We start from the raw sequence: 110,472 nt of genomic DNA, 5'->3' as shown, positions 1-110,472 counted from the left end.
CGGAAAAATTTATGTTCCAGAAATTGACAGCCAAGAAACTCATGAGGAAATAAAAACGAACTTGATTACAAGCAAACAGGAAACATGAAGACTTCCTAAATCTATGATCTGTTTCTCAAAGAAAACCAAAGCAAAATCAAATGCGAACATTTGTAAGTGATAGGTAAATTTATCGTGGAGAACAAGGAAATGACAGAGAAACTAACCAGTTACTTTGCACGAATCTTCATGGAGGAAGATCTAGGAAATCTCCGAGAAATGCCAGGTGATCAAATAGGATTTGTGGAACTGAAGACATAAAGTCGATTCATATCAGTAAGAAGGTTCTAATTGAAACTGTGGCTAGTTGATCATTGCTAAGTCTTATGTACCACAGTATATAAAATTTGCAGGTCACATCAAAACTGGTGGTGCACTTAACTCAGAATATAATGAGATTTTTACTACTTGGGCGAATGGGCCAAGTAATCGCAGATGGAGTTTAATTTAGATACTTATGAGGTGCTGCATTTTGGAAAAACAAACCAGAGCAGGACTTGTACACTTAATGGTGAGGGCCTGGGGAGTGTTGCTGAACAAAGAGACCTTGGAGTGCAGGTTCATACATCCTTCAAAATAGAGTCACAGGTAGAGAGGATCGTGAAGAAGGTGCTTGGTCTGCTTTCCTTTATTGGTCACAGCAATGAGTATAGGAGATTGGAGATCATGTTGTAACTGTACAATACATTGTTGAGGCCACTTTTGGAATATTGCGTGCAATTCTTGTCTCCTTTCTATCGGAAGGATGTTGTGAAACTTGAAAGATTTCAGAAAATATTACAAGGATGTTGCCAGGGTTGGAGGATTTGAGCTATAGGGAGAGGCTGAATAGACTGAGGTTGTTTTCCCTGGAGCGACAGAGGCTGAGGGATAACTTTATCGAGGTTTACTTTAACGAGGGAACTACATATGATAAATAGACAAGGTCTTTGCCCTTGGGTGGGGTTGTCCAGAACAACAGGACATAGTTTTAGGGTGAGAGGGGAAAAATATAAAAGGGAACTAAGTACAAAGTTTTCATGCAGAGGTTGGGACATGTATGCCAGATGAGCTGGTGGTGGCAATTACAACATGTAAAAGGGATCTGGATAGGTGTGCGAATAGGAAAGGTTCAAAGGGCTAGCGGCCAATTGCTGACATTTGGACGAGATTTGTTTAAGATATCTGGTCGGCGTGGACGAGTTTGAGGTACTGTGGAGGTGTTGTCTCGTGGAGTAGTAAACGCAAATGTAGGTACTGAGGAGTGATAGGATCACGTCAAAGTACGGGAAAATACTTGGCAACCAATTTTTAATTGGCCTGTGAGCAGATAGAGTAGCAAATCATATGGTTTAGAGGGCATCCTTACAGTCCATCAGGCGCATACTAACAAAAATAAACTAATGCATAACACTTGCCCGACTTTCTGAACTATTCCCTTAATCTTAAATGCCACAATTCAACTGCTCATCTAAGTTCTTGGCTTAAACTCATGAAGTTTACTGCCTCAATTTACTTTCTTTTTCAAAAATTCGTAGAGCAGGACAGAAGTAGGGTTCTCTACACTGAGTGCCCATTAAGTAAAACATGAAGACATTTTGGGAATAACCCTGAGTGAGAGAGGTTCAGCTAAACTGTCAACCGTGCCCTGGCGAGGGAGCAAGATAGCGCACAACTACTGGACGATGAAATCCTTATTTATCAAAGTATATCCCCCACGTCAAACTTCTCTCCAATAATTTGAAGAGTTCAATTTTTCAAACTTAAATGTGTTTCACTCCCTGGAAAATTCCACGGAGAGATGAGGACTCTGCTGCTGACTTCCTTATCAGTTATTTGGGCCATACTCCATTGCAATATATTTATTTCAGTACGGCAGCAAATTCTCAAACCGCACTGCCAATTAAAACATTATGGCAGTTGATGTCACTGTCATGACTGGGTCAAAAAGCTAGAAGAATTTGGTCACAGGTTGCATGCAATGTGAGTGCGAAAATCTTAAAAAAAGAAATCAGAATGGCAGGCCTGTGACAACTGAACTTCCGCGTTACTTCAATTGTTAGCTAATTGGATTTGGACCAGAAATAATAGGTTTGAGCAGGATCTTTTATGATAGGTTGGCAAGCTTGTATCAGTGGAGTGAAAAGGGTCTAATGTTTCCAAGGACAATTTCCGGAGAATTAGTGTGGCAACAGCAGGAAGGAAGGCCATTCGATCGTTTATGCTGATTATAAAAAAGGAACCGTCCTCTAAATTAGCACGTTTGTCAACTTTCGACATTATTTCTGTCATCGATGTTTTGAAACCGTATGCTTGTTCCTCATTGCATCCATGGAGACAGTTTTTCCCTGTCTGCACGTTAAACCACCACGTGATTTCGAACTCGTCTGTTTAATCTCCTCTCACCTCTGCCCACCACACGGAAAACAAAATGATCAGACCACTCCAGTCTCTCAAAGGATTTAAGAAAATGGGTAGGTCATGCAACCCGTCAATCCTATTTCACCATTCGGTGAGATAATTTCTGATCTATCACCATAGAAGCCAAGATTAGAAACTGCTCCCGTTTATCTGTGCATAGGTGATACGAAAGTCGGCGGAGTTGTAGACAGTGAGGAAGAATGTGGCAGGTTACAGCAGGATATAGATAAGCTGCAGAAATGGGCAGAAAGATGGCAAATGGAGTTCAATGCAGCTAAGTGTGAGGTGATTCACTTTGGTAAGAGTAACAAAAAGATGGGGTACTGGGCTAATGGTCGGATACTTGGTAGTGTGGATGAGCAGAGGGATCTTGGTGTTCATGTACACAGATCTTTGAAAATTGCCACCCAGGTAAATAGTGAGGTGAAGAAGGCATATGGCGTACTGGCTTTTATTGGTAGTGGAATTGAGTTCCGGAGTCCTGAGATCATGTTGCAGTTGTATAAGATTCTGGTGCGGCCGCACCTGGGGTATTGTGTGCAGTTTTCGTCGCCATACTATAGGAAGGATGTGGAGGCACTGGAATGGGTGCAGAGGAGGTTTACCAGGATGTTCCCTGGTATGGTAGGAAGATCGTATGAGGAAAGGCTGAGGCACTTGGGGTTGTTTTTATTGGAGAAAAGAAGGTTTAGGGGTGACTTGATAGAGGTGTACAAGATGATTAGGGGTTTAGATAGGGTTGACCATGAGAACCATTTTCCACATATGGAGTCAGCTATTACGAGGGGGCATAACTTTACATTAAGGGGTGAAAGGTATAGGACAGATGTTAGGGGTAGGTTCTTTACTCAGCGAGTCGTGAGTTCATGGAATGCCCTGCCAGTAGCAGTGGTGGACTCTCCCTCTTTATGGGAATTTAAGCGGGCATTGGATAGGCATATGGAGGATAGTGGGCTAGTGTAGGTTAGGTGGGCTTGGATCGGCGCAACATCGAAGGCCAAAGGACCTGTACTGCGTTGTATTCTTCTATGTTCTATGTTGTATAAGATGAAGACTGTTCCTTTCTTTAACGATGACTATTTTACAAGTATAGAAATTGTGTTCTAAAGCGTCTACAATATAGTTCTCTGAGTCATCCAATACCAACAGAATTTCGAGAGTTGATCACATCCTTATTCTCATTCGTGAAGAATGCTAGTTAAAATGAATGTCGACGGAGAGACAGCTAAGGTAACCCTTACATCAACGTGAAATAACTGAATGGCCACGTTCTGTTTGAGTGTCGCTTATTCTGTGTCTCTGACAGAGGTTCCCCATTCAAGGAAGTCCCAAATGTGTGAATGGGCAGAGTGTTTGGAACATAAAAGCGGAGAAGGGCGAGGGGATGTAACGGGAGGGAGGTTCGTTAGAGGTGAATGATGTACATTAAACAAATGTGAATTGGATATAGTGACTGAGGTGAGTGTATTCTTGTGATCTGCCCAGAATAGGATAGATTGACTGAGGAGAATGGGATATATTGGCTCAGAGCAGTTCGGATGTAGTGACTGAGTGGCAAGGATAAAAGGAATGAGCATCGTGAGATGTACTAACTGCGTGGAGTGGCACATGGTGACTGAGGGGATTGTGATGTATTGACTAAGGGGGTGGGACACAGACATTGAAGTTGCTGAGACATGGTGACAGGGGATTGTGATGTATTGACTAAGGAGGTGTGACACAGACATTGAAGTGGCTGAGACATGGTGACTGAGGGGATTGTGAAGTATTGACTAAGGGGGTGGGACACAGACATTGAAGTGGTTGAGACATGGTGACTGAGGGGATTGTGATGTATTGACTAAGGGGGTGGGACACAGACATTGAATTGGCTGAGACATGGTGACTGAGGGGATTGTGATGTATTGACTAAGGGGGCGGGACACAGACATTGAAGTGACTGAGACATGGTGACTGAGGGCATTGTGATGTATTGACTAAGGGGGTGGGACACAGACATTGAAGTGACTGAGACATGGTGACTGAGGGGATTGTGATGTATTGACTAAGGGGGTGTGACACAGACATTGAAGTGGCTGAGACATGGTGACTGAGGGGATTGTGATGTATTGACTAAGGAGGTGTGACACAGACATTGAAGTGACTGAGACATGGTGACTGAGAGGATTGTGATGTATTGACTAAGGGGGTGGGACACAGACATTGAAGTGGTTGAGACATAGTGACTGAGAGGATTGTGAAGTATTGACTAAGGAGGTGTGACACAGACATTGAAGTGGCTGAGACATAGTGACTGAGAGGAGGGGCATATTGTGAATGCTGGGAGTGTGATGTGGTGAAGTACGCAAGTGAGATTGAATGACTGACTCTAGTGAGATGTCTGAAACTAATACAGATTCTGAAATTATGGAAAATAGATACAAAGATTGTTAGATATTAATAACGCAGAAAAAATATTCTTTGGCTGATCAGACTCCGTTATTCACTTCATTATTCTGATCCCATTACGAGCTTTTGGTTCAGAGCGCTGCATCCCTTGGTAACCAAAGTTCACACCTAAATACTTCTGTAAAGTTTTGTAGGTTTCTATTTCTAACACCCTTACAAACATTGAGTTCCAGATTCCCACCAACCACTTGGTGAAATGATCCTGACAGTACCTTAGGCGACAAATTAATACCGCCCCTTAAACTAAGACATACTCTAAAAAAAAAATCATTACCATGAGTGACGACACTGAAATTAAAGCAACCCCTGAAACCAGCACAGATACAGAAGACAATATATTTATCCAAATTAATGCAGCTCGTGTAAAGTTAATTGCACTACAGCTGGCGAATTGAATGTTGATACTGAACCTACATTGTGGAGGGATTTGATTGCAGCAGTTAGGGTGCAGAGACGATTTACCGCAATCTTCCCTGGGCTGAAGATTCTCGCATATGAAGAGGATTTGAACAGATTAGGTGTATTTTACTCATAGCTGAGGATATTGAGATGGGAAAATTGTGTAAATGAATAAAATTATGGAGGATACAGACAGAGTAAACAGAGTAATTAAATTGTCGTTGGATAGACATATGAACGAGAATGGAATAGTATAGCTTAGATGGGCTTCAGATTGTTCTCACAGGTCGGCACATCATCCAGGGCCGAAGGGCCTGTGCTGCGATGTAATGTTCTATGCTCTAAAGAGGAAAAGCAACTTTTCACGTTGATGGAGGCATCAAAGTCAGGGATGGGAACATAGATTTGAGGTAATGGACAGAAGGTGTGGAGGATGTGTGAGGCAACATTTCTTAAAGAATTGAGGAGGGATTCTGAATCCCTCATATAATTGGAAACAAATATTTAGATATGCCTTTGAACTACGAAGGCAAACAAGGTTCTGGGTTATATATTGTAAAATGGGTTTCGAATTATTCGGCTTTTGCTTTTGTCTGGCCATAAGTTGATCAGTTGAAGGTCCTTTTCTTGTGCTGCAGGTTTTCCATGACTCAGTAACTGCATGGTTTCTGTGTTACCTGTGTGTTAAACAAGGTAAACATTGTGGTTGGTCGTTCACTTGGTATGATTGTCGATTTGCAGTGGGGTCTCAGCCGAATGGCTTCACTTCCCACACCGGCATAGATTGCCAGGACGGCACTTTTTTCTCACCCTCTTCCTCCAGTTGAGGTGTGTTGACCCTCCAGTGAAACTGACACTAATTGTCTCTTTCATCGCCTCCTGCAGTTGGAAGCGAACCATCAAACTGTGTCTCTCCTGTAAACAATACACGATATACAAAAGACCTATCATCCCGGAAGAGACGCATAACATTGGATACTATGTTACTTCAACTGTTTTTCCAAGTGTTGTCTAAAGATTGTGACATTTCCCGTGTCAACATCCCTCCAAGACTGTGCGATCCAGACTGTTACTATTCATTTCTCTCAAATCTTCCCCAAATGTCCTGTCTCTCACTTTAAAACGATGCTGCACTATTTCGACCCTTGCTGACTTACAGCCTTCTGGCCTGAGTGGAAGAACATGCCTGTGGTCCTGCATGACTTTGGCGATTTTATGTATCTTTATACAACAAAGCTTGGCATTTCCATTGTATCACAATCTTTAGACAATAGAAAAGGAAACGAAGGAAACAAAGGATTGTGGACGCTGGGAATCTGAAACAAAAACTGAAATGTCTGGATAAATTGCAACAGGACTGACAGAATCCATGGAGATTTAACGTTTCAGGTTTTAAATTGTGAAGAAGATTCTCTGGACCCAAAATGCCAGCTCTGTTTCTCTTTCCACAGATGGTGCAAGATCTGCTGAATGTTTATTTTGCTTTATAATAGCATTGTTTTCATTTCCATCTTCCCATTCTGTCCAATTTGCATTTAAATTGAGATAATATCACATTTTGTCCCATTATATTCTATGTTCCAAATTTCTATCCTGCAAATCAAACCTGCCCATATCTCTTCTCAGGTTATTTGCGTCGCTTATTCTGAAGCTAATCTCAGTTACCATGCATCCTTCATTATGGAAGACTGTTACGGGACTAAAAAAACAAACTAATGAGATGCTTCTTTGTTTCAGGTATGTAAATTCTTCCAATGCAAAATCTTGAGTTTGCATGGAACTTACATTAATGTAAATCTTTGGCTTATAAAAATAGCATAAATAACCATTGTCATTGCATGTGTAACATAGTGAGCAGTGCTGAATCTGCCATTCGGAATATCAAGACATTCTGCCAGACTGAAGATGAATGATGTGAACATATAACCCGCTGTATCTCAACAGCAGCATCACCTTTGGAGACTCTGGTAAGCAGCCCAGTGTGAACTAATGATCGAAGTAAGCCCATCAATGATTGACTTGGTGATTATTCTACCGATGCAATGCTCCTTTCATGGACATTTTGTTTCGAATGTTGACAGCGTTTCAAAACATCAGGACTGGAAGTGGAGCCGAAGAAGAGAATGCCTGTACCAGGAATGCATAGGTTTTAATGATTGGGTGTTTCGGGATTGTTCATGTGGAAAAATAATTGTTGGGTTCAAAGGTTTACCCGCCGAAAATGACAATTGTAATTAATGCATAGTGTTTTGTTTGTTTGGGTCTCTTTCAAGGAAAGACTCGGATATGACTCTATCTGGTTCACAGTGAACGAGAAACATAGACGTAAAGTCAATTGGGTTGTCATTGACAGAACGAGTTCAATTGCCCTCTGCCGCTCAACGCTGCATTTTGTGACCACAGTGATGACGAATTGTAAAGATCACGCTGGCACTTTAGATTGGAATGAGTGAGTGAGGGAAATCTCAATCTGTGTCTGTGGAGAGGAAGTCTGTATGGGGAAAGAATGGCCTATTATTTGTGCTCTACAAACTCTAGAACAATAAGTAGCATGTGTTACTTTAAATACCAAACGAAATGTTGGATGTATGTGACAATACAAAGGCAACGATCATGAATATCCTCAATCTGCAAATTATTTCGAGAAAAGAAATCAGATCCTTTTCAGAAACCTATGTTTTAAAGTCCTGAGACTTTTCTCATACTCGTTTGTCCAGCAAACCTGACATTTTTGTTTTTTATTCATTTTTGTTTCCTTTCTGGAGCTACCGAGTAATGCATTATTCTCCATTGGAGGAGTTGACTGAAATGTAGACACAGAGAAGGTGATAGACGTTGAAAAAAAGAATACTAAATATTTCATAACGATGTCTGATTTAATCTTGCATAGTTATAACACGACCAAAAACACAGTAATATCAACACTCATCCCAATTTCCTGCATTGGGCCTATGGACTTGAAGATTGCAATACTTGAAATGCCCACGCAATTGACGTGTTTTAAACGTTTGTCTTGATTCCCGACTCAAGCATTTTCTTTTAATGGTCGCAGTGCAGGAGAGAGATAACGTTCCCACTATGAACGTGCATGTACATTACATTTTCTGGGAATGTTTCTGAGTGCAAGGATGTAAGTAAATCTGTCCGTTGTGTTTCCAGTGAGTGAGAGAGACAGAGCATTACCAGTGTAAGATGAAATCCTCTTTAATCAAGTGTCCTCTCTGCGCATTACATTTCACTTCTATTACCGCTAAAATTTGTTTTCTCGAAACTAAATTCTGTTTTACACTTTCTCTAATATTGTGCATGGGGACGGTCCTCTGTTGCTGTTTCTCAGTTTCCTATGAAGTCATTTTCATATCATTCAAAATTTATGAGACTTTTAAAAATCACTATGGTCGGAAAAGAAAACTCGCTAGTGACTGTCATTTGAGACCATATGGGGCTGAGATAGATAGATTCTTAATCAGTAGGGGAAATACACACTGATGAGAAATTTGCTGTAATGTGGACGTGAGGATTGTCTGACCAGTCATGACCTTCAATATTGACAGTGTAAGCTGGTGGAATCAAATAGCGTACTACTGTTCATCATCCTTACGGTTTTAATTGAAGTTTAATTATTCAACTTTGATTTGAAAACATGACACTATACTCGAAACTTAACAGCGTTTTTTCTCAACAGATACTGCTAGACCTGCTGAGTTTCTCCAGCCACTTCTGTTTGTCTTTCATACTTCCACAATCAGCAGGTCTGCCTTATTTCTGCTCCTTATTGTGAGTTGTTCAACTGAATTAATGTCATTTTCTTAGTCGTGTTCTACAGTAATATCTTAAAAGTGTTTTGTTTTCTGATCCATTAAAACGATTATAATCTTAGGTTATTCCACTTGAAACACATTTGCAATTTCTAATATGTATTCATGAGTTTACATTGCATGACCAAATAAAAACAATCCATCAGTACCATACTGTAATAAAATATTAATTAATGTTTCAAGTCTCACAAGTACTCAAGAATTTTGATATTGTTAGTAAAGAGCTGTGAGTGTTGATGATTGGAATTAAACAGAAATGCCACAATCATTCATACATAACTTTTCTCTTTGTTTTACTTGCTCAAAGTTACCTGTTGACGATTTTGATTCTGGGGGCAGTAACTGTTCTGAGTCTTTTGAAGAATAATTTCTGGTATTTCTTGTAACGAGATATGTATTATTTGACGAACAACCCATGGTTTTATAAAATGTAATTTCTTATTTAGGTATCTGTGATCTGAAGAACAATTGAATTCATACATCATATTCTAACACAGTGTGCTCGATTTATCCTGATTCTGTTGGAAAATGTTTTCACTGTCAAACACATCTTGGTGACCAGTAGATCCTGCAAGAAATTACAGTGGGGAGAATAGAAATGACTCAGAAATGAAGAACCTAAGGAATTGATCATTTTGCTATTTGTTATTAGTGAAATTTCATTCTGTTATGGTCAGAGATTATATTTCATAATATCAGGAAATGAAAGCAATATTATTCGATAAAGCTGCCTTTCTTTGTGTTAGAAATGGGCTTGATGTTACCAATCATGAGTTGCTGCAAAAACATAGCTCGTTAAGCTGTAACACAGTCAAAATTCAGAGAACAATTGAAAAGCGCCCTGAAATATCCTTTTGCAGCATTTGTAAGACATTTCAAAATCGAAAAATAAAATCGAAAATGAAAAGACTTGGACCAGCCTCCAAATTGATCTCAGTAATCACGATTGAACATAACTATCGGACGTTTGCATTTCTGTGGCTTACAATTCTCGCCGTTCATTTGCACAATTCCACATGTTCATGTTGCTTTGAGAGAAGCCACTGCTGCACATGGTTTTATTTTAACTTCACCGCTCCCATCAAAAATCTATGGCCTCTCTTTGTACATGAAGTACTATCATCTCTACGCATACCTTGTTCATCCAGAGAGTAGGTGGCTAAACTGTTAAATCTCTCTTCGTAAGACAAACCCACACATCTCTGGAATCAATTTCGTGATCATTCCCTGATTTGCCTCCAATAAACCTGCACAACTCCTCAATTCCCACAACTGCACTTAATACTTCAGATGCAGCCACACTAAAGCATTGTCCAGGGTAAGTAACTCAGCATCAAATGCCAGAATTATATTTAGCTCACATATGTACTGCTGTACCTGCATACATATGCACGAGGATACACAGGTCGGATCCGGATTCTCGAAGGCTTTCCAGAATCCACAAGTCTCAAGTCAGAAAGGGTTGGCATAACTCTCATTTGTCTGCACGAAAGGAATCTTAAATTTGTTTCTTTCCAGATTTAAATAGTACGTTGACTTCATAAAGATATAACTTCACATTTATCCGTGGTATAATCCATCAGCCAGTTTTTAGACCAATCACTGCAGCAATCCAAACTCATCTATAAATGTCTTGTTTATTTAATGCGGCTCATCCAATTCAGCAATATTGATTGCAAATAGATGGCCCCTGAGACCTGAACCTTTGGTACGCCAATATCTGCATCTTGCCAACGAGAAGCAGTGAATGATTTTCTATTTTCTGTTTTTAAATTGTTAGAACATAGAACAAAGAAGAGTATAGCACGGCACAGGTCCATCAGCCCTTGATGTGGTGCCGACATTTTATCTTATTCTATGATCAGACTAAGCTACATACCTTCATTGTATTTAACTTCCGTGTGTCTATCCATGAGTCGCTTAATTCTCCCTTATGTATCTGACTGTAGTACAACTGCTGGGTGTGCATCTCACACCCACCACTCTTCCAGTAAAGAACCTACCTCTGACATCTCCGTAAAGCTTCTCCCAATAACCCTATAATTATGCCCTATCATACTACAATCTTCTGGCCTTGGAAGAAGTCTCTGTCCATCCACTGTATCCAAGTCTCTCGACATCTTGTCCAACTCGATCAAGTCACGGCTCCTCCGTCTTCACTCCAGTGAGAAAAGCCATCAACCTTCCATCATAGGACATGCGTTCCAGGCAGGCAGCATGTTGGTAAATCTCCCCAGGACCATCTCTAAAACTTCCACATCGTTCCTATAATGAGGCGACCAGAACTGAACACAATATTACAAATGCAGTCTAACCAGAAATCTTTCGAGCTGCAGCAGAGCTTCGCAGCTCTTAAAGACAATTTCCCTCCGAACGAAAGCCAGCACACCATATGCCTTCTTCCGAACTCTATCATCTTGGGTGGCAACTTTGAGGACCTATGCACATGGATCCCCAGATCCCTCTGTTTCTCCACACTGCAAAGCATCCTGCCTTTGACCCTATATTCTGCATTCACATTCAACCTTCCAAAGTGAAGGACTTCACATTTTTCTAGTGCAAACTCCATCTGCCACTTATCAGCCCCTTTCTGCATCATGTCAAAGTCCCGTTGCAACCTACAACAGCCCTCCACACTGGTCACAAATTCACCAACATTCGTGTCATGGACAAACTTACTCACCCAACCTTCCACTTCCTCGCCCAAGTCATTTCTAAAACATCATCAAAAGCAGAGGTCCCAGAACCGATCCCTGTGTAACACCACTGATTACTGAGCTCCAGCCTGAATATTTTCTATCTTCCACCACATTTGTGTTCTATGGGCCAGTGAATTCACCATCCACACAGACAGGCTTCCCTGCATCCCTTCTTCTTACTTCCTGAATGAGCCTGCCATGGGAAAACTTATGAAATGCATTACCAAAATCAGTATACACGAGATCCAAATAATGCAGTTCCAAAACACAGTGAGTTGCTGAAGTGAAGGTGAGACTTCATTCATTTATTAAGCAAACTTAACGAAATACACAAACAAACCAAAACTCTTAAAACTATGAAATTTGAATTGATACTTCAACATGGTTCGATCAGTGTTCACTTAATTTGCTGAGTAATGTTAGAGATATTTAGCTAATTTATCAAATCCAGGTGAAATCTTCAAACGTACAGCAGGAAGTTGTCAAATTGATGAACAGTTTTGGTAAGGATAATGCTGAGGAAAGAATTTTAAAAATCGATACAATATCTGATTAATTATGCTTGCTCCTCTGAATGACTTTTCAGACTTTTTTGCCGTGTATTGTCTCAGCAACGTTTAAAAGAATAGTTTTTTTTATAAGGTTACTTACATTTCCAGAGACCAGCTTTTAACAAATGAAACATTGAACTGAATGGAAGAGAAATTCGCAAGTGACTGTTGTGTGCAACATTTTTGAGATAATATTTTAATGTCTATGAGCCCAAGTGTTGATGTTCGTTCCTCTGTTACAAACATATTGTTTTTTAATTCACTCTCAAATCTGCTTTATTTTCCATTCAAATATCATTTACGTTACGGCTGCGACCAGACATTCTTCAAATATGTTGCAATCTCTGGTGATCTTATATGATTCCTTACTCGTGCCAAAGTCCCATGTCTCCCAACCTCTTTCATAGAATCTTAGAATAACACAATGCAGAAGAGGCACTTTAAACAATTGAATCTCTGCTAACTTAGCTATGCCATATCAAAAGGGGTCCCACTTGTGCACTCAGCCAATAACCTTGAAAATTACGACACTAGTGTTCATGCAAGTATTGGCTAAAAGTCGATTACTCTCCAAGGCAAAGCGTTTCAGAATACCACCACTTCTGGGTTTTCATTTTTGTCAGGAATTCCCCTGTGACTATCCTGTACTTCACTGTAAAACAATGTGCCTATTTTTTTGGTATCCCTTAGTCGAAGGGAGACACCTGTTTCCTCATCTCCATGACCACGCCTCTCTCAATCATATATATATTGCTCGACCTGGTTGCTCACAGTAAGCAACACGGGCTTCTGCAGCCTCCATTCAGAGCTATTCCTTCCAGTTGTGTACTGCCATCCTGCATTCTTCATGAGGCAAGCCCTAGTCCCTACTGAACGTTTTCCAATATACTGGCAACGTGCAAATGCAGACATGTCAAGTCTTCCATACTAATAGTCTCAGTGAGCCCATACAGAACAAAAACTCTCGGAATGCTTGAATTAAATTCACGCCTTCAAACCTGTTAGTAAAATAAAGTTTCTTCCTCTTTGAATTGGAAGAAGGGATAAGAAAATCGTTCTCTGAAGAACGACATTAAGTGCAATCACAACTGTTTCTTTTTAAAATAATCTACCATTTAACCCCACTTTTCAATCTGTTTCTACAGTCCTTTGACAGGAATGACATTTGTCTATTCCTGTGTACTATCCAAAGGCAGCATGAATTAAGAAATCGTCTTTTTTTATTGGAAGGGACCCCTTGTGATTGCCCTGTTGCCTGTAAAGTAAAAGAAAAGAATCGAGATTGAATTTGTTTTTCTCTGCAGGTCCCGAGTTTTCACATTGTTCACATCTTCCTTCTTCCCCTGTAAAAGTCTAATATGCGAAATACTCCAACAAACACGACCGATGCACACCCAACACCATATCACATATCCCTTCACCAATACAATAAGCCATACCTCACACAATATTAAAAGCCTGTTTACAAACACAACAGTCCACCCTCCACGGTATATGAAAAGTGTTTTCATGGATACAAAAATGCATGTTTCACAGTACATAACCCCCCCCCCCCCCCCGCCTCCTTTACCAACGCAATCACACACACGCCACACAATATCACAAACACCTTCACCAAACAATTTCCGTCCACCAATGCCCTACCCCGACAACATCCTATTCATTGATCTAGTTCTCAGTTGCTAGGCAACCACTGAATATTCTTCATTTTAGTGGTCATTGGGGCTTTTTTCCTTTTGGCAGCAGATTCTTGCATGGGAGATGATCTTTCAACATCATCTGTACCTGGGGAGAGATGCAATTTTTTCGGTGAGGAGTCGGGTATGAAAATGAGGAATTGCAGTTATATTGCAACTGACCGAATGAATTCAGAACACATCACTAAACCCCTTTCACCATTGATATCCATTTTGTCTAAAATAAGGAGAACTCCTGTCCCATCAATGACTGAGGAATCCCTTCATATAGATGCTGCGGTATGAGGAGCTGTCTCCCAATCCATCAATGACAGTTCCATCACTGAATCAGAAAGTGAAGACTCATCAGTGTCATTTTAACAATCACGGGATATGTTGACGATGCAGCTCAGGATGTGCTATAATTTACAACTACGGATGATCAGTTAATGCTGACTATGATAATTTAATCAGGGGTTGAAGTAACTGGGTATAACAGCAGAACAAACCCCTTACCTTTTCAAGATAGTCGGTTTGCTTCTCAGGAGAGTCCAGTTTGTTCCTGCCAATGTACATCACTTGAACATGGGCATTGATATGTTCACAATCTTCCTCTGACAAATCCAGCATTACTAAAATGTTGAGAGGATATGGACTCAGCTTCAACACGTCAAAGCCCCGAATATGAGTAATAGCTAAGAAATATTCTCAACGTAAGGCTCCACAAACATTTTAAAAAGTATCAGAAGTACAGAGAATAATGTGTGCAAGTTCACAAATCTAAAGTATGCCTGGAGCGATTCGCATACTTTGTTTGGCACAGGTGCTTAGTTGCATGGCACAATGGTTCAATGGTTAGCACTACTACTGTATAATGCCAGAGTGCCAGGTTCAATTCCAGCTTCAGGCGACTGTCTGTGTGCGATTTGCATAATCACCCCCTGTCTGTGTGCGTTTCCTCTGTACCTGTCACTTTTCCTCCCACAGTCCAAAGATGTACTGGTTAACTGAACTGGCCTTGGTAATTACCCATTTTGTTCAAGAATGTGTAGGTTAGGTGCATTATTCAGGGGAAATGTGAATAATAGAATATGGGTGTGATACCCATCAGAGGGTTGGTGTGGAATTGTTGTGCCAACTGGCCTGTTTCTGCACTGTAGGGGTTCTATGATTCTATCTTGACTTGATCTATGGTGGCATAGAGCGGAAGATCAAAGAAGTTGTGATGAAGCTGTGTAAGACATGCTTTCAGCCTTCAGTGGATGATTGCATCCAATTGTGGGTGATGGACATCCAGAGTGAGACCGTGACATTAGATAGGAACAGGGAAAGAGTTGCAAGAATGGATCTGCTGCCATTGGACTTCAATAACATAGATAACTTTGTTAATTTAGGACTGTTCTTTTTGGAGAGGTGAAGATCAAGACACTTTCAAAGTCATTATGGATGTCGACAGTATTGATCCGGGGAATGGACAGGAGCACTTTTCCATCTCATGCCACAACAGTCTCAAACTGAAAACGTGTAGTTACTGGAAAAGAACGAAAAGCAATTCAAGAGGGTAGGTTGGGGATCGATGGCATTGGATAATATAGCGATTCAAGAGCATATTTCTTGCACTGTTGGGGACTGTTAAGTATCGATAAAAATATTCAGTGTGGCAGGTAGAACATTTACGAGAAGTCTTGGATTGATTTGTTTTTTCGAAGAAATTGTGCAGACAATACAGGACGAAAGGCTGTGCTGCAGAAATTATTCAACTATGTCTTATATTCGGAGACCTAAGTGTACCTCCTTGGAGTGGACATGTGTTTCGCAGGCGCAAGGAGAGTTTCAATCACGAAGCACCAATGATTATGTGAGAGACGGAGTTTTTCTAAAGTTAATGCCTGAAACAATTAAGTTGAATTTCTCCTCTCAGAAGCTTTTGGATACCTGGTGTTAAATGTTCATCATCTGCTCGTTTACACTCAGTAGTTGCTTCTGTTGCAGGGCTTGTCGATTCTGGAAGGAAAGACAAACATGTGAGATGTGGATTGAGGAAATAACTAATGTAAGGAGAGCTGTCGAGATTATGATGCGTGTAAATACGGACAGAGAATAGAAATACCGACAGAGTAGGAAAATGACATGTTGGAACAGGGTGTTGGAGAATTAGATATGATGGAACAGAGGGTTAGAGCTTTGCACAGAGCAATGTAAAGTTATGTTTATCATGTTTCCTAAACGCATACAGGAACGAGATCTACACCATAAAAAACAAGATGGTTATGACACGAGGCAACAAGTTCAAATGATCCAATTACATCACTGTGGATGTGACTTCAAATCAAACAACTGGCAACGACTGTAAAACTGGAGCCTTCCATGTACTTCATTGAACAGGACAAGCTGCAAAAGAGGATGAGTAAAGATTTTTACAATCACAATTTGGTTGAAGTAGATGGAGTGAATCTCTTACTCCTGATAACTGGCTGTAAAACCAGCGGACACTGTTTTAAACATGGTTTCAAAAGTTCAAAGAAAGTACAAAAGGAGGAGTTAGAACTTGGGATGCACCGTCGAGAAGACTGAAGGCTTTCGGCTCAGTTGAAGCATTCAACAGGTCGTTAAACGATCATGTAATCAGGAACAAGTGTCAGTGTAATGGAGTCAAAGTAGGACATGAACAGTATGGAGTGGGTGAAGAAGAGGCGAGAGAGAGGAGAGAACGTAGATTGACGTTATCAGTATAATTTTGACAACATATATAAAATAAAAACATTACACAGAGCCTGGAATCTCCTTTAAAGCTATGAATTATCTGAAATAATTGATACAATGCATAATCCGGTTAAGGACCTGAGTGTGAAAGAGCAGAAGATAAGGGCTAGAAGAAGGAGAATAACAGGAAGCCCTTGCAGGTTTTAAATTTCAAGTGACTGGTCTGTTCCTATGATATACGAATCACAAAACCAGGTCAAGTAAAGGTTGTTAGTGTCTAACCCTCTTTGACCTCTTAGTGAAATCTGCACTGAGTCATAGTCTCAATCACACAAGTTTTTGAGGATTTATCGTGACACTTCTCATCTCTTAATCACATGAAAACTTAAATCAGAGGAGTAGTTTAAATGGAATTCTGGTGATTATCCGAGATAGACTGCTATACAGTACTAAGAACAGGTAATTTCGATTCAAAGAGTATTTACTAGTCAGGGTTTTTTTCCCCACTTTGAAGGGCTTCAGATTTGTTGGACATTGGGACCGGTTCTGGGGAATGTGGGACTATTATAAAGTGGACGGACATCTGAACCAGTCCGGAACCAATGCCTTGGAGGAGTTTTTGCTACTGCTGTTGGGGAGGTTTTAAACAAATGTGGCAGGGGCCTGGGAACCAGAAGAGAAAACAAGTAGGCAGCGAGGTGGAAACTCGAGACTGTAAGAATTATGAAGATAGCAGTAATAAAGGGAAGAGTAGCCAGGGAATGGATAAGCTCAAGGGAACTGGTGGACTGAAATGCATCTACTTTCATGCAAGGAGTCTAGTGTATAAGGCAGATGAACTTAGGGCTTGGATTGGTGCCTGGAAGTATGACGTTATTGCAATCACAGAGACTTGTTTGAAGGAAGGGCATGATGATTGTTAACTAAATGTTCCACGTTATAGATGCTTCATACAGGACAGGGAGGGAAATAAAAGGGGCCGGTGGAGTTGCATTGCTGGCCAGGGATGATATCACGGCTGTGCTAAAGGAGGACACTATGGAGATAGTGGGTAGCGAAGCATTACGGGTGGAACTGAGAAATAAGAAGTGTGCAATTACATTGTTGGGCCTATATTACAGCCCTCCCAACAGTGAGCGTGAGATAGAAGAACAAATAGTAAACAGATTATGGAAAGATGTAGAGGCATTAGTTTAGTGGTGATGGGAGATTTTAATTTTCTGAACATTGACTGGGATACACTTAGTGTCAGAGGTCTGGATGGGGTAGAATTTGTAGGAAGGGTGTAGGAGAGTTTTCTAGAGCAGTATGTCAATAGTCCGATGAGGGAAAGGGCCATATTGGACCTGGTACTGCGGAACGAGCCAAGACAGGTGGTAGAAGTTTCAATGGGGGATTACTTTGGGAACAGTGACCACAATTCTGTAAGTATTAGAATACTTGTAGATAAAGATGAGAGTTGTCCTAAGGGAAGAGTACTAAACTGGGCCAAGACGAGTTATATCAAAATTAGGCCGGAGCTCTGAAATGTGGTTTGAACACAGTTAGTTGTAGGGCAGTCCACATTTGATATGTGGGAGGCTTTCAAAGCTAGGTTAAAGATAGTGTCAGAAAGGCATATCCCGTTGAAGGATAGGAAGGGCAAGATTCATGAACCGTAGATGACAGGAAAAATTGTACGACTAGCCAAAAGGAAAAGGGAAGCGTCTCTAAGATCTGGGCAGCTAAGAACAGAACAGGCGCTGCAGGAATATAGGAAGAGTAAGACTGGTCTTAAACGATGAATCAAGTGCTCTAAAACGGTCATGAAATACAAATTTTAGGCAAATCCCAAGCATCTTATTGTTATATAAGAAGCAAGTGTGTAACTAGAGAAAGGATTGGTCCACTAAAGAATAGTGAAGGAAGGCTGTGTGTCGAACCTGAGAGAATGGGTGAGATTCTGAATGATTACTTTGCATCAGTGTTCACTGAGGAGAGGAGCATGAATCTTGAGATTAGAGATAGAAGTTTGATTAGTCTGGATCACGTTGACATAAGTAGGAAAGAGATGTTGGGTAGGCTAGGGGTTATTAATGTGGACAAATTAGCAGGACCAGATGGGCTCTATCCCAGGTTGCTGAGGAGAGCCGAGAGAGGAAATACCTGGGGCCCTGACAGATATATTTGTGGCATCCTTGAATGCAGGTGAGATGCTGGAGGACTGGAAGGTTGCGCGTGTTCTCCCCCTGTACAATTAGGGTAGTAGGAATATATAGCTACAGACCAGTGAGCCTAATTTCGGTGGTGGGAAAGTTGCTGGAGAGGGTACTGAGGGATTGGATCTGTTTATATTTAGAAAAGAACGGGCTTATCAGTGATAGGTAACATGGTTTTGTGCGGGGGAGGACGTGCCTTACCAACTTAATAGAGTTCTTTGAGGAAGTGACCAAATTGATAGATGAAGGAAGGGCTGTTGATGTCATATACATGGATTGTAGTATGGCATTTGATAAGGTTCCCCATGGTAGACTAATGGAGAAAGTGAAATCACATGGTGTGCAGGGTGTTCCAGCTAGGAGGATAAAGAACTGGTTGACCAACAGGAGACAGAGTGTAGTAGCTAGAGGGAGTTTCTTGAAATGGAGGAAGATCATCAGTGTTGTTCCACAGGGTCAGTGTTGGAGCCACTGTTTTTTGTGATATACATAGATGATCCGGAAGAGGGCACCGTTGGTATTATCAGCAAGTTTGCAAATGACACGAAGATTGGTGGAGTAGCAGAAAGCATAAGGGACTGTGAAAAAATACAGGAGGATATAGATAGACTGGAGAGTTGGGCCGAAAAATGGCAGATGAATTTCAACCCAGACAAATGTGAGGTGATGCATTTAGGCAAGACCAACTCCAGAGCGAATTACGCAATGAATGGAAGAGCCTTGGGAAAAGTTGATGGGCAGAGAGATCTGGGAGTGCAGGTCCATTGTACCCTGAATGTTGCTGCACAGGTGGACAGAGTGGTCAAGAAGGCATATAGTATGCTTTCCTTCATTGGGCGGGGTGTTGAGTATAAGAGCTCAACTAGTCTCTAGCCTACCCAACATCTCTTTCCTACTTATGTCAACGTGATCCAGACTAATCAAACTTCTATCTCTAATCTCAAGATTCATGCTCCTCTCCTCAGAGTCATGTTAAAATTGTACAGCACGTTCGTTCAGCTGCATTTGGAATACTGTGTTACAGTTCTGGTCGCCACATTACCAAAAGGATGTGGACGATTTGGAGAGGGTGCAGAGAAGGTTTACGAGGATGTTGCCTGGTATGGAAGGAGCCAGCTATGCAGAGAGGTTGAGTAGGTTAGGTTTATTTTCATGAGAAAAAAAGGAGATTATGAGGAACCTGATTGAGGTCAAGAAAATCATGAAGGGTATAGACAAGGTTGATAGAGACAAGCTTTTTCCCAGGATGAAGGATTCCATAACGAGAGGTCACGCTTTCAAGGTGACATGTGGAAAGTTTAAGGGGGATACACGGGGCAAGTACTTCACACAGAGGGTGGTGGGTGTTTGGAACGTGTTGCCAGCAGAGGTGGTAGAGGCAGGTACGGTAGATTCATTTCAGATGTATCTGGACAGATGCATGAGTAGGTGGAGAGCAGAGGGATACAGATGCTTAGGAATTGAGCAACAGGTTTAGACAGTACATTTGGATAGGCTCAGGCTTGGAGGGCCGAAGGGCCTGTTCCTGGGCTGCAAATTTTCTTTATTCTTTGTTTCAATTACAAGGGCGGGGGGCACAGGCTCAATGTGAGATGGTGAGATGTACGAAGGAGTTTTTGATGCAGAGAGGAGTAGGAGATGGCTATGCACTGCCAGAAAAGGTTACTGAAGCAGTCACATGGGCCACATTTCAGAGGCATTTGGATGGTTATAGGAACTGGAGGGAAATAGAGAAATACGGACCAAATAAGGGATGACGATTTGTTTTTTTAGTTCAGAGAGGACATGATGATTGGCAAAGGATTGGAAGGCTGAAGGGCCTGTTCCTGTTACGTACATCTCTTTCCTTTCTTAAGAATCAATGTTGGGGAATAATCTGAGAGATAACAATGGTGTCGTAATATCTGTTGTAGAAGAAGATTTGAAATAACATTTCTGAGTGGTCTTTGGAATTTTTAGAATTTTAGATCCCCGAGTTGTTGAAACATTTGAAAGTGCAATGAAGGAATGAAAACACATGGCTAGAAGCAATACCAAGGAGAAACACAACATAAAGGAGTATGGGAAATCACGAAGGTCGTTCTCAACATGAACAATTGTGAATAATCGGCCTGATCGCAGTCACTACGTCACAGACAAGATTGAGAAAGTGAAAAACTCACGCTGCCCTAATTACAAATATGGCCTTCTGAAAGAACAGGATCACAGTTTCCCAAGAAACTACAAGGCTCACCAAAGCCATCACCTTCACTCAGTCAAAGCATAGTGGGGATCTCATTTAATATGTTCCCACTGCCTGCAGACACTACATGCTTCAGTCACAATGTCCCAATTCACACTGAGTCACTCCGATCCACTGCACCTCAGCCCTACGTTTTACACATCTCAGTCTCTACATCCATATCGCCTCAGTCACTAAATCACATTGTCCCAGCTACCAAATCCCATTCACGTCTGTCACAACATCCCACTTCGCTCAGTCACTCTATTACACATCTCAGTCAAAATGTCCCACACGTCTCAGACACTGTAGCGCAGTCTGCTCAGTTAGTACATCCCACTGCCATAACTCATGAATTGTATTCCCCTCAGTACCTATCGATTCACCACAGTAATTTAATCAATTTGCTTGATACATCTTCTGTTCATCACAGTTATTCAATCGCACTACCATCATTCAAGAACACACAATTCCCTCTGTCACTGCATCCTTCATCCCTCAGTCACTGCAATCACTTCCTTCAATTTCTAAATGGCACTACCCTCAATCACGCCACAAAACTAATTTCAGACATGATATCTTACACACAGGAGCCACTAATCCTACACACCTCAGTCATTAATCCCAATATCCACCTCAAATGACATGACAACTTCCTCTGTCACAATATTCCAGGGCTCTCAGTCACTACATTTCACCACCATCAGTTAATCCATCGCTCTCTCCCCTCATTTATTGTTTCCAACTACGCTCATTCACACTACTGAACATCACTCCCTTAGTCACTGCATACCTCTCTTCTTAGTTAATACTCACTCTCCCCTCAGTCAATACATTTCACTTCCGTCACGGAAGTCACAAGTTTGCAGTTCTTGAACTCTCAGTCTGACCTGTTCTTCTGAGTGATATGTGCCGTGGTTCACAATTCAGAGCTCTTGTTCTAAAAATTGTATCAGAGTACATCACACCTTTTCCACACTGCATACCAACTTACTGAAGGACAGACAGAGTCCTTGGCACAACATTACAGCCAACTGTCAGACCTATTGGTGATATTGCTTTCAATGTCACAAAAATACTCATTGGAAAACATCCAGTCCGACTAAGAGAGGATTTAAAAATCAAATTTGGGGTATAATCCGAATATCAGTACTCCCTGGTGCAGAAGATGCAACGGTTTGGATGACAATCTTTCAGAGGATGATGGAATTATTTTACATGCAGTTCCATAACTTGTTGGAAATTTGGAACTACAATAAAAGAATGCAAGAATCTCTGGGAGTTACAGAAAAAAGGAGCACCACATAATGGTGGGCATGATATCATATCTACCATAGAGTCATAGAGATGTACAGCATGGAAACAGACCCTTCGGTCCAACCCGTCCATACTGACAAGATGTCCCAACCCAATCTGGTCGCACCTGCCAGCACCCGGCCCATATCCCTCCAAATCCTTCCTATTCATATACCCATCCAAATGCCTCTTTAATGTTACAGTTGTACCAGCCTCCACCAATTCCTCTGGCAGCTTATTCCATACACGTACCACCCTCTGAATGAAAAGGTTACCCCGTAGGTCTCTTTTATATCTTTTCCCCTTTCACACTAAACCTATGCCCTCTAGTTCAGGACTCCACGACCGCAGGAAAAAGACTTTGTCTATTTATCCTATACATGTCCCTCATAATTTTGTAAACCTCTATAAAGGTCACCCCTCAGCCTCCGACGCTCCAGGAAAAAACAGCCCCAGCCTGTTCAGCCTCTCCCTATAGATCAAATCCTCCAACCCTGGCAGCATCAGTCTGAATATAGAGAAGTGTCCTGGATACCTGGCCTAATTCCAGGCACTTCATCAAAATTAGAACAACAAAATGCAAGCATCACCCAGTCCTATCTGCATGATGACAACATCCAAACAAAACGTTCAAATTCCAAGGCTCGTAACGTTAGACATGTGCCATTAACTTCTATTTCAAACAATCAACGCGGACAAGTCACAGTAATCAACATACAATATTCATAGCCGATGATTCCAGTGAGTCCTTTCATTCCGTTCCCTGTGAAGCCTTAATTACGCATCTCCCAGAAATCACAATCCACAGAAGTCATTGAAAAAAGTCACAATACCCCGCACTTACTCCGTACTGAAATGTTCGTGAGGAAAAGAGACAGTGTTTGACGTAATGTTACAGATATTTGTGGAATGTATCTGAAGTAGTGTTTGCATTTTTAACGTCATGAAAGTATCAATCGGAGATGTATAGTGTAATTCCAACTAAGAGGCAATTAAGCAATTAATGTTGAAGTGTAATCGGAGAGATGTGATCAGAGTGGTGGATTATGTGTTACAAAAGATGGAATGAATTTGGAAGACGATTTCTCAGTGAACTTTGGGGATTTTATACCTTCAGGTCCCAGAGTTGTTGGAAGTCTTCTCACTGCAAGAAAGAAATGCAAATATATCTAGGAGTCACATGAAAAACGAACATATTAATTTAGTGCTCAAGACGTCACAGCTGTCCATTTCAAAAAAAGACCAATCCTGAAAAAAATGTTTTCTCCCTGTCAATATATCACATTTTGGCTGACAAAGTGCAAGCATCACCCAGTCCTGCTGCATAATAAGAACATCAAAAGGAATAGGATTCTGTTTTAAGGCACTCTAATTCATGACATCTGCAATTGCATCCCATTTCAAAGAGTCAAATTTCACAAGTCACACCGAAATGAAATCCTACTCGCAATAGTCATTGGATCATACTTCCGGCAGTTGGGCAACATATTCATTTCAGTGACTTCATTGCACCCTTCCTAGTAACTTTACCTCACACATTCATTCAAAAAAAAAATCACACTCCCTTTCGGGCATGCATCTTACAGTCAGTGCCCTGAATTCAATCCTGCAGCTATTTGTGGATCTAACTGAAAGTGAGATTGCTTTTAACTTCATGAGAGTGTCAATTAGAGAGTTAATGTGTACTTTCGACTGAGAGGGAATATATCAAGGAAATTTGAGGCATTATCAGAAAGATATAAATCATGCAGTTTCTCCACCTGATTCAGCACTTAACATATTCCGCCTCATCTAAGCACTAAACGCTATGGCAGTCCCAGTCTATGTCGTAAAACTTAAAATCTCCTACTATAACAATCCAATTGCTCCTGCAAGTCTCCCCAGTGTCCATGCATATTTGTTTCTCTATTGCCCGTTGGCTATTTGGGGGTCCACATTTCAACTCCAGTAATGTCACTATCTCCTTCTTACTTCTTAGCTTCACCCACAAAGCCTCACTGGGTGATCCTTCAGGTATTTCATCTCTGATTACTGCCTTAACAAAAATGCAAATCCCATTCCCTTCTTTCCACCACTTCTGTTCCGCCCAAACCACCTGTACCCTGTCACAATACGCTGCTTGTGTTAATTGCTATGGCATAAAGAATACATTTCAGCGATTCAGCTCTGGCTGTTACCTGTTTCTGCCGTCACTGCTCTGTTTGATGATGAACTTTCCATCGGCTTCTGAGTTGAATATGTCATGTCGTCCCCATGTTCAGCAGTGTTTGGATCTGAAGGAATGGAGAATGATTCAAAAATGGAACTCTTTAATTCAGACATTTTTCAATGATTCCCAGCATGCCATGTATCACATGGAGGCAAGAATGCAATAGTATTTTCACTGAGTTATTAATCCAGAGAATCTGTGAATGCTTTGGAGATCTGTTTTCAATCTTCACACTGCAGATGGTGGAATTTTAAATCGATGAAAAATAATCAGATCTACAGGAACGTTACTGACATCCCACTTCGCTCAGTCACTCTATCACACTTACCTCAGTCACAGCGTCCCACACCTGACAGTCACTGAATCACAGTCTGCTTAGTCATTACATCCCACTGCATTAGCTCACGAAATTCTATTCCCCCTCTGAACCGACAGATTCGCTGCAATCATTTGATCCATTCAATTGACACACCACCTTCCACTCGCCTCAGTTATTTAATCACACTACCATTACTCACAAACACACAATTCCCTCAGTCACAGCATTTTCCATCCTTCAGTAACTGCATAACGCTTCCCCCAATGTCTAAATGGCACTACCCTCAATCACATCGTAAAACTAATTTCAGACATGACATTCCAGACACAGGAACAACTAATCTAATTTACCTCAGTCACGGCTCCCACTCTCCTTCTCAAAGGACATGACAGCTTCCACTGTCACAATATTCCACTGCTGTCCGTCACTATATTTCAACAGCATCAGTTAATCCACCTCTCTCTCCTCAGTCACTCAATCACCCTCCCCTCATTCATTGTTTTCAACTCTGCTCAGTCACAACATCAGACTACTGAACACCACTAACTGGGTCACTGCATGCTGTGTAATTGGAGAGATGTGATCAGAATGGTGGGCTGTATGTTACAAATATGGAATGGATTTGGAAGACGATTTCTCAGTGGACTTTGGAGTTTTTATACCTCCAGGTTCCAGAGCAGTGAAAGTCTTGTCACTGCAGGAAAAGAATGCTGATACATTTAGGAGTCACATGAGAGAGAAACACAACAAATTAGCGGTCAAGACATCACAGCTGTCTGACCCAATGTAAAGACCAAACCTGAACAATTGGTCTTTTCCCTGTCAATATATCACAGGCTAACAAAATGCAAGCATCACCCATTCAGACTCCATGATAAGAACATCAAAGGAATAGGATTCTGTTCAGATTTTGCCTGTCCTCGGATGCTGCCTGAATTGCTGTGCTCTTCCAGCACCACTGATCCAGAATTCTGTTCAAGTCACTCTAATTAGCGACATCTGCAATTGCATTCCATTTCAAACAGTCAAACTGCACAAGTCACACCAAAAAAAATTCTATTCCCAATAATCATTAGAACATATTCTCAGCAGTCGATGCAATATATTCGTTTCAGTGACTTCATTGTACCTTTCAAAGTAACTTTGACTCAAACTTTCATTAAAAAAAATCACACTCCCTTTCGGGCATGCATCTTACACTCAGTGCCCTGAATTCAATCCTGCATCTACTTTTGGATCTAACTGAAAGTGTGATTGCTTTGACCTTCATGACAGTGTCAATCGCAGAATTAACGTGTACTTCGACTGAGAGGGAATGTATCAAGGAAATTTGAGGCATTTTCAGAGAGATATAAATCATAGAGATGCCCCAACCTGGTGCATAAGATGCAGCAGATTTGGAATGGAATCTCACAGTGGACTTTGGCTCAATACTGAACACAAGCCCAAAAGTGCAGACTCGAAAACGTCCCGTGCAACTGCAATATAGCTTCCAACGTCTATACTCAATACCCTGACGGATGAACACCAACGTGCCCAAAGCATTGTTTAACGTCCTGTCTACCTGTGACTACACTTTCAGAGAATTGTGCATTTGAACCCCAAGGTCCCTCTGTTTCACTGCACTCCTTAAGGCCCTACCATTCACCGTGAAAATCCAACATTGATTTGATTTTCCAAAATGCAACACCACACACTTCTCTATATTTAACTCCATTTTCCATTTCTGAGCCCACTTCAGCGGATGTTTAAGGTTCTGCTGCCAAACATCCTCACTGACTCTTTTAGTGTCATCTGGAAACTTACTAATCATGATTTGTACATTCTCATCCAAATCATTAATATAGATAACAGTCAGGATTGGGCCCAGCACCGACCCCGAGGCCTTCAGCGATTCAAAGGCCTCCAGTCAGAAGAGCATCCTTCCACTATTATGGTTTGCTTTCTATCATGAAGACAAGTGTGCATCAAATTGCCAGCTTCCTCGAGGTTCCATGCAATCTAACTTTCCAGAGCAGCCTCCCAAGTGGGACCTTATGAAAGACCTGACTGAAATCAATATAGACGAATTCAACTGTCTTGCCATCGTCAATCCTCCTGGTCAATTCATCAAAGAACTCTAACAAATTTGTGAGGCATGATCTCCCACACACAAAACAATGCTGACTACTCCTAATCAAGCCCTGCCTTTCCAAATTCACGTATACATTATCTCCCAGAATTTTCTGAAGGAACCTATCGACTCCAGATGTTAGCATTATTGGTCTATATTTCCCAGATGTTTCTTTGCAGTCCTTATGGAAACAGAGTACGACATTCTTTACCTTCGAGTCTTCCGGGACCTCACCCGTGGCTAATGATGATGCAAAAGGTATCAGCTGGGTCCTTCGCAATTTCTTCTCCGGTCTCCTAAAGTCTTCTTGCATATATTTTGTCAGGACCAGAAGACTTATCCACCTTCACACATTACAGTGAATACAATATCACCGCTGCGCTGAGAAGGAATGTCCCCAAGATATGACCGCAAATTTCGCCCAGTTCCAAACTCTTTCTCCACAGTAAAAATAGAGAAGTATTCATTGAGGCCCTTGCCCATCTCTGGCACTTCCAAACAAGCATGTCCGCTCCTTGAGGAGTCATATTCTTTCTCTAGTTATTCTTTTTCCTTTAATACACCTAAGGAACCTCTTTGGATTCTCCATAATCCTCATGGTTATTTCGTGCCCCTTTTCGCCCTCATGATTTCTCTCCTCAGTAAACTCCTGTTTTCCCTATATCCTTCTAGGAATTCCCTTGATTCCAGCTGCCTGCAACTGAGCCATGTCTCCTTTTTTTCTGGTCAACGTCTCAATGTATCTCGAATTCCAGGGTTGCTTATTCCTGCCAATCTTGCCCTTCACTTTCAAAGAAACATATAGACTCTAACTAGCTGGCTTTTAATGGACTTCCACTTGCCGTTCCCTGCAAATAAACTCCTGAAAATCCTGTGCAATTCCATCAAAATTCGCCTCCCCCCAATTTCGAACTTGATTCTGGGGACCAGTTTCGTCCTTCTTAATAAGCAGTTTTAAGGTCAATAGAATGATGGTTACTGATCCCAAAGGGTTCCACCTCTATCACTTTAGTTACGCTGTCCTGCCTTATTTCCCAAGAGTCGGTCAAGATTTGTCCCTTGTCGAGTCGGAACTCTATATTCAGATTTTGAAATGTTTTCTGAACGCACTTAACAAATTCCACCCCATCAAACACTAAACACTATGGGATTCCCAGTCTATGTCAGAAAAATCAAAATCTCCGACTACAACAATCCAATTGCTTCTGCAAGTCTCCCCAATATCCCGGCATATTTGTTCCTCTAATTCCCATTGACTATTTGGGGGCCTAAAATACAACCCCAGTAATGTCACCATCCCCTTCTTATTTCTCTACTCCACCCACAAAGCCTCACTGTGTGATCCCTCAGTTATTTCATCTCTGATTACTGCAATGATACTCGCCTTATACAAAAATGCAAATCCCATTCCCTTCCTTCCACCACTTCTGTCCCACCTAAACCACCTGCGCTCTGGCACATTATACTGCTTTTATTCATTGATATTGTGTAAAGAATATTTTTCAGCGATTCGGCGCTGGCTGTTACCTGTTTCTGCCGTCACTGCTCTGTTTGATGAAGAACTTTCCGTCGGATTCTGAGTTGAATTTGTCACGCTGTTGTCATGTTCAGCTGTGTTTGGATCTGAAAGAATGGAGACACAGTATAAGAATGATTCAAAGTTGGAACTCTTTAATTCAGATATTTCTCAATAATTCCCAGCGTGCCATGTATTTCATGGAGGCAAGAGCCCAGTAGTATTTTCACTATTATTAATTCAGATACTCTGGATACCTGGTTTCAAACCTTCAAACTGCAGATTGTGGAATTTTAATTCGATGCAAAATAACATATTTGGCATGAAGAATCTATTGATGGTCATGCAACCATGTTAATTTGCTGGAAAAATGACGCCACTGGCTAATTAATCTCTTTCAGGGAAAGAAACCTCATCTGCTCTGAACTGCAAGTGCGTTCAGATCTATAGCATAGTCCTTGACATCCCACTTCGCTCAGTCACTTCACACTTTTCTCAGTCACAAGGTCCACACACGTGTCAGTCACTGTATCTCAGTCTGCTTAGTTATTACATCCCACTGCATTAACCCATAAAAGTCCATTCCTCTTGGTACCAACACATTCACTGCAGTAATTTAATCGATTCGCTTGATGCATCACCTTCTGTTCACTTCAGTTATTCAATCACACTACCATCACTCACGAACACGCAATTCATTCAGTCACTGCATATCGCTTCCCTCAATCTCTAAATGGCATTATGCTCAATAACATCGTAAAACCCATTTCTGATATGATATTCTACACAGATGAGCCACTAATCCGATTTACCTCAGTCACTACATCCCACTCTCCACCTCAAATGACATGACAGCTTCCTCTGTCACAATTTTCCACTGCTCTCAGTGACTACATTTCACCACCAGCGTTTTCTCAAGTTCACACTCCTCAGTCACTTAATCTCACTCCCCTCATTCATTGTTTCCAATTACGCTCAGTCACAGCATCACACTGCTGAACACCACTAACCTGGTCAATGCATACCTCTTTTCTTAGTCAATACGTCATTCTCCCCTCAATCAATACATCACTCGCCCGTCAGTCAATACATTTCACTTCTCTCAGTCCATGCATCGCACTTCCCTCAGTCACTCTGTCACATCCGTCACACGATTGCAGTCCACGAACTCTAAGTTCGGCCTGTTGTTCTGAGTGGTATGTGCTGCGGTTCACAATTCAGAGCAAGAGTTCCAGTAAATGGTGTCAGAGTGTATCACGCCTTTTGCACAGTGTCCACACCGCACAGCAACTTACTAAAGGACATAGTCCTTGACTAAATCTTATAAGCAACTGTCAAACCTATCAGAAGGTGTTATTGTTTTCAATGTCACGAAAATATCGATCAGAAAACATCCAGCCCGACTAAGAGAGAATTTAAAAATCAAAATTGAGGCATAACCTGAATATCAGTGCTTTGTAGTGCAGAAGATGAAACGGGTTTGGAAGACGATATTTCAGAGGATGTTGGGGTTGTTTTACCGACAGCTCCATGACTTGCTGGAAGTTTTGGAAATGCAATAAAATAATGCAAGTATGTCTCGGACATACGGAACAGAGGAGAACTAGACAATTGAGGGCATGACATCTACCAGTCTCAATATAGAGAAGAATCCCAGTCACTACCTCAAAATGAGAATGACAAAATGTAAGCATCACCAAGTCCTTTCTGCATGATGACATCATAGAAAAATAGGATCAAATTCCAAGGGACGTAACGTTAGACATGTGCCATCAACTTATATTTGAAACAATCTACGCGTACAAGTCACAGCAATCAACATGCAAACCCCTCCGCCCAATAATCATTGCCGATAATACAACTGAATCCTTGCATTCCGTTCCCTGTGGTGCCTTAATTACGAATCTCCCAAAAATCATTCCACAGAATTAATTGAAAAAAGTCGCATTACCCCGCACTTACACGGTACTGAAACCTTAATAAAGTACAGAGACACTCCTTGATGTAATGTTACAGATATTTGTGGAATGTATCTGAAGGAGTGTTTGCATTTTTGACGTCATGAAAGAATCAATCGGAGATGGAAAGTGTAATTCCGACTTAAAGGAAATTTAACAATTAAGTTTAAAGTATAGTTGGAGAGATGTGATCAGAATGGTGGACTATATGTCATAAATATGGAATGGATAAGGAAGACGATTTCTCAGGGGAGTTTGGAGTTTTTATACCTACAGGTCCCAGAGCTGATGAAAGTCTTCCCACTGCAAGAAAGAAATGCGAATACATCTCGGAGTCACATGAAAGAAGAACACAACTAATTAGCGGTCAAGACATCACAGCTCTCTGTCTCAATATACAGACCAATTCTGAACAATTGGTCTTTTCCCTGTCAATATATCACAGTTACGCTAACAAAATGCAAGCATCACCCAGTCCTGCTTCATGATAAGAACATCAAAGGAATAGGATTCTGTTTCAAGGCACTCTAATTAGCGACATCTCCAAATGCATTTTGCTTCAGTCAAATTGTACAAGTCACACCAAAAAAAATTCTATTCACTGTAATCATTAGAACATATTCTCGGCAGTCAGTGCAATATATTCATTTCAGTGACTTCATTGAACCTTTCCAAGTAACTTTACCTCAAACCTTCATTTAAAAAAAAAATCACACTCCTTTTCTGGCGTGCATCTTACACTCAGTGCTCTGATTTCAATCCTGCAGCTACTTGTGGAGCGAACCAAAAGTGTGATTGCTCTGATCTTCATGACAGTGTCAGTCGGAGAATTAACGTGCTCTTTCGACTGAGAGGGAATGTATCAAGGAAATTTGACGCATTATCAGAGATATATAAATCATAGAGATGCCCCAACCTGGTGCATAAGATGCAGCAGATTTGGAATGGAATCTCACAGTGCACTTTGGCTCAATACTGAACACAAGCCCAAAAGTGCAGACTCGAAAACGTCCCGTGCAACAGCAACATAGCTTCCAACGTCTATACTCAATACCCTGACGGATGAACACCAATGTGCCCAAAACATTGTTCAACGCCCTGTCTACCTGTGAGTAAACTTTCAGAGAATCGTGCACTTGAACCACAAGGTCCCTCTGTTTCACTGCACTCCTTAAGGCCCTACCATTCACCGTGAAAATCCAACATTGATTTGATTTTCCAAAATGCAACACCACACACTTCTCTATATTTAACTCCATTTTCCATTTCTGAGCCCACTTCCGCGGATGTTTAAGGTTCTGCTGCCAAACATCCTCACTGACTCTTTTAGTGTCATCTGGAAACTTGCTAATCATGATTTGTACATTCTCATCCAAATCATTAATATAGATAACAGTCAGGATTGGGCCCAGCACCGACCCCCGAGGCCTTCCGCGATTCAAAGGCCTCCAGTCCGAACAGCATCCTTCCATTATTATGGTCTGCTTCCTATCATGAAGACAAGTGTGCATCAAATTGCCAGATTCTTCGAGGTTCCATGCAATCTAACTTTCCAGAGCAGTTTAGCAAGTGGGACCTTATGAAAGAGCTGACTGAAATCAATATAGACAAGGTTATACGCCTTGTCATCGTCAACCTTCCTGGTTAATTTATCAAAGAACTCTAACAAATTTGTGAGGCATGATCTCCCACGCATAACACCATGCTGATGACTCCTAATCAAACCCTGCCTTTCCAAATTCATGCATACATTACCTCCCAGAATTTTCTCAAGTAAGTTATGTATACCAGATGTTAGGATTGTTGGTCTATCGTTCCCAGGTTTTTATTTGCAGTCCTTGTTGAAACAGAGTATGACATTCGTTACCCTCGAGTCATCCGTGACCTCACCCATGACTGACATAGACTGGGACTGCCAGCTGGGTCCCCCCAAATTTCTTCTCTGGTCTCTTGAATTCTTCTTGCGTATATTTTGTCGGGACCAGAAGTTTGATCCGCCTTCACACATTATAGTGCGTACAATATCACCTCTGTGCTGAGAAGGAATGTCCCCAATATATGACCGCAAATTTCGCTCAGTTCCAAACTCTTTCTCCACCATAAACATAAAGAAGATGTATTCATTGAGGACGTTCTCCGTCTCTGGCACTTCCAAATATACATGTCCACTATGCTCCTCGAGGAGTCCTATTATCTCTCTCGTTATTTTTTTTCCTTTAATGTACTTAAGGAACCTCTTTGGATTCTCCATAACTGACTCACCCACGCTATTTCGTGCCCACTTTCGCCCTCATGATTTCTCTCCTCAGTAAACTCCTGTTTCTCCTATATCCTTCTAGGAATTCCCTTGATTCCAGCTGCTTGCAACTGAGCCATGTCCTTTTTTCTGGTCAAAGCCTCAATATATCTTGGCTTCCATGGTTCATTATTCCTACAAATCTTGCCCTTCACCTTCAAAGAAATATATAGATCTTGTACTCTAACTATCGCACTTGAAAGGCCTTCTGCTTGCCTTTCCCTGCAAACAAACTACTCGAATCAACTCTTGCAAATCCTGTGTAATTCCATCAAACTTCGGCTTGCCCCAATTTAGAACTTGATTCTGGGGACCAGTTTCGTCCTTCTTAATAAGCAGTTTTAAGGTCAATAGAATGATGGTTACTGATCCCAAAGGGTTCCACCTCTATCACTTTAGTTATGCTGTCCTGCCTTATTTCCCAAGAGTCGGTCAAGATTTGTCCCATGTCGAGTCGGAACTCTGTATTCAGATTTTGAAATATTTTCTGAACGCACTTAACAAATTCCACCCCATCAAACACTAAACATTATGGGATTCCCAGTCTATGTCAGAAAAATCAAAATCTCCGACTACAACAATCCAATTGCTTCTGCAAGTCTCCCCAGTATCCCGGCATATTTGTTCCTCTAATTCCCATTGACTATTTGGGGGCCTAGAATACAACCCCAGTAATGTCACCATCCCCTTCTTATTTCTCTACTCCACCCACAAAGCCTCACTGGGTGATCCTTCAGTTATTTCATCTCTGATTACTGCAGTGATACTCGCCTTATACAAAAATGCAAATCCCATCCATTTTTATCCACCATTTCTGTCCCGCCTAAACCACCTGGCACATAACTCTGCGTGTATTAATTGCTATTGTGTAAATAATACTTTTCAGCGATTCAGCTCTGGCTGTTACCTCTTTCTGCCGTCACTGCTCTGTTTGATGAAGAACTTTCCGTCGGTTTCTGAGTTGAATATGTCACGTTGTTGTCATGTTCAGCAGTGTGTGGATCTGAAGGAATGGAGACACAGTATAAGAATGATTCAAAGATGGAACTCTTTAATTCAGATATTTCTCAATAATTCCCAGCGTGCCATGTATTTCATGGAGGCAAGAACCCAGTAGTATTTTCACTGAGTTAGAAATCCAGAGACTCAGCGAACACTCTGGGGACCTGTTTTCAAATCTTCAAACTGCAAATGGTGAAATTGTAATTTGATGCAAAGTAACATATCTGGCCTGAAGAATCTACTGATTGCCATGAATCCATGTGCATTTGCTGAAAAAAAATGACGCCACTGGCTAAGTATTCTCTTTCAGGGAAGGACACTTCATCTGCTCTGAACTGCAAGTGAGTACAGACCTACAGCAACGTTCTTGACGTTCATACCCTCTGAAATGGCCTAACAATCTATCCTGTTGCACCAATCGCTTCAACATTTCAACAAAGAAACAAATCCAGATGGATCGCCTGGCTTCAAACGAAGCACTGGGAAAGATGATAGTCCAATAAGCCCTGTCACCCTGCAAAGTGCTCCTTACTAACACCTGACAATAGTGATAAATTTGCCAAAGTTATTTCACAGATTAGTCCATTATTAGTCTAATCTTGCTTACATCGTCCACCGTGGAGACAGTTAACCAGATGTCACCATCGCCATAGTAGATATGTCCAGTCCCACTTGCAGGACAGTCCTAGCAGAGGTGGCGGCACAGTGGACTAAAATCAGAATGAAGTTCACCTAGAAGTCCTCTGCATGGACACGAGTCCCTTACCATCTTCTGACGTCAGATTAAACATGGTTAAGAAAACTTATGCTGATTACCACAACTGAGGAATCAGGACTGCTACATGCTGCACAATGTATGGGATAAGCATCAAGCCAGGCAAGTATGCAAAATGTACAATGGATGTGTGGGGAATTGCAATATTCATCACAGACAGTGTGTTAGCAGTAGCACTGTTAATCGACCTGTTCGGGTCCTAAAGATAAAGCTGCTAGAATGGGGCCATGACAGGTGGTGAGGGGGTGAAATACACTTGCTTTCATCCTTATCACTATGCCGACTGCAGATGCATCTGCACAAGAAAATATTGTCAAGAGTGACTACCGCATAGTTCTTGGCGAGACGAACTTAAAAACCATCCAAATGTGTTATCTGGCACTGTCGCCATGCTAAATGGGACAGACTTCAAGCAGATCTAGCAATTTCAGGTTCGATGAAGCCCGGTCGGAGATCAACAGCAACAAAATTGTCTTCCATCAAAATCGGCAACATATTGTTGCGCATACTCCCCACTCAAACCTTATAATAAAACGATGGAATCAAACTTGTTTTGTGGAATGTGCAGGAGGGTACAGCCGGAGTAGCACCAAGCATACACAAAAATGCCGCATCAACAAAATGAAGCTGCAAAACACGGCTACTTCAAGGGAGGGATGAGCGAGGTAGAATTGACTGGTAGATGAGCCCAGCATGAAAGGCAGTGAAACAGCAATGGCGAGAGATTCTGGGAGTAATTCAGGAGACACAGCAGAGATTCAAACTGAGGAAAACGAACAATGGTATAGGTAGGTTCAGGCAACCACAGTGACAAGGGAAGCGATCCCATAAACAATGGATCAGAAGTACCACATGCAGTGAATGGTGTTTTTACGTAACAACTCATTGCAGGAGGAGCCACAAATACCCCCATCCTAAATGATGGAAAAGCACAACACAGTTGAAAACACTAGTATGAAACGTTTGAGGCATGGTGGCTCAGTCATTAGCACTGCTGCTTCACAGCGCCAGGAACCTGGGTTCAATTCTTGCCTCAGGCAACTGTCTGTGTCGAGTTTGCACATTCTCTCAGGAAACTGTGAGTTCCTGCCCACAATCCAAACATATACAGGTCAGGTGAATTGGCCATGTTGGATTGTCCATCGTGTTAGGTGTATTCATCAGGGGTAAATGTAGGGTTGTGGTGGGATACTCTTCGGAGAGTTGGTGTGGATTTGTTGGGCAGAAGGGCCTGTTTCCATACTGTAGGGAAACTCATATCAGCATTCCCAAGTGAATTAGCCATCTTGGCCTTCTTCAATTATTCCCAGCATCACAGACAGAAGTTTTCAGGCTTCTTATTTACTCAGCGCAGTGAAAAGATACTGTTGAAGACATTGGATATTGCAAAGCTACTGAGCTCTGAGACTATTCCGGCAATAGTAAGGAAGAACTTGCCGTACTCTAGCCATGCTCTTTCAAAACAATTCCAAATCTGGCATGAATACTGCAGTGTACAAAATTTCCTAGCTATGTCTCATCCACTACATGCAGGACAAATCCAAAATATTCATTTTCTATCGCACCAGTCAACTCTCGATCTTCAGCAAAGTGATAGAAGGTGTCATCAACAGTGAGATAAAGCAGCACCTGCTCAGCAATAACCCGCTCAGTGACGCCCAGTTAAGTTCCACCACAAAGACTCAGCTCCTGCACTCATTACAGCTTTGGTTCAAGACTGGACAAGAGGAAAATTCCAGAGATGAGGCGCAAGTGTCAAACCTTGACACTGAAGCTGCATTCGAATGAGTGAGGCATCAGAAGCATGAGCAAAATGGGATTTATGGGTGTCAAGGTCAAATATTCTACTGCTTTGAATCAAACCTTCATATAGAATTTTATTCTGTGGTTTGGGGTCAAACATCTTAGCTTCGTGGCGTCACTGCAGGGCTTCCTGGCGTTAGAATTTTCGGTAAAACTATCCTCAACATGTTCATCAATTACGTTCGCACCGTTTTAAGGTCAGGAACTGGGATATTCACAGATGACTGCATAATGGTCAGCTCTGTTTGCGACCCCTCAGACATTGAAACAGCCCATATTCAAATGCAAGAAGATCTAAATAATATCCCTGTGTTGACTGACATGTAGCAAGTAACAGTCACACAAGTGACAAGAGATGACCAAGGAATCAGGGTGAAACGGTGGTTCAGTGTTTCGCACTGCTACCTCACAGTGCCTGGGACTTGGATTCAATTCCAGCCTCATGAAATTATTTGCGTGGTGATTGCGCATTGTCCCCTGTCTGCGTGGTTTCCTCCCACAGTCCAAAACTGTGAAGGTTAGATAGATTAGCCATGGGAACTTTAGGACTAGAGGCATTGGGTTGGGGTGTGTGTGTGTGTGGTTTGTGTGGGATACCTTCGGAGAGGCGGTGTGGACTCAATGAGCTTCCACACCGTAGGGATTCAATGATAGTCATCAAAAAGTAACACCGTCATCATTTTCCCTGTGATTCAATTCCGTTACCATGACTGAATTTACCGTTATTAGCATCCTTGGGGTGACTCAAATAGATTTGTCACTAAAAGGTGGCAACAGTAAATCCAGGCTAGGAATTCTGCGGCAGGAACTCACGTTCTGACTCCCAGAAGACTGCTTAACACCTCCAAGGCGGTACTCAGGATGGAAGCAGCATCAACAACGCTCAAGTATTCCTCTTGATTTGCATTACATCCACAAACATCTGTCTCTCCACCACCAACATTCAGGAGCACGGTTTGTACTACTTACAAAATGCACGACAGAATTCACTAAAGATCTTCAGACAGCACCTTTCAAACCCACGGCTGCTTCCATCGACACGAGGATGGGAAGCAAACATATGGGGACAAGACAACGTGCAAGAATATGTCCCAGACAATCACCATCATTACTTCGAAATGTATCGCTGCGCCTTTACTGTCAAAATGCTGGAAGTCCCTCGCTATGGACATTGTGGGTCATCCACCTACATACACACTGGAACTAATCAAGAAGCTGTTGCATCTCCACTTTCTCCAGGGCAATTAAACACGGCCAGTAAATGCTGGCTCAGTCAGCCACCCAGTTTCCCACGAATAACTGATACAAATATAATGCCGAGGCACAGTGCCTTTCCTGGATTTAATACCAGATACGAATCTATGTCCTTTGTGATTTTCCTGAAGAAACATTGACAGCAGTAATTGCTGCTGCTCGCTATAACTGAAAGAAAAACACTTCACCATCAGATCTTTTGCCTCTGCAGTAATTGTACTAAACGAGTGGATCAAATTCATTTAAATCCCTGCTTGTTAGGCGGTCATTTTATTTTCAGATCCTACATTCTCTGTGGCATTTGTGAAATGTTCTCAAATGAATGTGGGAATGAGACTATGATTCGGAGATTAGGATTCGATGTGTCCTTTGAGTAAATGGCACTACTGTGTTAAGACCAAGAAATGAGAGACTGAAACTTTGACAGTGTACTGTAGCTGGGAAAGTGAATTTAACACCACATAAAGAAACAGCTCCGCCCAAAACGTCCAACTTGCATTTATGAAATGGATGCAGTGAGGATGGGAGTAGAACATGGTGACTCAAGTGAGTGCAATGTAGTGACAGTGAAAAATGTAATATAATATCTTAGGACAGTGGGATGCAGTGATTAATGGACTGGGATGTGTTTTCTGACATGAGAGAGACATCAGAACAGATTGCAGAGTGATGTAGTTACTACAGTGAGCATGATACTGTTGTTGAGGGAAGTTAGAAATGTTCACCAGGGGAGTGTGAGGCATTGAGTAAGATGTGCTGGAATGTAGGAACTAAAGCGAATTGAATTTCATAGCTTAAGGGAGAGGAGTGCTTCGACTGAAAGAAGTTGGATTTTATGCCTTGAAAACCAGCATCCTGTTTCTTTGGATTGTTTCCTTTCATAATTAAGACAGGGAGGAGCTTTCACATTGCCAATCATTCCGTGCTGCAGTGGCTGATTGTTATATTTTATTTCCATCTTCTCTGAGAGCAGTGACTTCCCAACTACATTATGTTCTCTTCCTCTTTTCAATTAACTCGGCTCACTTTTGAATATTGTATTTCAAAAGTTTTCAACCACTCAGTGATTGGAAGTTCAAACTACTTCCAAAGTCATTGGAATGATATTTTCTTGGTGGAGTGAGACACCCCAAAGTTGCCCTTGTGAGTAACGTAAAAAGAGAACTGTACCTGTGCAGTAGGCAGCATAATAATGCAACGGCTTCAATTGATAAACAAAGTAACTGCTGCAGTTTTTGATCTTTATCTCATGGACCCAGTGACATTGATTTCTTTCCCAGTTTATACAAACTCTCCTGGTCACTTCCCCATCGGCCATGGTGGGATGAGAACCTGTAATAAGGTTTATCAGTATTGAAGAACGTAATCACTGTGAACAGTGCTGGACAGTGAACATCTGTCTAATAAATTATGAAATTACCCTGTAACCACGCTGTTCCACGTGTCGAGCAGTGATATGGTTGGACAACCACCTCTGGCATCTTCCATCCACCGGAGCTGAAACAGCAATCACAGAGAAAGCTCATGAATGGCAATCTGCCATAACAGCATACCCAATTAAAGTTCCTTGATGTAACCATACTTCCCATCCCAAAGCCGGTTAACCTTCCTCAGAGTCTCATCATAGTCATGGACCCATAGAGGTTGAGAGCATATGTAAAAAAAAGTCCTTTATCTCATTGTGTTACACCAGTCAAAAACAGTTTGAAAACCAAATTTTCAACGGCTTTTCCATCAACCTTCTTTGCTTTAGCATCGTAAGTACCCATCTAAGTATCTTTGTAATAACGTGAGAGGTTTTCACTTAGTCATCCTCATGGACAGTAAGCGCCAGATTGCCATTACCTCGAGGCAAAATCATTTTTCCTCATATGCTGTCTAAACCCATTACCCTAATTTTATGCCTCCTGGCCATTCATGTCTCCATCAAGGGGGAAGAAGAAAGGATATTCCTTTTGAGCCTATCTCTGAAAATCATAACTTCTTTATGCATTTTAATCATGTCGCCTTTCAATCACCTCTGCTACAAGGAAAACTGAAACGGTTGTTTACATCGGTTTTCGGAAATTAAAATCTATAGCCCTGTCAACTGCATTTTAAATCTTTCCAACTCAAGCTACATTTTCTTGGAAATTTCTTCCAAACCATCTCCTGTACTATCACAATCTTTCGATATTGCATATTCCAGAATTCCGCACAGTACTCAGTGTGAGGTGTGTAAAAAATGTCGCCCAACTATTGCCCCGCCTGTATTAGCCTTTGAAATGCCCGTTCCAGGAAGGAGTGGTGAAAAGCATTTTGGATTTATTTGAGTTTGCATTTAATATACTCGTGACTGACAACAAGTTCAAAAGATACAGAGTCTGGATGGGAAAGATGACAATCAGACATAGAGTCGGAGTGGCATAGAGATGTACAAGACAGAAACAGATACTTTGGTCCAACTCATCCATGCCGACCAGATATACTAATCTAATCTAATCCTATTTGCCAACATTTGGCCCATATTCTGACAAATCCTTTTCATTTGTATAACCGTCCTGATGGTTTTGAAATGTTATAATTGGACCAGAATCGATTACTTCCTCTGGCAGTTCATTCCAAACAAATACCACCCTCTGCACGAAGAAGTTGCCCATTAGGTCTGTTTTCAATCTCTTCACTCTTCACCTTAAACCTATGCCGTCTAAGTTTGGACTCCTCGCCTCAGAAATAAAAAAAGACCTTGACAATTGAAGCTCTGCATGCCCCTCATAACGTTATAAATTCTATCAGTTTACCCCTCAGCCACTGATGCTTATGGCAACCAACATCGGGAGGAGCATAGAGACCTCAATGAGATTACCTCTCAATCTTCGAAACTATGGCGAGTCCTGTCCCAATTCGTTTAACGTTTGCTCATTAGAAAATCCCTCCTCATATCAGATAATCTTGTTAAACGACTCTACACTGCCTCGAATGAAAGGATACATCTCCAGAAAAAATGGAATCAAAACTGCTCACAGTACTACTGATGTTCTCTGACCAGCAACTTGTACAATTGCAATAAGTCTTTCCTTCATTTATACGATAAACCCTTGATATAATGACAGACTTTCTGACCAGACTTTCTGATTACCTGCTGTCTCTGTTTGCTTGCTTTCTTTGTCTCGTTCATAAGAAAACGCAAGGCCGATTGTGTTGCAGCTTTCTGCACCTATCCCTCCCCCATTTACATTATTATATGATCTAACTTCCAAAGTGCTCAACTTCTCATTACACTCAATTTATGCATTATTGCCCACTTCTTTAACCTGACAGATTAGATAGATTACTTGCAATGTGGAAACAGGCCCTTCAGCCCAACAAGTCCCTCCGAAGAGTAACCCACCTAGACCCATTCCCCTACATTTACCCTTGTACCTAACACTATGGACAATTTAGCACGGCCAATTCACCTAACCTGCACATATTTGGACAGTGGGAGGAAACCAGAGCACCCGGAGGAAACCCACGCAGACACAAGTAGAACGTGCAAACTCCACACAGACAGTCGCTCGAAGGTGGGAATTGAACCCAGGTTTCTGGCGCTATGAGGCAGCAGTGCTAACCACTGTGCCATCGTGCCACCCATTAACCTATCAATATCATTTTGTAAACTCGTTGCATCCCCTTCACAACCTGTGAGGCTCAATATGTTAATCTCCTCCTGTTTAAAATGCCTCCTTCTGTCTAGATTTATCACCAATGGCCTTACTATGTCGCTATTTTGTTCGACATCCAGAAACAGTTATCGTTTCTCCTGTGTCTCTCTGAGCCCTCTTGATCGGAGCCTATTTACATTGTTACACATCCGACCAAATCCATCAATACCTGTCATGAGATAGCCTTGACATATCCTTTACCTTATTTAAAGGTAAGTGTAAAATGTGGCGTTCCAGATGTGATTATATTGGTCAAATTGTCATGGTTTGAGCAAAATATATATTTTATTCCCCACACCAGCGTTAAAATACAAAAACTTGGCATGACTTTAATTCTATCTAAATACTTGAGAAAATAATTATATATTAACGATGACTCATCAACTGTTCCAACGTAGTACCATTTCAGAAACACATCTTGAAAAAAAAGCAAAGTCAGGAAGCGGACTTCCCGTGTTTGTGAATTTTTCCAGTGCAGGACAAAGCACAAATATAGCAGCAGAATGAGACCTCATTCTTTTTTTCTGCAGCAGAGAGAGGGTTGTGTCTTCAGTTCCAATTCCGAAAAGCCCAACTCCAACAACTGACAGCAAAAACTAAAACACTATTATTGTGTGAGCCAGACTCTCACGCTCATGCTTCTTTTGTCCACTTTTATGAAAGAACCAAAACTATTGAGTCTTCTTTACATGGAATAGATTGTCGTGGTAACGCTATCAACACTTGTTTCCTCGAGAAACAAGATGGAACAAATCCTTCTTAGAGGCCATCCTGTCACAATGTTTAATCAGTTACTTTTCCACCTGATGGTTCCGACTTCACCCAGTTCCCATCCATGCAGTCAAACAAAGGTAGTCTCATGATGAAAAGCACATTATCCATCTTTAATGGATTATTGCCAGGTAGAAATCTGTATTACCTTTTGAATCGATACCATCCGTGTTTAAGGTGCACATCACATTCTGCTTTACCAGTACATTCACAATTACGGCAATTCAAACTTCTCCAGGGCTGTGCCAACACGTTGTGAAACACACACGGGTCAGTGTCTCCAGATTCTGCAACTGTGTGACAAAAACATTCAATAGTGATATTCAGCACTGTTACAAAACAAGAGAGACGTTTTATTCTCTGAATCACAGAATCATAAAATAGTTCAGCATCAAAGAGGCCCCTCAGTCTGTGAAACTGCATAGCAAAGAAGAAAACACTGATCCCATTTCCCATGAATAGGCCAAAGCATTGAGTTCAATGACGCCACAAATGTTCATCGAATGAACTTATGAAAGTCGTGAGTTTACCCATTTGCAATACTTTCCCAGACAGTCCATTTCAGACACCATCTACACGAGACGATGGGTGAAGTTCCCATGAAACCTCCTGCACTTCAGCATTAAAAAGTGTGTCCCCTTGCTTTTTGAGCCGTCAAACCAAGAGTACAACTGATTTACATTCCACACTGGAATTGCCCTCATAACTGTGTACAGTTGCATCAGATGATGTGGAGGTGCCGCTATAGGACAGGGGTGGACAAAGTTAAAAATCACACAGTACCAGAATCATAGTCCAAAAGGTTTACTTCAAAGCACCAGCTTTCAAAGCGCTGCTTCTTTGTCAGGAAACTAGTGGGGCAGGATCATAAGACACAGAATTTACAGCAAAAGGTCGCAGTGTCATGCAATTAAAACGATATATTGAGCAAACCTAGATTGCTGTTAAAATTTTCATCTTTGTTTGGTCCGGTTGGTTAATATGTAAGTCCCAGAACTTCTATTAAGTCATATTCTCGAGATAATCTAATGTTTCATCGAAAGAAAATGTGACATCTCAGCTCAGAGAATATATTAAAGGTCTGAGGTTAGAGTATGTCTCTGTCACACTCTTGAGTCAGATGTTCTATTTCCAAAGTAGGAATTTGTAAACTGTTACATGGATTGACTGCCTGCAAGCTGTGAGTGTGTTGCTGGAAAAGTACAGCAAGTCAGACAGCATCCAAGGAGCAGGAGAATCGCCATTTCGAGCATAAGCCCGTCATCGTGAATGAGACTTATGGGCTGGAAGTGCTGAGAGGTAAATAGCAGGGAAGTGGGGCTGGGAGGAAGGTAGATGAGAAAGGTTCAGGTGGATGAAGTTGTGAGTGAAAGTGATAGTCGGAGAGGAGGGTAAAGCATACAGGTGGGAAGGAAGATGGACAGGTCAAGGTGGCGGTGCTGTGTTGGAAGCTTGGGACTGGGATAAGGTGGGGGGAGGGGAAACGAAGAAACTGATGATGTCCACATTGATCCAGTGTGGTTGCTGTGTCTCAAGGTGGAAGATGAGACGTCGAGTGGTGAGTGTTTGCTGATGGAGGAGGTCCAGCACTTACGTGTGGAGTGGGAGGGGGTGTTAAAGTGTTCAGCGACGTGTTGGTGAGGTTGGTTGGTGCGGGTGACCTAGAGTTGTTCCCTGAAATGATCCACAAATTAGCCTCCTGTGTCCTCAGTGGAAAGTCAACAACATTGTCTGTTAGGGATACAGTAGATGACGTGTGTGGAAGTACACATAAATGTCTGACAGATGTGTAAGGATCCTTTAAGGTTTTCGATGGAAGTGCGGGGGGGGGGGGGGGGGGGGAGGTGACCTTGCGAAGTGCAAACCCTGCACTCACTTGCGGAATGTTTCAGAGAACATCTCTGTGACACCCACACTAAGCAACCCCACTGCCCCGTGGCTGAATAGTTTAACTTCCCCTCCCACTCCGCCAAGATCTGCAGGTCCTCGGACTTCTCCATCACCAAACCCGAACCGTCCAACACCTGAAAGAAGAACGTCTCTTCTTCCACTTTGTGAAACTGCAGCTGCACGGGATCAATGTAGATTTCACCAATTTCCTCATTTCCCCTCTCCTCACCTTAATCAATTCCCAAACCTGCAACCCAGCACCGCCCTCTTGATCTGTCCATCTTCCTTCCTATCTGTCTGCCCCAGCTTCCTCCCCGACCTCTCACTCACACTCCCCACGTTCACCCACCTGTCACAACCCCAGCTTCCTCTCCCTAGGCCGACCCTCCCCCCTGTTTATCTCTCAGACTCCCACCCCGGTTCCCATTCCTGGTGAAGCCTTATGCCCGAAACATCGATTCTCCTGCTCCTCAGATGCTGCCTGACCTGCTGTGCATTTCCAGCACCTCACTCTCGACTCTGATCTCCAGCATCTGCAGTGCCCACTTTCTCTTGCCTGCTGGTCATTTGATTTTTCAGCAAAAATGCAATGTGTCTGCAAATACATTGTGTTTTTGCTCAAAAAGTACACGACCTGCAGGCAGTCAATGCACACAGTCAATCCGTATAACATTTCATAAATCCTACTTTAAGGAGTTAATTACAGGAGAACTGTGCCTGCTAACAGGTAGTCGATGCCAAATGTAACAAGAAACAACGAGAATGCTTTTCATACGAAGGCACTTTGCAGATTTGCTGTCATTTCGATGAAAGGACTTTAAAACAAAAAGTCATCAGTTTGTCACTTCTGAGACCAAAATATGAAAATCTGAAAAGATCAAACAATAGGACAGCTCCGAAGAAGCAGCGAATCCTGGAAATGTCAGTTGGTTGAGGTCCTGTCCTCAACATTAATCAGTTAATAGCGAAGTTGGGTGGCAGGCTTGTGCTTACTTACTTGAGAGGTCGAATATTTGGTACTACGTGGAATAAATTCTGAACTGTTGTTTCAGTATTTGATTGCCCGCTAGATTTCGGAATAAGTAGCCGAATTAAAGGTATTTTCTTCTGAATTGCCCACAATAAGCTCATCAGGTCAGGCAGCATCTAGGGAACAGGAGAATCGACGTTTCGGGCATTAGCCCTTCTTCAGGAATGGCTGAAGAAGGGCTAATGCCCGAAACGTTGATTCTCCTGTTCCCTAGATGCTGCCTGACCTGCTGCGCTTTTCCAGCAACACATTTCCATCTCTGATCTCCAGCATCTGCAGACCTCACTTTCTCCACAATAAGCTCATGGCTGATCTGAGGAATAAATCCATCGACCAGCCATTTGCTCAAATTCCTTCATCCTTTACATCATTCAGACACGGAAGAAAAGCTGTCTCCAATTTAAAAACAAAACATTGATCCAGCAGAAACTGCTGTTTATGGAAAAGATTTCAAAAAATCTACCAGCCTTTCTGCCTGGAAGTGCTTTCTAACTTTTCGCCAGAACTGTTTAGTCCCAATTAGATTAGATTAGATTAGATTACAATGTGGAAACAGGCCCTTCGGCCCAACAAGTCCACACCGACCCGCCGAAGCGAAACCCACCCATACCCCTACATTTACCCCTTATCTAACACTACGGGCAATTTAGTATGGCCAATTCACCTGACCCTGCACATCTTTGGACTGTGGGAGGAAACCGGAGCACCCGGAGGAAACCCACGCAGACACGGGGAGAACGTGTAAACTCCACACAGTCAGTCGCCTGAGGCGGGAATTGAACCCGGGTCTCTGGCGCTGTCAGGCAGCAGTGCTAACCACTGTGCCACCGTGCTGAGACTATGCTCCCTATTTCTAGAATCTCCAGTGGAAATAAATGATATTTCTTTATTTTCTTTCTTCTGTTAATATTTGAAGACTCTGATCAGAGAAACAGGCCTAATTTGTCCATTCACTCCAGAAGTCTATGTGTCATTCCTATAACCTATAACCGACATCATTATCCCTCCAAGGACAGTATACCTTTACAAAGATGTGAATCCTAGATCTACTCACATTACTGTCAGTGTGTGATTCTTTACTCAGAAAGTAGTTGGAGCCTGGAAAATTGAGCAGATTCGCCAACTTTAAGGGATCGTTGGATAGATATGCGCAAGAGATAACCTAGTGTAGGTTATATGGGCTTCAGACTGGTTTCACAGGTCCGCACCACATCAAGGGCTGAAGGGCCTGTAGTGCACTGTAATCTTCTATGTTCCAAGTTCTATATTCTATCTCTCCGAATAGTCCACACCTCCTCTATTTCTACTACATGCTTAAATCCAGCTTCCCTCCTTTTTTGGAATGAGTTTTCCTCCTGACCCGTATCTTATTTAGTGAGACATTAAAATGTGAGGGTCATAAAAAATGAAGCACACCAATCAGCCAATTGGACACTTTGCGATCTCTGCCGTTCACTACAATCTCGGCTGATCAGATATTTCCACTTACTTGCTTTTTCCCATGATCCTTGTATTCTCTCATGATTAGGAATCTGTCATCTCAGCTTTAAATAAACACAAGCACCCTATAATCCTTTGGGCAAACATTTTCAAAGTTGCACAAGATTCGCGTACTCTGTTCTGTTGTCCTTCACTCTAAAATGAGCAACTTCACATTTTCACACCTTCGAATCCATTTGCAAACACTGCTCCCACTGTCAGAGCAAAAATCTTTCTGCGAAATTCCAGGTTGGATTTGTTCTTGCTAATCTTATGATTATAAGATAGAACCATATAATCAGGGAATAAAGCAGCCCAGAAGAGTCCTTCGGGCCATTGAGTTTGTATTGCCACAATACACCAATGACACCTATCCCATACTCGACTCATAGCCGTGAATGTTATGACATTTTAAGTGATCATGCAAGCACCATCATTCACCATCTTGGTGAAATGGTTCTTCCTCGAATCCAATCAAAGCCACTTTAAAATTATGACATCTCATTATTATTTCGACTGGTGGAGACGGAGGTAGGAGGGGGAAGGTTTCCCATGTATATCAGCGCAAATACTTTCTCAAACCTCTTGACAATTGTCCTCAGAATCTTTTGGACCTCTATCAGGTCTTTTTTCAAATTTCTCTGCTTCAAAGAAATAGACAAACACATGCAGCTTTTATTCATTGCTAAGATGCTGCACCATAGGCAACAGGCAGGTGAATCTCCTTTGCACCCTATCGAACACAATCACATCGCATTTTAAGTGTGGTAACCAGAACGTCGTGCAATATTCCCGCTGTGACTAACCAAAGTCCTGCCCTTCTCCAATGTGCACCCCTTGTTCTTATAAACTATGCCAGGATTTAAAAAGGCAAGAATTATGCATACCTCCTTAACTATCCCAATGCGTTCTCTTTCCACTTTTAGTGACCTGCTTAGGAGCACCATAAGTCCCTTTATTTCTCCGAGTTATCTCTTTTCTTGACATTAAGTATTTGTTTGGCATTGTCCTTCTTTTTCCAATTCGAATGTCCTTGCGCTTCTCAGAGTTATCTCCAATATGCCACTGACGTGTTTACGTGACCAAATCCAACCATTACCCCACCCCCCAACTACCACAACAACATCAGCTAGCACTGCTGCCTCAAAACACCAGGGACTCGCGTTCAGTTTCAGCCTCGGAGACCTGTCTGGTGAAGTCTGCTCATTCTTCCCACAACTGCGTGGGTTTCCTCTGGGTGCTCTGGTTTACTCCCACGGTCTAATGGTGTGCCTTTTAGGTGGATTGGCCTTGTTAAATTGCTCCAGAGTATTCAGGAGTGTTGGGTTAGTAATGAGAAATGCCAGTTTACAGGAATAGGGTCTGGATGTGATACTCTTTGGTGTGTCAGTGTGGGCTCGAATGGCATGCTTCCAAACTGAAGGGATTCGATTATTTTAAAAAAAAACATAATAGACAATCAAGGAGTCAGTACTGATCCATGCCGTATGTCATGGCACAACAGGATCCTGTCTAGCAACAGCTTTCAATAACTACACTTCAATGTTGAGCATCCTGCATTGAAATAAATGCAGGTTAATTTATCAGAGGGAACAAAGAGATTGATGAAGGCAGAAAGGTGCATGTGAACTATATGGACTGCATTTAGGCGTTTGAGAATTGCCCTCATCATCAACAGGTTAGCGAGGTGAGATCTCATGGAATGCAGGGAGAACTGGCCATTTGGATATGGAACTGGCTTGATAGTAGAACACGGAAGGTGTTGGTGGAGGATTGCTTTTCAAACTGGAGGCCTGTGACCAGTGATATGCTACAAGGAGGGGTAATGGGTCCACTGTTTTTGGTTACTTATATAAATGATTTCGATGTGAACATGGGAGGTATAGTTACTAAGTTTGCAGTTGACACCAAAATTGGAGCTGATGTGGACAGTGAAGATGGCTACCTTAGAGTACAAATGAGGAGTGGCAGATGGAGTTTAAGTTAGATAAATGTGAGGTGCTGCATTTCAGAAAGGCAAATCAGAGAAGGGCGTATTCATCAACTGGTAAGGTCCTGGAGCGTGTTGATGAAAAATGAGACGTTGGAGTGCAGGTTCATAGTTCCTTGAAAGTGGAGTTGCAGGGAGACAGGATATTGCAGAAGGCATTTAGTATGCTGTCCTTTTTTGGACAGAGCATTGCGTACAGGAGTGGGGAGGTCATGATGCAGCTGCACAGGACATTAGTTCGGGCACTTTTGGAATATTTTATGCAACTCTGATCTACCTCCTAGCAGAAGGATATTGGGAAACTTTAAAGGATTCAGATAAGATTTGCAAGGATGTTGCCAGGGTTGGAGGATTTGAGCTACATTGAAAGGCTGAATAATTTGAGGCTGTATTTCCTGGTGCATCCGACGCTGAGGAGTGACTATGCAGAGGTTTAAAATTGATGAGATGTATGGTTAGGGCAAATCAACAAGACATTTTCCCTGGGATGGTGGAGTCTGGAACTAGAGGACATATGTTTAGGGCGTGAGGGAAAAACATTTACAAGGGATCTCAAGGATAACTTTTTCATGCAGAGGGTAGTGGGTGTATGCAATGAGTTGCCGGGGAAGTGGTGGAGGCTAATACAATTACAACTTTTAAAAGATATCTGGATGGAAAAATGAACAGGAAATGTTAAGCGGGATATGGACCAAGTGCTGGCAAATGAGATTAGATTAGCTTAGCCTATCTGGTCCGCATGGATGAGTTGGACCAAAGAGTCTGTTTCCATGCTGTAGAACTCTATGACTTTGTGACTACATTATTTCGGATATGATGTGATAGAATTTGAAAAGGAGAAAAGCTCAATCAAATATACAGTCGCTGTGAGTCACACCATTCAGTTACTTCATCTCACCTCTGGTACTCACCTTCTCTCGCTTTACTTTGTTATTGGAAGCCATTACCATTAGTCACAGTATCTCATGGCATCATACACCACATCTCCCTCCCCTCAGTCACTATGTCACACTCACCTGAGTCATTATACCTCAAATCCCACAATATCGCATCTCACTCACTTCAGTTAATATGTCACACTCACTTCAGTTACTGCATTAGTGACCGTGTCATCATTCATTACATCACACACATCTTAATAGCTACATACCCCTCTCTTCAGTTACAGAATCGCAGTCTCCTCAGTCACTACAACTAAATGCCATGTCGCATCCCATTTCCTACATCACGTCAAGACACTCTTCTCAGTCAATGTATCTGTAATCCACTCTGACACAGCACCCACTCGGCTCAGTCACAGCATCTCCCTCTCCTTATTCAACGAAGACGGCATACCTCAGGTATGTCATTCCACTCCCGTCAGTCACTGCATCCTCACTGCCCTAACTCAGTGCACTCTACATCCCTCAATTTCTGCACCAACGTGGTGGTCTTCTTGTGGTACGTGATAGTCCCTTTCCTGGCCTCGAGGCAATTCCAGAGCGATCTCCCAACCTCATGAAACTCATCGACCAGCCATTAGCCCAAATTCCTTCATCCTTTACTTCACGCATGCACGGAAGAAACATTGTCTCAAATTTAATAAGAAACTCTGATCCATCATATACTGCCACTTACGGAAAATATTTCAAAACATCTACCAGCTGGTTAGTGACTGGAAGTGCTCCCTAGCTTTTCTCCAGAACCGTCAATCCAAATTCTCAGAATGTGCTCCTTATTTCTAGAATTTCCAATGGGAATAGTTTATATCTTTTTTCTTCTGTTCATATCTTGAAGACTCCGATCAGAGAAATAGACCTAATTTGTCGATTCAGTCCAGAAATGTAATCATTGAAGTCTGTATGTCATTCCATTAACCCTACATCATTATCCCTCCATGGACAAAATACCTTTTCAAAGACGTGAATCCCAGATCTACTCACATTACTGTCAGAGTGGTCTAACTAGGGTTTTGTATAGCTGCAAGAATACATTGGCTCACTTATACTCTAGTCCTATAGACATAAAGGTAGTATTGCGTTAGCTTTCTTAGTTATTTTCTGAACTCATTTGTGATATTTTAAAGGGCCAAGTAACTGATCCCCTGAGTCAGTCTGTACATCCACTATATTTATCTTTATATTGGTCAGAAAGTTACCTGATTGATCATTTCCGTTCCAAAATAGATAAACACACACTTTCTTGTATTGAAGTCAATCTGCCACAGTTATTCCCATTTATTTAGTCTTTTAAAATCCTTTGTAACTCTATGCAATCTTCCAAACTGTATATTATTCTGTGTAACTTAATGTCATGAGAAAACTCGGATGCGATCCTGTCGATGCAACATCCAAGTTAAGAAATAATGTGAATAATTAAGACCTATTGCAGGTGTTTGTGGGACACCACTAGTCACATGCTGGCAATCGGAGCACTGTGGATTATCCCCATATTTTGTCGCTTTGTACTCACATTTTCCAGCTATGTTAGCAACTTGCTCTCAATTCTGTGGGATTATAATTTAGTTTAAAATCTAAAAATGGGGCTTTATTCAATCTCTTCTGGAAGCACCTATGAGTAACATGCATCAACATTCTGCAGCACGACTTTCCACTTGGCTCCAAGCCCCTACCCAATTCTGTGCATTCCATCATCTCCCTCCCATCTACTTCGACGGCTATTAATATGTGTTCAGATTCTTGCAGAATGTTTGAAGTCCAAAAGCTTATAGGTTAGGGAAGAGCAACATAAGTGCGATCCCTGCTTCAACTGCCGTCGTTCTGTGCTTCATTCCTGCACCTACCTACCAAGCAGCTGGAGATAGGGTGTCCCTTCAGACAGCAAACTGAAGAAGAACTAAAAATAATGCTCAGTTTGCTTTGCTGTAACTCCTTGCATTGTTTATTTACGAAGCACAATGTGTGTAAATTCTTTGGTGTGACTTTGATGTTAAAGGGACACTTCGTTTTCACTCATTCTATTACATAACAGAATTGTACCTGTGCAGTAAGCGCCTGTTGCCTTTGTTTTCTTCAAAAAATACACAAAGTAATTGGAACAGTTTTGAATCATTATCTGTTTGGTCCAATGGCAGAGCTTGCCATTCCAGTTGAAACATACTGCGCCATTCGTTTTTCCCTGGGACTCGGTGGGATGAGTAGCTGCAATAACGAGTTCACAATTTGATTATCTTGCTTTTAGGGGCAACGAATGCACATACATGTTCTGTAGAAAGAGTGAACGTACCATTTAACCATCCTGAAGCTTCTGTGGAGCAATGATGTGCTGGAACAGCAGTCTCTGGCATTTTCCATCCACCGGAACTGAACAAAAGAGAAAGAGCGAACTCATCACAATTGTTAATTGACTGTCCCATTCGAGAGGAATGCACACTGTGTTCCAACGGTTTCTCACAATGGCCACCTTCAACTTGCTCTTTTCTCTCAAGAGTTGACACTTTATCTTCTGTCTCCATTCCCTATCATGACATATATTTCTAATGCTTCTAATGCTGCATGATATTCATGCAGCAGTAATAAACTGACAGTTGCATTGTACATAAGCCTCCACGTATTGCCATTCATGGCGATGACTAGCATGAGGGGACATGGTTATAAACTCAGGTGTGACAGATATAGGACAGATGTCAGAGCTAGTTTCTTTACTCAGAGAATAGTCAGAGGTGGAACGCACTGGTGGCAACAGTAGTAGACTCGCCAAATTTAAGGGCATTTAAGTGGTCTTTAGATAGGCGCACAGACAAGAACGGAATAGGATAGGTTAGATGAGATTCAGATTGGTTTCAAAGGGCGGTGCAACATCGAGGGCCGAAGGGCCTGTCCTGCGCTGTAATGTTCTATGTTCTATATTCTATCTCTCCGATCAGTCCACACCTCCTCTTTATTTCTACCTCATGCTTAAATCCAACTTTCCTCCTTTATTGGGAAATCAGGTGTGATTTTCCTGACCCATATTTTATGTAGTGAGTTATTAAAGTGACAGGACCACACAAACATGAAGAACAGCAATCAGCCATTTGGATGCTTTGCGAGCTCCGCCACTCACTACAATCCTGGCTAATTACACTTACTTGCCTTTTTCCATGATCTTTGAATTCCGTCATGATTAGAAATCTGTCATCTCAGTTTAAATAAACACCAGGACCCTATTATTCTTTGTGCAAACATTTCCAAAGATTCACAACATTCTCGTACTCTGTTCTGATGTCCTTCCTTCTATAATGACCAGCTTTAAACTTTTGCACCTTATTTGCTTCCATTGTCTGAGCAAACATGCTTCTGCTAAATTCCAGACTGGACGTGTTCTTGCCAGTCTTATGATGATTATTTATCCAGTTCATAGAACTGTAGGTTCAGGGAATAAAACAGGCCAGAAGAGTCATTCGGGCGATTGAGTCTTCACTGCCAGAAAACACGAATGACTCGACTCATTCAATCCCACACTCGGCCCACTGCCTTGTATGTTATGACATTTTAAGCATTGATGGAAGCACCACCATTCATCCGTTTGGTGAAATGGTTCTTTCTCGATTTCAATCAAAACCACTTAAAAATTATGCCACCTTGTTCTTATTTCGACTGGTTGGGACGGAGGTTGGAGGGGGAAGGTTCCCCTTGATTATCAGTGCAAAAACTTTCGAGAAACTCTTGACAATTTTCCTCATACTATTGTACACTTCCATCAAGTCTTCTTTCAAAGTTCTCTGCTTCAAAGAAATAGCCACACAGATGCATTTTTTTTTCATTGCTGAAATGCTGTATCATAGGCAACAACCTGGTGAACCTCCTTTGCACTCTATCCAATGCAATGCAACCAGAGCATCACACAATACTGCCGCAGTGAAGAAACAAAGTTCTGCACTCCTCCAACTTGTTCTCCTTGCTCTTATAATTTATGCCTGGACTGAAAAAGGCAAGAATTATGCACACCTCATTAACTATCCCATTGCACTCTCTTCCCACTTTCAGCGATATGCGCAGGATCATCACAAGTCCCTTTTTTTTCGCCAAGCTCCCTATTTTCTTGGCATTGAGCATTCGTTTGACATGTTCCTTTTTCCAGTTTGAATCACCTTGCACTTACTAGAATTATCTCCCATCTGCCACTGATTTGTCTAAGTGACAAAATCCTCACCCCCCCCCCCCCCCCCCCACCGCACTACCACCATATTCGAATCCACAGCGTTAGTGACACGGTAGCTCAGTGGTTAACACTGCTGCCTCAAATCGCCAGCGTTCCACGTTCAGTTCGGAGCCACGTTCGGAGGAGCGTCTGTATGAAGTTTGCTTATACTTCCCGCATTGGCATTGGTTTCCTCTGGCTGCTCTAGTTTACTCTCCCATGTGTTTCCACATCCTTGTCCAAATCTAAAGCATATGATATTACAAATGTTTACTCTGCTGTAACACACTCCTAATACTGTATTGATAGATTATGGAACGTAGATTCGGCTTTCCCTGTTACCTGTTAAACCTGTACCATCCTTTCTCGAGTTTATTGTCGCTCTTCAACTCATTGGAACATTGAGTATGAGTGCAGTCAATGCTCCTCCAAGCATCATTTAGGACTTTGTGATTTACACACGGGTCAGTCTCTGCTGTCGAGAGTCCTATATGATAGAAAGATGTTTTAACACGATTGTGCAAATTATCACCAATATCACAAAGTGAGCTACACATACATTCACACAGCCAACACCTCAATCTCAAGTTACCATAGCGACCTGGAAAGAAGAAACATCACTGCGTCCTCTGGAAAACCAGTTCCCGAGTAAAGGAACAAAATTGAGGTATAGAGGTTATATCATAGAAAGCGATATTTCAATGCATTTGGAAAGTATAGGATTGAATGAACTGTTCTCAGAGAAGGGAGAACAAAGAACGAGAGGTCAAGGTGGAAAGATGGATGGTGAAAGAAGAAATTAAGAAACAATAACAAATTTAGTTTGACGCAATAGTTGTTTGAATTCAAAACAGCACTGCCGGAAAGTACTGAAACAGATTCATCCACATTTAAGAGATCCAACATCTCCTCTTCTGTAATATGGATATTTTTAAAAAATATCACCATGTTTTCGACACATTCTGTATCTTACATGTCCTTCTCCACAGAAAACACTGATGAAAAATACTCGTTTCTGATATCCCCCATCTCATGTGGCTTCACACATAGGTTGCCTTGCTGATCTTTGAGGGGCTATATTGTCTCCCTGGTTACCTTTTTGTCCTCAGAGTTGAAAAATTTGGTGCTGGAAAAACACAGCAGGCCAGGCAGCATCCGAGGAGCAGGAGAATCGACGTTTCGGGCATAAGCCCTACTTCAGGAAAAAGGCTGGTGTGCCAAGAGGGCTGAGATAAAAGATAGGGGGGGGGAATTTGGGGGAGAGGCGCTGGGAATACGATAGGTGGAAGGCGGTGAGGGTGAGGGTGTTAGGCCAGAGAGGGGGTGGGGGCGGAGAAGTCGGGAAGAAGATTGCAGGTCAAGAGGGCGGTGCTGAATCCGGGGGTTGGGACTGAGATAAGGTGGGGGGTGGGGAATTGTGGAAGCTGGAGAAATCTACATTCATCCCGTGTGATTGGAGGGTTCCTAGGTGGAAGATGAGGCGCTCTTCCTCCAGGCGTCGTGTGGTCAGGGTCTGACGATGGAGGAGGCCAAGGACCTGCATGTCATTGGCGGAGTGGGAGGGGGAGTTAAAGTGTTCAGCCACGGGGCGGTTGGGTTGGTTGGTCCGGGTGTCCCAGAGGTGTTCCCTGAAACATTGCGCAAGTAGGCGGCCTGTCTCCCCAATGTTTCAGGGGAGCAATTATGGTCGCTGGCCCCAAAGTGCTGCCCCAATGACATCTCAGTCCTGCCCTGCCTTATTTCCAAAGAGTAGGTCACGTTTTGCTGCTTATCTAATAGGTACATCGTAATACTGAATCAGAAAATGTCCTTCTTCACACTTAACAAATTCGTCTCCATCCAAACCCGAGAGAAATTGAGGACCGCAGATGTTGGAAATTAGAGTCGAAAATGTGGCGCTGGACAAGCCCAGCCAGTCAGGCAGCAACTGAAGAGCAGGAAAATCGACGTTTCAGGCATAAGCCCTGATGAAGGACGTATGCCTGAAACATCGATTCTCCTGCTCCTCCAGTGCTGCCTGACTGGCTGGGCTTTTCCAGCACCACACTCTTCGACTCCATCTAAAACCTTAACACTATGGCATTCCCAGTCAAATTAAAGCCCTCTACCAATACCACCCTATTATTCTCACAGATAACTGAGATCTCCTTACAAATTTGCATCGCAATTTCACGTTGACTATAAGGCGGGATCTAGAATACAATCTCAGTAAGGTGTTCATCCTTGTTCTATTTCGCAGTACCAACAAAATAATTTCCCTGGATGCATTCATCGGAATTTCCTTCTAAAGTTCAGCCATTACGCTATCCCTTATCAAATACGCTGCTCCTCCTCGTTTCTTCCCTCCTTTTTATGCTTCCTATAGCATTTGCATCCTGGAAAATTAAGGTGCCAGTCCTATCCATCTCTCAGCCATGTCTCTGTAATTGCTATCATATCCCAGTCCCGTGTCCCTAACCATGTTCTGACTACATCTACCTTCAATATTAGGCCTCATTCATTGAAATACATGCAGTTTGATTTATCAGAAGTAACAAAGAGCATTGATGAAGGCCCAGCAGTGGATATGCTTTACATGGACTGCAGTAAGACATTTGAAATGTATCCTCATGGTCGACTGGTAAGCAAGGATAAATCTCATGGAATGCAGGGAGAACTAGCCATTTGGATACGGAACTGGCTTGAAGATAGAAGACAGAGGGTGTTAGTGGAAGGTTGCTTTTCAAACTGGAGGCCTGTGAACAGTGGTGTGCCACAAGGAGGGGTGATCTTTCCACTGCTTTTGGTCACTGATATAAATGATTTGGATGTGAGCATAGGAGGAATGCTGAATACATTTGCAGATGACACCAAAATTGGAGCTGTCGTGGTTCACGAAGGAGGTTACCTCAGAGCACAACTGGATCTTAGTCAGATGGGCCAATGGGCTGAGGAGTGTCAGATGGAGTTTAATTTAGATAAATGTGAGATGCTGTATTTCGGAAAGGCGAATCAGAGCAGGACGTATACACTTAATGGTCACGTTCAAGGGAGTATTGCTGACCGAAGAGACCGTGGAGTGCAGTTCATAGTTCCTTGAAAGTGGAGTCACAGGTAGATAGAATGGTGAACAAGGCATTTGGTATGCTTTCCTTTATTGGACAGAGCATTGAGTACTGCAGTTGGGAGGTCATGATGTGGCTGTACAGGACGTTAGTTAGGCCACTTTTGGAATATTTTATGCAATTCTGGCCTGCGTCCGAGCAGAAGGAGATTTGAAAACTTTAAACGATTCAGAAAAGATTTGCAAGCATGTTGCCAGGGTTGGAGGATTTGAGCTAAAAGGAAAGGCTGAATAAGCTGATGCTGTTCTCGCTGGTGCATCCGCAGCTGAGGGGTGACTGTGTAGAGGTTAAAAATTGATGTGATTCATGGTTAGAGTAAATCGACAAGATATTTTCCCTGGAATGGCGGAGTCTGGATATAGTTTTAGAGTGAGAGGTGAAAAAATCTACAAGGGATCTAAAGGGTAACATTTTCATGCAGAGAATGGTGGGTGAATGGATTCATTTGCCAGGGGAAGTGATGGAGGCTAATACAATTGTAAATTTTAAAAGGTATCTGGATGGGAATATTATTAGGAAACGTTAAGAGGGATATTGGACTAGTAATGGCAAATTAGACTCGATTAGGATATCTGGTCAGCATGGACCAATTGAATCAAAGAATCTGTTTCTATGCTATCCAAATCTATGATTAAGTTAGTTTGAAAATGATGTGATAGATATTTCAAAAGGAGCCACACCATTCAGCTAATTTACCTGACCTCTGGTACTTACCTTCTCTCACTTTGATGTGTTATTGGAAGATACTGCCATCAGTCACACGTCACGTCCTCACACACCCCATCTCACTCCCCTCAGTCACTGTATCACACTCACCTCAGTCACTGCATTCGGGACCGCGTCCTCATTCATTGCATCACACACATCTTAATAACCACATCCCCTCCCCTCAGTTATGGAATCTCAGTCATCTCTGTCACTACACACAAATGCTAAGCCGCATCATATTCCCCTTCGTCACTTAAGGCACTTTCCTCAGTCAATGCATTCATAATCCACTCCGACACAGCACCCAACCCGGCTCAGTCACACCACCTCCCTCTCCTTATTCAGGGAAGACAGCATACCTCAGGCACATCATTCCACTCCCCTCAGTCACTGCACCTTCCATTCTCTAACTCAGTACACTCCAAACCCCTCAATTTCTGCATCAGCATGGTGGTCTTCTTGTGGTACGTGGTAGTTCCTCGGCCTGAAAAGGTCTCAGCGTAGTTTCTTGGCCTCGAAGCAATTCCAGAGCGATCTCCCAGCCACCTGAAACTCGAGATGAAGCCCAGTGAGGTCTGTAATCAGCGTCCAGTGCGTGCAGTAAGTGTAGTGTGCTGTATTCTGGGGTGGAATACTGTTGTTCAGAAACTTTAATTCTCCAAAACTAGCATTTGTATTTCTCCATTCCTTAGATTAGATTAGACTCCCTACAGTACAGAACCAGGGCCTTCAGCCCAACAAGTCCACACCGACCTTCTGACTTAATACAATCCATTCCCATCAGACACTTCATTCCACACTTTTTGGTCACTGCGTGATATTATTCTGTCTTGCAACATGGAATTATCCTCAGTCACTGTATCGTATTTCTCCCAGTTGTTACCTTCAGTCAACACATCCCACTCCCCAAAGTCACTACATCTCAATTATTTCATTACTTCAATATATTCCCCTCAGTCACTATGTCACATTCTCACTCTTTGTGTCCTGTTTCCCCGTTCACGCAACTCCACTCAGAAAAGTCACAACATCATTTTCCCATTTTTGACAGAACGCGACTCATCACAATCTCTGCATTTCTCATGCCTCGATTACTATATCCAACTTCAGTTATTGACTGCATTCCACTCCCCTCAGTGACAGCATAACACTATCCTAAGGGATTGCATTCCACTCTTCGGAATCACTGCAATCCACTCCCCTCAGTGACTATATTTCACTTCCCTCCGTCACCACTTCTTACTTCCCTCTGTATCTGCATCTCACTCCAATAAGTCACTCCATCGTGTTCCTCTCGGTCACTCGGTCACTCCCCTCAACTCCCCTCAGTCACCATACCATGCTCACAACAGTCTCCATATTCCACGTCCCTCAGTTTCTGTATCCCATTTCCCTCAGTCACTAAATCTCACCGCTCTGAGTTACTGATACCCACGGTTCTCATTCATTGCTTCCCATTTACCTGAGTCACTGTATCCCAAACCGCACAATGGCTAAATCCCATGCCATCTCACTCATACGAACCTACTAACCTCAGTCAACACATCCCACTCGCCTCAGGCTTCATATCACACTCCACTCAGTTATTGCATTCCCACTCTGGTCATTCACTTCAATGCATTCCACATAGTCGCTAAATCTGACAACCCTGTTACGATGTTCTAATCCCCTCAGTTACAATATCACACTCACCTCAGGGATTACTTCCCACAAGCCTCACTCCACACACCCTGCTCAAGTCCTCCACCCCTTTGGCATGGTCTGTACTCTTATCAGTCTCATTGTTATGCTCTCCCACTACTGCAATCTCTTTCACATAACGTGTGAGCTAGAGGAAGAGCTGAAAGCGCCGTTCACTTATTTCACTGCTTGAACGGTTAATATTATACATCTGCTTTTATCGCCTTCTTAACTTACAAATTTGAGGGTTACGTCTCACAATCGCAAATCTGTTCAGAATGTATGATGCAGAGAATCACACTGTATGTGATTAGTAAACAGCTCTGTGCCTGTATAATAAGCAATATTGTGGGGACAGCCACCCTTGCCTTATGTAGAAATGAAACAAATAATTAAAAGGAAAGAAATCTTGATTTCAATGATCACAGATCAGCCACGATCTCATTGAATGCTCAAAAGGGCTTGAGGGCCTGAATGTTGCAATGAAAGACTGGAGAGGTCTGGTTCATTTCTCCCCCATGCTATAGGCGGGGTTAATAGCAGATTTCACAGACGAATTAAGAATCATATGAATGCTGCATTGTGTGTACACTGGAGCAACATGAATCCGACTCGGTACAGTATCAATTAAAATAGTGATGAAGAGGTTCCAAACTGAATTTGGTGACTTGCTCCATTCAATAATCAGCAGATGGCTTTAGTGGCATTTCTAACTGTTGTTGCCACTCTAATGTGGTAAGAACTGTGGGTAGAAAATCAGTCACTTCAGCTTCTACTGATTCCAGATATTCCCCATTTGAAAAAAAAAAGGCTGGTTAATCCTTTATCAGTCCAGTAGGAATGAGCTCACCATTGGGAACGAGGAAGTCGATTTAACAAAGACCTACCATTCAACTTAGTTTTAAAATTTCCATTTATGTTCTGTGTTTACTGCAAAAATGGCATCATTCTTTGCAACACGCAAATCGCAGGAATATCCATAAAGTCACGGATGAATGGTGCCCGGTGAGCTGTTGCTCCCATTTAATTTAAATTTAAATAAACCACAATGAGGTTTGACTACTATGCAAATGACTTACTCAGCAACCCGAGGATCAGCAGCAGTGTCCTCATCTCAATATGTGATATTCTAGAAAGTGAAACAGAAAATTTATGTTAGAGAAGGGGAGTTCAAGCGAGAATAGGAGGAAATGTATCGTGGTGGGGGCGGCGGGGGGTGGGGTATTAACTGCAGAGAATTTAATTTTACAGCTGTTGACGTCTGTCAGTGTGACACAGAGACATAATAGTTAGCACTGCTGCCTCACAGTGCTCGGGTCGATTCCACTGTTGGATAAATTCCTGTGTGGAATTTCCCCTTGTCTGCATGGTTTACTCTGAGTGCTCTGGTTTTCTCCTACTGTTCAAAGATGTGCAAATTAGGTGAATTACTTATGCGGAATTGCACATACTATATATGGATATGCAGGTTCGGTGGGTTAGTTATGGGCAATGCGGGCTTAGAGGAATATGGTCGGGGCGAGGGTGTGGGTGAGATACTCTTTGGACGGACTCAATGGGCCGAATAGACTTCTTTAACACTGTTGGGTTTCTCTATTTCTATGATCTCGCCCCATCACTTGGACCCTTACAGACAAATTTAACTTCGCCCCTTTAACTCAATAATTCACCTATGGAGTGTAATCTACACACTTTCCTCACTGGGGACCCAGCGGACGGAAGTTTATCTGTCTCCTGCACTGCAATATTTGTAAATGTTGACGCTGGAAACACTGAAAAGTGTTTGGATCGCGTTTCATAACATTGAAGGCTATGAGCATCAATTGAGAAACTGGGTTGAGTGCAGCCATTAGCTTCTTTTCTGTTCTGTATGATTGCTTCTGTTCAGGAGTCAATCAAAACGATGTCAGACATTTGCTCATAGAACATAGAACATAGAACAGTACAGCACAGAACAGGCCCTTCAGCCCACGATCCTCATGTATGCACCCTCAAATTTCTGTGACCATATGCATGTCCAGCAGTCTCTTAAATGTCCCCAATGACCTTGCCTCCACAACTGCTGCTGGCAACGCATTCCAATCTCTCACAACTCTCTGTGCAAAGAACCCGCCTCTGACATCCCCTCTATACTTTCCGCCAACCAGCTTAAAACTATGACCCCTCGTGTTAGTCATTTCTGCACTGGCTATCGACTCTATCTATACCTCTCATTATCTTGTATTCCTCAATTATGTCCACTCTTCTCCTCCTTTTCTCCAATGAAAAAAGTCCGAGCTCAGTCAACCTCTCCTCTCCTCCCTTGCTCACTCACTCACCCAGACCCGAATCAATCTCTCTCCATTATTGGAGCTGTGAAATATTGATTGCTGTATCACACTATCTCTCGTTTGACTTGAAATTTAGTATCCCTTTCATCTTTTTCATCACTCATGACCTCCACTGCTCTGGAGAGAACGACATTTTCCTTGGTGGTTCAACAAGGCAAAAAGGAAGTTATACAATGAAGATGTCATGTTTTCATGACAATATTGGTCTAAGAAAATATCGCAAGATTTTCCCATGAACTCTTCATGGTGGCTATTAAAAGCATTCTCTATTTTTGTTTTCGAAATCATGTGTAGATTAAAGATCTCCATGACCACTTATTTTGTATTATCCCAAGCATCCGCAAATTTGGTTCATATATCACCAGCCGCAATGAGCTTATTGTTCAAGAAGCTGCCAGCCACAGCTAATACTCCATTACTTTGCCGACAATTTTACCTCTTCAGGGAGACAGATCAAAATCTCCCTTGCTCACTCACTCACCCAGACCCGAAGCAATCTCTCTCCATTATTGGAGCTGTGAAACATTGATTGCTATACCCCGCTATCTCTCGTTTGACTTGAAATTTAGTATCCACTTTCAATAAGACATCGAAAGACAGAATGAGCTACGTCTGCTTTTCTCACTGATAACCCAATGGACATTTAACGTTCATGTTCATCCCTCAATCTGGGATCCAGACAGATTAACATCAACTCTGTGTTTCATTCTTCAAATGGGCCCAAACGAACGAACTACAATTGAATTGTTTACACTTGTTTTAAACTTGAAATGTCTACAGTGACGTATGTAGGACTGTCTACAATATGACACACGTAATGACTATGGTAAACTGTGCCATTCTAATTGAATAATCCACAGAACCAAATTAAGAAATATTTATTTCTCCATTTTTTCATGTTTTTGTTGCAAACTGCATTGTTTTGATGGCATTGATTAACATATCCCAGAATGATTAGTCTGTCATGAAGAGTGCTGTGTAATTAACCTTGGCCGACATACTGACCTTTTATCCATGCCCCTGGAAACATCTGGGATGACATGAAGTTGAGCATAGATCTTGGCAGGTTTTATGTGAAGGCTATAAGGTTATAGATGCGGTATAGTGAGGCAATGTGCGACATTATCGACTTTTGGAGAGGGAGTGGAAGAAAATACTTTATGCAATGAACTGTGATGACAGTTTAAACCAAAATCAGAGATTGCTGTAGCGCTACAGGTCATGTAAGTATCTGTGGAGGAATAATCAGTTTCTGTTTGAGCTCTCGAAACCGTTCATCATGAAACCAGAAATGTTACATCTGTTTCTCTCTCCTCAGATCACGCCAGACCTGCTGAGGTCGACACAGCGTTTTGTTTCTTTTTCAGATTGCCAACATTCGCAGTTGGGCTGGTCTCACTTTCCAGAAAGGAAGCATCAGGTGGAATAACAAGATGACAGCATTTTACGATGAGAGGCAGACATTTATGGGCATTTGGGGGCGGGGGGGGGGGGGGGGGGTGGCGAAGTAAAAAGAAAATCCATGCAAATTGTAGTGGTGGTCGGGATTGCACTGTCAACAAGGAAGTTGGAGGTGGCGAAAGTCGAATCGTTTACTGAATACTCGGATGAACATTTGTGCCTTACTATTCAAGGTTATGGGCTGAGGACGTGAATTTGACATGACCAGAGTATTTTAATGGTTCAGAGTCAATAGGTTGAAAGTATCTCTTATATATTAGAGGATTCTGTGAAGTAGACAATTGGTGGATTACCCTGAGAGTCAACAAACCACGGGTGGATTGTAGGATTGTAGGATTGAGAAGAATGGCGAGGCCAGCCGTTGTGGGAAAGGAAGCTCCTCTGTTTGGATCATTCTTCATCACAAATCAGCCGATCTACCAGTTGAGCTATAGGAGTCCATTTGGTTTGAATATCACATGGAAGTCAAAGGTGAACCACAGACATTGAGATGTAACTATCAACATCACAAAGCCCTCCGCTACACAGAATCCAACACTAACAATTCCAATACTTTCACAGTGACACGTACACTGACATCACTTGACATCGCTAAGGTGCATCTAAATACTTCTTCGCAACCCTCTCACTAGTATCCTGACAGAGGCATGGAATTGAGGGTGATTTAGCAGTTTGGATTAGAAATTAGCTTTCTGAAAGAAGGCAGCGAGTGGTGGTTGATGAAAAATATTCAGCCTGGTGTCCAGTTACTAGTGGTGTGCCGCAAGGATCTGATTTGGGACCACTGCTGTTTGTCATATTTAGAAATGACTTCGACTCAGGCGTAGGCGGATGGATTAGTAAGTTTGCAGGTGACACTAAAGTCGGTGGAGTAGTGGACAGTTTTGTAGACTGTTACAGGTTGCAGGGGGACTTTGGATAAACTGCAGAATTGGGCTTAGAGGTGGCAAATGGAGTTCAATGCAGCTAAATATGAGGTGATGCACTTTGGGAAGAATGACAGGATGGCAGAGTACTGGGTAATGGAAAGATTCTTGGTAGCGTAGATGTGCAGAGGGATCTAGGAGTCCATCTACATAGATCCCTGAAAGGTGGATAGTGCCGTTAAGAAGGCATAAGGTGTGTTAGATTTCATTGGTAGAGGGATTGAGTTCCGGAGCTGCAATATCATGTTGCAACTGTACAAAACGCTGGTGTGGCCACACTTGGAATATTGTGTACAGGTCTGGTCCCCTGAAAATTTTGGGAAGGACGTGGAAACAGTGAAATAGGTGCAGAGGAGATTTGTCAGGTTGTTGCCTGGTCTGGAGTGAAGGTCTTATGAGGAAAGGCTGAAAGACTTGAGTCTGTTCTCATTGGAAAGAAGAAGGCTAAGAGGGGACATACAAGCTGATCAGAGGATCAGATAGGGCAGACCGTGAAAGTCTTTCTCCTATGACAATGATGTCAGCTTGTACGAGGTGGCATAACTACAAATTGAGGGGTTATAGATTTAAGACAGATGTCAGGGGCAGGTTCTTTACACAGACAGTGGTAAGGGTGTAGAATGCCCTACCTGCTAATGTAGTCAACTCAGCCACATTAGGGAGATTTAAACAATCCTTAGATAAGCACATGGATGATTTTGGGAGAGAGTAGGGGAAGGGCTGAGAATAGTTCACAGGTCGGTGCAACATCGAGGGCCGAAGGGCCTGTTCTACGTTGTGTTGTTCTATGTTCTATGTTCTATATATGGATGAGGAAGGACACCACTTCGATTGGGGCAACACATCCATCCTCGGACAAGCCAAACAGAGACATGCACGAGAAATCCTACAAGCATGGCATTGTGCAAGCAATCCTACAATGTTACCTCGTATGATGACGAAACGTCTGAAAATGAACCTTCCAATTCAGCGAACAAACTTAAATCTGGAAACGTTCTTTGTCCATACCTCTCTTAGTTTTGTTGCATCTGCATCGGTCCCACTCTCCTGACTTTCCCCACCTTTACCCAATGCCCGCAGCCACCTGTGTCCACATGCTATGCTTCTAGGATAAAAAGCGCAGTCTGTTCAAGCTTTCTTCATCACTGAAAATTTGCAGTCACATAATATCCTGGTCAATCTACTCTGCAGCCACTGCTGGGCAATTATGTCCATCCTATAATGTGCGGCTTCCTTAACAACATGCAATTGTCTGGGTGCAGCACAAACAATGTGACAACAGCTATTTAACTTGGAGAATTGTACTGTCTTCAGGGTCTGTCTTGGAGTCAGATTTTTTCCTACTTTAAGTCTCTTCATTAATTTCAGTGCCTGCATTGCTTGCAGGTTATCTCTTAATGTTAGGGCCTGTATTCGTCTATGCTGACTGTACTGTTGGGATCTTTTTCATCGAGAGAGTGGTGGGAACCTGGAACTCACTGTCTCGAAGGCTGAGAGAAGCAGAAATCCTCATAACTTTGAAGAAATAGTCAGGTGTCGACTTCAAACTACAGGGCACACAAGATGTCGAAATTGGTTAGAATAGTAAGTTGCATGGCATGGTGCAGTAAGCCAAAGGATTTTAATTTTCTCTGTTATTAACATCAAATGCTGTATGACTCTGCCTGTATTAATTTGTGATCCCTATTAGTTTTACGAAAGTTGCTCCAACATACAACCCTTCCTCAGTCGCAGCATCCTACACCTGCCAGCCACCACGTTCCACTACCATCAGTCTTGTAACCCTTCTGCCCTCAGTCTCTAATTTCGATTTCCATCAATCACTACATCCCACTCGCGTCAGTCACAATATCTAATTCCCATCAGAAACTAAATTCCATCCCCTCGTCAATGATTACCATTGTCCTCAGTGACTGCATCCCACTCACTATGTTCCATTCCCCTCACTCATAAATCCAACCCCACCTCAGTAATTCCCTCCCACTACTTTCAGTCACTGTACCTTATTTGCCTCAGTCACCACATGCCACTCCATTCAGTCAGTGCACCCCACTATCAGTTCAACCCATTCACCTCAGTCACTGCATCCGATTCCCTTAAGTCAGACTATCCCATTCACCTCAGTCACTACTTCTCATTCCACTCAGTCAATACAGCCCCTTCCACTCAGTTACTGTATCACACAAGTCAGTGATTTCTTAATCCCACATGTCCCGCCCATGCCCTTCTCCATCTACTCTTCCCCGGAACACCTTTGGGCTGCCACACTACTGTTACCACTCTCGCAGACAGAGTATGAATAACAGCGAAAACAGGACACGATTGGTATCGATTTCATTGTAGTGAAAAGGTCACAATGTGTTTCTGACATTTATTACTTTCTTCACGGATGAGCATTAATGGTTTGTGAAACATTAAATTCTGTTGGTCATGCAAAACCTGTTAATCAAACTATGGGTGATTTCTAAATAATTCTCCCTTCTGTTGCATATTTTGTGCCACACCCAGACTACCGTGTGTTGTTCTGGAAACCGCATATTACAGGAGGGATATAACTGTCCTGCAGAGTGTGCACAGGACATTGACCGGGATATTCAATGTGACAGAAGGGAGCCGGCTTCAGCATTAACATAAGTGAATGAGGGAAGCTTTCAATCTTGAGTTCTATGATCATCTCACTGAAGTTCTGATCAGGCATGATGGGCTGAGTGTCCTAACTCTTTTGATAGAACATTTATAAAGACTGGTGAATTTAGTACGTTTATCAGTGTTGTAAACAGCGTTCAGAGGAAAATCTGCAGACCAGTTCAGAATCATCTAGTGGTTTTCCTGAGAGGACAGTCAGAAAGTGTTTCCATTGAAACAATTAACACTGTGCACGTAGGTACATTTGCAACTGAAGTTGAACAGAAACGACAGTGAAACGAGGACAATTTGGTGGATTAGGCGAGATGCACCTTTTGATAATCCTCATGAATATGCAGGGTGGAATGACGTTACTCACTGCTGTTGTCACTCTGTAAATTACTGTAATTTGTCAGATGGGAGCCTCCGTCACTTTGACCTGCCCCCACTGATTCCAACAGTTTTAGCTTCCAGAATAAAAAAAAGTAGCCTGTTTCAGTCCTTTGTCCAGTCCAAAGACAATTAGTTTATCATTTGGGGAAAAGGAGGCCTGTTTGTCACAGGTCTGTCATTCACTTTTTTTTAACAAAATCTCGCTTTGTAACGTTTCATTTTATGTATTCATTAAAATGGAGTTTATCTTTTTGGCCAGGTCATACCAGTGTTGTCAACCCCCATATGGTCTCAAATGACAGTCACGAGCGAGTTTTCTTTTCCGACCATAGTGATTTTCAAAAGTCTCATACATTTTGAATGATATGAAAATGACTTCATAGGAAACTGAGAAACAGCAACAGAGGACCGTCCCCATGCACAATATTAGAGAAAGTGAAAAACAGAATTTAGTTTCGAGAAAACAAATTTTAGCGGTAATAGAAGTGAAATGTAATGCGCAGAGAGGATTTCACCTTACACTGGTAATGCTCTGTCTCTATCACTCACTGGAAACACAACGCACAGATTTACTTACATCCTTGCACTCAGAAACATTCCCAGAAAATGAAATGTACATGCACGTTCATAGTGGGAACGTTATCTCTCTCCTGCACTGCGACCATTAAAAAAAATGCTTGAGTTGGGAATCAAGACAAACGTTTAAAACACGTCAATTGCGTGGGCATTTCAAGTATTGCAATCTTCAAGTCCATAGGCCCAATGCAGGAAATTGGGATGAGTGTTGATATTACTGTGTTTTTGGTCGTGTTATAACTATGCAAGATTAAATCAGACATCGTTATGAAATATTTAGTATTCTTTTTTCAACGTCTATCACCTTCTCTGTGTCTACATTTCAGTCAACTCCTCCAATGGAGAATAATGCATTACTCGGTAGCTCCAGAAAGGAAACAAAATTGAATAAAAAACAAAAATGTCAGGTTTGCTGGACAAACGAGTGTGAGAAAAGTCTCAGGACTTTAAAACATAGGTTTCTGAAAAGGATCTGATTTCTTTTCTCGAAATAATTTGCAGATTGAGGATATTCATGATCGTTGCCTTTGTATTGTCACAAACATCCAACATTTCGTTTGGTATTTAAAGTAACACATGCTACTTATTGTTCTAGAGTTTGTAGAGCACAAATAATAGGCCATTCTTTCCCCATACAGACTTCCTCTCCACAGACACAGATTGAGATTTCCCTCACTCACTCATTCCAACCTAAAGTGCCAGCATGATCTTTACAATTCGTCATCACTGTGGTCACAAAATGCAGCGTGGGATCAACCAATTTCTCTCTTTCCGTCCCCACAAGATTGACATCGACCTCCAAACTTCAAATGGTGCGTTGAGAGGCAGAGGGCAATTCAACTCGTCCTGTCAATGACAACCCAATTGACTTTACGTCTATGTTTCTCGTTCACTGTGAACCAGATAGAGTCATATCCGAGTCTTTCCTTGAAAGAGACCCAAACCAACAAAACACTATGCATTAATTACAAACGCCATTTTCGACAGGTAAACCTTTGAGCCCAACAATTATTTTTCCACATGAACAATTCCCAAACACCCAATCATTAAAACCTATGCATTCCTGGTACAGGCATTCTCTTCTTTGGCTCCACTTCCAGTCCTGATGTTTTGAAACGCTGTCAACATTCGAAACAAAATGTCCATGAAAGGAGCATTGCATCGGTAGAATAATCACCAAGTCAATCATTGATGGGCTGACTTCGATCATTAGTTCACATGGGGACGCTTACCAGAGTCTCCAAAGGTGATGCTGCTGTTGAGATACAGCGGGTTATATGTTCACGTCATTCATCTTCAGTCTGGCAGAATGTCTTGATATTCCGAATGGCACATTCAGCACTGCTCACTATGTTACAAATGCAATGACAATGGTTATTTATGCTATTTTTATAAGCCAAAGATTTACATTAATGTAAGTTCCATGCAAACTCAAGATTTTGCATTGGAAGAATTTACATACCCGAAACAAAGAAGCATCTCATTAGTTTGTTTTTTAGTCCCGAAACAGTCTCCATAATGAAGGATGCATGGTAACTGAGATTAGCTTCAGAATAAGCGACAGAAACAACCTGAGAAGAGATATGGGCAGGTTTTATTTGCAGGATAGAAATTTGGAACATAGAATATATGTGGGCGGCACGGTGGCACAGTGGTTAGCACTGCTGCCTCGCAGGGCCAGAGACCCGGGTTCAATTCCCGCCTCAGGCGACTGACTGTGTGGAGTTTCCACGTTCTCCCCGTGTCTGCGTGGGTTTCCTCCGGGTGCTCCGGTTTCCTCCCACAGTCCAAAGATGTGCAGGTCAGGTGAATTGGCCATGCTAAATTGCCCGTAGTGTTAGGTTAAAGGGGTAAATGTAGGGGTATGGGTGGGTTGTGCTTCGGCGGGGCGGTGTGGACTTGTTGGGCCGAAGGGCCTGTTTCCACACTGTAAGTAATCTAATCTAATCTAATATAATGGGACAAAATGTGATATTATCTCAATTTAAATGCAAATTGGACAGAATGGGAAGATGGAAATGAAAACAATGCGATTATAAAGCAAAATAAACATTCAGCAGATCTTGCATCATCTGTGGAAAGAGAAACAGAGCTAGCATTTCGGGTCCAGAGAATCTTCTTCACAATTTAAAACCTGAAACGTTAAATCTCCATGGATTCTGTCAGTCCTGTTGCAATTTATCCAGACATTTCAGTTTTTGTTTCAGATTCCAGGCGTCCACAATCCTTTGTTTCCTTCGCTTCTTTTTCTATTGTATAAAGATTGTGATACAATGGAAATGTCAAGCTTTGTTGTATAAAGATACGTAAAATCTCCAAAGTCATGCAGGACCACAGGCATGTTCTTCCACTCAGGCCAGAAGGCTGTAAGTCAGCAAGGGTCGAAATAGTGCAGCATCGTTTTAAAGTGAGAGACAGGACATTTGGGGAAGATTTGAGAGAAATGAATAGTAACAGTCTGGATTGCACAGTCTTGTTGACACGGGAAATGTCACAATCTTTAGACAACACTTGGAAAAACAGTTGAAGTAACATAGTATCCAATGTTATGCGTCTCTTCCGGGATAGTAGGTGTTTTGTATATCGTGTATTGTTTACAGGAGAGACACAGTTTGAAGGTTCGCTTCCAACTGCAGGAGGCGATGAAAGAGACAATTAGTGTCAGTTTCACTGGAGGGTCAACACACCTCAGCTGGAGGAAGAGGGTGAGAAAAAAGTGCCGTCCTGGCAATCTATGCCGGTGTGGGAAGTGAAGCCATTCGGCTGAGACCCCACTGCAAATTATACCAAGTGAACGACCAACCACAATGTTTACCTTGTTTAATACACAGGTAACACAGAAACCATGCAGTTACTGAGTCATAGAAAACCTGCAGCACAAGAAAAGGACCTTCAACTGATCAACTTACGGCCAGACAAAAACAAAAGCCGAATAATTCGAAACCCATTTTACAATATTTAACCCAGAACCTTGTTTGCCTTCGTAGTTCAAAGGCATATCTAAATATTTGTTTCCAATTATATGAGGGATTCAGAATCCCTCCTCAATTCTTTAAGAAATGTTGCCTCACACATCCTCCACACCTTCTGTCCATTACCTCAAATCTATGTTCCCATCCGTGATTTTGATGCCTCCATCAACGTGAAAAGTTGCTTTTCCTCTTTAGAGCATAGAACATTACATCGCAGCACAGGCCCTTCGGCCCTGGATGATGTGCCGACCTGTGAGAACAATCTGAAGCCCATCTAAGCTATACTATTCCATTCTCGTTCATATGTCTATCCAATGACAATTTAATTATTCTGTTTACTCTGTCTGTATCCTCCATAATTTTATTCATTTACACAATTTTCCCATCTCAATATCCTCAGCTATGAGTAAAATACACCTAATCTGTTCAAATCCTCTTCATATGTGAGAATCTTCAGCCCAGGGAAGATTGCGGTAAATCGTCTCTGCACCCTAACTGCTGCAATCAAATCCCTCCACAATGTAGGTTCAGTATCAACATTCAATTCGCCAGCTGTAGTGCAATTAACTTTACACGAGCTGCATTAATTTGGATAAATATATTGTCTCTGTATCTGTGCTGGTTTCAGGGGTTGCTTTAATTTCAGTGTCGTCACTCATGGTAATGATTGTTTTTTTTAGAGTATGTCTTAGTTTAAGGGGCGGTATTAATTTGTCACCTAATGTACTGTCAGGATCATTTCACCAAGTGGTTGGTGGGAATCTGGAACTCAATGTTTGTAAGGGTGGTAGAAATAGAAACCTACAAAACTTTACAGAAGTATTTAGGTGTGAACTTTGGTTACCAGCGGATGCGGCGCTATGAACCAAAAGCTCGCAATGGGATCAGAATAATGAAGTGAATAACGGAGTCTGATCAGCCAAAGAATATTTTTTCTGCGTTATTAATATCTAACAATCTTTGTATCTATTTTCCATAATTTCAGAATCTGTATTAGTTTCAGACATCTCACTAGAGTCAGTCATTCAATCTCACATGCGTACTTCACCACATCACACTCCCAGCATTCACAATATGCCCCTCCTCTCAGTCACTATGTCTCAGCCACTTCAGTGTCTGTGTCTAACCCCCTTAGTCAATACATCACAATCCCCTCAGTCACCATGTCTCAGTCACTTCAATGTCTGTGTCCCACCCCCTTAGTCAATACATCACAATCCTCTCAGTCACTATGTCTCAGCCACTTCAATGTCTGTGTCCCACCCCCTTAGTCAATACATCACAATCCCCTCAGTCACCATGTCTCAGCCACTTCAATGTCTGTGTCCCACCCCCTTAGTCAATACATCACAATCCCCTCACTCACCATGTCTCAGTCACTTCAATATCTATGTCCCACCCCCTTAGTCAATACATCACAATCCCCTCAGTCACCATGTCTCAGCCACTTCAATGTCTGTGTCCCAACCCCTTAGTCAATACATCACAATCCTCTCAGTCACCATGTCTCAGTCACTTAAATGTCTGTGTCCCACCCCCTTAGTCAATACATCACAATCCCCTCAGTCACCATGTCTCAGTCACTTCAATGTCTATGTCCCACCCCCTTAGTCAATACATCACAATGCCCTCAGTCACTATGTCTCAAACACTTCAGTGTCTGTGTCCCACCCCCTTAGTCAATACATCACATCCCCTCAGTCACCATGTCTCAAACACTTCAATGTCTGTGTCCCACCCCCTTAGTCAATACATCACAATCCCCTCAGTCACCATGTCTCAATCACTTCAATGTCTGTGTCCCACCCCCTTAGTCGATACATCACAATCCCCTCAGTCACCATGTCTCAGTCACTTCAATGTCTGTGTCTAACCCCTTTAGTCAATACATCACAATCCCCTCAGTCACCATGTCTCAGCAACTTCAATGTCTGTGTCACACCCCCTTAGTCAATACATCACAATCCTCTCAGTCACCATGTCTCAGTCACTTAAATGTCTGTGTCCCACCCCCTTAGTCAATACATCACAATCCCCTCAGTCACCATGTCTCAGCCACTTCAATGTCTGTGTCCCACCCCCTTAGTCAATACATCACAATCCTCTCAGTCACTATGTCTCAGTCACTTCAATGTCTGTGTCCCACCCCCTTAGTCAATACATCACAATCCTCTCAGTCACCATGTCTCAGCCACTTCAATGTCTGTGTCCCACCCCCTTAGTCAATACATCACAATCCCCTCACTCACCATGTCTCAGTCACTTCAATATCTATGTCCAAACCCCTTAGTCAATACATCACAATCCCCTCAGTCACCATGTCTCAGCCACTTCAATGTCTGTGTCCCAACCCCTTAGTCAATACATCACAATCCTCTCAGTCACCATGTCTCAGTCACTTAAATGTCTGTGTCCCACCCCCTTAGTCAATACATCACAATCCCCTCACTCACCATGTCTCAGTCACTTCAATGTCTATGTCCCACCCCCTTAGTCAATACATCACAATCCCCTCAGTCACCATGTCTCAGCCACTTTAATTCCTGTGTCCCACCCCCTTAGTCAATACATCACAATCCCCTCACTCACCATGTCTCAGTCACTTCAATGTCTGTGTCCCACCCCCTTAGTCGATACATTACAATCCCCTCAGTCACCATGTCTCAGGCACTTCAATGTCTATGTTCCACCCCCTTTGTCAATGCATCACAATCCCCTCAGTCACCATGTCTCAGCCACTTCAATGTCTGTGTCCCACCCCCTTAGTCAATACATCACAATCCCCTCAGTCACCATGTCTCAGTCACTTCAATGTCTATGTCCCACCCCCTTAGTCGATACATCACAATCCCCTCAGTCACCATGTCTCAGTCACTTCAATATCTATGTCCCACCCCCTTAGTCAATACATCACAATCCCCTCAGTCACCATGTCTCAGCCACTTCAATGTCTGTGTCCCAACCCCTTAGTCAATACATCACAATCCTTTCAGTCACCATGTCTCAGTCACTTAAATGTCTGTGTCCCACCCCCTTAGTCAATACATCACAATCCCCTCAGTCACCATGTCTCAGCCACTTCAATGTCTGTGTCCCACCCCCTTAGTCAATACATCACAATCCCCTCACTCACCATGTCTCAGTCACTTCAATATCTATGTCCCACCCCCTTAGTCAATACATCACAATCCCCTCAGTCACCATGTCTCAGCCACTTCAATGTCTGTGTCCCAACCCCTTAGTCAATACATCACAATCCTCTCAGTCACCATGTCTCAGTCACTTAAATGTCTGTGTCCCACCCCCTTAGTCAATACATCACAATCCCCTCAGTCACCATGTCTCAGTCACTTCAATGTCTATGTCCCACCCCCTTAGTCAATACATCACAATCCCCTCAGTCACCATGTCTCAGCCACTTTAATTCCTGTGTCCCACCCCCTTAGTCAATACATCACAATCCCCTCAGTCACCATGTCTCAGCCACTTTAATTCCTGTGTCCCACCCCCTTAGTCAATACATCACAATCCCCTCACTCACCATGTCTCAGTCACTTCAATGTCTGTGTCCCACCCCCTTAGTCGATACATTACAATCCCCTCAGTCACCATGTCTCAGGCACTTCAATGTCTATGTCCCACCCCCTTTGTCAATGCATCACAATCCCCTCAGTCACCATGTCTCAACCACTTCAATGTCTGTGTCCCAACCCCTTAGTCAATACATCACAATCCTCTCAGTCACCATGTCTCAGCCACTTCAATGTCTGTGTCCCACCCCCTTAGTCAATACATCACAATCCTCTCAGTCACCATGTCTCAGCCACTTCAATGTCTATGTCCCAACCCCTTAGTCAATACATCACAATCCTCTCAGTCACCATGTCTCAGTCACTTCAATGTCTATGTCCCACCCCCTTAGTCAATACATCACAATCCCCTCAGTCACCATGTCTCAGCCACTTTAATTCCTGTGTCCCACCCCCTTAGTCAATACATCACAATCCCCTCACTCACCATGTCTCAGTCACTTCAATGTCTATGTCCCACCCCCTTAGTCAATACATCACAATCCCCTCACTCACCATGTCTCAGTCACTTCAATATCTATGTCCCACCCCCTTAGTCAATACATCACAATCCCCTCAGTCACCATGTCTCAGCCACTTCAATGTCTGTGTCCCAACCCCTTAGTCAATACATCACAATCCTCTCAGTCACCATGTCTCAGTCCCTTAAATGTCTGTGTCCCACCCCCTTAGTCAATACATCACAATCCCCTCAGTCACCATGTCTCAGTCACTTCAATGTCTATGTCCCACCCCCTTAGTCAATACATCACAATGCCCTCAGTCACTATGTCTCAAACACTTCAGTGTCTGTGTCCCACCCCCTTAGTCAATACATCACATCCCCTCAGTCACCATGTCTCAGTCACTTCAATGTCTGTGTCTAACCCCTTTAGTCAATACATCACAATCCCCTCAGTCACCATGTCTCAGCAACTTCAATGTCTGTGTCACACCCCCTTAGTCAATACATCACAATCCTCTCAGTCACCATGTCTCAGTCACTTAAATGTCTGTGTCCCACCCCCTTAGTCAATACATCACAATCCCCTCAGTCACCATGTCTCAGCCACTTCAATGTCTGTGTCCCACCCCCTTAGTCAATACATCACAATCCCCTCACTCACCATGTCTCAGTCACTTCAATATCTATGTCCAAACCCCTTAGTCAATACATCACAATCCCCTCAGTCACCATGTCTCAGCCACTTCAATGTCTGTGTCCCAACCCCTTAGTCAATACATCACAATCCTCTCAGTCACCATGTCTCAGTCACTTAAATGTCTGTGTCCCACCCCCTTAGTCAATACATCACAATCCCCTCAGTCACCATGTCTCAGTCACTTCAATGTCTATGTCCCACCCCCTTAGTCAATACATCACAATCCCCTCAGTCACCATGTCTCAGCCACTTTAATTCCTGTGTCCCACCCCCTTAGTCAATACATCACAATCCCCTCACTCACCATGTCTCAGTCACTTCAATGTCTGTGTCCCACCCCCTTAGTCGATACATTACAATCCCCTCAGTCACCATGTCTCAGGCACTTCAATGTCTATGTCCCACCCCCTTTGTCAATGCATCACAATCCCCTCAGTCACCATGTCTCAGCCACTTCAATGTCTGTGTCCCACCCCCTTAGTCAATACATCACAATCCCCTCACTCACCATGTCTCAGTCACTTCAATATCTATGTCCCACCCCCTTAGTCAATACATCACAATCCCCTCAGTCACCATGTCTCAGCCACTTCAATGTCTGTGTCCCAACCCCTTAGTCAATACATCACAATCCTCTCAGTCACCATGTCTCAGTCACTTAAATGTCTGTGTCCCACCCCCTTAGTCAATACATCACAATCCCCTCAGTCACCATGTCTCAGCCACTTCAATGTCTGTGTCCCACCCCCTTAGTCAATACATCACAATCCCCTCACTCACCATGTCTCAGTCACTTCAATATCTATGTCCCACCCCCTTAGTCAATACATCACAATCCCCTCAGTCACCATGTCTCAGCCACTTCAATGTCTGTGTCCCAACCCCTTAGTCAATACATCACAATCCTCTCAGTCACCATGTCTCAGTCACTTATATGTCTATGTCCCACCCCCTTAGTCAATACATCACAATCCCCTCAGTCACCATGTCTCAGCCACTTTAATTCCTGTGTCCCACCCCCTTAGTCAATACATCACAATCCCCTCACTCACCATGTCTCAGTCACTTCAATGTCTGTGTCCCACCCCCTTAGTCGATACATTACAATCCCCTCAGTCACCATGTCTCAGGCACTTCAATGTCTATGTCCCACCCCCTTTGTCAATGCATCACAATCCCCTCAGTCACCATGTCTCAACCACTTCAATGTCTGTGTCCCAACCCCTTAGTCAATACATCACAATCCTCTCAGTCACCATGTCTCAGTCACTTCAATGTCTATGTCCCACCCCCTTAGTCAATACATCACAATCCCCTCAGTCACCATGTCTCAGCCACTTTAATTCCTGTGTCCCACCCCCTTAGTCAATACATCACAATCCCCTCACTCACCATGTCTCAGTCACTTCAATGTCTGTGTCCCAACCCCTTAGTCAATACATCACAATCCCCTCAGTCACCATGTCTCAGTCACTTCAATATCTATGTCCCACCCCCTTAGTCAATACATCACAATCCCCTCAGTCACCATGTCTCAGCCACTTCAATGTCTGTGTCCCAACCCCTTAGTCAATACATCACAATCCTCTCAGTCACCATGTCTCAGTCACTTAAATGTCTGTGTCCCACCCCCTTAGTCAATACATCACAATCCCCTCAGTCACCATGTCTCAGTCACTTCAATGTCTATGTCCCACCCCCTTAGTCAATACATCACAATCCCCTCAGTCACCATGTCTCAGCCACTTTAATTCCTGTGTCCCACCCCCTTAGTCAATACATCACAATCCCCTCACTCACCATGTCTCAGTCACTTCAATGTCTGTGTCCCACCCCCTTAGTCGATACATTACAATCCCCTCAGTCACCATGTCTCAGGCACTTCAATGTCTGTGTCCCACCCCCTTAGTCAATGCATCACAATCCCCTCAGTCACCATGTCTCAGTCACTTCAATGTCTATGTCCCACCCCCTTAGTCAATACATCACAATCCCCTCAGTCACCATGTGCCACTCCACGCAGTTACTACATCTCACGATGCTCATTCCTTTTATCCTTGCCACTCAGTCACTGCATCCAAACTGCTCTGAGCCAATATATCCCATTCTCCTCAGTCAATCTATCCCATTCTGGGCAGTCACAAGAATGCACTCACCTCAGTCACTATATCCAATTCACATTTGTTTAATGTACATCATTCACCTCTCAGTAACCTCCCTCCCGTTACATCCCCCTGCCCATCTCCGCTTTTGTGTTCCAAATACTCTGCCCATTCACACATTTGGGACTTCCTTGAATGGGGAACCTCTGTCAGAGACACAGAATACGCGACACTCAGAACAGAACGTGGCCATTCAGTTATTTCACGTTGATGTAAGGGTTACCTTAGCTGTCTCTCCGTCGACATTCTTTTTAACTAGCATTCTTCACGAATGAGAATAAGGATGTGATCAACTCTCGAAATTCTGTTGGTATTGGATGACTCGGAGAACTATATTGTAGACGCTTTAGAACACAATTTCTATACTTGTAAAATAGTCATCGTTAAAGAAAGGAACAGTCTTCATCTTATGCACAGATAAACGGGAGCAGTTTATAATCTTGGCTTCTGTGGTGATAGATCAGAAATTATCTCACCGAATGGTGAAATAGGATTGACGGGTTGCATGACCTACCCATTTTCTTAAATCCTTTGAGAGACTGGAGTGGTCTGATCATTTTGTTTTCCATATGGTGGGCAGGGGTGAGAGGAGATTAAACAGACGAGTTCGAAATCACGTGGTGGTTTAACGTGCAGACAGGGAAAAACTGTCTCCATGGATGTAATGAGGAACAAGCATTCGGTTTCAAAACATCGATGACAGAAATAATGTTGAAAGTTGACAAACGTGCTAATTTAGAGGACGGTTCCTTTTTTATAATCAGCATAAACGATCGAATGGCCTTCCTTCCTGCTGTTGCCACACTAATTCTCCGGAAACTGTCCTTGGAAACATTAGACCCTTTTCACTCCACTGATACAAGCTTGCCAACCTATCATAAAAGATCCTGCTCCAAATCCAATTAGCTAACAATTGAATTGAACGCGGAAGTTCAGTTGTCACAGGCCTGCCATTCTGATTTCTTTTTTTAAGATTTTCGCACTCACATTGCATGCAACCTGTGACCAAATTCTTCTAGCTTTTTGACCCAGTCATGACGGTGACATCAACTGCCATAATGTTTTAATTGGCAGTGCGGTTTGAGAATTTGCTGCCGCACTGAAATAAATATATTGCAATGGAGTATGGCCCAAATAACTGATAAGGAAGTCAGCAGCAGAGTCCTCATCTCTCCGTGGAATTTTCCAGGGAGTGAAACACATTTAAGTTTGAAAAATTGAACTCTTCAAATTATTGGAGAGACGTTTGACGTGGGGGATATACTTTGACAAATAAGGATTTTATCCTCCAGTGGTTGTGCGCTATCTTGCTCCCTCGCCAGGGCACGGTTGACAGTTTAGCTGAACCTCTCTCACTCAGGGTTATTCCCAAAATGTCTTCATGTTTTACTTAATGGGCACTCGGTGGAGAGAACCCTACTTCTGTCCTGCTCTACGAATTTTTGAAAAAGAAAGTAAATTGAGGCAGTAAACTTCATGAGTTTAAGGCAAGAACTTAGATGAGCAGTTGAATTGTGGCATTTAAGATTATGGGAATAGTTCAGAAAGTCGGGCAAGTGTTATGCATTAGTTTATTTTTGTTAGTATGCGCCTGATGGACTGTAAGGATGCCCTCTAAACCATATGATTTGCTTCTCTATCTGCTCACAGGCCAATTAAAAATTGGTTGCCAAGTATTTTCCCGTTCTTTGACGTGATCCTACAACTCCTCAGTACCTACATTTGCGTTTACTACTCCACGAGACAACACCTCCACAGTACCTCCAACTCGTCCACGCCGACCAGATATCTTAAACAAATCTCGTCCCAAATGTCAGCAATTGGCCGCTAGCCCTTTGAACCTTTCCTATTCGCACACCTATCCAGATCCCTTTTACATGTTGTAATTGCCACCACCAGCTCATCTGGCATACATGCCCCAACCTCTGCATGAAAACTTTGTACTTATTTCCCTTTCATATTTTTCCCCTCTCACCCTAAAACTATGTCCTCTTGTTCTGGACAACCCCACCCAAGGGCAACGACCTTGTCTATTTATCATATGTAGTTCCCTCGTTAAAGTAAACCTCGATAAAGTTATCCCTCAGCCTCTGTCGCTCCAGGGAAAACAACCTCAGTCTATTCAGCCTCTTCTTATAGCTCAAATCCTCCAACCCTGGCAACATCCTTGTAAATATTTTCTGAAATCTTTCAAGTTTCACAACATCCTTCCGATAGAAAGGAGACAAGAATTGCACGCAATATTCCAAAAGTGGCCTAAACAATGTATTGTACAGTTACAACATGATCTCCAATCTGCTATACTCATTGCTGTGACCAATAAAGGAAAGCATACCAAGCACCTTCTTCACGATCCTCTCTACCTGTGACTCTATTTTGAAGGATGTATGAACCTGCACTCCAAGGTCTCTTTGTTCAGCAACACTCCCCAGGCCCACACCATTAAGTGTACAAGTCCTGCTCTGGTTTGTTTTTCCAAAATGCAGCACCTCATAAATATCTAAATTAAACTCCATCTGCGATTACTTGGCCCATTCGCCCAAGTAGTAAAAATCTCATTATATTCTGAGTTAAGTGCACCACCAGTTTTGATGTCACCTGCAAATTTTATATACTGTGGTACATAAGACTTAGCAATGATCAACTAGCCACAGTTTCAATTAGAACCTTCTTACTGATATGAATCGACTTTATGTCTTCAGTTCCACAAATCCTATTTGATCACCTGACATTTCTCGGAGATTTCCTAGATCTTCCTCCATGAAGATTCGTGCAAAGTAACTGGTTAGTTTCTCTGTCATTTCCTTGTTCTCCACGATAAATTTACCTATCACTTACAAATTTTCACATTTGATTTTGCTTTGGTTTTCTTTGATATACAGATCATAGATTTAGGAAGTCTTCGTGTTTCCTGTTTGCTTGTAATCAAGTTCGTTTTCATTTCCTCATGAGTTTCTTGGCTCTCAATTTCTGGAACATAAATTTTTCCGAATTCTCAGGTCCCCACAATATCTGGAATTCTTCTCAAGCTGCTTCCTTTGACTTAATGCAATCTTTAATTTCTTATGTTAACCATCATCGAGTTACCTTCCCTTTCTTTGGTGTTTGTAACACAGAGATATATATGTATGTGTCAGACTTTACAATAATTCTATCAACAACAAACATTGCTTTTCTAATACTCAATGTGATATCGCATCCTTCCCCATCCTATGCATCCTAAATCGTGCCTAATCTCATCGTAATTGCCTTTCCAACAGCCATAACTCTTGCCCTGTGGTGTATACCTATCCCTTTCCATCGCTAAAGTAAACACAACTGAATTGTGGTCACTATCACCAAATTACGCACTCACCTCCTAATTTAACACCTGGCCTGGTTAATAAACATGTACTAAATCCAATGTGGCCTTAGCCCTTGTTAGCCTGTCCACACACTGAGTTAGGAAACCCTCCTGCACACATTGGACCAAACCTGACCCATCCAAAGTACTTGAACTACACTATTTCCAGTCAGTATTTGGACAGTTAAAGTCTCCCATAACAACTAACCTATCTCTCTCCCTCCTATCGAGAATCATCTTTGCTATTCTTTCCTCTACACCTCTGGAACTATTCGGAGGCCTATGGAAAACTTCCAACAGGGTGACCTCTCCTTTCCTGTTTCTGACCTCATCCCTTACTAACTTAGTAGACAAGTCCTCCAACGTCCTTTTTTGCAACTGTAATACTGTCCGTGACTGATAATGCCACACACCGCCCCACCCCACTTTACCATCTTCTCTGTTCTTACTGGGCAATATAATTTCTGGAAGGTGCAACAACCATTTCTGTCCCTGCTCTACCCATGTCTCCAAAATGACCACAACATCGAAATCCCAGGTACGATCCCATGCTGCACGTTCACCCATCTTATTCCAGATGCTCTCTGCGTTGAAGTAGACATACTTCAAACCGACTTCTTGCTTGCTAGTACCCTCTTGCGACCTTGAAACCTTGTTTCAGACCTGTCTTCTCTCAATCTTCTGTACACTCGAACTGCAATTTAGGTTTCCATCCATCTGCTAAATTAGTTCAAACCCACCTGAAGAGTGTTATCAAATTTCCCCAAGCACCCCCCAGAATATTTGTGCCCCCTCTGGCTCAGTTTTAGAGGTCCCACCTACCCCAAAAAGAGCCCCAAGTATTCAGAAATCCAAAACCATCCCTCCTACACTATCACTTAGCCATATATCCAACTCCTTCCTCGAGGCCAAAGTGGGTACTGAAGATGCTGGAGATTGGAGTCAAGATTAGAGTGGTGCTGGAAAAGCACATTAGAGCAGGTAGCATCAGGGAGCAAGGAAAATCGACGTTTCAGGCAAAAACTCTTCATCAGGAGTGAGGCCTATCTCCTCTCTCTCTCTATTCCTCACCTCACCACCACGGACATGGAAAACAAACCAGAGATAACAACTCCACCTGTCCTAGCTCTAAGCTTCCATCCTCGCTCCCTGAATCTCTGCCTTAAATCCCCATCTCTCGTCATACCTATGTCGTTGGTGCCTATGTGGACCACGACTTGGCGCTGCTCCCCCTCCCCCTCAAGGATTCCGTAAACATCACGATCCCAGGCACCTGGGAGGCAACACACCACAAAACCTCCTATCTGTCCCCCGAATTATACAGTTCCCAATTACTAATGCTCTGCTCCTCTTCTCCCTTCCCTTCTGAGCAACAGGAATAGACTTTGTGCCATTTACAGGTCCCAATGCTTACCCCGGACATTGAGAAGATTAAGCCTGTAGGGGTGTTGTCTTATTGGGAATAAAAACATTCCCTACTTCCAGCTCATATTGGACAATAGAATTAGTCCTCCCCATTTTGTTCCTGCGGATGTCCTCAGACTCTTGCAACTAAACTTTTATTTCGTTCTTTCCTCTTGGGACAGATATCTCACTATCCTATCCCATTCTCCAAGGAATTCCTCGTTATTTTACATATTTTGATGCACATCAAAATCGAAGCCATCTGGATTGCTTCTCTATACAGGGCAGCAACTAAGACCTGTTTCTTCAGTCCCCTGTTCCTTTTGTTGTAAGGTTTCAACATACTCACATTACATCCGATAGAGTTTGTATTTTGTCTGACATCTTTACCAGATTGTTTGTCTGACTCTACTTCTTCTCAATTTGTTAGCGACCACTCAATCTGGCTTTGAAGCGCTCTCCTTTCACTTGTAACAATACCCATGGGAAAACGTACGCAGTTTCGACCTTTTTTTGTCTGCCTCCTGCTTCCGTCTGTGCTTTCCCCTCTTCAGGCAATTCACTTACTCGATTTAATTTCTTCCTTCACTTCAGATATACAATCCAAATGTGAAATCTCTGACGGCGGTCCTGTCAATTGTTTTCTTTATTAGTTCCAAAGGACTTCTCACTTCATACCCGAATATTGGCTCAAAGGGAGTAAACTAAGAAGATTCGTTAGGAGCATCTCTAATGGTAAACAAGATGAAGGGGATACATTTATCCCCATCATTCGGGAAAGCCTGGCAGTACACTCTGAACATTGTCCTCAGGTTCTGAAGCCACATTTCCAGGTCTACATGGTGGTACAAGCTTGGTTTAACATGCTGCATGTCTAAACTGTCCATGATTTTCATACATAGTTTAGCAGTAAAATTAGACCATTGGAGTGACTGAATCTCCCTGTGTAGCCCATACCACCTAAACAAAATGGTCTTTGCCTTAACAGTAGGTAATGGAATTGCCTCCGAAAAACGGGGAGACCCAGCCATTACGGTTGGTAAGTACTGAGTCCCACTTTTAGTTTTAGAGAGGGTACATCCGCAATTAACCGCATAACCCATGTGAAATGTTCTGCAAAAGTGGTAATTAGCAACAAAGGTGCTGGCTTTGTTATTACCTGTGGCTTCCCTACCATTTGGCACATATGAACTTATGGCATATTTTGCCAACCTTCTTGTGCAGTGCAGGCCAATGGACGGAGCCTGCATCTTCCTCACACTGCGATTAACTCCTACAGGCGATTCGTGCAGTACTCGCAATGTTTCCTGAGCATATGCTAATTGCGACACAATCTGGTGCACTTCCGCCCATTTCTTCTCTGCATGAACCTGCTGTTATGTCCATTTTCACCTTCGGATTCTGTCCTTAGGATAATAATACTCGGGAATATATTCTGATTCCTTTTCTGAGTATGCACCGTCTCATTTTTCGGTTGTAAGTCCATTTGCTTTTCAGGACAAGGCAACTCTGCCTGATCCTCTACCTGTTCTGGTGTTTGCCGTACCTTGACATCAAGCAGGGTGTCACCTAACCGAAGATCAACTCCTTAATCTGTTTCTTTAGCTTTACATTCTTGCTGTAACTTACGATAATGGGATCTTCTTACTACACGGCCTGGAATAATTCCAAGAATTTTGCTTTGAACTACTCAGTTCCCTGGTTTTCCTTCGGTTTTCTGCATGACTAGGAACATTACCCCCACCTTGAATCCTGTTGGGTCGTTCCCAAAACAAGCTGCATTCCTGGAACTAACAGTCTGCCAATCACTCCCAAAAAGTTACTTCCCCAGTCTTGATTTGGCACTCCAATATGACCTGTTAGAGGGACATGTTAAATTTCTGTCCCTGTATTCCACAGTGGCTGAGCAGTTAGCACTGCTGACTCGCAGTACCAGCCTCGAGTGACTGTCTGTGTGGAGTTTGCACATTCTACCTGTGTCTATGTGGATTTCCTCCGGGTACTCCAGTTTCCTCCCACAGTCCAAAGATGCGCAGGTCAGGTGAATTGGCCATGCTAAATTGCCCATGGTGTTCGGTGCATTAGTGGGGAATAGGTGAATGGTTCTGGGTGGATTACTCTTTGTAGAGTGATGTGCACTTGTTGGGCCAAAGGGCGTGTTTCCGCACTGTAGGGAGTGGAATCCAATCCAATTGCGTAACATGTCAGAAAGAGTGCTGATACTTTCATTTTACTATTGGAGACTGACCAGGTACCGTATCTCTCAACATTGTCACTTCTTTCCTTTCCAAATTACACACCCCTACCCCCCCCACCCCCTTTCTTCCTGAGTAAGTATTACCCACAGAGGTGAAGTCTTTATAGAGATCAGGCACTATCTCAATACCCAGCCCCTGCATAGGCTCTGCACTCTCTTGTAGCTCCTCGACTTTACTTCGGGTTTCCTTGACGACTTCCACTAAGCCCACTAGTTTAGCTTATTTTACACCATCTATTTCTCTCGTGGCTTTCTTTAACGAAAAGCACTGGTACTTAACATTTTCTACTTTAACACCTGGTGACTTTCACCTCCTTTTCAATTCCTTGGGATTCTTTTTTACCTGTGATAAGTATTTCCATGGTAATTCGCTCTTCTCCTGATTAATATCCCTCCCGGGATGAAATTCCTGTTGGAAACTAAATTTCACCTTCTGCACAAATGAATATTCATCTGCCATCCGAGACACTCTTCTCACTTTTTGAACCTTCTCTTCATCCACATAAATTCTTATCACCTCTGGAAGTGAGCTCTTAAACTCCTCCCACCGAACAATCTCTCTTACAGCCTTATATATCTTGTCTATTGTTCCGTTGCACATCTATCGGAATTCCCATGTTTAACTCTTGAGATCTCAAAGTAAATCCGACCTTGTTCCTTCTTTATATTTATACGCTGTTGTCTATATGGTTCTGGTTCCAATACATAGGCACTCAAAATAACATGTTTGGCATATGCATAATCTCTGGACCCCGGGACAGATTTGCGCATATCTCCCTAGCCCTGCCTACAGCATTAATCAGTCTGAGGCGAAAGTGAGTACTGTAGATGCTGGAGATTAGAGTCAACATTCGAGTAGTGCTGGAAAAGCACAGCAGGTCAGGCAGCATCAAAGGAGCAGGTAAATCGATTTTTCGGGCAAATTCCCTTCATCAAGAATTCTGACGAAGGGCTTTTGTCTGAAATGCCGATTTTCCTGTAAATCAGCATTACACATGCGTTCTCTGGGCACCACATCTGCCTAGCCTATTTTATAAATATGATATCCCTACCATGTTTTTGCCTAAGATGGGTTTGTTCATCATCACTCTCCACTGCTCTAAGCTTGCCGTATCGATTCATCGTTGTAAACTGACTTTCGTGTTCACTTTGCTATTTCCGAAGTTCAAATTCTTTCTTTCTCCCTCTCTTTCACTTTTTGCCCAGCTAGGAAACTTCTCTCTCTTTCTTGATCTTCTAACATGGCTGTTCTTTCATTTTGAAAATGTCTTCTCTCTTTCTCTCTCTGGATCTTTGCTTTGTTAAGATTTTTTCTGTGGAGAGTGTGGTGCTAGAAAAGCACAGCACGTCAGGTAGCATCCGAGGAGTAGGAGAATTGACATTTTGGGCATAAGCCCTTCATTGCCTGGAACGTCGATTCTCCTGCTCCTTCGAAGCTCCCTGACCTCCTGTGCTTTTCCAGCACCACTTTCTCGGCTCTAATCTCCAGGATCTGCATTCCTCACTTTTGCCTAAGAATCTTGTCTCCCTATCTTTCTCCTCTGTCTCAAGCTGTTTCATCTGCCATTGAATTTTAGCCATTTTCCAAAGCTGCAAATGGCCTTTCCAGCAGATGTCAATGTTGAGCTATTTCGGTAATACCCACATCGTTTTTTTTTCCCCAAGACACAGGCGAGTCAGCTCCAGCTGTCTGTTAACTGTAGCAGCTTTTCCTTACTCACGGCTTATAAAACTCCCTAAGTCACTGCTTCAAACCCCAGAATATACTTAGTAACTGAAAGTGTCATTTCTCTCACTTTTAATCTCACCACCGGAAGCATCTGAAATTAAACAATTTTTTTCTCGCCTACATTTTATTTTCCATTCCAGCACAGTAATCGAACAGTGTGATTAAATTTGCTGGGACGTTTCACATCTCAAAGCTGTTCATTAATCTGTCGAAATCGGCCCACATCCGCCTAAATATATCTAACCCTGTTCAAATCCCAGAATGGATCGCTCCAAACCTTCCCAAACCCCGGATGATGAGCTCAAACTGTCCCGACACAGAGGATGAACCCCTGTATTAATTTAAACCAAGCAACCCCCAGAGAAGCTTACCTCGCCTCGTTAAACGTTAACATGCGTGCATGTGTGAAAGAGAACTCATAATTACCACTATTTAAAGAAAAATAATCAGTTATTTGCTTAACTCTGACAGTGAACGTGAACCAACAACTATAATCAATTCCAAACTGGCTTTTCTTAACTAAACACCTCCTGACCACAACTCGATAAAAATACTGTTCTAATAACACAAATATTACAGGTTACATTAACTTAATGTCTCAGAGTTCATGCAGATGGTCTTCTCATCTCCCTTCAACCTTCTCTCCTTGTCTTCCCAACTTTGCTGTCTTCTTCCTTTTTGCTTTGAGTATTTTTTTTTACTGGAAAATGTAGCCTTTGCTCGATAGTGCCGTCTGGTTACTTTTAGAACTTTTCATATGAGATGGACAGTGAGCTCTCTCGGTGTATGGCAGTTTGTGTGACAGGTTTTCAACATAGCTGCGTTTTTATTTCTTTTTATTCCTTTTTTCTTGTTTTTTTTTTCTTTTTTTTTATTTTAACCCCCACACTACCACCTAAGTGCGGTAGTGCTTATTTTATCCCCAGAACCCATGGTACACTCCTTTTTTTTCTCTCTCTTTTTTGAGACACAGTGGAAGACACAAAGTGCACCAATCTTTATTCAATTTCCACCACCAGGAAGATAGGAAAACACCCGGGTGGCCAGTGACAAACACTACCCTTCAGCTGCGTTTTTATTTTTTTTTTATTTTTTTTTCCTGTTTTTTATATTTTATTAAACAAATTACAAACAAACAGTTTACAAAAAACATTTACAGCTGTACATAAGAGACAGCAATGTTACAAGGGAGAGGAGCAGCAAAGCTAGGCCCCAAACCCTACCATTCAACCATTTTACAGGGAGATGAGGACAAACCTCAAATCCCAGTTCCACGTATGACAAGACAGTGACAATGACATTTGTACATTAGACAATACTGTTACATACAAAAGTGCAGACAATACAGACCCAGCAAGCCCCCACCCCTCCCACCTAGCTGCGTTTTTATTTATTTATTTATTTATTTATTTATTTTTTCCCTAAACTGAGGAGACTCTGAATCTCCTGTTTATTTATTTTATTAAACAAGTTACAAAACAGTTTACAAAAAACATTGACAGCTGTACACAAAAGACAGCAGTTTTACAAGGGAGGGGAGCAGCAAAGCTAGGCCCCGAACCCTACCGTTCAACCATTTTACAGGGAGAGGAGGACAAACCTCAAATCCCAGTTCCACGTGTGACAAGACAGTGACAATGACATTTATACATTAGACAATACCGTTACATACAAAAGTGCAGACAATACAGACCCAGCAAGCCCCCACCCCTCCCACCTAGCTGCGTTTTTATACCTCCAACACGGTTCCCTCTCATTGGTTGGATATCATCCATACAATAAATTCAATTGGATTTAAGTATTGTGGGAATAATTTAAATTGATTGGTTGAGTTTGAAGTGTTACCGAAACAGCAACCAAAGTTCAGGAGATTATTTAGCAGCCAATTGTTCCAAGTATCTACTTTTGAACAGCCCGTCTCTCGGACTTAGTCTCTTTGGACTTAAGAATGATATATAGATAGATAGAGAGATAGACAGATAGATAGATAGATAGATAGATAGATAGACAGACAGACAGATAGATAGATAGATAGATAGATAGATAGATAGATAGATAGATAGATAGATAGATAGATAGATAGATAGATAGATAGATAGACAGATAGACAGACAGATAGATAGATAGATAGATAGATAGATAGATAGATAGATAGATAGATAGATAGATAGATAGATAGATAGATAGATAGATAGATAGATAGATAGATAGATAGATAGATAGATAGATAGATAGATAGATAGATAGATAGATAGACAGATAGACAGATAGACAGATAGATAGATAGATAGATAGATAGATAGACAGACAGACAGACAGATAGACAGATAGATAGATAGATAGATAGATAGATAGATAGATAGATAGATAGATAGATAGATAGATAGATAGATAGATAGATAGATAGATAGATAGATAGATAGATAGATAGACAGATAGACAGACAGATAGATAGACAGATAGATAGATAGATAGATAGATAGACAGATAGACAGATAGATAGATAGATAGATAGATAGATAGATAGATAGATAGATAGATAGATAGATAGATAGATAGATAGATAGATAGATAGATAGATAGATAGATAGAAAGATAGATAGATAGATAGATAGACAGATAGATAGATAGATAGATAGATAGATAGATAGATAGATAGACAGATAGATAGATAGATAGATAGATAGATAGATAGACAGATAGACAGATAGACAGATAGATAGATAGACAGATAGATAGATAGACAGATAGATAGACAGATAGACAGATAGATAGATAGATAGATAGATAGATAGATAGATAGATAGATAGATAGATAGATAGATAGATAGATAGATAGATAGATAGATAGATAGATAGATAGATAGATAGATAGATAGATAGATAGATAGATAGATAGATAGATAGATAGATGTAGTAAAGTTTATTACCACGATATTTCTGTTCAAATCTTCTTTACCATTATGGTTGGCAGAACTTTCAAAGCAGAAGCATGAAATATTTCGAATGGATGCAACATAGTTGAAAATGAAAGACTATTCCTGCCAGCACGCGCTTAATTTTTAAAATCTTGCATCTAACAGAGATAGGCAATTGCTAAAATGTACTTCCCTGACTTCAGCTCGCCCTTGCAGTGTAGAATTGGGTATTACTGGCACCGGAAAACTGGGATTTGCTCTCTAATTATATCGTTGGCTTGTCTAAATCACATGAACTGCAGAGAATCAGACAATCAGCTTGTCGCGACCTTCTGAGCAGTACGAAGTGTGTGAGAAAATTGTTGGCCGAGTCAGTGACTCTTACCACCTGTGAGGAATGTCAACATACACAGAAGCGATGCACATGACTGGAAAGATGCATAAACTGATGCAACATGAATGAGAAGGCAAGAAAGGTGCGGCAAGAGACAGCATATGGAGTCAAATATCCAGGAGATTTATGGCAGGGTAACAGGTATGGTATATCTCCAACCCAGCCATCCCGTGGCTCGACACTTCAACTCCCCCTCCCACTCCACCAAGGACATGCGGGTCCTTGGACTCCTCCATCGCCAGACCATAGCAACACGAAGGCTGGAGGCAGAGCGCCTCATCTTCCGCCTAGGAACCCTCTAACCACAAGGGGTGAACTCAGATTTCTCCAGTTTCCTCATTTCCCCTCCCCCACCTTGTCTCAGTTCCAACCCTCGAACTCAGCACCACCTTCCTAACCTACAATCTTCTTCCTGACCTCTCTGCGCCCACCCCCACTCCGGCCTATCACCCTCACTTTATCACCCTCACCTTAACCTCCTTCCACCGATCGTATTTCCAACGCCCCTCCCCCAAGTCCCTCCTCCCTACGTTTTATCTTAGCCTGTTTGGCACACTTTCCTCATTCCTGTGAAGGGCTCATGCACGAAACGTCGATTCTCCTGCTCCTTGGATGCTGTCTGACCTGCTGCGCTTTTCCAGCAACACATTTTCAGCTCTGATCTCCAGCATCTGCAGTCCTCACTTTCTCCTGTTCTGTAACATCGGTCAGCCACAAAAGTATGAAACTGCCACGCATGGTGAAGAGGAAGACTACAGATTTCCTTCTGCTCTCCAACTCTGGGTCTCTGTGACATCGGCTCTTGCTCTGGCCCTTCAGTCCCTTCTGAACCTGACCAGTCAATAAACTATGCATTACAGTAAGAGCATTAAGGAATATAATTGGAGAAAATGGGCAAATTCGTATTAAAATCGTATTAAAAATCGCATCTAGCCAGTCAACACTACTCGTCAATCCAGGGTTAACACAAAAAGCTTGCATTTCTCTAACAGAACAATGATACATTATCAACACTCTTTCCAGGTTCTGACACAAAGTAGAGGGGAATATTCGTGAAAAAAAAAACACGTTTTGGAGAAAAGCAGAACTGCAGTTGCCAGAATTTCAATGTGACAATTCTCAGCTTCTGGCAACAAATGGCCATAAATCGATCAATGCTAAAAGTACGGCCAACCAGATGGAACAGTCTGTTGCTTCACGAGCTACAAAATGTCCAGAAAAAAATAATTAAAATAACATTTTTGAACTGTTTCAATATGACCTCAGTGATGTTGACCATTCCATTTGCCGCAGCCATGGCCGCTAGGAAATATGTTGTGCAAGTGGTGAGGTCACAGTTTCCCTCAAGGTAGCATCGCAATGCCTAACAGATTAACGGAAAAAGATGAATAAGGCAAAGAGTAAGAAAATTGTTGGTCAGAGTAATTTTCGAGTACGAACGCCAGGTTCCGATTTGGAATGCAAGAGCTAAAACAATATGTGATCAGGTCAGTCAAAATCTCATCAAGTTCACGACATACCCACATCCATGATTAACACCTTCTCACATACTAATTCGGAGTTATGAAGAGCAAGCATCAGAAAGCTCCCAACTGCGTCAGAGTGTGAACTGTTTATAATGAGGGTGACAACATTTGACTTTAGTTGAATTTCTAAATTGAACTACTTGGCTGGATTTTTGCAATCTAATGAGACTCCAGTGCTGAGGAATGATCAGCACTGCATGAGCGACGCCTTTATTGGACTGTTTCTCGTTTATCTGGTAGCTTTGGAACAGGATTTATAGCAAACGAATACAGTGTTATGTAACTGAAATGATACATTGAACAAAGATAGGTTGCTGCGCACTCTTTCATCTTTTATAATGGATTGCGGGTTTCTGTTCATTAATTTGTAAAGAGCAGAACTTTTAAGTCACATTCACGACATAACTCTGAGTTTTACTTAAAAAAAAGTGACATCTCGGCTTAGACAGGATCTGTTCAGATGACAAAGAATGCAACGGACGTCTGAAGGTGGGCAAGGATTTCCTCATAAGAACAGGGTACGATGCTCACTCATCGATCGCCAATTCTGACGTGACACACCGAGACATTGTAATGACCTCATCAGGAAATAGACACAGGATGCAACCGATAGCCTGTCCAGTACTTCTCAGGAGCAGAGAAACTACGCTACGCTTTTTTTCAGCCTGGAACACATTATCGACGAGGATCAGCACCTCATCAAGACTTTCCCTGTGTCTCCACTTCTCGACTTTAAGCACCTGCTGCACCAAAACCATTGTTTGCAGCAAACTGACCAGCCTTCAAGACAACATCGACCACAACACCGTACAACTCTGTCAGGGCAAGCACTGCAAGACGTGTCAGACTATCGACATGAATACCAGAATTACACGTGAGGAAACCACCCCCCCATGTACGAGGTATGCACTCACGTGACTCGGCCAACATTGCTTATTTCATACGCTACTAACATGGATGGCCCAAAGCATGGTGCATTGGCGAAACCAAACAGATGCTGTGACAACTGCTGAAGAGGCACTGCGCAACAACCGCCATACAGGGGTGTTCCCTCCCAGTCAGGGAATTCTTTAGTAGTAAACATTCGGTTTCGGATATTCGGGTGACCATCTTCCAAGGGGGACTTTGGGATATGCTACAACGCAGTGTGGCCGAGCAGAGGCTGATAGCAAAGTTTGATACCTCTGAAGACAGCCTCAACCTGGACCTTGGGTTCATGTCACACTACACTATGCACTCTCTCACACACACACTCACGCAGACTAGCGTCAGACAGAAGCTCTCTCTCATATACACACACATACACGCCTCACGCTTAAACCCATGTGCACACCCTCTCACAGGCTTGTACTCCATCACACACATACACACACACACACACACACACTTTACCTGGCATACACGCATGCAAACACAAACTCTCTCAAGTCACTCACGCATACACACCAACATGCACACACTCACAGTCTCCATCTCTCATGGACAGGCGCACACATAATACGTGGATGAGGTGAATTTGCATTTGCAGAATTATGCATGCAGATATTATTCTATTTTGCTCAAAACGGGCACATTCTGTGGGCAGTAAATGCAGGCAGTCAATCTATGAAATATTATAGACAATAGACAATAGATGCAGGAGTAGGCCATTCTGCTCTTCGAACCAGCACCACCATTCATTATGGTCATGGCTGATCATCCTCAATCAGTATCTGTTCCTGCCCTATCCCCATAACCCTTGATTCCACTATCCTTAAGAGATCTACCCAACGCTTTCTTGAAAGTATCCAGAGACTGGGTCTCCACTGCCCTCTGGGGCAGAGCATTCCACACACCCACCACTCTCTGGGTGAAGAAGTTTCTCCTTAACTCTGTTCTAAGTGGCCTACCCCTTATTATTTAAACTGTGCCCTCTGGTTTGGGACTCACCATTCAGCAGAAACATGTTTCCTGCCTCCAGAGTGTACAATCCTTTAATAATCTTATATGTCTCAATTAGATCCCCTCTCAGCCTTCTAAACTCAAGCGTATGCAAGCCCAGTCGCTCCGGTTTTTCAGTGGAAGATTGTCCTGCCATTCCGGGAATTGACCTCGTGAACCTACGCTGCACTCCCTCAATGGCCAGAATGTCTTTCCTTAAATTTGGAGACCAAAACTGCACACAGTACTCCAGGTCCAGTCTCACCAGGGCCCTGTCCAGCTGCAGAAGGACCTCTTTGCTCCTATACTCAATCCCTCTTGTTATGAAGGCCAGCATGCTATTAGCTTTCTTCACTGCCTGCTGTACCTGCATGCTTGCTTTCATTGACTGATGTACAAAAACACGTAGATCTCGTTGTACAAATTCCACGTGTGGAAATATAATCAGTCTGACTCAAGTTTGGGAGAAAGACAGATTCTAACCTTGCAGCTTTAATGCATTGTCTGAGCTGAGATGTCACCTTTTCTAAATAAAATATCTTAAGTTATCTCGAGAGTGTGACTGGGATTTCCATATTAATGAACTGACACCTGCAACCCATTCTAAAAGATGGAAGACTGAACAGAAATCAAGGTTTGTTCAGTATATCATTTCAGTTACATGACACTGTAATCTTTTGTTGTAAATTCAGTGTCTTATGATCCTCTCCCAAAGCGATCTGATGAAGGAACAGCTCTCCAAAAGCTAGTGCTCCCAAATAAACCTGTTCGACTATAATCTGGTGTTGTGTGATTTTTAACTTCGTCCACCACAGTCCAAATCTGGCACCTCCACATCATCGTTACCTGAGGGCGCATAGGTCAGTCGGAGAAAGAGTATTTCAATAGACCCAATACTGAAAACTGTCAGAGACCTGAGGCAAAGCATCAAAATCCAGCTCGGGCGATTGGGGACACAATTTTCTGAATAGGAAGATCCTGCTACCAGAAATGATCAACTTGATTTGCTAAATCTGGGAAAATGTCAGAACTGGAGTACACTGATCGATCTGAATAGGTTTATCACCCTCCATGAATTGCATTGTGGTATTAATCTGAAGTCCACCTGTCATTGGGAAGGGGAACATAAAGATAAACTTGGATTTTTGTTTTTAAAACGCTCTAAGTACAACTTACATGCTCTCCTTATATCCAGGTTTCATTATTGTTCAGAAATTGAAAACTGGAATTACTGTCCATTTCATGAAAAAAGTAAGTTCAGGGGAAAAAAAAATATTGATGCACACGCAGGCAGATCTGCACTTGGAATGCAAGTCCTGTAACCCCAAATAACCACAAGTCAGGTCTGTGATAGCATACTGCCCACTTCTTTGGATGAGTGAAGCAACAATCAATGTCGGGAAACATCACACACGATAGGATTAAACAGGCCATCAGAGAGACAGTACATCTACCAGGCTATACATTCTCTCAGTCTGCCACTGGTGTAATGACAGCATTGATTAGCATCAATAGAATGCACAGAAGTAACCGCTTATAACTTGTTCAGCAAGACTTTTGAAACTGCTTTCTAGAATACCTGGATGAGGAAGGACACCGGAAGCGTGGGAAAACCACATTCCCAAACATGGTAAAGGCAGTTCTCACTTAAAACATCTTTTACCGTTCCTCCACTGTCAAGCGAACAATTTTATGAAACGTCCTTCCTAACAGCACTCTTTCTGTCGTTGCACCGACCAGGCTCCTTTTGTTCAAGAAGGCATCGCTTCTTCATCTTTGTCAGTTTCACATCAGCATTGGCTGCACATTTCTAACTCAATGTTGCCGTTTCGATGCACTTTCTGACAACGATATCCGTGGAAATAGTAACTCATCACAATCCGAAGCATTTGAACTCTGCATGAGTCTGAAGAGGCTGGATGGTCCTAATCTGAATGGAAACAGAAAATCCTATAGCTCATGCAGCAACATCAGTAAGCGTGAAGGAAATGTCATTATGATTCGCTCATCGGACGTGAATATTGAGGAATGAGCCAGCATTAATTTTCAGTCACTGCTTGACCTTCAGAAGGTAATTATTTCAAAATGATTACTTTTAATCTCATTGTTAGGTCTATAAAAAAAAGACTATCAATAAAATATTGATAGTCTGGTGTTGACATTGGAACGTTAATATTTTAACAGTATGATACCAGAAATTGCAAAATATGATCAGAATTAAATGTTGACATTATCAGCTCTTCGTGGTTGTCATTCCAGATGTAAGACACAAAAGGAATGTCATGACTAAGTCTTTCTGCAAAATTCTCCAGCATACAATGTTATCAGTATGGACACCGATTGCAGATCATTGATTGCATGATGCACAAGAAAATCATTGTTTCAGGTATCTGCAGAAAAAATGTGCAGTACAAAGAAAATTAAAATAGAAAATTTTGCAGGAATTCACTGGTGTAGGAACATTTGTAGAGAGAAAATTACGCTAACTTTTAATGATCAGTAACCTGTATTTTTGCACGGGAAAATAGTAAACAAGAGAGAGAGAGATAACTTTAAGGGAATGACGCTCTTGCTCTTTAAAAGGACAATATCCTTTCAAAGGAGCCTAGAGTGCAGCAAGATATACTCCTATTCAGCAATCATAAGGTACAACCATGAAATGGAGCAGTAGATCACTTGAATAAAGAGGGGCAAGAAATGACTGAAAATGTGTCTTCACTGTTCCTGTTGCTTGTATTTGGTGGGGATGCCGAAGGATAAGGTATTCAGTGTAATGGTGGTTCAAGTTAAAGGTGCACATAAGAGGACAGCAGTCATTACTCTGCCATTGCTCGGAATAGCAACAAGATATTATGCACACAATACCGAATCAAACCCAGAAAGAATATCACAGATTTAAAAAGTTAAGCTTACTGTCATAAAATCCCTGGAACCCCCATTGCTCCAAGCACAGTGTAATATCCTTTCATCACCATGTCAAATAGACAATAGACAATAGGTGCAGGAGTAGGCCATTCTGCCCTTCGAGCCTGCACCACCATTCAATATGATCATGGCTGATCATCCTTAATCAGTATCCTGTTCCTGCCTTATCTCCATAACCCTTGATTCCACTATCCTTGAGAGCTCTATCCAACTTTTTCTTAAATGAATCCAGAGACTGGGCCTCCACTGCTCTCTGAGGCAGAGCATTCCACACAGCTACCACTCTCTGGGTGAAGATGTTTCTCCTCATCTCTGTCCTAAATGGTCTACCCCGTGTTTTTAAGCTGTGTCCTCTGGTTTGGCACTCACCCATCAGCGGAAACATGTTTCCTGCCTCCAGAATGTCCAATCCTTTAATAATCTTATATGTCTCAATCAGGTCCCCTCTCAGTCTACTAAACTCAAGGGTACACAAGCCCAGTCGCTCCAGTCTTTCAGTGTAAGGTAGTCCCGCCATTCCAGGAATTGACCTCGTGAACCTACGCTGCACTCCCTCAATAGCCAGAATGTCTTTCCTTAAATTTGGAGACCAGAACTGCACACAATACTCCAGGTGTGGTCTCACCAGGGCCCTGTACAGCTGCTGAAGAACCTCTTTGCTCTATACTTACTCTTGTTATGAAGGCCAGCATGCTATTAGCCTTCTTCACAACCTGCTGTACCTGCATGCTTACCTTCACTGACAGGTGTACAAGAACTCCTAGATCTCTCTGTACTGCCCCTTTACCTAAATTGATTCCATTGAGGTAGTAGTCTGCCTTCCTGTTCTTGCCACCAAAGTGGATAACCATACATTTATCCACATTAAACTGCATCTCCCATGCATCTGCCCACTCACCTAACCTGTCCAGGTCACCCTGTAATCTCCTAACATCCTCCTCACATTTCACCCTGCCACCCAGCTTAGTATGGTTGAGGCATGCTGAGAATTAAATAATTGCCACATTTATGGTCCAGAGTGCCCCTCCTTGTTGAACTACGAGGCAGAGCATCCTCAGAAAACTTTGTTCAGAAACGAGGAATGCTACTGAGACTTTGATGCAAAAGCTTTTCTTCGTTCAGTGTTGAACAAAGACGTTACGTCATCTGAGTTAGTTCCCTTTAAAATCCTCTGATGTAATACTGAAGACACAGGGTTGTTTGTCACAGCGAATGAGGAAAATGGCCACATCAAATTCTGATTGGCTGTTGTAAAGAATCATTTGATCCAGTTATAATAACCTCTGATCCTCCAATAAAATACCCCTCAAGTGCTCATCCATAGCTTCCAGCTCTACTGTGCTCATTGACAGTGAGTTGACTATTGTTTCGGTCATATTTCCATAAAGGAACCAATGCAGATCTTTGTCTGAGAAATGTGTAATGGGAAAAATCCATCAATAGCTTCCAAATTAAACTTCGTGAAACCCTAAAATCTGCTCTCAGCCTGAATTCTGCATATGGTAGCATACATTTACTGCTGTTCCGGACTCGTTGCCTTTTCGTCTGTGATCATTCGTTTCATTTTCAGGAACAAAATTGCTAAAAAGAATATACAAACAATCAAATCCTGAAAACATTGCATTCTCTGAATCAAATACAAATCCCTAATCCAGGAAAAGTCTACAAAATTAATCAAACTGCCAAACAATTACTGCCCTGAAACATTTGAGCCACTCTGAAGAATATTCCAATAAAACTACACAGTCCACCAAACGAACACACCGAATCAAGGCAATGCAGTGTCTCAAACTATTTCAGTCTCGTCACCTGAAAGCTGGCTACAGACAAAACTACTGCAGTTGCTGGAGTTCGTGAAGAAGGGTTACACTCGAGCCATTGACTTATTCTCCTCCTGATTCTGCCTGGCTTGCTGTTTTCTTCCAGCCTTCTGCTTGTCTACCTCGTCACGTGAAACTGCCATTAACGATTTAGAATGAAGGGTCTGCAAATGTGTTGGAGGACTCTGGGATATATAGGTAAACATGTAAATGGTGACAAAGTTTTGGAATTGGAAGATGTCGTGGGTTGTTATGGAAAGTATCAATGAATGGTTATGTCAGAAATATTAACTCTCCTGCTATTCAGATGCTACCTGACCTCCTGTGTGTTATCCAGCACCACTTTTGACCACTCAGCTTTTACACTGTCCAAAAATATGTTAGAAACGTCTGCATGAGATTCCAGGATCTCATCGTTATGTGCAGGATATTGGCAATGGTGTCATTGGTTACCATTAAAATCTTGAATTCGAAGTCGGAACGTGACCTGGTTTGAATCTCGGTTAAACACAGAAGATAAACCCAGTTTCTGGATTAATAGTTTCGTGTTAATACCACAACGAAATTGCTTCCTCTCAATTGTCTCCTATCAATTCCAAGGCATAAAGAGAAAACCGGACTTTGACAGTAACGCTCCGAACATGCACCAATTATAATCCACAAAGTGCTGTGCACAATGCTTGCCTTCATTCTTTGCACGTTAAAATATTGAGCAGAAATGGAAAACTGGAATGACTGTAATTCTCTTGAGAAAAGTAGACAGATATTTTTTAAAGATCAACTCTACAGATAATGGACTGTTCTACAACTGGAAATCGCCTCTAATGTTCCCAAATTCTGTCAGATTGTCCTAGACGCAAGTAAATAATTCAATGTCATGCTCCATAATTGCCTGGTTGAAAATCCCTTGTAATAGTTTAATGCCCTTCTTGACATGATTATTACACTGTTTAAATTTAAAGCATGTGTATAACTTTGTACGTGGTTATTACTTTTGTATTTAATTTACTGATTATTTATCTGTAACTAATTGCTTAATTATTGTTTGTGCATGTCTGTGACATATAATGAAATGATGCATGTTCAAATTGAGCATAGTGCAGCAATTCATTTCGGATATGAACCAAAATGGTGGGATCTATTCATCATGTGTAAACTAGCGAATTAGGAGAAAAGACTGTAATGTATAAACTTCAGAACTTCAATAATGGCTCGGACTCGAAATAATCACATGGAATAACCTGTTTCAGACCAAAGCCAAGGAAGTGCATAGGGATTAAAAATAATTGTCCTCCCGAGCAAAATAGTGAGTCGAAATTAGGTGAACAAAATTACCTCAACATTTGCTTGATAACTGACTGCCTTGGACAACAAGGACAACCGGTTGCTCCGCAGAAGAACTAAGAATTATGTGAAGTAAGCTGTGACTTCAAACAGGTAGTCTTATGCCGAATGTGAGGTGACGTGAGAGTGATAGCCCTTAACATCAAGGCTGTATTCGAACAAGTGTGACATCTAAAAGCTCCAGAAAAATTGCAATGAATGTGTAGCAGGGCGCAAACTGTCCTCTAGTTGGAGTCACATCTGGGACATCGGAAGATGACCGTGTTTGTTGAATGGCCGTCATCTGAGGTTCAGGACATCTCTGCAGGAGTCCCTCGGGTTAGTGTCCTGGGTCCAATCATCGTCAGCTGCTTCATGAATGGCCTTCCCTCCATTGTGCTGTGAAGGTGTCGGAGTGTACTGTGCCTTTATGAGAGTGTAGGACGAAGGAGGCACACAGAGTGATGGAGCATTTACAATGTAGCATTTCCGTCCAGCAGCTAGCACTGGCTGAGTTGGTATGAGACAAACAGCAACTTCGAATTCGGACAATCAGTTTGAATTATACCCCCAAAATACCAACCTCCAATCAAGTCTGAATTGGACTAACATTATAAAAGGGAAAGTAAAAGATAAGTAGGAGGAAGGAGTTGTAAATACCTGTTGGTTAATTATCCTTTGTGAAACTTAAATAAATACAGTTGTTATTTTTTACTTTAAATAGTTCTTGGCTTCTGCACGGGATAAAGCTTTTCTGGCTTAAACTAATCAGGTAGGTTTACCCATATTGGAGCAATTATCAGGTCAAATGTGGGAATGTTCACTGATGATTCCGCAATGTTCAGCACCATTCAGGCCGCTCTATCTTCTGCAAGGCAAAAATTAGGAATCTAAAAGAAAACGCTCCACCTGCCTGTATGTGTGAAACTCCAAAGACTGTCAAGGCATTGGTCACTCTCAAGGAGAAAGCACGCACTCCCTCCCCCATAAACTCACACATACTATCTACAAGAAATTCACCAAAGGTCCTCAGCCAGAACGTTCCATGACCATTTTCATGAAGGAAGATAAGGGCAGCACATGTATGGGAGTACCACCATCTTCTACTTCCCACTTCAAACCACTCACACTCCAGACTTGGAAATATAATACTATTCCTTCACGCTCTCTGCGTGAAAATCCTGGAATTCCCTCTTTAATAGAATGGTGATCAACCTACTACAGATGAGATGCAAATGTTCAAATGAGCAGCAAAACACCACCTTCTCAAGGGCAACGAGAGCTGTTCAATAAGTGCTGGCCAAACAGAAATACCAACATCCCACAAATGAATAAGAACATGAATTAAGGAGCAGGGACCTTGTTTCTTATGAGGAAGCAAACTGCAGACTTGAGGATGCTGAAAAAATAATTAACCATTGGAATGAAAGACTCTAAATAATTATCAATGCCCTGTCTCTGCAGACCTGAAGTACGGATTTCTGTATAATAGGGCAGCAACCGAATTTTTTGACAACTAAACTCCGGCGGCAACACTACACAGGGATCTATCAATGGACACCAAAAGACAGTGTTGGTTAGAACCGTCGCTTTAATCCAGTATAAATCGGGAAATAGATAAGGTAGGTTCTGAGGCTGAACGTGCTCAATTCTGGATTCTCAGCTTAGTTTAAATAGTTGAAGTAATTGTCTCCGCATTTGATGGACTGTGAGGCCTCTTAATAAGTAGCCAAATTACGTGTACTTATATTTTTTTGAAAAATTCAGTATTTTGCAATCACTAGGATACCAAGGAAGGATATTTTGTTTGTTTTCCTTTAGCCATATATAACGTCTCAATGAGTTATTTTGTCAGATAGTCCAGTGCATTTCCTGCAGTATTGACATAAAATATGCCGATCACAAGTTTGCGGCAGCAATATGATTGATTATTTTTCCAGACATAAATAAACTTGACCGGGATTTTAAACTGGAGCATTGGATCTGAGTATCTGCAATGGATTAATTTATTTACACGTCAAATGTCAACTCTAACGCTTTCTTTTCAAAACAAACATTGACCTTTGAAAATACGGATAGCTTTTCCATGCAATGCAAAACTTCCAAACAAAAATAATATTTTTAAAATATGCAAAATCGAGATCAAATGTCCAATCAAACATCGAAGGAATATCTGCTGAAAGCACGTTTTTGCACAGACCGAGGGACCAAAATAATTCTCTGTTGGTAACATTGTGAAATTCCGGGTCAGCTACAAAGAGAGTGGGCTAAAATACATTTGTCATGTCCACTGTTCTTTTCTTCAAATAATATATTTTGTTTTCTTCCATAGAGATTTCCCCACCATCATTAGCTCTTCTCTGAATTTGTTCTGGGTTGCTGCATAAATGCATGGGTTCAGGAAACAACTCAACAACTTCAACATATTTCCTGTTTCAGTCGCGATGTATTCAGGGATGTTAAAGTCACCGCGATAGTAATTACCGTGTGACAATCTGGTCATGACCAAACTCATAGAATGTGTCGACCAAAGCAATATGAAACTGCCTGATACCGAGAATAATAAAATTATGGTATTCCTCCGTTTGTCCATTCTTGAATTGCTTTGCCTCTCAGTTCTGTGGCCCTGGAGTCCAACGCGAGTTCTATTTGCCACGACAACACGGTGGATGGTTAAAGAATTAAACAAGAAAATTAGGAGAAATGGAAGCCAAGCAACCCAGGTGCTGTAGACCCAGACAAACGCCATTCCGGGAGATGAAGCAATGAAAGTTACACTTGACTGGCAGCCCCATTCAATTTGATTAATGATTTGCACTGGTTCATATGCAAACAAAACTGGGATGTTCTTTAACAAGGTCAGAACGGAGACGATTATTAATATTGTGATTGCAGTTTTTTCAGTGCAATGTTTGGTCTTAAACTTCTGACAGCAGATCACCACAAATCTGTCAAATGTGAAGGAAACGGTGAACCAAACAGTTAGATCCAGACCGATGGTTATCATGTATATAATGAGCTTGCACACAGGTGTGTGGGACAAGAAGGAAAATGGGAAGTGATAACTCAAAATACGATACACTATAATACTATTGATAATAACCAATAGATCCGACGTTGCCATGGCCACCATGTAAGCCGAGATGCAGTTGGAAAGACCACAGTTTCCTCGGAAAAGAATTAAAATAGTCATCATGTTCGCTGTCAGAGAAACAGAAATGATCATTAATGTTGCAATGCATGCTTGAAACAGAGGAAAAGATACTTTTGAACACATTCTGAGTGATTTACAAAGTAGAAAATTTACCCAAGCATTTAATATGCCGTTCCAGTCATCATTCGATGTGGTATTGTCGGACTGTCTAAAGATCAACAGATATATTTTCAGAGGACCCTTATGTTGAATTGTTATTGCTAAACTACTAATGCTTTGAAAAAAGGGAATAGGAAAAATTGTCTCGACATGATTCTCGATATTGTCCTTGTAACACTAAGACATACAGTATGTGGCATTAACATTGTAAAACGAAACTCAATTAAACACAAACTGATTGAATGGTTTACCTGGAAGACTAACAGCGGCGAGAAGTGGATAGTAAATCTCTTTCAACAGCAAAATCAGTGCTTTTGCCATTTCTGAGAATGAATGTTTTCAGCAGAGGCTGAAGGTCGGTGACTGCTGTGTGTGGCCAAGGTATGGGAAGGTAATGTGCATTTATACATGCATCAGACCTCTAGAGATGCAATTATCTCAAATCATCACTGATACTACTCACATTCACCTGTGCAAAGAAAACAAACTTTACTTTTGCATAATATCCTAAATAAAATATGATCTGCACCTGGCATCGTTGACTTTATTTCCATTGCCTTCTCTGTTCACTGGATTCCAATGTCATGTCGTTTACCTCATTTCTGAATTTTGACCATTTTCATTGGCATGAAATAATCTTGCCTCGTGAGTTGGCATCTAGGTTTTTTTTTGTCATTGACCACATTATCGACTGTCCTCTTCTCTGGCCAAATGCCAATTGTCACATCAGTAATGCACATGGCGGCTCATCACAGTCTAACCATTGTCCAGCTTCTGAAATTGAATCCTCAGTCACGATTCATGGACACGTGAATATTAAACAATTGATTACCATCCTGGAGATTCACTGCTCTCCACATCCTATTCAGTAAAACCAATAATTGTCTTTCTTGCCTTTAACAATTCCATTTTAGTCAAGGTGGGAATTACATAATTCATGTGATAGCCTGGATATGAACACAGAGCACTGAATGAATCGAAGTGTTTCTTTCTGAAAACACAATGAAGCTACTAATGTTTAAGAATATAGAGGGGGAATTGAATATCAACACATCAGGAGTGAAGTGGTGTCAGAGAAATTAATTGGGCCATATAATCTCCTGGTCCTGATAAACTGCACTTTGGAATAGAAAAGATGTAACTCGAATTGTAGTAGAAAAACTGGTTTCAATTTTTCAAAAAGGTACTAAATTCGGAAAGAGTGTGAGAGGATTCTAAAACTGCCAACGTGTCGTACGTTTTGAAAATAAAGGAACGTGACCAATCTGTTTTAACCGTGAGACAAACTGCTGAACATCTCTTGTTGAAAAAAAATGCAGCAGATTCAACTGTTCAGTTAAAAATAGCAGTCCACGTGGAAAATCACAGATTAATCAAACAAAAGCGACATGGTTCCAGAAAAGGAAAATAATTTCTGAGAAATTGGTTCGAACTTTTCGAGAAAGTCTGACATTAATCGCAAGGAAGAGAAACAGTCAGAGTGTTCAAACTAACAGAAGGCATTTCGCAGTGAACCATGCATAAGGATAATACACAAATGTCCATGGTATTGGGGATAGTATATCAGCATAGTTTGAAAATCTGATATTTGGCAGGAAATAACAAATGGTCTTCAGGAGTGATTTTCGGAAATGGTGATCTGTATCGGTAGGTTTTATCAAGGCTTCAACAAAGGTCACTCCTGGTACTACAAATGTTTTGTAATCGACGTTAATGATTTGCAGGAAGCAAGGGAATGCACTTTTGTCAAATTTTCAGACAACACAACAACAGGTGACATGGCAAATTCTAAGAGAGGTACAACCAATCTACGGAGAGATACTGATGGGTTATGTAAGTGGGCAAAATTATGCCCAACGGAATAAATAGTGAAAACTGGAGAGGTTGATCATGTTGAAAGGAAGAACAAGAAAACGCAGCATTATTTAAATGAAAAAAGCTGCAGAACATAAATGCTTGAAACATAGGAGCACACATGGAGGTGCAAGAGATATTTAGGAAAACTAATTGAATTTTGGCCCAAATTCCATAGGGGTTGGATTAGAAGAATATGTAATAGGTACTGAAACGTGCTGGTGAGGCCACATCCGGAGTACTGTGAACAATTTCCATCTCCTTATTTACGATTATGTATTATTTCTTTAGAGGCAGTTCACGAAATTTCAGATACACAATCCCCGGTGTGGAGGTTCTGGCAAATGGGCAAAAGCTTAATGGAAATCTGCTGTGGGAAGTTTAGAATTATGAGAGATGATGTTATTAAATGTGTAGAATTCTGAAGGGACTTGACGAAGTAAATGCTGAGAACACGTTTTTCTTTATCGGAGAGTCCAGAATCAAATGATATTGGATCAGAATAAAGGCGATTCAGTTTAACACTCAGATAAGATGGAATTTCCTCTCTCAAAGTATTATGCCTCGGGGTCCCTTGCCCCAGAGAGCTGTGGGTCAGAGTCCAAGCTTCTATTTAAGGCTGAGATCGATAGATTCTGATCACGAAATTAGTGGAAAAGGCAAGTATGGGAGGTGAACAATATTGGGTCGATCGTGCTGCTGTTGCATGTCAGAGTCATCTCTAGAAGCTATGTGGTCTATTCATGTTCATACTACCTACGACCTGATGGAATTCATACGTACGACTTATCACCTCAAACCGTATTTGGTTGCTATGTCCATTGCCAGGTAGAGAATTATTTTGTGTTTTTGCAGCGTGAACTGATCAACTATTGCCTCCTTAACATCTCAGCAATCACCACGAGATTACTGGATGTAATTTTGCTCGCTGAGATGGAATGTTCATTCTCGGACATTTGGTCACCATATGAGATAACATCATCAGTGAGCCTCAGGCGAAGCACTGGTGTTATTGCTCACTTTCTGTTCATGTTCTTCGGTTTCCTCAGGCTGGTGATGTCATTACCTGTGGTGATGCCATTTGCTGTTCTTTTTCTCAGAAAAAGAGGGAGGAGCTGGCCAAAGTTCAATGGTGCAATACCTTAGCAGGGATGACAGTGGGGGAACAATGGCGGATATTTCTGTGTATAATGCAGAAGTTGCAGGATCAGTTCATTCCAAAAAGGAAGAAAGATCCCAGGAGGAGGCAGGGGTGGCCGTAGCTGACGAGGGAAGTAAAGAAACATATAAAGTTAAAAGAGAAAAAGTATAACATAGCTAAGATAAGTGGGAAAACGGAGGACTGGGAAGCTTTTAAAGAGCAACAGAGGATTACTAAGAAGGAAATACGCAGAGGAAAAATGAGGTACGAAGGTAAACTGGCCAAGAATATAAAGGAGGATAGTAAAAGCTTTTTTAGGTATGTGCAAGGCAAAAAAATGGTTAGGACAAAAATTGGGCCCTTGAAGACAGAAACAGGGGAATATATTACTAGGAACAAAGAAATGGCAAAGGAATTAAATGGGTACTTCAGATCTGTGTTCACTGGGGAAGAGACAAGCAATCTCCCTGAGGTAACAGTGGCTGAAGGACCTGAACTTAAGGGAATTTATATTTGCCAGGATTTGGTGTTGGAGAGACTGTTAGGTCTGAAGGTTGATAAGTCCCCGGGGCCTGATGGTCTGCATCCCAGGGTACTGAAGGAGGTGGCTCGAGAAATCGTGGATGTGTTGGTGATTATTTTCCAGAGTTCAATAGATTCGGTGTCGGTTCCTGAGGATTGGAGGGTGGCTAATGTTATACCACTTTTTAAGAAAGGTGGGAGAGAGAAAGCAGGTAATTATAGACCAGTTAGTCTGACCTCAGTGGTGGGAAAGATGCTGGAGTCTATTATAAAGGATGAAATTACTGCACATCTGGATAGTAGTAACAGGATAGGACAGAGTCAGCATGGATTTATGAAGGGGAAATCATGCTTGACTAATCTTCTTGAATTTTTTGAGGATGTAACTCTGAAGTTGGACGAGGGAAATCCAGTAGATGTAGTGTACTTGGACTTTCAGAAAGCTTTTGATAAAGTCCCACACAGGAGGTTAGTGAGTAAAATTAGGGCGCATGGTATTGGGGGCAAAGTACTAGACAGGATTGAAAATTGGTTGGCTGATAGGAAACAAAGGGTAGTGATAAATGGCTCCATTTCGGAATGGCAGGCAGTGACCAGTGGGGTACCGCAGGGATCCGTGCTGGGACCACAGCTTTTTACAATATATGTTAGTGATATAGAAGATGGTATCAGCAATAACATTAGCAAATTTGCTGATGATACAAAGCTGGGTGGCAGGGTGAAATGTGATGAGGATGTTAGGAGATTACAGGGTGACCTGGACAAGTTAGGTGAGTGGGCAGATGCATGGCAGATGCAGTTTAATGTGGATAAATGTATGGTTATCCACTTTGGTGGCAAGAACAGGAAGGCAGATTACTACCTCAATGGAATCAATTCAGGTAAAGGGGCAGTACAAAGAGATCTGGGTGTTCTTGTACACCAGTCAATGAAGGCAAGCATGCAGGTACAGCAGGTAGTGAAGGAGGCTAATAGCATGCTGGCCTTCATAACAAGAGGGATTGAGTATAGAAGCAAAGAGGTGCTTCTGCAGCTGTACAGGGCCCTGGTGAGACCACACCTGGAGTACTGTGTGCAGTTCTGGTCTCCAAATTTGAGGAAAGACATTCTGGCTATTGAAGGAGTGCAGCGTAGGTTCACGAGGTCAATTCCTGGAATGGCGGGACTACCTTACACTGAAAGACTGGAGCGACTGGGCTTGTATACCCTTGAGTTTCGAAGACTGAGAGGGGATCTGATTGAGACGTATAAGATTATGAAGGGATTAGACACTCTGGAGGCAGGAAACATGTTTCCGCTGATGGGTGAGTGCCGAACCAGAGGACACAGCTTAAAAATACGGGGTAGACCATTTAGGACAGAGATGAGGAGAAACTTCTTCATCCAGAGAGTGGTGGCTGTGTGGAATGCTCTGCCCCAGAGGGCAGTGGAGGCCCAGTCTCTGGATTCATTTAAGAAAGAGTTGGATAGAGCTCTCAAGGATAGTGTGATCAAGGGTTATGGAGATAAGGCAGGAACAGGACACTGATGAGGAATGATCAGCCATGATTATATTGAATGGTGGTGCAGGCTCGAAGGGCCGAATGGCCTACTCCTGCACCTATTGTCTATTGTCTATCCTGGTAAAAACAATGACTGCAGATGCTGGAAACCAGATTCCGGATCAGTGGTGCTGGAAGAGCACAGCAATTCAGGCAGCATCCGAGGACAGGCAAAATCGACGTTTCGGGCAAAAGCCCTTCATCAGGAATAAAGGCAGAGAGCCTGAAGCGTGGAGAGATAAGCTAGAGGAGGGTCTATCCTGTCCCTGTCCCTGTCCCTGTCCCTCTATTAATGTAAATGTTAATTTTAATGTGAATGCTCTGGTATTACTGATCGTGTCCCTCTCCCTGTCCCTGTCCCTGTCCCTATTCCTGTCCCTGTCCCTATTCCTGTCCCTGTCCCAGACCATGTCCCTGTCCCTGTCCCTGTCCGTGACCCTGTCCCTGTCCCTGTCACTGACCCAGTCCCTGTCCCTGTCCCTATCCCTGTCCCTGTCCCTTTCCCTGTCCCTGTCCCTGTCCCTATTCCTGTCCCTGTCCCAGACCATGTCCCTGTCCCTGTCCCTGTCCCAATCCCTGTCCCTGTCCCAGACCATGTCCCTGTCCCTGTCCCTGTCCCTGTCCCTGTCCGTGTCTGTGTCCCTGTCCCTGTCCCTGTCCCTGTCCCTGTTCCTGTCCCTGTCCCGGTCCCTGTCCCGGTCCCTGTCCCTGTCCCTGTTCCTGTCCCTGTCCCTGTCCCTGTCCCTGTCCCTGTCCCTGTCCCTGTCCCGGTCCGTGTCCCTGTCCCTATTCCTGTCACTGTCCCTGTCCCTGTCCCAGACCATGTCCCTGTCCCTGTCCCTGTCCCTGTCCCTGTCCCTGTCCCTGTTCCTGTCCCTGTCCCTGTCCCTGTCCCTATCACTGTCCCTGTCCCTGTCCCTGTCCCTGACCCTGTCCCTGTCCCTGTTCCTGTCCCGGTCCCGGTCCCTGTCCCTGTCCCTGTCCCTGTCCCTGTCCCTGTTCCTGTCCCTGTCCCTGTCCCTGTCCTAGTTCCTGTCCCTATCCCTGTCCCAGTCCCTGTCCCTGTCCCTGTCCCTGTCCCTGTTCCTGTCCCTGTCCCTGTCCCTGTCCCTGTCCCTGTTCCTGTCCCTGTCCCTGTCCCTGTCCTAGTTCCTGTCCCTATCCCTGTCCCAGTCCCTGTCCCTGTCCCTGTCCCTGTCCTTGTCCCTGTTCCTGTCCCTGTCCCTGTCCCTGTCCCCGTCCGTGTCCCTATCCCTGTCCCTGTCCCTGTCCCTATCCCTCCCTGTCCCAGTCCCTGTCCCTGTCCCTGTCCCTGTCCCAGTCCCTGTCCCTGTCCCTGTCCCTGTCCCTGTTCCTGTCCCTGTCCCTGTCCCTGTTCCTGTCCCTGTCCCTGTCCCTGTCCCTGTTCCTGTCCCTGTCACTGACCCAGTCCCTGTCCCTGTCCCTGTCCCTGATCCTGTCCCTGTCCCTGTCCCTGTCCCTGTCCCTGCCAATGTCCCTGTCACTGTCCCTGTCCCTGTCACTGTCCCTGTCCGTGTCCCTGTCCCTGTCCCTGTCCCGGTCCCTGTCCGTGTCCCTGTCCCTGTCCCTCTCCCTGTCCCTGTCCCGGTCCCTGTCCGTGTCCCTGTCCCTGTCCCAGTCCCTGTCCCTCTCCCTGTCCCTGTCCCGGTCCCTGTCCGTGTCCCTGTCCCTGTCCCGGTCCCTGTCCGTGTCCCTGTCCCTGTCCCAGTCCCTGTCCCTGTCCCTGACCCTGTCCGTGTCCCTGTCCCTCTCCCTGTCCCTGTCCCTGTCCCAGTCCCTGTCCCTGTCCCTGTCCCTCTACCTGTCCCTGTTCCTGTCCCTGTCCCTGTCACTGTCCCTGTACCTGTCCCTGTCCCTGTCCCTGACCCTGTCCCTGTCCCTGTCCCTGTCCCTGTCTCTGACCCTGTCCATGTCCCTGACCCTGTCCCTGTCCCTGTCCCTGTACCTGTCCCTGTCCCTGTCCCTGTCCCTGTCCCTGTCCCTGTCCCTGTCCCTGTCCCTGTCCGTGTCCCTGTCCCTGTCCCAGTCCCTGTCCCTGTCCCTGTCCCTGTCCGTGTCCCTGTCCCTGTCCCTGTCCCTGTTCCTGTCCCTGTCCCTGTCCCTGACCCTGTCCCTGTCCCTGTCCCTGTCCCTGTCCCTGTCCCTATCCCTGTCCCTGTCCCTGTCCCTGTCCCTGTTCCTGTCCCTGTCCCTGTCCCTGACCCTGTCCCTGTCCCTGACCCTGTCCCTGTCCCTGTCCCTATCCCTGTCCCTGTCCCTGTCCCTGTCCCAGTCCCTGTCCCTGTCCCTGTCCCTGTCCGTGTCCCTGTCCCTGTCCCTGTCCCTGTTCCTGTCCCTGTCCCTGTCCCTGACCCTGTCCCTGTCCCAGTCCCTGTCCCTGTCCCTGTCCCTGTCCCTGTTCCTGTCCCTGTCCCTGTCCCTGACCCTGTCCCTGTCCCTGACCCTGTCCCTGTCCCTGTCCCTATCCCTGTCCCTGTCCCTGTCCCTGTCCCAGTCCCTGTCCCTGTCCCTGTCCCTGTCCGTGTCCCTGTCCCTGTCCCTGTCCCTGTTCCTGTCCCTGTCCCTGTCCCTGACCCTGTCCCTGTCCCTGTCCCTGTCCCTGACCCTGTCCCTGTCCCTGACCCTGTCCCTGTCCCTGTCCCTATCCCTGTCCCTGTCCCTGTCCCTGTCCCAGTCCCTGTCCCTGTCCCTGTCCCTGTCCGTGTCCCTGTCCCTGTCCCTGTCCCTGTTCCTGTCCCTGTCCCTGTCCCTGACCCTGTCCCTGTCCCTGTCCCTGTCCCTGTCCCTGTCCCTGTTCCTGTCCCTGTCCCTGTCCCTGACCCTGTCCCTGTCCCTGTCCCTGACACTGTCCCTGTCCCAGTCCCTGTCCCTGTCCCTGTCCGGGTCCCTGTCCCTGTCCCTGTCCCTGTCCCTGTCCCTGTCCCAGTCCCTGTCCCTGTCCCTATCCCTGTCCCTGTCCCTGTCCGTGTCCCTGACCCAGTCCCTGTCCCTGTCCCTATCCCTGACCCTCTCCCTGTCCCTGTCCCTGTCCCTGTCCGGGTCCCTGTCCCTGTCCCTGTCCCTGTCCCTGACCCTGTCCCTGTCCCTGTCCCTGTCCCTGTCCCTGTCCCTCACCCTGTCCCTGTCCCTGACCCTGTCCCTGTCCCTTTCCCTGTCCCTCTCCCTGTCCTTGTCCCTGTCCCTGTTCCTGTCCCT

General features: G+C 42.8%; 1 protein-coding gene across 3 annotated transcripts; it reads right to left on the bottom strand.

Moving 5' to 3' along the window:
* Positions 1–13,947: 13,947 nt before the first annotated feature.
* Positions 13,948–68,800, bottom strand: LOC148134719 (pancreatic secretory granule membrane major glycoprotein GP2-like). Of its 3 annotated transcripts, XM_087985331.1 has the most exons (15): positions 68,693–68,800; positions 60,229–60,278; positions 54,000–54,144; positions 51,762–51,838; positions 51,515–51,676; positions 42,296–42,440; positions 39,114–39,190; positions 38,864–39,025; positions 33,767–33,862; positions 28,617–28,712; positions 24,626–24,721; positions 23,560–23,592; positions 15,966–16,034; positions 14,547–14,662; positions 13,948–14,139 (listed from the first exon to the last, which is right to left on the bottom strand). In XM_087985331.1, the coding sequence occupies exons 2-15, from the start codon at positions 60,260–60,262 to the stop codon at positions 14,071–14,073; spliced, it is 1,377 nt and encodes a 458-aa protein (XP_087841457.1). In that variant the 5' UTR covers positions 60,263–60,278; positions 68,693–68,800; the 3' UTR covers positions 13,948–14,070. The 3 variants fall into 3 exon arrangements, with proteins under 3 accessions (XP_087841457.1, XP_087841458.1, XP_087841459.1); XM_087985332.1 differs by lacking the exon at positions 23,560–23,592; XM_087985333.1 differs by lacking the exon at positions 38,864–39,025.
* Between the last annotated feature and the right edge of the window lie 41,672 nt (positions 68,801–110,472).

Source organism: Chiloscyllium plagiosum, unplaced genomic scaffold, assembly GCF_037043375.1.
Source record: "Chiloscyllium plagiosum isolate Xiang-an unplaced genomic scaffold, Cpla_swu_hap1 HiC_scaffold_52, whole genome shotgun sequence".
NCBI classification, from domain to species: domain Eukaryota; kingdom Metazoa; phylum Chordata; class Chondrichthyes; order Orectolobiformes; family Hemiscylliidae; genus Chiloscyllium; species Chiloscyllium plagiosum.
The sequence above is the reverse complement of the archived record's forward strand: the minus strand, read 5'-3'. Positions and strand labels throughout refer to the sequence as shown.

Coding starts and splice junctions, on each gene's coding strand:
- LOC148134719 (XM_087985331.1), bottom strand. CDS start 60,262: ATGAGGACACTGCTGCTGATCCTCGGGTTGCTGA. Junction 23,593..24,625: donor AGCAGTGACGGCAGAAACAG/GTAACAGCCAGA, acceptor TCTTTCTTGCAG/TGAGAAGACTTCCAACAACT. Junction 14,663..15,965: donor TGATGAACATTTAACACCAG/GTATCCAAAAGC, acceptor TCAACATTTTAG/TAATGCTGGATTTGTCAGAG.